This window comes from Myodes glareolus, chromosome 14 (assembly GCF_982192425.1).
Source record: "Myodes glareolus chromosome 14, mMyoGla1.1, whole genome shotgun sequence".
In the NCBI taxonomy this organism is placed as follows: Eukaryota; Metazoa; Chordata; class Mammalia; order Rodentia; family Cricetidae; genus Myodes; species Myodes glareolus.
The window spans coordinates 74,062,469-74,206,317 of NC_142039.1; the positions used below are offsets into that span (position 1 = coordinate 74,062,469).

Here is a 143,849-nt window from a genome sequence, read left to right on the forward strand (position 1 = left end):
GGGCTTGTACTCAGGTTCTCTGGAAGAGCAGCATGTGCTCTTAACCGCTGAGCCGTCTCTCCAGCCCCTACTGCCCCCTTTTTACAATGAGGTTTTATTCTCTTTCGATAGCAGAGAGAGCACACTCCAAATCCACCGTTGTTTGCCGTCACTATGAAGTGCTGTCCATCGAGCATCGGCTATATTTTTATGTGACTCTGGGAGTGCCTCAAGTGTGGTGTGATGTCAGGATGGCCGCAGTGTCTGGGCGAGGAGAGCTTTGCAACTGCGTTCTCGTCTAAGGGTCCACAGCCGACTGATGTGACAGCACACGAGTCTCACCAACGCTTGGCCCTGGGGTTTCCAGAAATCATCCTACCCTCATACATCGAGGCTCAAACTGAGGCGGTGAAGACAATCCCCAAAGAACCACACCTCTCTAGCCGCTTCAGTGCCCTGTACAAGGGACAGCTTCCCAAGGCTCTCACCTAGGAGGCCACGGGCTCACTCAGACGTGTTAGGGCTGGTGTGTTTCTTCCGAACCAGCGGCCGGCCTCACTTCTTTCTTAGAGTCACCCCCTGGAGGGAGGATCTCAGGGTGCAGCTTGCAGTTCAATCGCTGGGGCTTTATTCTATGTTTCGCTTTTCCTTCTGCCCGGGCCATGATGCTCCTTGGACAGTGGTGTCCTCCACACCACATTTCGCAGAGGCAGCTGTTTGCCACACAGCACAAGCTGGCCCTGACATTTTCTCTCCTTGCTCCTAGTTTTCTGGTGGCTCTGGTAGAGCATTGTGACTTTCTGGACATAGTTAAGCAAAAGACTGAAATTAGTAACGCTTCCAACGAGATGGCAAAGTCCGAGATTCAGTCCTGAACTAATTTGCTGTGTCATTTTAGGCAAGTTTCTCAGCCCCCTTGGGACAATTTATTCTTTTTTTTTTTTTTTTTTAGAGAGCATTGAAATAGACAAGGTTGCAATGCGACTGTACAACAGTACACGCCTCTACAAGACCTTGTAGGAAAAGCTAGGGCGTTGTTTAAATCCTTTTGTGTTTAAATATTACTATTGCAGAGAAGGAGCAGGAGGAGGCGGCTCCCAAATGAGGGGCTGGAAGAAGTGGAATATATTTGAAGGCATTTCCCTCTTTCTAAGGAAACCTGATAGGAGTGTCCTAAGGATACCAGAGGGCGACTTTCACCTTTCAGAGTTTCTTGATCCCTTTGCACACTTGAAAACTGGAAATCACGCAGTTAGTCTCTGGTGTTGGAATGAGACCATAGCTGTATGTGACGGTCGGTAGTGTGTGCTCCACTGTCTTGAATACAAGCCATCAATTAGACAAAGGAATAAGATTTACAGGATTTTGGCATTAACTTCTTTTTGGGCTGATGTTGGCTGAAGTATTAGTTTGTCATTTGGTGTATCAGATGTCAATCAGGATCAAGACTGGAATAAAGGATGCTCTCCAGTGATGGTCGGTAAGACTGCCCTCACTGGGGACAGTCTGCCACCTTGTGGCCAGCTGTGGGCCTCAGCACTGCACGCTGTTGTCACTGTGCAGGCTGCCATTGGCTGAGCCCATCACCCACAAGCGGTGTGTGATGGGCATTTCCAGGTTTGAGGACGGCAGCATTTGTGACGGACTCTGCTTTGATCAGAGTGTCATACTGACTGTCCAGGGTTGGCACAGCGCCTGATCCAAGGAGCTCACTGAGTTTGGGGATGGCGGGAGCTGAAGCTAAATGTGGGAAGTCTTGTTTCAGGTAGCTTCAGAGCTGGAGACCCTTGCTCTTTCCTGACTCTTCGGCTTGACTTGACTTTTGGGAAGACCACCAAACTTCTGTCAGTCACAAATCATGTCTTACCATGGTTCTTGGTATCTGCCTGTGGCAGATGATTGAGACTTGATGCATTAAGTACAAGGCCACTTCGGTGACGGATAGTGGACCTGGGGTGTGAACCTTGGCAAGCGGACTCCTCCTCGTGAGATGATGCAAGGACTCTTACTCCAAGCTCACAGGAGGCAGCGTCAGACTCAGGATGATGACATAAAAGCAACTTCATAATGAAAGCATTTGCCCCCACGCAATTAAAAATATCAGTCTTCCAAAAACTGTAGATGCCTCGCCTCCCCCCCCCCGCCCGCCCGCTCCTGCAAAGCTCCTGACTCGGCAGGTGGCTTGGGGCGACAACATTTTGACAATCGCTGAACTAGCAGGTGCTAATAGCCCAAAGTGTCATATTTCAAAACGGAGTAAGCTTGGGGATGGTGTAGAAGCAGGCGTTTAAAAAAGACGGAGTTTTCTCTAAATACTTTATTTCCTAGGTTGCAGTGGAGTTCAGCACCCTCTTTTCTTCCTCACCAGGAGCTGATGTAGTGATTTGATGAGGTGCTTTGAGCATCGCAGCAGATCTGGCCTCCTGACATCCCAAGAACAATGGGCATGGAGAAAACATCCCTTCTCACCATGGCAACTGGTACAAACAAGTTCCTATCTATATGTTTCCAGGCTAGGGACTCTGTACAGAGCCTGCCTGTATCCTAGCAACGGGAGGATGCTACAGTTGACTTTGGTTTTTTAAATGCCCTGGAAACATCCCCCTCCCCCAAACTCCTTTCTTTCTGATGTTTTTCAGGTGCAAAGCTGTTGAAGTCGGAATCTGAAAGAAACAAGGTGGGAAGAGAGAACACAGGATATTAGGGATGTTGGGGACAGGTGTGTATAAGTTGGGCCAGCAGGAAGTGTGAAGCATTAATCTTAGGGAAGGGAGCGAATCATATTCACAGAGGCAGCTTGGGAAATAGATCAGGGGTGAATTACAAGTCCTTTACTCTATAGAATATCAAGATGTAAGGAAATTGAGTCATGCCTTGTCTTTGAATATAGAAGATAAGAGTTGTTGTTGCAACTCTGAACCCTGGGGCTGATACCCTGAAGTTCACTGAATGAATGCTTCTGGGAGCCCAACATTCTGAATTCACTTAGTCCCTAAGGTCGATTCTGTAAAACAGAGAAATGACAGACAGACAGATGGTAGATAGATGATAGACAGACAGATAGATGGTAGGTAGAGAAAAGACAGACAGATAGTTATATTATAGATAAATGACAGACAAGTAGATAGATTATGGATAAAATGCATCCAATTCTAATTAGAATGGAGATCCGTGGAAGAGAACACAAACACCCACAAAACTTCGACATGCGAAGCTTTATCATATGCTGAATGGCATGCCTATCTAATAGAGGTGTGGGTGAGGGATAGATGGAATGTTCTAGAAGGTGAGCTACCAATGACTCGTACACACACACACACAAAGAGATGCGTAACCTCACTTAACTAGAGGAAAGTAAATTAAAGCTGCAATACCGTTCTTTGGCATTTGGTAAAAAATCTTTAAAGCTCACTACAAGACCACACTGTTGATGGCTGGCGGGGATGCTACTTGATTACATCTCCATGGAGGGCAGCATCTTTTGAAACCATGAGCCACTGTGCTCTACATTTCAATGGCTCCATTTTCCACAGCATCTCCAAGAGGTGTACTCATCCCGGAGGATGCTCACGGTTCTCTAGACATCAGCAGAAAGGAATTCGTGTGTGTATCCAACAGGAAACTGTGGGAACTTGATACCCTTAGACAGCATAGACCCCGCTTTCTGAGAAGAGCCTGAGCCCAGATGTCCAGAAAGGCAGGAAATAGTGAGGCTGTGGATGACATAGATTCCAGGGGGCACATAACCTCCTGAGGTCAACTGACCAGGGAGCAAGCTGGGGTTCCTGGGTGATTGACAGGCTCTTCTCCTCCCTGTCAGAACTGCCAGTTGGTGATGAGATGGTAAGGCCTTTGCCCTGGAGTATCAGTCGGTCACCTTCTCAGGTGACAGGCTTTCTGCACAAAGCACAATTTAGAGTTGCAGGTCCCTCTTGACTTTTATAGTGGGAGGCAGCGCAAGTTCTGACCACCCCCTTACAGAGTGACGTGTGCAGAGGCTACTCACTGCAGCATTTTGTGTTGATTTTGTAGAAATAAAAAATGAATGTAATATAAACAAAGTCTACTGAATAAATCATAACGAAGACATATGGTATGTTCAAAATAATGGAAAAGGCCATTTTTCATTATTGAGAGATAATGAAAATTATCTTTCATTCGGAAAGAGCCCAGGATGCATTGTTAGAGGATCAAGCAAAGTTGAGAGACGGTACACACAGTTGATTGCCACAGGGGATCAGCTGGTCACCCTGCACACACAGTAAGCCATGGGGGTAGGACATAAAGTTCTTCCTTTTTCATTTGCTGGTGAAATTGCTAGCCTTCCTTGGACTGGATAAGTAGACACCCAATAATCAAGGACTTAGCTGCCCACTGCCCACCGGTGGGATCTCTGTGAGCTAGGGCTCCTTCATGCTGCACCGACTCTAAAGATTACAACCCCTTGAAGGTCTTTGTTTTATCATTACATTCATGTTGGCATTATAAGCACTGACTAAAGGCACAAGGAAACCCTGTTGGGTTCCAGTTCTAGAAAACGCTTCAGTCAGATGAAGGTAACCAGATGAAGGTTCGTCATCTCCCCAGTGGATTCTTACAAGTGGGCGAGTGGCGGAGATCCTTCATGATGAGCTAGCCGGTGAGATGGCTCAGTTGGTCGCAGAGCTTGTTCTGAAAGTCCAGGGACCCGAGTTTGGTTTCTGGAACCCACAGTGGAGAATTCCGCAAAGTTGCAGTCCCCTCTTTGCATATAGGCAGTGGCACATGTGTGCACGCATCAATCTATACATGTCATACGCATTCACACCCCCACACACACGATAAAGCTGATTGGAGGAGCAGGTGGAGACAGGGTCTCTCTACAAGCCCTTGCTGCCTGGAACTCACTTTGTAGACCAGACTGGCCCTTGAACTCACTGAGATTCACCTGCCTCTCCCTCCCGAGCTCAGATTAAAGGCATGCACCAACTCTGCCTGACTTGTTAATGTTTTTTAAAAATATTTATTTTTATGTGTATGAATGTTTGCCTGCATTTATGCATGTGTACCAGTCAGTGTCTGAGGAGGCCAGAAGAGGGTGTTGGACTCCTTGGAGCCAGAGTTACAGATGGATGTGAACCTCGATGTGGATACTGGAAATTGAACCTGGGTTCTTTGCAAGAGCAGCCAGTGCTCTTGACTGCTGAGCCGTCATCTCTCCAGCCCCAGGGTTATTAATATTTTCCAATAACAAAGCTGAGTAGTTCATAGTGAAGTACACCATGAAGCTTCTCTGCCAGTGTGACTGGAGTGGCAGAACACAGGGTGGGAAGTCCCCTCAGAGCCCAAAGCTCTGCCTGCCTTTCAGAGGCCCTCTCCCAGGTTTCTGTGAAGTAGCCCCTGACTACTGATGTCTGGGTGGTGTCTGCCCTACACACTGCACAGAAGCATTTGCATAAGCCTGAAACCTAATGTAAAGGGCCTTCTGGTATATCCCTTGTGTTGAAGGTAAGAAAGTATTTAAAGAAGTTCTTTTTTAGCTGGGTGGTGATGGCACATACCTTTAATCTCAGTACTTGGGAGGCAGAGGCAGGTGGATTTCTATGAGTTCAAGGCCAGACTGGTCTGATAGCTGTCCTGGAACTCCATAGTGAGACCTTGTCTTGAAAAACAAAAAAGAAAAAGAAAGAAAAGAAGGAAGAAAGGATGGAAGGAAGGAAGGAAGGAAGGAAGGCCATAACTATTTCCAGATGGGGGGCACATGCCTTGGATTCTAGCATTCAGGAGGCAGAAGCAAGGAGATCACTGTGAGTTCCAGGCCAGTCAGGGTATGTGGGGGGGGGGGGAGAGAGAGAGAGAGAGAGAGAGAGAGGGAGCTGGAGAGACCCTTAGGAGTTAAGAGCCCTGGTTACTCTTCCAGAGGCTAGGGTTCGCTTCCTAGCAACCCTTTGTAACTCTAGTCCCGGGGGATCTGATATCTTCTTCTACCTCTGTGGGTACCGTATACACATGGTGTCCAGACACACAGATTCAGGGAGAACACATAACAGTTTAGGAACATAAGAAAAAAAATTCATTTTCGTGTTATCTAGAGGATCAGAAAAGAGCCGAGCATCCTCCGCTCATTGTCCACTTTAAATAGAATCCTGATTGAATTCTTTCTGAATACTTGAGCAGCATCTGAGCAAACAAAACCCTGAGTATCCAGCTGCAGCCCCTGAGCACATCGCATTCTGCACTTCTCTCTAGCGGGAGGAGGACTCCGGAGTCTGTTACTATGGAAACAGTAGTCAAGTCACTCTGCGACAAAGGACCTCTCCTGGGTCTCAGCATATTGTTTTCTTCTGTTTGGTTAGGTAGCCATGGAAACGCGCGCCTTCTGGACAATCTGCTCTCCAAGGCTGACTCTGATGAAGGGGTGGAAGGAGATCAAGTGGTTCTCTACTCTTAGCGGCTCCTGCCAGGTGGGCCACAGGCTCTTATCTCCTCCCTCCTTCCTCCCTCCATCTTTCTCCTTTCTTTCTCATTCTTGCTGTCTCTATCTCCCTTCTCTTTTCATGGAGTCTCACTGTGTAGCCCAGGTTGGCTTCCACCTCAAGATCCTCCTGCTGCAGCCTCTCCGTGATGGGGTCCCAGGATTGTAGGTTGTGTTTGGCCAGATAATTTGAATGAGACAGACACATGTGTGATAAAACTGGCCCATCTTCCAGATAGGCAGGGGTAATTTTTTTAAATAACAGCCGAATAGTACGATTTTCAGCTGGCGGCGCTCTGCGACTCACAGGCTGCTGGGGGTGTGCTCTGTTGTGCGGGGTTCAGGATGCGGGCACAGCGGCTTTTCTCTAGCACTTCCGAACAACCTCTTTCACATTTCTTCTCCACCTCCACTACTATTCTTACACTGTATCCACATGAAGGCAAAAGCCAAATGATTTTTCTCAAACTTGTGGGAGACAGTTCCCACATCTCCTTCAGCATGAAGGAACTCTGTAGCATTCTGCCTTGGTCCTTTGGGAGGCTAGGCCTCGCTGGTTGTCTCAATTTGGTTTCTATTGCTGTGATAAAACACGGACTGAAAGCAGCCGGAGGAGGAAGGGTCTAATTTCACCTTACAGATGGACCACAATCCATCGCAGAAGGAAGCAAGGGCTAGGAGCCCAAGGTAGGCGCATGGAAGCAGGAGCTGATGCAGAGGCCATGGAGGCACGCTGCTGCAGGAGCTGATGCGGAGGCCATGGAGACACACTGCTGCAGGAGCTGATGCGGAGGCCATGGAGACACACTGCTGCAGGAGCTGCTGCAGAGGCCATGGAGGCACACTGCTGCAGGAGCAGCTGCAGGGACCATGGAGGCATGCTGCTTGCTGGCTCATTCTCCATGGCTCATCTAGTTTGCTTTCTTCTGCAGCCCAGAGCCACCAACGTAAGGGTGGCACTTTCCTCAGGGGACAGTCACACTCATATCAATCATTAGTCAAGAAAATGCCCACAGGATTGACTTATGGGTCAAGCTGATGGGAGCATTTTCTCAACAGAGGCTCCTCTTTGCAGGTGGTTCTGGTTTGTGTCCAGTGGATGACAGTGAACCAGCACACTGGCCTTCCTGATTGCCTCCTGAATCCAGAAATCTTTTAAATCTCTCAAAGAAACCATTAAGTTCAGAGGGTCTCCAAGTTTCTAACACCGGTTTCTGCCTTTTTGCTGTCACTCTGCTGACTGTGAAGGTCGTGGAACCCCCACCCGAGCTTGTATTTCCTTATCGTAGTTCATCATGAAAGGCCGTTAGGGAAGGAACTCAAACAGAACAGGAACCTGGAGGCAGGAGCGATGCCGAGATCATGGAGAGGTGCAGCTTGCTGGCTTTTACCCCTGACTTGCTCAGTCTGCTTTCTTATAGAACCCAGGACCACCCGCCTAGGGGTGGCCCCTCCCACAGTGGGCTGGGCCCTTCCACATCAATCACTAATTACAAAAGTGCCACATAGACTAGGCCACAGCTTGAGCTAATATCACTGTTGCTTTTTTGAGACGGTTTCACTGTGTAACCCTGGCTGTCCTGGAACTCACTCTGTAGATCAGGCTGGCCTCAAACTCAAAGAGATCCACCTGCCTCTGTCTCCTGAGTGCTGGCATTAAAGGTGTGCGCCACCACGCATGGCTCACAGCTTTCTCGTGGGAGGCATTTTCTCAGTTGAGGTCCCTTCTCTCAGATGATTGTAGTTTGTGTCAGGTGGACATAAACCAGCCAGCACAAGAGCTGCCCTTCCATTTTTGCAAAATGCATAGTAGTTTGGAAGGGCGACTTGATGGGAATTGATTTACTTCTCAGAGCTTCCTGAAACTCAGCATTGGCTACAACAACCAGGGCTGGAAGGACTCACGGCAAATGACTTGTATAATAAGGCCAGTGGGATGTTAAGGATAATATTCTTCCATCAGATGCTTGTATTGTCTTTAGAGCAGGAAATAGAATGAATAAATGTATTCATTTGCTTGGAGTTAAAACAAAATTAGTAGCAGCCCCTAAAAAGTAGCCTCTCGGAGGTCGAGAGGCAGATGACTCAGTGGTTAAAAGCGCCTGCTGTTCTTCCTGAGACCTGGGTTCAGCTCCTGGTACCCACACAGTGACTCACAGCTTTCTCTAATACAGATCCAGGAGACTCAGCGCTCTCCTCTGCCTTCTGTGGGCATCGAATATGCATGTGGTACCCATATATACATGTAGGCAGATGCTCATACAACACGAAAAAATAATCCAAATAGATCTTTAAGAAACACAGGAACTGACCTCTCTCAGGACCCACTGGTTCATTAGAACACAAGGCTGAGGAGAACTAGATTATCCCTCCTTAGCTCCCAGGCCCTGCTGAGTCGCAGTAATCTTTCCTGGTGGCCTGTCTTTGTTGGCTTTCAATACCTTCTTCACACTCATGCCTGATGGAATCATTTGGGAATTGGGACTCAGCCCCCTGGGCAGGGCACATCATTGCTGTTTAGAGTTCCCTGGCAGCCTAATTAAACTACAGAAATCTGAGAGCAATTAGGTGGGAATATTTGCAAAATGAATGCAGATTCGTGCTCTGCCTAGTTACAGGGACCCGTCACTCAGGTGTGTGGATATGCTGATTTTACCAACGGGGGAGGGGGAGAACAAAGAAAATGATGTGTATGTCACAACTCTGGTCTACTCTTGGCTGAGATGCTAAGGTCTCCCCAGGGACAGAGAGCTCATTTATAAAATTGGGAATCTCTCACATTTGGGACCATAATGCCATGTATGAAAAGACACTTTCATACAATGTAAAGACAAATTGAGGGAACGTTGGAGATTTAAAAAAAACACATTTTTGTTAATTCTCTGAAAATATCATGCATGTACCCAACGTATTTTCATTATACCTCCTTTTTATGATCCTCATCAGTTCTGGGTTCTTTGCTATTGAGACTGCACCTTCACCACTGGCCTCTCTCTGTGGTGCCCTCTGAGCCCTGGGAAAGGGTAGATATAAAGTTCTCATCTAAGGCTGAGCACTCCACAGACATTGATTTTCTGCACTCTGATTAGTTGTGAGTTTCTGCATTAGCCACTGTCCAATGCACAGAGGAAGTTCTCTGGTGAGGTCTGAGGGCTGCACTAATCTGTGGGCAGAGAAATGTGTACTTAGAAGGACACTTAGAAAATAGTAGGAGTAGAGTCACTCTTGGGGACTAGGAATCTCAGGGTCATGGACAGCACCAAGCAAATATTTTTAGCCATGAAACAGGCCTTCACTCAATTAAGAGAGCAGCTGATCACCCCCATAACCTTGTGTCACTACTGTATACAGGGGCGTCCTTTGCCACGGTCATCGTTGTAGCTTTCAGGGTTCAGTGAATAAAACTGTTAGTGATATTTCTCCCCCAGCGGCTTATATGGCGCCTTCTAGTAACACAAAAGCTAGCCAGCAGGGAGGAAGCTTCTCAGTCAGAACCAAGTGGACTCTCCATGTCCCGTGAGTAAAGTATTGAAGTTCCGGTGGACAATCAAAGACAGTGGGGGTTCTCCAGGACACCCCTAGCCAACAACCTTAAGGCAGGTGCTGTGCAATCATCTTTTTGTACATTGTGAAGACGCGTCGCTTGGAGTGGTTTAATAGAAAGATGAATGGCCAATAGCTAGGTGGGATTTTTGGAACAGAGAAAACACTGGGAAGAAGATGGTGGAGTCACCAGCTAGACATGGGCAGTGTACAATAAAGGTAATAAAGCCACAAGGCAAAAAGCAAATTAGTAGACATTAAGTTATAAGAGCCAGCTAGAAACAAACTTAAGCTATTGGCTGAGCTTTCATAATTAATAAGTCTCTGTGTCATTATTAGGGTGCCAGCGGTCTACAGGCAGGTATCCCATACCCCATGTTGGAATTTTTGTTTGACATCCTGTGGCTTTTGGCAACTTTTAGCTTGCAGAATTTTCCAAAGTAAATGTCCTAGTGTGGGCCAACTGAGGCCTGGGCCACCTGGGAGCACAGAATGGTGAGCAGGTGGAGAGAAAGATCTGTGAGAACCGGCGGCCACTGCTTCTGTGCCTACGGAAGCCAGAGAAAATCAAATGGCCCCAAACACCTCCCTGAGCGGTTTCCCGAGGAGGAGGCAGCCGTGAGCTGATAGTTAAAAACCATTAGTTTCTATTATCTGGAGACTCAGCATGCTCCTGGGTATGTGAATTTACGTTTTAGTTTTAAATTTTATGCAATCTAAATACAGATAAAGCATTTCTGGTAAAATTTCAGTACCTCGTTTGAGGTAGACACACTGGATCCTAAAGACTTCACTTGATAAGGGAATATAAAACATCTTCTTGAAACACTTTTAAATTTATCTTATGCTTTACTGCTTTTTTTTTTTTTTAAAAAAAACCATGATGACTATTTGGGAATCTTAACTTACACATTATTTGATTGTATCCCACTCCTTTTTAGGGAGAGTCTTACTGTAGTTTAGGCTGGTCTAGAAGTGTGTATTGAAAATTCTAGACTGGTCTTGAAATTGGGGCGATTCTTCCGTCCCAGTGTACTGGGAATAGAGTCATGGACCACCATACACAAATGGTAGTGTTTTCTAGGAGACAGCGCTGCCGGAAGGATAGAAACACTGATTGGTAAAGAAAATGTTCACATGCTATTCAAAGTAGCAAACAAAAGTGTGGTGTGGTGTTATTTTGTTTGTGCTATAGCAGATAAAGCTTACCTGAGGGTCAGAGCGTGGAGTGAACCACCACTTAGCCACAGGGGCCAGGCGGTGGTGGCTCACACCTTTACCCCCCATACTTGGGAGTTACAGGTCTTTATTCCCAGCAGTAGGGAGGTGGAGACAGGAAGCAATATGACCAGGTGGAGAGAGGACTAGAAGGCAGGAGGAGTGAGGAGCTCATGGCACTCAGGCTGAGGACTTCATAGATGTGAAAACTAGTGACTGGCTGCTCTGCTTCTTTGATCTTTCAGCTTTCACCCCCTAATATCTGACTCCGTTTTATTATTATTATTATATTATTATTATTATTATTACTAAGACCAATTAGAATTTGCGCTACATTGTGGCACTGGGAATGACCAGCACAGGGATAAACATATTTACTAGACAGGAACTGATACGTATTTTAACAAAAAATATACATAGTGGTCAGAAACAGGGCAAGCACTCAAAATGTGTAAATTTGCCCAAGAACAAATTTACCTTCTTAAAATGTGACCTGGTCATAACATGGTCCAGCTTGGAAGGGGAGGTGGGTATCAAGGCCCACCTTAGTGTGAAATCCTATCCCTAACCACGGAACTACTGGCCATTGCTAGCTGCTGGGAGGGGGAGAGCCAGTTTTTTGATGAGAGCGTGGCCCCTGCTGGGTTGACCATGTCCCAGTGGAAGACCGTTCATGGAGGGCTACTGGGGTAGCATGTTTATAAACAACAACAAACCCCCGACGCCCCCCACAAACTTGGGTGGGAAGGAAGGGGAGTGGATCTGGGAAAAGTTGGGGGAAAGGAGATGAATGTAATCAAAACACATTGAAAAAATTCTCAAACAACCTATATATATATATATATATATATATATATATATATATATATATATAGTGTGTCTTAAGAGCTAAGCATGACAGCCACACCTTTAATCCCAGCAGACAGGAGGCAGAGACTGGCAGACCTCCAATGAGGCCAGCCTGGTCTACATAGTGACGTCCAGGCCAGGGAGAACTCCATAGTGACCGTGGCCGCTTTACCAGGTGATCTAACTTGGTTCTGTTTACACGGCCTGGGGGCAGCAGAGAGTGTCCACCACCTTTCGGCCCTGTCACAGGCTGCGAACCAAGCCTTCAACCCACAGACCTTTGGGAAGTACTCAAGATCTGAACTCTGGGGACGTCTAACTCCATCACCTCCTTGGGGATATTATCTCACTTACAGAGTGCCACACCTTAAAAAAAGGGAGAAGGAAGAGCTAAAGCCAGAACTCTACACCGAAAGGTGTAGGAATATTCCAGGTATTTCACCAGCTGTAAAGAGGAAGTGGGATGTAGCCTGCAAATGCTCGGTCTTTGGGGTCACCCACTCCCTTCATGCTTCTGTATGTTTGTATCAACGAGAAGCAAGGTGCATATACCAGTCAGTTACCAGTGACCTCTTTGACTCTGCTGGCCAGAGAGAGTGGAGAGAAAGATGCTTAGTTATGTCTATATAAAACTATTACATATGCTAGGTTTTTCTCTTCCAGTTTTGAACACAATAATTGTTTTCATCACAAATGTCCATTTTTACAAACTCAGGAGGAAAACCTGTTGACAAACACAGAGGCAATTGATTTCCCTGAAGCAAGCCAGTAGGCTCAGAGAAGAGTTAAACATTCAAGGAACTACAATGACCAAAAACAAAATTAAAAAAAAAATAGCTTGACAGACAGGCACACTAGAAGCAGCCAAGAGGTTCTCTTAGTGGTTCTCAGGAAGAAAAACATACTAGAGAAAAAAAAAATCAGTGCGTTAGCAAACATCAGAAAGAAGACAATAGCTACGGCAGACAAAAACAACGCAGGAATAATTGCCACTCGTGATGTTGGACCGTAGGCTGCAATGAAACCTTAAGGCTTACAAAGGCATGCGAACGGATTTTCCTAAAAGTCTGAAGATTGGGACTGATGTAAATAATAAAAAACCAGAACTATCTTGACCTTTTAGCTTCAGGAATAAAATGTCCTTTGGATTAGCAACTCCTCCTTCCATTCCACCAAACATAAAGCAAAAACCACAAATAATTCTATTTACATGTAGATTATTTTAAAAATCGCTCCTGTGCATGCTCAGAAGGGAGACAGAATCAGTCAATCAATCATTTAAGGTGCTGCATCACCCTTTCCCGGCGACTCTCTCCCTCTGGAGTCCCCGTGTGACTCAGAGGTGTTGAGGTTTTCCTTGGCGTAGTGTCTGCACTGCTCTGCTGACTTCTCCCGAACACTGAGTTCAGAAAGCACGTGTGATGCCTTGCTGATTGATGGGAGAATCGATGAAAGGCATTCCCGTCTCAGTCAGCATTGATTTCCCTTCGTGGTTGGTCTTTACAGGCCTTTCTGACTGAGGAGTAATGTTTTACAATCTTGTCACCAAGAACATAACAAAATTGCACATTAAATAATTTGCAGGCCTGTAAATACAGTCTACCCAAGGACAGAGACATGGATATCAGGCACTTTGGTAGTCCACTGTATTATTTCTTTAAAGTGGTTCTCTTCCCGTGACAGGACAATTCATTTGTGGCCACAGATACCATGAGTGCCACAGGTCTTTGGCTCACAGCATATTGTAAAAAGGAAGGGTGCTATAACCTTGCAGAAGTCTGTTGTTGTTGCTTGGAGACACGGTCTTGCTAGGTACCCTATGCTGGTTTGGAACTCATAATCTTCCTGTCTCCATTCCCAAGTGCTGGGATTACAGGAGTGGGCCAAATCTGGCTCCCAGCAGAAGTTTTAGGAGGTGTCATGTTGTTTCTAAGGTCAGTGAGCCCCCCCATAGGGGCTGCTTCTTTGGTCTGGATACTAGAAATGGACACATAGATTAAGTCCAAATTCAGCAATTCAGAGACTCCTAATTGATAAATGTGCTGAGAATTAGTGACTACTGAGTGCTCATCCAAAAGCCAGGCATTTCTACAAACTCCCTCAAGACACAGGAGTAACACACAAGGGTGGGGAGTTGGTGAGAGCCAGGCAATGGGACGATCACAGTGAAATACTGTCTTCTGGACACGCCTCGGGCCTGCCTTCCCGAGCTTTAATACAGATATGGTTACTTGCAGAAGATCAAGTCAACATCCCAGCAGGCAGCGCGAGACTCAGTGAGTTACAGAGCAAAGAGAGGACACGCAGGGGAGACGGGTCATGATGAGCGATGTCTGAGAGGAGAGGGAAGGGAGACTGGGAGCTGGGGCTAGGCATGATCAAGATACAGTATATGCATGTGTAAAACTGTCAAAGAACAAGTAAGAGATATTCTTAAGAAAATACAATACTAACTTAAAGAGGATGCGGTCTGACTGCTTACAAGTTACTGAAGTTCATGAGACTCCAGTCCTGAAACTGAGCCTTTCACACATAGGAGAAAAAGATTTGTGAGATGTTAAAGTCTGGGGGAGGAATGGTAGCAAAGGTTTCCGTAAGCTGATGGCTTAGAAGTCTCTGAAGTTTATGGACTTAGATTTGGTTCCACATGGCCTCCATGATCCTCTGAAGGACTCTTGATTTAAGGAGAGGGTAACCCATGAGTGGGTCATTGCAGATTGGCCCTCCTTCCTGTGAGAGTCAAACTGAAGGTATTTCAGAGAGCATTGAGTGAAGGCGGGATGGCCTTCCCTGAGATGAGTTTAAATCCTATCACTCTGAAATACTTAGAGCACTATAACAGGTATGACCGAGTCACGGTCCAGCTTTTGGGAGCTACCGCATAGATGCTCACACACACATATTTTCTCATGAAATCCTTGAAAACAGAACATTATTTGGACTGGCGATCACACACCACGGTTTGGGACGTCATCATAGGAGCTCTCCATGGGAAGAGGGTGGGCTGAGAAGGGAGGAAGCAGGACACACTGTCGCTAGAAGGACGCACGCCAGACTTTCTTCCTTCTTTGCCATCAAAGCTGAGTCCCTGCTGGAGTCATCCACCTGGAGCAAGGCTTGCTGTCCCTTCCAGAGCAGAAAACCCAGTGTCTGCATCCAGAATCCCACTGGATGCATGGCTGAGCTCATGGTGTGGCAGGAGGGACCCAACTGCAGTTCACTGCCGGTGGCTTCAGCAGCTCGCAGCAGCTCTTCACGGTATAGAGGCTGAAGTTTCCTCCTGGGACGACCTCATCTGGTCCCTTGAGGACCGTGCTGGGGGAAGCAGAATGAAACCGTTAGCTGGGTCTCAGAAGGACACAGGAGGGGAGTAGACAGTGATGCATTGAAAATGGTAAGGACAGGGGGCCGGTTTCCTCGTTCCCAGGCTGGATAGGATGGGTTAAGGCAGAGATTCCCAAGGGTTAGTTACTTTTGGTTCTCAAACTCTGGGTGGCCTTGAGGACTCCCCCTATTTATCTCAGAATAGCAATGATGGGGTAGCGTCAATTCTTATAAAAACAAACAAACACTTGTAGAGGCCTGGAGAGAAGAGTAAGAAATTAAGAGCACTGGCTGTTCCTCTGGAAGACTCTGGGTCAGTTCCCACATGTCAGCTCCCAACTCTAACTCCAGCCCTGGGAGAATCTGATGCCCTCTTCTGGCCTCCATGGGCCCTGCATACGCACAGTGCAAAGACACAGGTGCAGCTACTCATACACATCAAACCAAAACTTCAAAAAAATCTAAGATTGCTTGTACATTAATAAGAATGTAGTCAACACTGGTTTTGCAAATCAAAACTGCAGAGGGTGGAGGTGGATGGTGTGGGTCTCTGGGAGCCTAGCCTCTCATTCACCTGTGCGCTTTAGCAAGTTGTCAGGGCCACCTGGATGCAGTTGAAAATGAGGCCGTAAAAGGAAAAAAAAAAAAACCAGTAGGTAATGAGTTAGAAAATAGCAATCTTGAGGTCACCTAGACCTGATTCCATCCCAAAGAATCAGGCTCTGCCATAAGTCCTGTGTCCCTGCTCATTTTGCAAATGGAAATTAGTGGCAGGCAAAGGAATAGTGATGCAGCACTGCTGCACCGCCTTGAGCTTTAAATGCCGTGTGAGAGGAGAGCCACAGAGAGAAGGTGTTGCGCAGGCTGAGGCACCGGGGCTCTGTTGCGCAGGCTGAGGCAGCAGGCTCTGTTGCTATCTGCAGAAGAAAGGCAACTCCTGGCGAGGCATGGCTGAGTTTACAGATTTCTTTCTTTAGTTCTTCTCATCTGCTCTGCCACACATTCTCTGTGGTCCCAAGAGTGAGATCTGGTCCTATCTCTGCCCCCGGCTGGAGACAGGTCATTTTTAAACTGCCTAGAAGATCCTGACATCTCCATCTAGTTAGAAGGTTTCTGTAGAGAAGAAATTATGGCCCTCCCCTTTAAGAACTAACCTAGACAGGGCTGCCAATCATCCAGACAAGAAAATACTCCTCAGGAAAGGACTTTAAACAATAGCATATATATATACAGTTTATCCAAAAATGAGGGTTGGCCATTGTCTACTCTCACCCCTTGAGGCTGCTCCGCGTCACTCTGGAATAAATATTACACTCTGGGTACCTCATCCAAATTCGTTCAACTGAGATCACTAGGACTGGGGACCTGAGGTGAGGCCAGAGTGAGATCCTAGCAGCAGTAATCCAGGACATTGGCTTTGGGGACAGGCCTGAAGTTCCTGTCTTGATAACGCTGGAAATAATACTGCTCGACTAGACACAGACTCCCTAAGACTTCAAATGCACAGGAAAAGTGTGGTTGTGCCAAACTGACATGATGACCGCAAGGCTCAAAACTTACATTGGGGACTGCAAGGTTCAAGTGAGTTTGTTCACACAAAGCGCACCGTGCACAGGGGTACATACTACACACTTGTGAGCAGCCTAGAGGTGTTTTACTTTCTATTTGTCTAGTCTTCTCTGAAAAAGCAAGATCCAAGGTTGTTAGAAATAGCGAGAGTTTTCTCATGTGACAATTGAAATGAGAGGCAGCTAGGAAAACACATGGATGTGGTCTTTATGCTGGGACTACAGTATGGCTGTTCGCTCCAAAAACAGCATGATCACACAATCTGCCTTTCTGCCCATCGTCATGGAGCGTGGCCCAGTAGTCATGGCAACCAAATAAATACAGTAATATCACGATAGTTAGGTCGATAGTCTCAGTAAGAGAGCCGTTAGCATTTCCTCTAAGAAGATGGGTGAGGAAGGTCAAAAGGCCTTCACCTGGAATTTATCTACGACTTCCACCTCTCAACTGTATGCGACCTTGGGAGATGCTGGACTCTGCAGCTCGTGGAAGGCCAACTGAAAGTGGGGATCTCCACGACAGCCTCAGTAAGTCATCACCCATACTGGCGTGAGAGTTCGCATTGATACTACCATTTGGGGGCCTCCCACACTTCTATAAGGAAACCTAATAGACTCACCAGTTCACCAAGCATGGCCTTGAGGAACTGTCCACTTTTGTCTGTTGTTGAGCCCTATCTGGGGTGAACGGATATTTGTCCACACCTCCCTCAGGAAAAGGCACACGATAGAGTTGATCATTACTTAGAAAGTGTAGGAATAATAGAAGGTACCTGCTCAACAGACTTTGGCAACAAGACACCACTTCGGTTGTGTTGCTGAGCAAGTTGGTGCTCTCCAGAACGTGATGGCAGTTGATGTCTGTGGGGGTGCTAGAGAGTATGCCTGGAAAGGAACAGAGTGCCATTTATTGTCGTAATTTAGCAAAATCCCAGAACCCTCCTTCTGTTCTCGGCTTCTCCACTCCATCCCACGCGCTTCACTTTACAGTGTGTGTAGCCCAGTTCCGATTCTCAGCTTCCTGGGGCAGCATATGCTGTATGTGCAGCCTGGAAGCCTGCCTCCCGGAACCCTCCATCCTATGGGCGCCCGGGACACGAAGGACGGGAGCCCTACCTGCGATGCAGGCTGTCATAAAGCAGGCAGCGGTCCCTGCGATCAGGGCTCTCACGGCTCCAGAGGCAATGTCGCGCTTCCTGCACGGAGCTATGGATGCTGGAAGAGAAAGAGACGTCATTGGAGAGCAGGTCGATTTAGAAACCCAGATTTGTAGCTTCTGATCATGCTTTAGTGACTGGATTCAGGTCAACTAAAAAGAAACAAGTCAGGAAATTATCCAAAGGGCCCACAGGACACTGAGAACGAGGCAATGTCAATGTTACCGGGAAGAAACAGACAACAAGATGGTGTCTAGCTGCTATTACCATCTATGCCAATGCCCACGGTGGACTTCAGTAATAAATGGCACCATCTTCTACAGTGAGCTCCCATGGGTCCCCAAGTTCCCTTCAGATGGCTGTTATACTCTACGAGCCTTGGTAAACACGTGACTGATGGTATTGGCTTGGGAGAAGCATCTGTATGCTTGAACATATTTATCTTGAATACTAGAGTGTGCATAGGAAAACTAGTCCAGAGCAGAGATAAACATAGGTCCCAGGGGGCTTCACAGCTGAAGAGCCATTTTTCTGACAGAACACTAGAGAGCAGGACAGACTTGTGAAGGCCACAGCTGTGGTGGAAGAATATTCTTTTCACTTACTAAGTCCGCCGATCACTATTCCCAGGGAACCAAAATTGGCAAAGCCACAGAGGGCGTAAGTCGCAATGGTCTCAGAACGAATCTGTAAGCAAGCATAAACACTGATGTGTACATGATCTGACCACCCTTCAGAAATCGGCTACAGGAGCAATGCTGACAAATGCACACAATGCGAACTGTCAGGTAACCCCTGATGGTTTCCTTGTGCTCCTCACCTCTGAGGGAGAGCGGAAAGAAGGGTGTAGGCTCAAGCAACACTGACAACAGGCTGGGGACTAGGGGTCTTGACATCTAGAAAAGCTACTTCCTGCTCATTAATAACTTCTAATGTTCCGTATGACTTGGTTACCTGCCCCATTGTAGAAGGCACAGTACTAGTTGGTGGAGATAGGAAGTGGGTTTCAGAAAATATTTACACTGAGTATGTGCTGGCAAAGGACCTACTTGGAATATATAAAGAGCTGCTACAGTTCAACAAGAAGACTACTGTCCAAGTTTTGGAAGCGTTGCTACAAAAGATATGCAAATGGGCAATAAGCATATGGAGCCATGGGGAGGAGCCAACCACTGCATGGAGAGCCAAAATAAATCCTCTTTAAGTGGCTTTATTTTAGGTATTTTGTCAGTTACTGAAAGATCTAATTTTAAAAAGCAGAGACTGCTTATACTAAGTTTGTCAGGATGTAAAACGTCTGGGCTGCTTATGTGTTGCGTTAGGAGAGTCACACAATGTGCCAGCTCTCCTGGTGAACCAGTGGCATCTCATCCAGGTGACACACGCTGCCTGAATAGCCCTAGAGAAGAAAATATAATGTATATAATGTATGATGTATCCAAAGGGCCCACAGATTCCTGAAAACATGGCCACGCCAGTGGTTACAAGGAAGCGCCCCTCAATGAGACGGTGTCACACTCAACCGTCACCGTCTCTTTCTACACCGTGGGAGATATAAAAAAGCAGGCCACAGGAAGACTGCTCACGAATGTTTGTGCACCTTCATTCACGGAAGCTTCACACTGAGAGAAACTCAGATGTTCTTCACCAGAGGGATGTATAGATAATTATAAATACCCACAAAATAGAATATTGCTCTGCCAGAAAAGGAAGTCATATCACGATGAACGGCGTGGATGCCAACACAGTCTGTTTATTCAAACCCACAAACGTGGTTGCTCGTGGTTTGGATCTTGACTGTTCCTCAGAGGCTCGTGCTGATGGCTTGGTCCAGTGCAGCAGTGGTTAGAGGCGGGATCTTTGGGAGATATTTGACTGATGAGGGCTCTGACTTTACGAGTTGGATTGCTCCCTTCCTGGAGTAAAAGCTTGCTGGGTTTGGAGGAAGGGGCTTGTTGTGATACTGAGCCTTTTATTTTGATTCCTGACCTACATGATGCACATTGGCCAGAAAGCAACCACGGTACAACCTCTAAACCTTCTGGTCTATCTCAGCCATTTTGTCACAGTAGTGAAAACTGATTAATACAGTTATCTACGGTGAACAACAACAAAAAAAGATCCTTAGTTGCCAGTAGGTCTTCAGGGGGGTGTTGTCTTTTAATGGCCACAAGGGAAGTTAATTAATTAATCAGCAAACTGGAACTCTGAGCTGTCACAGGATCTCCTGTGATAGTCTGGCCACGCTGTGTGCCTGCCTTTGCTCAGAGAACCCCAGGAGAATGTCAGGTTTCCCATTTCGAAATTAAGAGTGAACAGCTTTTCCTGGGGCAACGGGAAGACAGAGTGAGTTAGCGAAAGGGAGCGTGTGGGGCTGGCTCTGTTCCTACTCAAGGCTGCAAGGTCTGATGACTGTCTCTCAGGGTGAAGGACCAAGCACAGAAGTTTCTGCACATTGTTGAGCCACTGCTTCTCGGGAGCACACGGCTTCTCCTGAGCACACCGCTTCCCCGGAGCACACGGCTTCTCCTGAGCACACCGCTTCCCTGGAGCACACTGCTTCTCGGGAGCACACGGCTTCTCCTGAGCACACGGCTTCTCCTGAGCACACCGCTTCCCCGGAGCACACTGCTTCTCGGGAGCACACAGCTTCTCCGGAGCACACTGCTTCTCGGGAGCACACGGCTTCTCCTGAGCACACCGCTTCCCCGGAGCACACGGCTTCTATGGAGCACACTGATTCTGTGGAAGACACTGTTTCTTCTGTTACACACCGCTTCTGTGGAGCACACCGCTTCTGTGGAGCACATCCACCCTGGCAAAGGCACTGCTGAGGTCAAGCTGAGAACTGCTCTGAGCTATTCCACATCATACAACAGTGGGTTTCCAGGCTAAGCCTTGTCCTGGAAGACTCCACTTCATAAACAATGTTTGACTCCATAATGAGTGCGAATACAGGATGACTACACCCAGTGCACACTCGGAACAGCACTGTCTACCTGAACCATCAACGAGACCGGACTGATAAGCCACTTACCCTAAAAGTAAAAGTGGTGCCACCTATACACTTGTCAGAGCAAGTATGGCAAATGGATGCACCAACCTCACACCAGCATCCAGGTCTGAGAGGCCCCTGGACAGCAGATCGAGGAAAAGGTGCAGCACCCTGCTTCAGACCCCATAGGAGACATCTCACGCTTCAGCAGCCCCCACTAGCCTGCTCTGGTAGGAACCTGGCAGAGGTGTGTGCAGACGACGCTGTGTAGGGTTTTACCAGTAGAAAAGGAGGCTGGGACGATGCCACTTTCTTTTGCTCCCAAACGTAAATGATTATACAATGGAACGAGATAGGCCGTACTGAGAAGATAATGGTCTGCTGTGTGTGAGCCAAGATGCTCAGAAATTTGGGGTAACTGCTTTTCCCACTGCGACCTACAATAGCAGAGGCCGCTGAGCTGTTTTCACATGTACCCTGCGTGCCTGCCTTTGGCTGGGCTCACTCCCAAATGGAATCATTTCTACAGCTGGGGCTCCGCCTTTCCAACAAGCTTTTCAGAGAACCCATTAGTACTGCCAGAACTGGCAGCTTGCTTTGCTCATTAACAAAAGCGCTTTCTCCTGACAACAGGGAAGTAGCAAACATGTCGGTTAATTTAGCCTATTGTTTACTCTGGGCAGGGAAACAAACCGCTTCAGACGGCAGCCAAACAATGAGGATGGCTGTCCGCATCCTGCTGCTGGCTGACCAGAAAAATGAACAGTGAGGACAGAAGACCCATGAGCCCCACTCCTACCATATTCGGGGGCACAGCGACCCTGACCACAAAGTCATTCTCGTGAGGATGCCCTGGGGAGGTGACTCCGCTTATATAACCCTTATGTTTGGTTTCTGGGAGTCCAGGGATGAGGTGGAGGTCTCTGGGTGAGCATCTCAATACTGGGCGATAGGCTTTAATGCCAGGGACGTTCACTCCACAAGGTGTTGTTCCAGAAAGAGACTGCGTAGTTAGAAATGTTCATTTCTCCGTTTTTTTTTTAATGTGATGATTCTCATCTTTGGAAGGAAATAAATTGAACATTCATCTTCATCCAAGTTAAGTTCCACACTCCATCAAAGCCCAAGAAGATGAGAGCCTGTTTGCATGATTACTGGGTGACTGACCCATGGTTTCCACTCGCAGACGGAAGTATTTTATCTCCCCTCCTCCCTTTTGTAGCAGCCATTGCACCTCATTATCTTTTGAGGTTGATGAGGCACAGGGCATGTAGTCAGTTTCTCCAAAGCCACGGTGTTGAAGGGGCCTTCACAGTCAGCCATCAGCTCCAAGAAGGTAAGTCCTGCTCCCAAAGACCTTGGTGCTGAAGGCGGGAGGTTAGAATCTTCAGGAGGTGTGACAGCTAACTTTGTTGACACACGCTTACTTGGGAAGAGGGACCCTCAACTGGAGAACTGCCTCTATCGGTTGACCTTCGGCATGTTTGTGGGGTGTTTTCTTCATTGCTGACTGAGGTGGGAAGGCTTGGCCCCTTGTGGGCAGTAGTGGGCCTGACCGGTATAAAAAGATGCTGAATGTGAGCCTGGGAGCAGCCAGGAAACAGTGCTCCTCCATAGTCTCTGCCTCCAGGGTCCTTTCCTTGGCTTCTCTCAGTGATGAACTTTCCGGAAGCGCAACCTTCTCTTTTCCCAAGTTGCTTTCATCGTGTTTATCACAGCAAGAGAAGCACAGACGAGGACAGGAAGTTAGGCCCAGGAAAGGGAGTTAGGTCGCTGGGCCACACTCTTGATGGGGATATTGGGACTCTGTCCCTTCCTCTCTCTTTACCTCCCAGTTGCTTTGTGGTGAGCAGTCCCCCTGCTCTATGCTCCCACCTTGATGAGCTACTTTGTACAGTAGAGCAACAAGGTCAGAGGATCACAAGTCGAAACCTCGGAAACTGAACCCAGAGGAGCCTGGCTAATCCAAGCTGCCGGCCTTGGATGTCACAAGGGTGACAAGCAGAGGCCTGTGGTGTCCTCCCACTTGAGCACAGAGAGCACTGGACCAATCTGTGCACTAATACCTGTCCCAGCCCATATGACCCTAGGATTGTTTTTGAAAAAAGTAAAATTTATGCCCTGGCATAAGCTGTAACATGCATGGGCAGCCCTTATATGGCGGTTCTGTTGAACTTGTCCATTCTTCATGTTGGATTTCATGGTCTAAGTTGGTGAGGATGACTGACCAGGACTCTTCCTCAAGAGGGTAGCAAATCTCATTACAGATGTGCTTATAGTCTTTAAATTCCCTCCCCCCTCTCCTTCCCTTCTTCCCTTTCTTTCTCCACACATATATCACATGGTCAAGATAACCTGACTGAAAATTATGCTGTGCTCATTATGAGTGCTGAGACCAAGTTCTTAGATTGTTCCGTTCTGCTGTCGCTCAAGTTCCCAACAGACAGAGCAACAGTCGCGATGTATTTATGTGATCAAGAATCATACATACCGACATATATTGCTGTACGCCATTCACAAATTTGGGTCCAGCTGCTTTTCTCAAATTGATCATTTTTGAGAGATGGTCATAAGCCACAAATTCATTGAAGAACGTCTTGTAGCCTATGAGTTTGGCGACCATAAAGCTGTCTTGCCAGTCGACTCCCATCATGAAGGAAAAGGGCATGAAGATGTAGGAACAGAGGAGCTGCAAGAGACAGGTGTTGGCACTAAGTGGTTTGCCTCTAACTCTGCCACCCCATCCCCTGCAGTGACTGGATTGTTCCTGCCTCTTCTGGGCAAAGGAACCCCTTACATTTAGCTGTCCTTTATGTATCAGGAGCATATGGATGGTCCTCAAAAAACTGGTGTCAAGACTTGATTCTATGTAGTGGTGTTAATGGATGCACAGCCCTTAAAATCAATGAGCGTCTTTCTTAGATATTGCATTAGCTCTCTGTGGAATGCGCTAATTTGAGAGAACATTTGTTTGAAGAGGGTCAGCTCCTTGGTCCCCCCTTTTCATTTTCTCTGTCATGTGTAGACATGGTAGATTTTCAGCTTTCAGAATGGCAAGATAAACAATTCTTTTTTCCTGATAAGCTTCTCAATCAAGTGTTCTGTTACAGCATAGAAAACAGACTGAAGCAAAAACTGGGTTAGAACTGGGTCATTGGAAATAGCACGTATTCTGGGGAGGTCTGCAGAGAATGACTGCTCTGGGGAAGGAGGGTGACAGAAGACAGCACAGGGTGAGACGACAGGTGTGTGTGTGTGTGTGTGATGGGGTGTGTCCAGAGTGTGTGAGAGAGCACGACATAGTTGGTTAGGAAAGGCTGCTGCCCTTTCATGACTTGGTTTTGGGACCAGGGCTCCCTCTGTAGCTCACACTGGCCTTGAACTCATGGCCTCCTAAGTGATGGAATTAAAGATGAGCCACCATACCTGGCTTCAAAACTCAAGGATGTTCAGAGACAAAACATGACAGAGTCATACCTCAAAACTCAACTGTGGGTAGTCGAACATGTTTCCAAACCAGGACAGGGCTGAGTTCACAAAAGACAGCAAGGCCAGGAAGGCGATCAGATTCACGGCGATGTTTGCCACCAGGGGGATGGATGAGGATGCGCCCTGTGTTGCTGCCTCCAGGAAATTTCTTGAATCGCTTTGTTGAAAAGTGGGAATTCCAGAATTACCATGGAGTATCTCTGAATGGATGCTCCAGCACAGCCACCGCCCAATCACAGTGGCCAGGCCTGAGGTGAACCCCTAGACGCAGGCCTTGGTCAAAGCCCTCAGGCTCTTACAGTCTCAAAATCACCGTGGGGCTCAGGACTGTTACCCTCAGTGTGGATGTGGACGCCACTGCTGCATCACCCTTTCTTGGTGGTGGAGATTGAATCCTGGGCTCTGTGCATGCTAAGTATCATACCCATTATGGCCTCAAACCCAACAGTGCTTTGTATATTTTATTTTTAAAGATTTATTTATTATGTAGACAGTATTCTGCCTGCATATATCCCTACAGGTCAGAAGAGGGCACCATATCTCATTACAGATGGTTGTGAGCCATCATGTAGTTGCTGGGAATTGAACTCAGGACCTTTGGAAGAGCAGCCAGTGCTCTTTAACCTCTGAGCCATCTCTCCAGCCCCCAATAGTGCTTTCTAACTTGGGGACATTTATAATAAAAACCTAGAGGTGACAAAATTGTTTAAGTTTAAAAACTATTTATCAAAAGTAATTACCAGGGAGTATTTATAGACTCTCCTGGCTCTAAAAACTAGCAGTTGAAAGAAAGCCCGTATCTCTGCCACTTCCTTTACGACTGGATCACTTTAACCCCAGCACTCGGGAGACAGAAGTAGGTGGATCTCTGTGAGTTTGAGGCCAGCAGGGTCTACAGAGCTAGTTCCAGGACAGACAAGATTATTCACAGAAACCCTGTCTTGAATCCCCTCAACAGACTGAATCCCACTGTGGGCTCTTCTCTGATCTCCTGTTAACCCTTGTAATCTCAGAAGTCTACCCTTAAATCTACCCACCTCCCCCACTATACTGTTCACCTATATGACTGTCTCCTTACACAGCATGCCTTATGTAATAACCATGCAAATCTTCCCGGTTCTGACTCTAAATGGAGCCTACAGGGGGCTCTTCCTCATCCCATTATCTAGACCAGAAGTGTCTCCTATTTTGGTGTTTGGGATAGTTGCCTTATCCATAACAGGGAGTCTTGTGGGACGAGGGTAAGGCTTAAAATGTAACTTTATTGACCAATATTTCTGTACCCTCTGGGGATCATAGGTCTCCAAGTCTGTATGGTGAGTGGCTTTACCTGCTGAGCCCTCCCGCAAGCCCTATACAATGTTTTTAATAACCTGTCTATAAAACAAAGCCGAGCGGCATGAATTTTCCACTTGTGGCATTGTGTGACTTAGTAAGATACTTAGAAACGTCTTAGCTCCTGGAGTCCGTCTGCCAGTTTTTCTTTCTTTTTCGTAGAGCAGAGGGAAATGAAACAGTTTTTTTGTTCCACAGGTGACCTGGGAAGCAGCCGTTTTGTGATTTCCCAACAGTGTTAAGGCAGGGCTCAGGGAACACTGGTGTATTTATACAGAAGCGCCTTCGTAAGGGACGCTTCAGAAGCAGGTGTGTAGAAAGACTTTCCTGAGTATTGAAAGAGGAGCTTGTTTTGTTTCTTAAACTCTTAAGGAGTCACTGGGAAATTGAATGTCATATCATTCTTGGCTGTGCTTTCTTTCTATTGCCAAAGCTGATTTGGGCATCTCTAGCCTGTTTGATTATTGATTAGGTAATGTGTCGACTTACCCATTTTCAATTTTCATGGCGTTCTTGAGGGTTACTTTGGGTTTCTCTGTTTCTGGCCAGAAGAGTTTGGCTACAGCCAGGGACGCAGGTGCCGACATGACTGAGGCGGTTAGCAAGTGTGTGGAAGACACCTGTGGAGAAGAAGAGGCCTATTCCATCCCGTGCCAGAGAACAGGGTCTCCTGGGAGGTCTGGAAGAAGAGCCGCTCCCAGTGTGCCCAGTCCTACCGCCTCGGGAGTCAGAGGACAAGACAGGAATTCATGTCAATTGACATCTCCTTGGAAAAAGCACAACACCTAAATCTGATTATTTGGGTTGAGAGTTAATCCTGCGTTGTAAGAATTTTCAAAGATTTCTTAGCCCCGCTGTCGTCTCTCTGAACATTCTGTTATGTAGTGACATTTTACTAAATAAATAAAGCTTGCTTGAAAATCAGAGAGTAAAACAGCCCCACTGGCCAGCCTTACAGACCAGGCACACCTTTAGTCCCAGTAACCACACTAGTTACCATAGAAACCGGGTGGCACATGCCTTTAATTCCAGTGGTGCACACGTTTGAACCCAGCCCTAGAGAGGAACATAAGACGGGAGGAGACAGCTCTCAGTCTCATTCTGAGATTCCTGGAGGCAGGACCGCCATTTTCGGACTGAGGTTCAGGTAAAAGCCAGTGGCTGGCTGCTTTGCTTTTTTGATCTCCAGGTTGGACCCCAGTTTCCCTCTCTGAGTTTTATTCATCGAGCTTCACCACTGTTTCCTGTAGCCCACATCTTGTCACATCCTCAGTTCAGATGCTGGAGTCTGGGGTGGAAGGAAGATGGAGAAAGGACCTCCGGGCCATGTGCAGAGACAGACAGCCCCTCCTCCTCCTGCCTCTTCTCTCTAAACCCTTTGTCTTTACACGTACACGTCGTTAGCTCATCCTGTGGCACTCCTCCACTGGTATTACAACCTACTTCACATTATGAATTGTAATGTAAGTATCTGTGTTTCCCAATGGTCTTCAGTGAACCCTATGAAAAGATCACCCAACCCCAAGAGGTCACGACCCACAGGTTGAGAATCACTGGTTAAGACTGTCTTGGCTGATGTCAGTAATGGGTTTTGTGTTTCCCCCAAATTGAAATAACCTTTAGGCAAAATAACCTTGTCATGTAATTTCACTTTGTAGTGGTTGCTATAGTTACAGGAAGGTGGCAGGCATATGAAAGTGCAGTTATCAGGAAGGGGAAACAAGGGGAAACTTTCTTGGTGTCATTTCCATCAGCAACAGGAAATCGGATTTACTTAAGCTAATTATATCCAGACATTCTCACCCCGAAAGAGATGTAGGCGCCCAGGACACTTCCAGCGATTGTCGCAAAGCCGGCTGTCATAATGGCGTGGAGTTCTGACCTGGTGACGTGCGGTAAATATGGTTGGACCAGCAGTGGAGACTCCGTCTGTAAACAAAAGCTCAATGTTACCTTTCAGATGCTTGACACTGTATTTCCTATTGCAGTGGTGAGAGAGACTCTGAGCCCTACGCCAGCAGTCACCAGAAACTCTGGAAACACAAATTCTCCACCTGGAACCAGAAACCCTAAGGGTGCCCCCGGTCCCCTACAGTCTGTACTTTGACAGTTTTCCAGGTGATTCTGGTACCCAACTCCTTGGGGCTTCTGCCTTCAAATGCCAACGTAACCGGGGGCAACTTTTGTTCATAGTTTCACAAGGAGCAGTTTCCTGGTCTTTTCAACGGTGATGAGAAATAAGAGCGGTAACAACAGAAGAGACCGAACATTGTGTAAGTTAACTAGACTCCAAAGAGTCTTACCGCAGAGAATACATGTGCCCAAGGCGCTTCAGCTTTTGTAGCATGTCCCGAACCATTGCTGTCCTGGTCATTTGAACTCTAGATCAGTGTGCATATGTAGCCCTGGTAAATCTTGTAATATGTGGGGCTATTTAAACAGAGTCCTCCACCCTACTTTGGTCTGGATGCTATGAGGACTTGGGATATTTTCCTGAGGATTGGCCAAGTATCTCCACCTAGTATTCCGACCTTATAGAGTAGGGATTTCCAAACCACTATAACTTTCTGTCTTCAGGTTGATCTTGACAGACTCATGCAAGTTTTGCAGGAATAGAGACCATTATAGAAAAAAGAATAGGAGCGAGTATCTATAGGCCCCTTCATGATCGAGACTCTGACAGGCCAGGGTATAGTGGAAAAAGCTTGAATCTCATTACAGAGGGCAGGCAGCCCACAATGCGGGGCTCTCCATCAATAACAGCAGCACTTTGGGCATATTAACTATCAAATTGAGTGCCACAGACGCATGCGTGCAATTTTACAATTTTCTGCTCATTATGTCTAATTGTTCTGTGAGATTGAATGTGTTGAGTCTCAATTTATAGACTAAATAGGAGCCCAGTATGTGAGACCTTTTACCCTACAGGTACCAGCAATCATCTCAAGATGGTGCCTTAATTAGTCCTGAGAGAGTTTATGACTGTAATTATTATAATTTCAACTCCTAGGGAAGGAAGCATTACTACCACACACACTAAAGACCGCTTCAGGCTAGTGAGCCAGCCTTACCAAGAAGGCTCAGCCTGCCTTGAGCACTGGAAACCTGGGATTTGGGGCCGTGCATTTTTCTGTGGCATGATTTTTGCCTCAAGTCCACTTTCTTTGAGCAGTGTTGCTGGCAGCATTCCCACGCCCTCATCGGGCGATTCCATTTTCCCCGAAGCTATGTATCCCGAGTGATGTGGCTCATTGCCATTCCTAACCTGCCCATCGCTTAGGTTTGCTTCAATGTTGAGGGATTCAGTTCTTTGTTTAAACGGCCCTCAGGCAAAGGGGTGTTTATTCATCTGATGGGTTAGAGAAGTGAGGATGGTCGACTAAAAGCTTGTCTTTGAGAAGAAACAAATCTGAGGCACTTTCTGCAGGCTCGGTGAAGGTGGACAGCTAAACACGGCAGGAATGAGGTTTGAGTGTATGCCTGTAGGACTGCTGGTGGGTAGCTTTGTCTTCATCATCACAGGCATTGCAGTGGAGAGCGAGAGGTTCCCTACTCACTGTCTGCAGCTCAGAGTCGTCTGAGGCGAACAACAGCCACGAGCCTCTGCAGAGCTGGCCAAAGGCCCCAGGAATAGGTAAAGGTTTGTGGAGAATGTGTATACAAGAAGCCCTATGACTTGATAAAAATAATGGTGTTCTCTCTCTGAGCTTTCAGTAGCTCAATTCCATACTAACGTAACCTCCCTCCTTTCCCTTTCTGCGCGCACACACACACACACACACACACACACACACGTGTATGTGTGCATGGTGCTAGGGATTTCTTATTTCATGCTCTTTGCTCCACCCTGAAAAGATGATGCATCCATGAACTTGTCTTCACCTGCTTTGGAAAGAGAACACCCTATCAGTAGCTGCTTTGTTTTGCTTGGTTTCTGTGATCACGACTTACCTGCCCAACAAATATGTTGCCGGCAGCAACGACAGACTCAACAGGGGATGATCCCATAGTGACAAGCATCAACCATCCAACCTAAAATGAAGAAAAGGATCAAGTCAGCAAAGAACTGTTTATATAGCAAAGACTTAACAGTCGAGTGAACATCTCATCTGTGTTAAGACCCTGAGGTCTTTAACGGTTGAGGGCAGATTGGTGATTGGTAATGGGCTGAACATGCGTGAGACTCTTCCAGCTACGAAGTCAATCAACCCAAGACTTCCTACTGGAGTCTAAGTCTGCATCATTGTCTCATTTTGAGCGCTATAGAAATGGATTTCTGCAGATTAAATAAAAGTAATGGATAAAGAATTCTACCACTGATAGAAAGCTTTTCTGTGGTCTGAGAAGGACTCTAAGCAACAGACCTGAGGGATCCATTCTTGGCTCTTTGGAGCGGATGCTATTGTTCCCCATATTGCAAAAGACTAAGGCACAGCCTAGTCAAGGCCAGCCCACAGGAAGTACCAAGACGGACGTGACTGAGAGTGTTTTCCCTATTTAATTCAAATGAGCATGTTTTTGGGGGTTCCACTTTTGTGATGGCTTTGTGGCATAGTTAGATATAGAGAGGCCCCCAAATATCTACATATTAAAGGTCTAGTTCTCAGCCACAGTGTTATTAGAAAGGGGTGGAGCCTAAGGGGAGGCCTGAAGCTGTTGGAAGTCATCCTTGGAGATCCTGGGACTCAGTTGGTCTCTCTCTGTTTTGTTTTCTAGGCATGAAGACAGTATTTTGTTCTGCCTGACACTCATTTTTTACTTTTTATTTATGCATGTGTATGCTTTGTACATGTGGCAAATGCTGACAAGAGGCCAGAAGAGGATGTCAGTGGAGCTGACTGTGAGCCCCTGATTTTGAGTGATGGGAACTGAACTCAGTTCGAGCAGAAAATGTTCCTAACAGCTGAGCCATCTCTCTAGCTCTCCCTGTGTTCTGGCAAAGATGAGAAGTCAATTGTTGGGGCAGCAAGAGTATGACTTACTTGCTTAAAAAATTCTATGCTTATAAAACTCTCTCCAGAGCAAAAGCAACTTCTTCTTGTTTCTGTTTCTGCACTACCTGCAAGGCCTGGAGGACCTTTGGTACCCCAGTGAGAAGCCGTGACTATGGGCCTATGTAGAAACCACAAGGAAACAGTGATACTGCTTCCCTGGGCAGGCATCTGGCCTCCATTCCCTCACTGCAGAAGTAATGTCTATGGTTTCATGGAGATGTCTAGTGGGTTGCAAGTCACAGTCACATTGAAGGGCACTGAAGTAAAATTCTTCTTCCTCTTCCTCTTCTTCTTCTTCTTCTCCTCCTCCTCCTCCTCCTCCTCCTCCTCCTTCTTTTTAATATGGAATGCTTCACAAATTTGCATGTCATCCTTGATCAGGGGCCATGCTAATCTTTTCTGAATTGTTCCAATTTTAGTATATGTGCTGTCAAAGCAAGCACAGTAAAATTCTTGATATGGATGCATGAAGAATTATGGATTGGGTTCTAAGAACTTAGATGGTGGCAGAGGAGAGTCTGTGTAGAAAGAATCTGATGCACTATCAGTGCCTGAGTGACTTTGAATCTGAGCTAACTCTCCATCAGTACATCCCAGAGAAGTGAAGTCTAATTTTAAGAGAGAGAGGAGAGAGGCTGTTCTAAAGCGCCTCTCATTCCAGTACCTTTCTGACGACCCACTGCATCAGTCCCACGTAGTAGAGCACAGACATCACAGTGCTGAAGAAGACCACGATGGGCAGGATCTGTGGGTGGGGTGGGGTGAAAACGTGATCACTGGTCGATGCAAAAAGCACCATGCATTTCCTACTAAGCTTCCCCTCTGCCTCCCTTTTGACCCTAGTTGCGCCATAATAGAAGCAAAGTCCCTCTGAGCTAAAGACTGTCTCCATCCAGCGGTCGTCCTCTGGACAGCCTCCAACTCCTTTATGGGGTTGGTTTGAGTGTGTCTCCTAAGGTTCACATGATAGATAGTTAAATATGCATCTGGGATGGAATAATTAAGATTAGAGGAAGTCAGGAGCTGGAGGGATGGCTCAGTGGTTAAGAGCATTTGCTGCTCTTGCAGAAGACACAGTTTCAGCTCCCAGCACCCACATGACAACTCAAAACTGCCTGTGACTCCAATCCCACAAGGTTTAATACCCTCTTTTGGCCTCTGTGGGCACTGTGTGCATGTGATGTATATATATGCAAACAAAAGACTCATACCCATTAAATAAAATAATCAAGGAAAAAAGATTAGATGAAGTCATTAGAATGTGACGCCCATCATAGAAGCAATGGCTCTCTTCTTGGAGTCTGCCCCTGCCCTACCTCACCCTTCCCCGCTAGTCCATAGCAAGATACCAGGGAAATTTGTGCAGGATCTGGTTTGTAAAAATCTATTAAAATATCCCTAAAAACACATTGTGTCTACAGCTTTAGCGTTCCTTACATTTTAATAGGCAGGCAGAGAAAAGATACCCGGAGTTACCTTAAATGCGAAGAAGTGATCTGTATACTTCTCCCCGAAGACAAACATTGCTCCAGCATCAGTGTACCCCAGAAAGGTCTGAGTTAGAGAGAGAGAGGTCATTACAAACCATGAGTCACAAGCCACAGATGAGCCTGAGGCCCTTCAGGGGATGGATGGGGACCAGCAGAGTCATCGGACAGATTTGGGAAGTTCATGTTCTCAGCATTGCTCCTCCAGCGAACACTATGAAGCCTCGTTTTAAAGCATCCCAACATCTAGACTTCCTGCCATTTCTGACACTTAGTCTGCCTTGTTCTAACTGTGGTCATCGGCTCCCATAAGTCATAGGTGCTACATGAGGATGACCCTAGTTACCACCAGACACAGAGGAAGGCCCATTCTTTATTTGGGGGAAATATCTCAGAAGTGTGCCACCCCTTGGGCAGGATGATGGGATGATAGGAAAAATGGCGTGGCTAATGGATGACACAGGTAGGGACAGCAGCCAGCTTAATCAGCTCCATAGATGAATGTATTCGATTCAAGCAGCAAGGGTAATTTGTGCTTTGGAATTAAAATTAGGGTATAATTTGTGCTATGGAATTAACATTAGGGTACAATATTACAGATAAATTACCTACTTTAAAAAATGTCATTAGGGTTACACCCAAATGTTAAAAGTACAAGAACACAAAGAAATCTTTTTTGGATAAGCTCTCATGAAGCTCAGGCTGGCTTCTCACTTGCTTTGTAGCCAAGGCTGGCTTTGCACTCCTAACCACCTGTTCCAGAACACCCAGTTTTCTTTTGAACTGCTCACCTGAACCTGTTTCCCCAGCCAATCAAAAGCAATAAATCCAGGCTTAGTCCTAAGAATTAAGAGCCCAAGAAGAAACTGTAGTCCAATTCCCCAAAAGACAGGCCTCCAGTAAACCTGCAGAGAAAGATGGAGACCGTTAAATACTGTGCCTAACTTCATTCACCATTGTAACGAGACTTAAAGAAACAACAAAACATTGGCCATGCGGAGACAGCTTCAGAAGTGGCAACAGACCCCTTTTGGTTGTAGTTACCTTATTAGGAAGTTAAGGGTGACCTCAGTATAGACGTCCAAGGGGCCACTGTCCCCTTAGGAGCATTCTCACATGTGTCTGGGGACCCAAGCAGCCAGGAGCAGAGAATGTTTTCCCAATTGATTAAATCTGTTCTTTGACAACTTCATACATGTACATAATCATGCTGATTACTCTCACTCCCTAGCCTTGCCTATCTCCCTCCCACCCCCGTCTATCCTGCTTATCCTTACAAATCTTTCTCACATTCCTGCCTTTTTACTTGGTTTCATAACTCACTGAGTTTAAACAGGGTTGTCTGTGTGACCGTGGATTTGAGCTATCCATTGAGTCTGGTGGGTTCAGCAGTAGGCACACAACTGCAGACAATGACCATGCCTTTCCCAGAATTTATCAATAGCCTGTAACAATTCAGGGACCCATGAATTTGATGCAGTGCAACTATCTGGGAAGAGCTCAATAAACGATCAGATTGACCTGTGGCTGTATTTGTTAGGAATTATCTCTATTACATTAATTGAAGTGGGAAGATTTGCCTACTGTGGGTGGCTCCATTCCCTACACAGGCTCTCCTGAACTGTGTAAGGGTGGAGAAGGGAGCTGAGCTCAAGCATGAATGCATTGATTTATTGCTTTCCGCTCTTGACTGTGTATAATATGGCTAGTGGCTTCATGTTCTTGCCACTTTAATTATTCGACAATAATAGGCTATAACCTGGAATTGTAAGGAAAATAAACCCTTTCTTTCTAAGTTGATTTTGTCCAAGCAACAAGAAACAAAACTAAGACAGACCCCATACAAGTAAACTCAATGCAATGGTTGTGTCGTGCCTTGGATGGCATTTTGAGGCCCTACTCCCTGTCTCTGGATCCTCTGTTTGTCTTGCACCCTCTTCCACAATGCTCTCTGAGCCTCAGAGGGGATGTTAGAAATGTCCTCCTAGAGCTGGGCCCTCAGCTGTCAATCATTCTCGGCAGCATGGGTAGCAGCAAGTCCGCGTTCACCCACCGCTCACTACAAAGAGACTTCAGAGAACGTGTAGACAGAACTGTTCTGTAATACATGCATATATCAGGGCTCCATCCACTCTATATAAACCTTGGTGCAGAATCTGAGAATTACGTAACTGTGAAGTCCTGAGAAATGCCTCGGACACAAAGAATTGTCTCCGAGATACCTGGTCAAATTGTAAAAGTTACATGTACAATTATTTCTTCACTTGGAAAATGGAAAGGTAGAAATTGATTTTTCTGTGTTCCAAGGTTGTTTATCTGACAATTTATAACTGAATTAGATGAAATTCAGCTCAGTTGAGAGACTCTTGTTCCCCAATAAAGGGAGCAAAGACCTCTAATGCAGACCTAGGATGACAGAAGAAACGAACTGCCGTCTACACTTCTCTCAGAGCAGAAATGAGTGACCTAAAATCTCGGGATTGATGGCACAGAGAATGGAGATGTCCCTCCGAGCAGGGCAAATAATTTCCATTGTATTAGGTCAACTCAGTCTCTGATTAATGTGTTTTCTGTGGGTCATCCTTTCAGCCAGAAAGGACTTAGAACTTCTATAGTCTGCCATTGTGATTTGTAGGTAAAAGCTTTTAGTCTTAGAATTCAAACCCATCTCATAGGCTGTAGGCTGACTACAAAAAAAAAAAAAAAAAAAAAGGAGGGGTCGAGAATTGGATGCAACAAGGGAGGAGTGTATAAGGACAAATTTTGAGAATAAAAAAGCCCAAATCATAAACAGAATTTCCATAAAACACAGGATTGAAGACCGGTAGATGGCTTAGTTAGCATGTGTGAAGCCTAACATTCAGCCCCTAGGTCCCCAGTTCTCTTATAAACCAGCTATTGCTGCACCTGTTTTGAATTCCAGCACCGAGGAAGCAGGAGGATCAGAGGTTCAAGGTCATCCTTGAAAGAATTTAAGGCTAGCCTGGTATATATGAGTTCCCGTCTCAAAACTCAGAAAATACAGGGTTGAGTAGAATATGGGTCAAAGGGAATGACTTTCCCTGAGCGGTCATGAGGGATGTTTTACTTGTGTAACTGGAAATTGCTAGAAATAAAACAGTTCAGACAAGCACCTTCGCTTGCTCGCTACCTTAAGGACTCTCAGGGGGTGGGGCGTGGGGAGAAAAATTTGCCTAGTTAGATTCTTTTTTAGCCACTAATTTAGAGTCTTACGCACCCCTCGTCCCAGGACCCATCTGTACTTACTCTGGTTGGATGTTTGGAAAAGAGAAATAACAGGATAATGTACATCACGAGTCCGCCAAAGGACACCAACTGCTGATGGCCCAATTTGGCAGTGTCAAGGATCAGCCAGAAAATGACGGCCAGGATCAGTGAGCTCCACAACACCCTGTGAGAACAAGAGTAACAGGATGAGGCCAACACCAACAAGGGAAAGCTGTAGTGAGAGAGTACACCCCAGAACCAGGAAGCTCTGCTTCAGTCAGTCGGCTACAGTGCTATCCGTCCCTCCACGAGGAGAACGGGTGTTTGTACAGGAGTCTGGTCTCTGTTTATAGGGTCTTTGAGAGACACGGTCATCTTCTTCTGTCGGTTTTGGGATGGGTGTTGTCCTCCTCCCTTTACGAGAGAACATGTTTTCTGTATTTAGGGGATCTCAGCAGAGCTGAGTCAGACTTGGGGTCCTATCTTCCCTCGTGAGAGTCTGGTAGACACGACAGGTGACTCATGGCTCCTGGGTGAAGAGGCCATTGTGTGGGGAAGATGAACTGATGAACTAGACTGAAGATGGAGGAGGTGTCCAGGGTAGCCCACATGGTTCTCAATGGAGAGAATCAGTCCTGTGAACACCCGACAGGGTCATCTCCAAGGAGAGGAGATCCTATGGTGAGAATCCAAAGAAAAGCCCTGGGGGTCGTTGTGGGTTCTTTTAAGGGGGAGTCAGGTCCCTGGGAGCCAGCCCCATTCCTAGAGCGGGAAGCCCTTCCCCAGGTGAGAGCTATCAATGTCCTCATCTTGGTACTGGCTTTGAGGCAAGCCTAGAATAAGGACAATGGGACAAAGAAAAGACGGGGCATCAGGCTGAGTCTTCTTCAGTCAGAGATGGAAAAAACACTTCAGACTGCAACTAGACCTGTAGTCATTGGGTCATTAGCTAAGGGTAAGCAAAGGGGTAATAAGGCTTTTACATTTTTGTACAAATGGATATAGATATTTCCCACTAAATAAAATGTGTTAAGGGGAAAAAAATGAAAAATGTCATAATTTTAGTTCAAGGCTTACACAAAACCTTGTGTGCTAAATCTTCAGCATCAAGGAGAGTTTTAGAGACCTAGGCTTTTTTTTTTTTTTTGAGATAGGTTTTTTTTTATGTAGACCTGAGTGTCCTGGAACTCACTTTGTAGATCAGGCTGGTCTTGAACTCAGAGAACTGCTTGCCTCTGCCTCCCAAGTGCTGGGATTAAAGGTGAGAGCCAGTACTGCCCAGCAAGATTTAGTTTTTAAGGAATGAAAGGCATAAAAAGAAATGAGAGAAATTGAGCCTAATCTAAAAATTATTAAATTCAATAGCCAATAAATAAGTGCAAGTAATGGGTATCAGTTGGTCCATCTTTTAAAAAATATATATATGTATATAAACAGATAGATATACATATATATATACATATATATAAAATGTTTATGTTCATTGTGCACGGGAAACACACACAAACACACTCACGCATGCATGCACATACACACACAAAATCCCAAACAAAATGCTGAGTTATCATGTCATCTTGGTCTTCCTTTTCTGTTTGAAAACTATAGATAAATAAATAAATAAAAATAAATAATATATAATATAATAATAAGTAAGTAATAAGTGAAACAAAACATTCAAGATCGAATGTAATCTGTGATTTCTATTTATTAAAAGAATTTAATGAGATCCTACATAACTACACATGAAAGCGCGAGCTCACGTAGTCATCGGGTCTTTACTGTGTTGGACTTACAAGCCAATTTTTAAACCAGCACTGAAACCAGATGGCATTGTGCAGCTGTTCTCTGACCTGGGTCAAGACAGACACTGCTGATTGATCATGACCACGTTCTACGGACAAGGTTGAAAGAGCTAACGCATCCCTGTATATCCAAAATGTTGCTTTGTCCTATGTTCTTGACTAATTCTTAATGTGTAGCTATCTAGGCATTTCTCTAACACAAACATGAAGATAAGCAGTTTGTCTTTGGACATTTACCGTCGAAGCAAGGGGCTTGTTGGTACACCTGAACAGCTTCCATATGATCCCCTATCTCACCCCGCATTTCTTGTTTGCCAAATGAAGGCATGATAGCGGATTGCTCTTGAGGTTATTTCTAGCATCAATATCCCATAAATGAGGATGGAATTTTAGAACACATTTTCAGAATGGTGTTGGAGAGAGCCAGCGTGCCTCCACTGCAGTAGGAGAGAAAGATCTATTTACCATTTCAGCCAGAACCAATGCCTGTCGAGAAGCCTTCTGCCTGGAGACAGGAACTCATCAATTCGCTGCTCATATTTGGCCATCAAGTGATCCCAGATAACAAAGAAGATGGTAACCACGGTGATCACAAAAAGAGGCAGGGCTCTGTGGAAGTTCAGTACACAGGCTGCAATCACCAGAGCCAGGAAAACTGTCCAGGAGGCAAATTCAGATGGTTAATATTACCACACCAGGGGTCCTGGGCTTCCAGCCTGGGTCTGACTTAGGCAAGGGGTGGCTTAATTAAGCACCCACGGAATGCAGGGATGCTTTGGTGGAGGCACAGACTTCTTGAACTGAGCCTTTTGCTTTTCTTTCAAGCAAGTCCCTAAGATTTCACCATGATGGAGAAAGGATGCTGTTTTTGTTTGTTTTCCTCTTACAGTACCTTCTCAGTTCTTGAATCCTGACACTTGGTCACTGTCGCTGCATTTAAAGAACAGATTCCAGGATAAAAGTACCAGATGTGGTAGTGTACATCTTTAATTCCAATACTTGGGAGACAGAGATAGTTGGATCTCTGTGAGTTCAAGACCAGCTTGGTCTACATAATGAGTTCCAGGACTCCAAGGATTATACAGTGAGAGCCTGCCTCAAAAAAAATAAAGTTTCCTTTTCTAAAAAGTCAGCACACAATGGCCCACAGGTTCAGTCTGACTTGCTACGAGGGAGGTGGCATTTGCTGTGTACTTGCACCCTTTAATTGAGTATTACCACAATGCAGCCATGTCTTTCAACTTAAACAGTATCTGCGGTTGTATTTTTGTTATAACGGCAAGGTTGAAGGTCCAGTATGGCCAAACATAGAAGACTCTCTGGCCTGCTGGAGGGACACTGGCCCACCCTTGCTGTAGCTGCCCCAGCTGTTTGGAAATCAGCACACTTCTTGGCATTGATGGTGTCTTCTACAAATGCCTATGGGCTTAGTGGGAAGGTTCACATTTTTTAGACCTTTTTTTTTTTTTACAAGGAGCTTTGAAGATTTTTGCTTTGGAGGCTGAAGTGTGGGCCCAAAGGTCCCAGGTCTAACTCTGCCCTCACTCCTACAATTCATTTTTGTTCTTGTTTAACCTGTGTTCACTGCAAAGTCAGCCAGTTGTCCAAGTATTCTGAATTTGCATTAGCCAACGTGCTTCCTTGAAAACACATCACAATAACAAGGGCTCTATGAGCCCCAAGAGTAGGGTAGTGCTAAGGTTTGAATGTTAGAAATTTAATTCCCACATTCAAATAGTGATAGTAGCAGAGGCAGGGCCTTTAAGGAAGTAATTGGAATTAGATGAGGTCCTGAGGGTGGAGCCACCATGGTGTTACTAGTGGCTTCATAAAAAGAGACATGAATCAATGTGTGGCCCCTTGCTCCTGGAACAGATATATCCTGGAATCATATATCTATGATTGAGCCTACAGTATTCGGTTATAGCAACAGAAAATGGACTAAGACAGTAGGTGAATCAAAACCAAAAATTTCTGATTGGCTTCATGAAAAAGGCAGGCAAGCTATCTGCGTAGGATTTCCCACAATCCGTGTAGACTTTCCTACAATCTGCGTAGGCTTTCCCTTCTGGGGTTTGTTGATTGACTTCACCACTTCTCTGGGTGAGTCTGTGAGGTCCAGGGGAAGGGGAGATTTCTTTCTTTACACAGAAAGCTAACACTTAAAAGATCCCAAGAAACGAGAACCTCATTCCCACAGCCCTTTGGTGTTTACCTGTCAATAAAATGCCCCAGATGGTGCGCCGAATAATGATTCTGTGCTTTCTATAAAACTCACAAATCAGATCATACTTCCTTTCCAAACACCTGCAACACAAAGCCAAAGACCCACAGAGTAAGCACCCAAACATGAGATATTGGCGTGCACAGCTTGGGTTAGAGGCTTCACAAACAAACAGGTTTCTGAAGCCGTGTCTCAAAGCAGAAATGGAACAGTCATCTTAGATGGACACTGGCCATAACATGGACTAACTACTGAATGCGTGTGCCACACTCTGAGGAAGAGTACATGTGGCTGTGTCCCTGGCTTAAGAACTGTACCCTTTTTGATGTTCATGGTCATCCTCCTCCGTGTCTTCTTTGCTTCCTAGAGACTCCTGCTCAATCGTGATCTGTCTGTCACCCTGGAGATCAAACATAGAGCAGACAGGATAATGAGAATTCCGGCACCATGGGCCCTGGACTCCTTTGCTCAGCATTCAGGCAAAGAATGTTCAATGGTCCTTTTAAAATTATTCTGCAAGAAATGGCTCCTCTCATCTACTGCGTGGGCACCTTTTCCCCTTTATAATCATAAGAAGTTCGGGATCATACTTAAGTTCTTCCCTCCCAGAGGAGCCTCTGGTATCCCGACCCCCAACATATTTTTGTGTGTGTGTGTGTATGTGTGTTTTGAAAAGGGAACATGTTTGTAGTTCTGATTTTGTTCCCGTTTCTGCTATAATCATTCAACCCCAGACACCAGCTCTGGTTTTGGGAAGGGCTAAATGAAGTTAATCACAAAGGCTATGCAATTCTCCCTTTACGTTGAGCTGACTCATTTCCAGAGTCCTGAAACCAAACCAAGGCTTTGCTTGCAGATAAGAGCACCTGCCTCATCCTTCAAGAGCTGACAGACTCCCTTTGGGACTCACAGGAGTGTTGCCTTTGCCCTAACGACTTAAGGGTAGCATGCACCCAAGCCACTTTTCATGGACAGTTTTTCCAGGAATAGTATGAACTTTCTCCCAAATATCCATGGCCTGTTCTGTTCTCAGAGTAGCTCCTTCTCTCCATCCCACAATAATTCTTCAGCTGATGAAGCCAGTCACTATATGTAGTTGGGGAACATTCATGTGGACTAGCTGTATTACAGCCTGTAAGCCACTCTAATAAATCCCTATCTATCTATCTATCTATCTATCTATCTATCTATCTATCTATCTATCTATCTATCTATCTATCTATCATCTATCTATCTATTTATCTATCATCTATCTACCTATCATCAATCTATCAATCAATCTATCTATCTATCTATCTATCTATCATCTATCTATTTATCCATCATCTATCTATCTATCTATCTATCTATCTATCTATCTATCTATCTATCTATCTACACACACACACTCTCATTTTGTGAGTTTTATTCCTATAGAGTACCCAGGCTAATACGTGGGCCATTTTCTGGAGTTTGTTTCTGGAGTTTCTTATCCTATGTTTGGATAAGATCTTCACTACTGTAGTATTGTATCGAACGGTTTCAGTGCCCTAAAACTCCTGCTGCTCACCCCCACTTTCTCCCTAAGCGCTGGAAACCACTATCTCTTCACTCCTCCATGCATGGCTTTGCCTCGTCTGGGATGCTGCCACTGGGGGTGGTGTGGTGTCCCCACCTTAAACTGACTTCTCTCACTCTGCAGTCACCCCATCATTGTTCTCAGCACTGAGAAGCATCGCATCACCCACGTCACTGACGGGCATCTGGGCTGCTTCCAAGGTTTGCCCATCATGAACAAAAGCTGCTGCAAGCATCTGTGTGGTCCTCACGTGGACTTGTTTGTCTGCTGGAGGCCACACAGTGGCACAAACACGGCACAACATATTAACTGAGATAAGTAGTAATTAAGATGGACAGTGTGACCCCCGCGGCCACGCACACAGAAGTGCGTTTGCATCAACACAGGCTATGCACCAATTTCTTTCCCTTGGATGGAGAAACCAGCTTTCACCATCCAGTTTTCTGCGAAATCTCCCCCAATTTCAAGGACTCAGGACTACTTTTCAACGGGTATTCTATATGAGCAATTGCCTTTGTTTCAGCAACGGAAGAAATTCTACCTCAAGCTGCTAATAGAGGTCCTTGCCAGATGTGGTGCCCATGCCTGCCATCCCCCTACTTGGGATGCTGAAGTAAGAGGGTCAGGGGTTCAAGGTTATCCTCTGCTGCATATTGAGTTTGAAGGCAGCTGGGGGTCATATGAACATGAGACCTGTCCCCCTCCCAACACAAACAACAATAACATAAAAACAATAAATCTCAATCTAAAAGAGACACAGAGACACATATGAACTAAAGTCCTTAAGAGACTCTCGGGCTCCATGGAACCAAGGGAGGACATCTCACGGGCTCCTTCTTCTTAACACTCAGGTGCTTGCTTCTTCTGCCAGGCTGGCCCTGCTCCTGCCTCTGCCCCCTGAGTAGCTGGGGCTACAAGGATGACCTCACACGCTGGCCTGAGGGTGGGCTTTGTGTCTCGGGCTGTTTTCCTTTCAGGGAACTCTGAGGCCTTCTGTAGAAGTGAAGCCTTGCTTTAGAGTACGTGTGCCTTCTGGATGACTGCCTTAGACACACTAACCACGCTTCATTCACAGGTGGTGGAGTATCATCACGGCAACAGTTCCTCAACCATCCTCCACACCTGCCTTACCTGCTTGACATTTCCTTGTTCCCTGCTCTGTACGGATCTGCTCCTGACTGCGCTGTTTCCTGGTGTGTTCTGCTCTTCAAAGTCTTCATCCTAAGAAAAATGCAGAGTGAAATAAAAACAAAAAACCACAGAATCAGAGCCCAAACACAATTGTCCTTCCATGACCATTCCAGGAAGGGTTGTGAAAATCGGCAGGAGGTGAGCTTCGGTGATCCTGTGAGGTACCTGATTCAAGGAACCATGAGCTCATAAGGAAACGAATGAAATTTGTTTTATTTTGTTCTGATGGGAAAGATCCATGTGTATTGAGGAAGTACAGCAGCTTCCCATCGTTGACCCCAACTGCAGAGCCAGTACCAGGGGACCTGGGTGGGGACCTAACGCTTCAGCAGGGCAGGTCATCACCTAACGGAGGGACCACCCCTCAGGAAGGCAGACCCACCCGTAAACCATGCTCGGTGATAGGAGGAATGATTATCCCTTGAATAAGATAAGGTATTTTTCCTTCCCAGAGTTTCCATACATGAGCCCCAGCTCCGCAGCCTCCAAGTCCAAGTAATTCTGAGACGCTAACCCTGTCCTCTCCTTTCCATGTCTTTTCTGTCGACGATGTCTCTAACTTGCCAGGCTTCTCTCTAAAGTTTCCTTCTCCACAGCGTGGCTGTTTGCCCATGTGTAGCTCACCTTCATGATGCCCATTTAACTCCACTGGCATGGCTGCTTCTCTCTCTCTCTCTCTCTCTCTCTCTCTCTCTTTCTCTCTCTCTTCTAGGTAGATGCCAAGATTTACAGTTCAATGCCCTGGGGCTTCAATTTTAAATTCTAATAAAACTGTCCTTGTGGGTCCCTTCTTAAATAATCTCTCTCTCTCTCTCTCTCTCCTCTGTGTGTGTGTGTGTGTGTGTGTGTGTGTCTCCCTCCCTCCTTCTCTTCCTTTCTTTTTCCTCCTCCTCCTTTGTTTTTTGAGATCTGTTCTCACTGTGTGGCCCTGGCTGGCCTGGAACTTGCTATGTAGACCGGGTTGACCTTGAACTCACAGAGATCCTCCTGCCTCTGTCTCTTGAGTGCTAGGATCAAAGGCATGTACCACCACCGCTCCCATCTTTAAATTCTTATAAAGAGACTAAGAGCCCAAGAGGGAGCCCCAACTTCCCTCTAACATGTGGTGGGGCCCTCAGGAATTCCTGGCAATGGTATGGGAGGAAATGAAATGATGCATACAAAGAATAGGGAAGGGGCTGTGGCACTGAGAGTTCCCTGGGGACTCTACTATTCTGCAGTCACGGATTCTTACATTTTCCTTAACACTGAATTGAAAACAACAGGTTCCGGGATCCTGAATTACATGCTTGCATAAAATCAGGGTTCCTAATTTAAAGGTGCAATAGGTGGGGAATGGAGGGGAAGACTTCAACATGGGCCTGCCCCCTAACCCCAGGACCAAGAAGAGAGCATTCCTTCAACACACTAACTTCCTCTGGACCTTGGGGTTTTGTCTGCTTGGAGTTTCGTTGCCATTGTTCCTTTTTATTTTCAACTTTGTGTGACACTCCGTGGATCGTATTGTTCTAAACGTCAATTGTTGATCCACACAGCAGTATTTTCTTTCTGGTTCTTTCCAGAACCTGGAGATTTTTCTCCCTGGAGGAGCTTCCGTTTTCTTTCCTTTTAAAACTTCAGCCTTTGGATGCTGACCGCTCCTGCCACCTGCTGGCCGCATCGGGAATCTTTGCTGACTGGACGAGCTGCTGGCAGCTCCTGCCACCTGCTGGCAGCATCGGGAATCTTTGCTGGATCTTCCTATCTAGGGTGAGGGGCGGTGTTGTGCATGTAGCTTTGCACGCTCACAGAGAGAACCCTGACTGGGTTTTCCCTTGTGTGCTGGGATTGTTCTGTTCAATGGACTCATGCCTCGGTCTTCAAATTTCCAGGAAGAAAATCTCCTCCCACTCGAGGGTTTAAAACAGAAATAAGGGGTCACTGTGGGTGTAAGTAGGTGAGTGGAAAAGGACCAGCTTTTCTCTTCCTCTTCAGGTTGGAACTGTGGGTCTATAATGCAGGCTTCTAGTCACTTTTAGCTACCATTTCTTTTTGTCTATTTAATAAGTCGGACTATGGACACCTTTGTTCTTCATACCTGTAAGCACCCCTGTTCTCAGGGAACACAGGGTCTTCCAGGACACTGACTGGATGGGGAAGTTTGGGAATCACAGGCATGTCTCAAAGAAATGAAGTGGAGGCTGAAAACACTCATAAATAAAAATTAAAAATGTATTTAAGATATCAAGATATTGACAATTTAATATCATTAAACACATTTAATGATACATTAAAACATATTTCTGATATAGCATATATACATCTCTATTAACAGTTGTACTATCTGGTTTTGTGGATCAACTTGGCACAAGCTAGAGTTATCAGCGAGGAAGGAACCTCCGCTGAGGAAAGGCCTCCGTGAGAGCCATCTGTGAGGTGTTTTCTCATTTAGGATCAATGGAGGTGGACCCAGCTCCTGATGGATGATACCATCCCTGGGCAGGTGGTCCTGGGTTCTATAAGAAAGCAGGCTGAACAAGCCAGTAAGCAGCACCGTCTGTGGCTTCTGCTTCAGCTCCTGCCTCCAGGATTCTGCCCTGATCCTAACCTGGCTTCCTTCAGTGACGAACAGTGATGTGGAAGTGTAATAAGCCCTTTCCTCTCCAAGTTGCCTTTTGGTCATGGTGTTTCATTGCAGCAGTAAAAACCCTAACTGAGAGAAGAGTGAGAAGTAAAAAAGGAACAAAGACAACAAAACTCCGAGCAGACAAAGCCCCAAGATCCGGGGAAGTTAGCACATTGAGGCAATGCTCTCCCCTGGTCCTACCGAACATGCTGGGCTTCCCTCTGGCCCATGTTGACGTCTTCCTCTTCTATGCCTCGCTTATTGCATCTTTACACGAAAAAACATTTACTTAAAATGTTTTCTGGGCATGGTGGCACACATCTTTAATCCCATCAGGGAGACAGAGACAGGTGGATCTCTGTGAGTTCAAGGCCAGCCTGCTCTATATAGTGAGTTCCAGGACAGCCAGGGCTACATAGTTAGATCCTAGTTCAAAAATTTATTGATTATCTTTATGAGTGCTTTTCTTCACGTGTGTATGCAGTGCTCACGGTGGCCAGAAGAGGGCCTCAGATCCATGGAACTGGAGGTGCTGGGAACTGAAAGGTCCCTCCGCAAGACAAGGCGGGGTGGGGTGGGGGACTCCTAACCTCTGCGTCACGTCCACAACCCCTAAGAAACAATTGTAAGTGGACACAGCCGTGTGCACAGGAGGCATTTTTCTTTATTTTTACACAGCAGGACGTCTTGGTTTTGTCTCTGGAGCTATCCACACTACCATCTGGAAAGTACATTAAAAGTGTGCAACCATGTCTGGGAGCGGAGGTTTCAGCCCTGGGGTCACTTAGATTCTGACACAGCAAGGGACCGGCTTGAACATTCTTCTTAGTTGTTTAAAATCCCATTTCATAATTTCTCTGACAGGATTGCTTTTCCTCACTGGCATTCAAGAGTCCTAGTTGTGTTTATGTGAACGGCACGGCTTCCGGCACCAGCGTGTTGCTGTGCAGCGTCCACTTGGGGGCTCCACCAGAGCTGTGGGGACAGTGGCTCCTCAGCTCCACTTCAGCAGGCTGGCCAGTAGGACCAGCTTAGGAATTAACACGCTGAAGTGCTGGGCAGACAGGCAGGCATCAATAGACTCTGTCCTCATCAGCAGCTTTGGGCTCCGCCTCCCAGACACAATATGAAAAGACGGAGTTTTCAGGGGAAGCTCCTGGTTTCTGGTCAAAAGAGTAGAATCCGGGGCCAGAGAGATAACGCCATACTTAAGAACACTGGCTGCTTTTGCAGAGGACCTGGGTTCAGCTCCCAGCATCCACACGATGCCTCACAACCATCTATAACTCCAGTTCAAAGGACTCGGACACCCTCTTCTGGCCTTTGTTGGCACCAGGTAGGCGTGTATGCACAGACATACACTAAGGCAAAAATTCATACAAATCAAATCAAACCAAACCAAATCAGAAACCAACGTTCTGTTGTCCCCAAATGAACATTCTGTGCTGTGGCCCTCTCCTTAAGAGCTAATTCATCTGGATCTGCCAATCAATCACCTTGTTAGGTTACCCCACTGGATCTGCCAAACAATCACCTTGTTAGATCACCCCACTGGATCTGCCAATCACCTTGTTAGATGACCCCACCGAAGGATTTGAAAAACGTGTTGATTTATGACAGTGTTTGCTTTGTGACTGTAAAAAACGTCAGTGAAGTTATATTGCAGCACGGAGTTTGGGAGTAAACCTCAACCAATGTTCCTAGGCTGTTTTTCTACAGAATAAACAACCTCTTTCCCCGCTTTGGCAAGAGCTTTTCCCCCCATTCCTCAAGTCCAAATACCACTGCTATGAAGACCAAGCACGAGCAAGTGTTGGAGAATGTGCTAACTGCAGGAAACTAGACACACAACCAAGCCACTAGTGATGGCAGCTTGATGGGACCTGGCGTCACCTAGGAGACGAGCTTCCAGGGACCCCTGGGAGGGATGGTGTGGAACAGGTTAACTGAGATGGGAAGACCCACACTGACAGAGGGCAGCACCATGCCCTGGGCTTGGCTCCTGGACTGCAGGAGACGTTGTAAGCCAAACGCCAGCGTTCCAGCTCCTGATGGTGGGTGTCATGTGACTGTCGGCTTCAAGCACCTCCTGTCTTTACAGCCCTGCCACATGGACAGTAAACTGTGAGCCAGGGTAGCCCTTTCCTTCCCTAAGTTGCTTTTCTCTGAGAGTTGTTTTTGAGACAGGGTCTCTATGTATCTCTGGCTGTCCTAGAACCCACTGTGTAGACCAGTCTGACCTTGAATGCAGCCTCTGCTTCACGCTGGGATTAAAGGCGTGTTTCAGCAATGGGCCTGCTTGTGACAGGCTATTTTACCAGAGTATCAGGAAAAGGTATCGGGGACACCCGAGAAACAGTGATGCAGATAGCTCGCAGGGTGTCATTGAACTGGCTGTTGCTCTTGGCTCAACCTTCCCGTAAACCCAAAAGGAACTCCAGAGTGACCAGCGACAGCAAAGTTGGACGTGATGGCCGTGGGCATGCATGTGTGTGGGCAGCAGTGTGGTTTCAGTCATGTGGAAGGGGCTAATGATAAAAACCGGGTCCATGCCCTTAAACCTCAGACCTTCCTCGTGGCCGGTGACAAACCGTTTTGCCCATTCTCCCACAGAAAGAGACTTGAGCAACCACTAGCCTGGCACAGAAGAGGCAGATGGATTCCCGAGCTCCTGAGAGTGGTGAGAGCTTACCTTCCGTAGTAAGCCCTCCAGGGCCTCTAAAGGCGGGGAGAATACTTCTTGGCCCAGAACTGACTTAAACCCTCTGCGAAGGTTCAGGAAGGCAGCCTTCCAACCGGCCAGAGGAGGAGCTTGACTTGAGTAAGGGCCAGTTAGCAAATCCTCCCACCCTTTCCTGATTTTTGCAACTTCCACACCTCTGACTGGGCCTGAACCTCTCTCTCCCTGTTTCCTCATTCTTCCAACTCAGAAGGCCAACTCACCTGACAGAAACAGAAATCTTAAGCCAGTTCAGAGTGAACTCAGTCCTCACTGATTTTTACTGATACCAGTGCCTTGCTTTGTTCTTCGGGGGCAAAATACCCGAAGCTCTGAGTTCAGCCTTTTCATCTGACTGATCCTAGATGTTGCTCAGATGTAGCTGGAGGCAGAATCTCCCGTCCACTTACTGCCCGCACCACTGACGTGTCTTACATCCCAACCCATAGGACAGCTGAGATTCAGGCAGTACGGCAGGTGGTAATTAAGAGCTCATTCCACTACAAAAAGGAAAAGCCAAGCATAGGTAGCTGATCTCTAATGCTGCCTTAGAACTGACGAAGGCAAATGTGTATTACTCATAAAGATTTGGGAGCAAAAACAGTTTTAATTTTCAGAAATAAAAGATCTGTACAAGTCCCACCACTGGCTATGCTGTAGTCTGTAACACCCAGTACATGACTATAATCTGAAACCCAAATAAATCTTCAACACACAGAACTCAGACAAAGCGAGACCTTGTCTCAAAAAGACTAAATGAACAAAAAAAATCTCAAACCAAAACCAACCAAGCAAAGAAAAACGAAACCAAAACTTAGATACAAGGGGCTGCAGAGAGGGTCAGGGGTTAGATCACTTGCTGCTCTTCCAAAGGACCCAGCTCTTCTAAGCCAAGCATTCACAGTGGTCCACAACCACCTGTGATTCAAGCTCTAGGGGACCTGGCGCCCTCTTCTGGCCTCCGTGGGAACCTGCACTCATATGGCATATACTCATACAAGCACACATTAACACACATGAATAAACGTCTAAAAAATAGCTAGCTGTGGCAGCACACGCTTTTAAACCCAGCATCCAGGAGGCAGAGACAGGTGACTCTTAGGCCGTCTAGGTTTACATAACGAGTTCCAGGCCAGTCAGGGCTACACAGTGAGACTCCGTCTTGAAAAATAAAAAAATAAGAACAAAAGAACCTTTGTTTACTCTAGCAGGTGTCCTAATGAGGATTACTATGGCTGTGATGAAATGCCGTGACCAAAAATGACTCAGGGAGGAAAGGGTTGATTCAGCTCATACTTCCACATCACAGTCCATACTTCAAGGAAGTCAGGTCAAGAACTCAAACCGGGCAGAAGCCTGGAGGCAGGAGCTGACACAGAGGCCATGGAGGAGGCTTCCTCCCATGGCTTGCTCAGCCTGCTTTCTTATGGAACCCAGAACCACCAGCCCAGGAGGGGCACCACCCACAATGCGCTGGGTCCTCTCCCATCAATCACCCTCTAAGAAAATGCCCTACAGCCAGATCTTATGGAGGCATTTTCTCAATTGAGGTCCCCTTCTGTCAGATGACTCCAGCTTGTGTCAAGTTGACACAAATTAGCCAGGACAGCAGGGTCACCAAGAAAAATAATATTTTTTTCTGTTTGTTTGTTTTTCAAGACAGGGTTTCTCTGTAGCTTTGGAACCTGTGCTGGAACTAGCTCTTGTAGACCAGGCTGGCCTCGAATTCACAGAGATCCGCCTGCCTCTGCCTCCCGAGTGCTGGGATTAAAAGTGTGCATCACACCACCCAGCTAAGAAAAATGATCTTATGTGGCAAAGAGATGCCATTGAATATCTTACCTTGTAAATTCATTGTTATTCTGTAAAGTCTGATGTCACAGAGAGACACAAATATGTTAATCTGTTTCTGCCAAAGTATGCTCTTGACAGCAATCCCCCTGCCTCTACTTCTCAAGTACTGAGACTACAGTATGCATCGCCATGCCTGGCTCTCCTATTATTTTTAAAGGCTGGTTGACTGTTTTGCCTATCATTTGTATTGGGTTTGTACACATGATGATTTCTGCCGGGTTCTAATTTCCGACACTGTTTCTCGCCTTTCTCTGATGTAGCTTTGCCTGTTTGATGTAAGGAAGATATCCCCGTGAGAGCGTCTAAAACGCATTCTGAAGGGAGAGGGCCAGAGAAGTCTAGAAACACAAAGCCGCCGACTGCGGGAGCAGCAGTGTGACCGTGCTTCTATTTTTCTGTGCCAGCTGCAGTAGGACGTGTGTCTTCACCTGGCATTGCTGAACCTCTTTGCTGTAGTCTGAACGTGTGTCCTGGCTTTCCTGTAGTCTGACTGTGTGCTACAGAGTTCCCGTGCTAGAGACTTAATCCTCAGTGCAGAGTCGAGAGCTGGGACCTTCAGGAGATGATCGGTGCACCAATGACAATGGGTTATGTCCTTATTGCCAGAGTGGGTTCTTTATCAAGACAGTGACTTGGTCATTATTCTTGTTTGCTTTCTGTTCTGAGATAAAACATGGAAAGTAACCTGAGGAGGGAAGAGTTAGTTTGGCCTGCATGATCACAGTCCACCAGGGAGGGAAGCTAGAGCCGAAACTCAAGGCAGGAACTGATGCAGAGAGACCAGAGAAGATTGGTGTTGGCACTCCGTGACTTGCTCATGTGCCCAGGGGTGGCACTACCTGCAGGGGGCTGGGCCCTTCCACATCAATCATCAGAAGAATGTCCCATAGACTTGTGTGCAGGGCAATCTAATCCCTCAGTTAAGAGTCCGTCTTCCCAGGTGACCCTGGTTTGTGTCACAGTGACAGAAACTGACAAGCAAGGTCCTAACTTCGGTGGCATGCTCTCTCTCCCTCCCTCGCTGGATGCTGATGTCTTGACATCAGGCTTTCCAGACTCTGGTACCCTGAGCAATTTATTTCTTTCCTTTTTAATGTCACCCATTCTCTGTTATTCTGGTACAGCAGAAAATGAGTTCACAGTCTCTGTCCCATGCATCTTCAATACTTGCATTGTTTTTAATTCTTTGTACCCCAAAGCCAAGAATTTGTAGGCAGGCGTCTTTCCCCATTCAAGAAGCCAATCTTTCTTTTGAACCCACGACTTCATTTCTGCTTTCTTGTCTTCAATTTACTCCCAACACTCCTAAGTTTCAATGTTTCCTGTGCTCCTAAATCCAGTTTTTAATCATACAAGATCTCTCTTTAAAATGCCCTCATCCGGCCCCACTTCCTCTTGAGGGCTATTACAACTTGACTATTTCCTCCTGGCTCCAGACTGCCCTCTTCCCCTTCCTGTATTATCAGGGCCCCTTTCTGCTCAGGCCTGAATGTCACCAAGGTGTCCTGAGTTCCTTCCTAAGCTTTCTCACTCATTCCTCCAACAAATAATGACTGTGCCCCTACTATTGGACAGGCATTGTGTAGGGGACGAAATGGTGTATGTGGTTCCTTTGGTCAGGGGATGGAAGAAAATCTGTCACCATAAATTATAAATTTGATTATTTAATTATAGTGTGACAACAACTATTAAGATGGCCGAGGGGCTTGTTCACTCTTTCTCCTCCCTCCTCCCCTTCCTCGTGGCATTGGGGATCAAACCCAGGGTGCTGTACATGAGGTGGGTGCCCCACCACTGAGCTGTACCCCTAGCCCCTCAAGATGCCATGTCACAGACTAGTTGGGATGAACTTGGCTGTGTCTGTAATTTCAAAAACACATCCTGTTTATCACGTGAAACGGGAAATATTCTCAGCAGCCAATCCCCAGATGTGAGCGCGAGAAAAGAGCGAGGACTTGGAAGCGATTGCGAATGGGCTTTCTCATTTGCAAGAGTTTTTTCGATCTACCCACACCCGGACAGCGGCAAGAAGGCTTTTTCCCTTTAAGGCTCCTGATGAAGTTTGAGACTATGGATGCTTCTATGTTGTCTAATACCTACAACCAAATGAACCACAGATGCCGACAACGCTTGTCTGAGACACAGTTTGGTCAGATTCTTTTCAAAAACTGACAGCAGAAAATATGGCTTCAGTTTCTCTCTCCCTCCTCTTTCTCTCTCTCTCTTTCTCTTTTCCAAAACAGAGTCTTATACCACAGCTCAGGGTTTTTACCTTCCTGGCAAGAGAGCAGGAGAGAGGACAAATCTAACATTATCTCATGCTGGGGGCAGGGAAGAGATTACACACAGTTCTGATAGTGGATCATCATTGTGCTTGACTGACCAGAGCAGACACAGGAGGGCAGGTCAAGGGTCAGTGACGGGTGGGGCTTCACCTTGGCAGGCAACGCTTGCTCACACCCACCCCTTGCCTTTCACGTACACCCAAGCCTCACACCAATGCCCGAATATGCCTTGAGATGGTCCAGTTGTTCCTCTTTCCACTGTAGCCACACTGAACATGTCTCCTTGCTCTGCTTCTCACCAGTTATCTCTTTAATTGGCGTACTAGGACAGGTGGCTGAATCTGACTTGTGAGGACTGGCAGAGTTTAGACTAGACCCTTAAAAACGCCTGTAACAGGCTGGACCATAAGTACTTTATTCCCCTACTGCTGCCTCCTGAATGCTGGCTCTCCAGGTACACATTGCCTGGTCAACGGCCTTAGTCATTTGCTCAAGTGAGAGGCTGGAAAAAGACACCATGAGTAAAGAGGGGACGGGGGCAGGATGGGTTCATTGCTGATGCCTTCAGCCTGTAACGTCCTCTTGGAATAGGCCTACAGGACTCAAACTCTGCTGGCTTCTGCAATGATTGACTTATACGATTATCACAATGTGGTCTGAGGCCGGATTTATCTATATAGTGAGTTCCAGACCAGCCAAGTCTCCTCTCTCTCTCTCTCTCTCTCTCTCTCTCTCTCTCTCTACTCTCCCTTCACTCTCTTTCAAAAACAAACAAGTACAAACACATGCCATAAGTTGGGACTTATGGCATATTCAGTATGTTGACCTCAAGTTATATCTGGAACACAGTTCTTTGGTGGGGATTTCTAAATTAACTTGGCCACCAAGTAGTTACATTAGAGGGTTGCTGATTAAATAGACATAGGCTAAACAGAAACACATAGTGTATATTCATATACCATAAAGATTTTAAGAAAAACATTTGCCTAGATAGGAGGAAGGTAGAAATGAGCAGGGCACAGTTGGCTTCAGCTGTCAACTTGGCACACCTGAGAAGAGCGAGCCTCCACTCAGGAAGTGCTTCACACGAATGGCCACAAAGTAATCTGAGGGAGGCAAACTTTCCACTGAGGCTCCTTCTCCCCAAATGTGTCAGTTGATCGCTGAAGCTCACGAACATACTCCAGGCCTCTGAAGAGAGACTTCATAAAGTTCTCCAAGACACAGCTGGGAGCCAAGCTCGCCCAGTTTGGCCTAGACCTAAAGGCTCAGAAGCTTCACATTGTACAGATGAACTAATTCAGTGCTGGGTATGGACACAGGGAGGTGGCACAGACCTATAATCCCAGCTACTCAGGAGGCTGGAAAAGGAGGGTTGTAAATTCAAGGCCTGCATTGCTAACTCATCGAGACATGGGTTCAGATAAAAAGCGATGGGGGTAGGAAGGAGGCAGAGGCAAAACTCATGGTAGAGCGTGTGGAAGAACCGTGACCAAACCTCGGTGCTGTAAGGAGCCTGGTCGGGGAAGTATCGTGTGGCATCTTCACAGGGCCACATCAACGGACCCCAGTGTTTGTTACAGGAAGAGACTGACTTCATATATTTCTGGCTTGCTTTGTTCTGTACCCGAGTATCTCCCCTGCCCCCCCCCCCCCCCGCCCAACTAAGTGGTGTGAAATCATTGCTGATGTTCAAGCCTTTGCTGAGGCTACGACTTTGCACCCATTGTGCAAGCGTCCTGTGGTGAGGGCGGGGCCTCCAGTTCCCCGGGGACTTGTGGTTTGGGGCTTTCATCTCTCTACAGGACTGTGACCAGGGCACTCATTCACTTTTTTTTTTAAAAAAACTTTTAAAATTATTTTATTTATTAATTTTATTTTGTGTATGAGTACTTTGCCCACATGTAGGTATGCGCACCATGTATGTCCCTGGTGTCTGTGGAGTCAGAAGAGGGCGCCATATACCCTGGAAATGGGGTAATGATGGCTGTGAACTACCGCGTAGGTGCTAGAAATTGAACATGCATCCTCTGCAAGAGCAGCAAGTACGCTTACGCACTGAGCCGTCCTTCCAGCCCTTTACCTAAAGTGTTAAAAATTTGTTTTTAATTATGTGTATGTGTGTGGGTCTGCCTGTGGGGATGTGCATGTCCGTCTAGGTGCCCACAGAGGCCAGGGCATTAGCTATCCTGGAGCTGGAGTTACAGGGAGACCGTGGTCCTCGTCCTCTGAAGTAGTTCCTGTACTTAAGGACTGAGACAGCTTTAGGATAAGAAAGAAGTAGAAAAGTGAGAAAACTTGCCTGAGTGGTGTGTGTGTATGTGTATGCATGTGCATGTGTGTATGTGTGTGCATGCATGTATATGTATATGTGCACTCATGCATGTGTATTCATGTTTATGCTTGTGTGTGCATGTATGTATGTATGTGTACTGTGTGTATGCATGTATGTGTGTGTGTGTGCAGGTGAGTGTATGTGTGTATATGTAAGTTACAGATCCAGATAGTCTTACTTAACTCTGCCTGCACAATCTTTGCTTTTCCTGCCTCACAGTGTGTGACTTTTCTCTTTCCCACCTGTGGTGCCTCCTGTTTCAGAAGCTTATCACTGTCTTCCTGTTGGCAAGAGGCCACTTGTCATATCCAGCCAACGTCTCTGTCACGCTGAGTACAGTCAGTACTGGGAGCACTGGAAGCAGCCTTTCCTGCTCCCTGGTCAGCCTTGGCTCACCTTCCCCAGACCATTCTTCCTTTTCTCCGACCTGAAGGAAAAGGAGGAAGTAGCTGTGTGGGCCAAGAGGAAGCCTGGTGACTCCTGAAATGTGGGTGGCGCTTGTCTCTCAGTCTTCCATGCTGGATCTGTTACCATTCACCAAGTGTCCGCTGCTTTATCTCCTTTGCTTTACCTATGCATGCCGGGGTCTTGGTGAAACACGTTTCCCTTTCAAAGCTCCCTGACCCTACACACTAGGCCAGCGTCCTCTAACTTCCTCTGTGTGAGTATTCCTGACACAAACCCTTGGAAACTCTGAATTCAGTTCCTTTAATTAGAAATATTTAAGATGGGTGTGGCAGTGCCGCCTTTAATCCCAGCACGGGAAAGCATGGGGGTGCAGCAAGGAGATAGGGGTTCACTCGAGAGGCAGAGGCAGGCAGATCTCTGAGTTTGAGGCTAGCCTGGTCTACGAAGCTAGTTCTGGGATGGCCAGGGCTACACAGAGAAACCTTGTCAATGTTGTAAAGCTAACCAAACCTTAAAGCTGTGATACTGAAAGGGAGGTACCCCGAAGGAAAGTGGGGGACTCTCAGGTGACAACCGCACAACTTCACAGCTCCTGCTGCTTTGGTACCCTCCCAAAGACGGGGAGGTGAGGCGAACGTGTGACTTAGGGCTCAGAATGGATGTCACGGATTTGACCATCTTGGTCCCTTTCCCACCGTGGCTGACACTTCACCATGGCCGACAGAGCCTCACCTCGCATCAGCGAACTGCTCTCTGACCCTTTTCATGAGAAGTCACACGGTGACTTCAGTTCTTTAGCATTCGCTTGCTAGTTTATCCTAAAATTCTCTTGAGTACATAACAGACATAAATTCAGTTTTAACTCGGTTAATGATTTTAGACTCTTAGGGCCAGGAGTTTGTACTCGGTCAGCAAGGCGCTTTGAGGGAAGTCAGAGGATGTGGGCTGCGTTGCTGTCTACCTCCCTTTTCCACCATGTCCATTTCCAGAATCAAGCTTTTCCTACCTTCCCATCCCAAAGCCAATTCTTCTTTGTAAAATACGACATAGGAAACAGCTCAGACCATAGCCTCCTAGTCAGGGTTTTCCTTCTGGCTAGCACTGGGCAGCCTCTTAGGATACTTTGATTAAATGAAAGAATGACATCATAGATAAAATGTTCATTTGGCATAGGTAGAAACAGCGACTCCCTGATTCCCAGACAAGGTGAAGTTCCCACCTATGCTGGGAACAGAATCTTATGTGTGTGTGCATACACACACACACACACACACACACACACACACACACACACACTGGTACTAGTTTGTCAATCAGTGCTAACCAAACAGTGATTTTCTGTCTGAGGTTCTCAGTATAACGCCTAGCACAGTATCAGGGCTCAATAAACTTCTGTTGAGTTTGTAGGTCTCACTTTAAGTCCAACAGTTTTGGCCCTCAGAAGCAAAGCAAAACAAAAACAAAGGTTTGCCGGCTGGAGAGATGGCTCAGCTTGGCTCAGTTAAGAGGACGTACAGTTTTTGTAGCTGCCTGGAGTTCGATTCCTAGTGTCTATGTGATGGACCAGCCTGACTCCATCTCACAGTTAAAAGCTATTTTGTTATAAGGTCTGAGTAAGGCCATTTCTATTTGCTGCAAATTTCAAGTTGCCGGTGCGTTAACCTGATTCTGGAATCTGACACGCTCCCTACCCTATGGAGTCTGAGTAGCACCTCCACGTCCCCTATCCTGATAAGGCTTTCCGCCAAGGAATCTTAAGATATCTTGAGAGATGATCTGCCAAGTAAATCTGCTGTCTGCTTCTGTAAAATGTGTTTGCCAAGTCCTTACGCCACCAAATTCCTCCAGAAATCCCCCAGTTTGTACTTTTTCCCCCACAAAAGAGGCCTGAAAAGTTACTGCACCACTGCTCTCTCCAGTCCCGCTTTGGAGATGCAGTCCTAGCCGCCGTGAAGAAAGCTTGCTTGGCTGACTTTAATCTGGGTGGCGGCTTTCATTCTTGCTCGGTGGGATCAGCACATGCAGCATGGCTCACAACTGCCTGGAAGTCCAGCCCAGGGGATCTGACCCTGCTGGCCTCTGTGGACACTTACATGTTCATACCCACGCACAGACACGTACATACTTCAAAGACAAAGGCCCGCATTACAGACGCAGAAGACTGGAGGGCAGACCGTGAAGTCTGCAGGTCCTGCCTCAGTCATTCCCGGGCTGTTCTGGGACGAGGTCACAAAGGCTCTATTTCAGTTACTGCCCAAGGACGCAGGGCTGCATATGATCATTCTCAGTCCCTTCACAGAGTAAGAGCATTAGTCATAGTGAGACCCTAAGCTGCTTCTGTGTGTCAGCCACCTCACCCAGGAAAGGGGTGGAATCGGAAGTCAGCAAAGACGGGGAGCCTGGTTTTGAGTGACAGCTACTGCTATCTGCCACCTGTGACCTGAGTTTCAGGTGTGGGGACCTGAAGTCCCTGCTCACAAAGAACTTTAATATAGAAAATTCCAGATATGCACACCAATCCCCCCGCTCCAGTCTGACAAGTAACTCTTCCCTTAGCTTTCAGAGCCCAGACTCCTCCTTCACCAAGGGTGTCTGGATGAGACTGGTTGGCAGGGACCGTGGAGTGGAGTATCTGTGCATTGCAAGGGAAACATAAAACCAGAACTCCTCTGGGTCCTGCCTGTCTTCTCTAGCAGTCTACAGCCTACCCTGATGGCTGTGGACGCATGGCCCTCTGAGTCAGTCAGCTGCTGGCCCTGAGGCTGACTAAAGGATTGACTGACACTTGTATGTCAGTCCAGATAAATTCAGGGATGGGTAACAAACTAGGGCCTGTGCCATGTAATCCAAGTGTAGATACTGCTGCCCCGAGAAGTCCCCTGGGCTCAGGAGGGCACCTCTCTCACCCAGCCTTTCCTTTTCCTTTGCCTGTGACCACCGAGATGGCTAAAGTCTCTCTTTCTTTTCAGTAAGAAGTGGCAGAGATGACTCTGAACCTCAGCCCCGCCCCCACCCTCCTGACCAGTACATATGTGTTCCCACCTATAAACAGGTTCAGTACCCCTCTGCACTCTGGGCAAACTATAAAAATTACTCTTTCAGAAAAATATAGATAAGTTTTCGAGGCCCAAAGGGTATTTATCAAGTAAGATTTCAGTGCAACCAGTTCTGAAGTACCTTATATCCCCCCTCCTTCTAGTCTCTCTTCAAGATACAGGGCAGTCTCGTGAAAACACAGCTGCAACCACCAAGAAAGCTGGCAACTGAGCAGCCACGGAGGGCTAAATTACACTAACTCTCCCCCAGAAACTGCCAGTATTTAATCTGTCTCTAAGTTTCTTAATAGATCCAGAGTTGTCCAAAAAGGGCTTTGGAAGGTGTGTGTGTGTGTGTGTGTGTAGCTGAAACCCACTTTCCTCCCTATTGTAAATTGAAACCAGGGCCTTTCCAGAGCTAGTCAAGGGCTCTTCCCAGCCCACAGGCTTAGAGAAGCTGCAGAAATCCTGAAACTGTCCAAGAGAGCACGTGACCAAAAAGACTAATTACAAAGAAGTCAGTCAAGTCACCAGACAACCGATAACAACAGCCAAACGGCAAAACCAAGAAACTGCTCAGGAGGCAGAAGCAAGTTCATTGCAAGTTCAAGGCCAGCAGGTCAGTTAGGGCTACAAAGGAAGCCCCTGTGTCGAAAACACAAACAAGCTGGGCAGTGGTGGCACACGCCTTTAATCTGAGGATCTCTGTGAGTTCAAGGCCAGCCTGGTTTACAGGGTAAGTTCCACTAAGTGACACGAAAAACCCGTCTCAAGAACAAAAACCAAAACAACAACAAACAAAACTCTAGTGATGAGTGGGTAATCTGTTTCCTAAAACTGCTACACTAAACTTTTAAAGTTCAATTTTAAATAAAAAAAAAATAATGAGCCACACAAATAGATGAGATGGTTCATACTGAGGATGGTATCTGTTTTCAGTGTGTTTGGAAAGCTAAAGGAAACTAAGCTTAAAAGAAGCCTCAAGTCTGTACTAGAAGAATATCCCAACTAGAAAGTATCAGTAGAGAGACTCAGAGGGCTGGGGACGCAGCTCCACTAGTGGAGTGTTTTCTCAGCACACGTGTAAGTCCTGAGTTCCAGCTAGGTAAGACAGCTGCTCCAGGAAGTACAGGGCAGGTAACAGGGTCAGAAGTTCAAGGTCATCTTCAACTGTGTAGCAAGTTCAAAGCCAGCTTGGGCTACCCTGTCTCCAAAAGAGGGACTATTTAAAAATTTGTGATTGGTCATGATGACACATGCCTTTAATCCCAGCATTTGGAGGTGTAGGCAGGTGGATTTCTGAGTTTAAAGCCAGCCTGGTTTACATAACGAGTTCCAGACCAGCCAGGGCTGCATAGTGACACCCTGTGTATGCTGGCTGGGTTTATGTTAACTTGACATAAGTGAGAGTCACAATTAGAGCCTCAATTAAGAAGATGCCTTTATAAAAGCAGGCTGTAGGCAAGCCTGTGGGACATTTTCCTTGTGATTGATGTGGGAGGGCTCAGTCCATTATGGTGGGACCACCCTAGGGCTGGTGGTCCTGGGTTCTGTAAGAAAGCAGGCTGAGCAAGTCATGGGGAGAAAGTCAGTAAGCAGCACCCCTCCATGGCCTCTGCATCAGCTCCCGCCTCCAGCTCCTCCTGTTTGAGTTCCTACCCTGACTTCCTTTGATTATGATCAGTGACGTGTGGAAGTGTAAGCCAAGGAAATCCTTTCCTCCCTGGTCATGATGTTTCATCATAGTAATAGTAACCCTAACTAAGAGACTGTCTCAAAATAGCCAAAAACAAAGACACAAAACTTTTGAGATAAGGAAGGGGCTAGAGGGAAATTTGGAGCTTGTAATGGCTTGCATTACAAAGAAGAAGATCTTAAATCGTGAGCTGGAGAGATGGCTCAGCAGTTAAGAGCACTGTTTGATCTTCCAGAGGATCCAGGTTTGACTCCCAGCAACCACATGGCACTCACAACTGTCTGTAGCTCCAACTGAGGGGAAATGACACCCTTTTCTGGCCTCTAAGGACAGCAAGTATGCACATGGCACATGGATATACATGCAAGCACACACATAAAATAAAAGTCAATTGTAAAGAAGATCTTTAACCAATAATCTAACCGTTCACAGAAAAAAAAAACTAGAAAAAGAACAGCACACTGAATCAGAAGAAAGAAGGAAAATAAGGACTGGGGTCTGACTGACGGAATACTTGCCTGACATGCAGAAGGATCTGGGCGCAAGAAGCGAAGAAAACCGAAGAAAGTAAGATCAGAATAAAGATAGCGAGACAGAAACTAGAAAAATAGAGTAAGCAATAAAACCCAAAGTTGGTATTTTATTTTATTTATTTATTTTTTTATTTATTTTTAGTTTTAATTTTACTTTATTATTTCAAAGTTGGTATTTTAAAAAGAACAAAATTGACAACTGTTTAGTAGGCTGTCAAAAATAGAAAGAAATAGAAACACCTAGAGTCAGGGATGCAAGTGAGGGCACCGTACGACAGAAATGCAGAGAGCTAAAGGAAATGGTGAGCAGTTGTGTCGGACAGAACAGCTAGCCCTGTGTTCTCTGCCCCGGTCTTTGTCACTGGGAGCAAGAGCGCCTGCCTCTCTTAAGGGACCGTCTGGAAGTGTTTGAGCCTGGAAGGGCTGACCCCAAGGACTTTTCCTGAGGCTGTCATGAAAGGGATTTTGGCTTCAGTCACTCAGGCTCTTTCTCCCTAGACGAGAGTCAGCATAGACACACTCATGCCTGTTTTAGGAAACAGTAGAGTGGATATTTTAAAAACTTTCTTTGCTAATAAATAGATAAAATGAACATGAGGATGAGCGGGGACATGTTGACATGTTCTGGCAGAGGGGAGGAGGCAGAGAAGGGAGGTCGAGAGAATTGTGTGTGTTTGTGAAACTGCCAAAGATTAAATAAAAAGTATTAAGAAAACTCCCTTTACCAGAAGTCACTGGTCAGGAGCCAGAGAATCTTTAGTTTAAGGCCAGCCTGGTCTACAGAGTAAGTTCCAGGACAGTCAGGGCTACACAGAGAAACCCTGTCTCCAAAACAAACAAAGAAACAAGGAAAGCAAGTCATTTTTCCGCATTTTAACTCATGTGTGGAGTCAAGTTTGTCCTGAGCCCCAAGACAAATCCCTGAGCACCTGCACATGACCCGTTAGCATAGGATGCACCCCTCCTCTCTGCTCTGTGTGATTCCACTCAGCCGTGAACTCATCAGCACCTGCTCCCCAGCTGCTCTCCTCCCTGCAGAACTCACTCTCCAGCCATCTCTGCCTTTGGGACTCTGCTGAGCAGGCTTTCCAAACCTGCCTGGCTGGGTCCACAGCCCATTCACTGAGTCATTCAGCCCCTGCTCGGTGTTTGGATTTCCCGAACTGGTCCTGCCCCAAGCCTTGCCTAAGCGGGTCCCACCCAGCTGACTTTTGTTTGTGTCTTGTTGTTGTTTGTGATGCTGGGCACGGAACTCAGGACTTGTGTATGTCAGGCAAGCCTTCTACCACTGAACCACAGGTCTATCCACATAGCTCAGGCTGACCCAGCATCTGAGTGTGGGGACTGAGGACTCGCACAACCACCTGGCTCAGCTGACTTCAGAGCAAGCGTCGGGTGCGTAGGGTCTGAGGGTCGGCTGTGGCAAGGCTGATGCTCCCACACAGGAGGAAGGAAGCCGAATTAGGGTGCTAAGGGACTCCTTTTAATAAAAGTGATCTGTCAAAACTTTGCCTAGATTGCCACCTTTGGAAATTGAGCGCTGTGTGGCTTCCCTGTGTCAACCTTGCCCGTCTTTTCCGAATTGTCTCCCATTTCCTCTGAATTTGGGGAAATCTGTTTTCCTATTCCAGAAACTGTACCAGGTATGGACACTTGACAAACATGTTTATGGAGTAAGGGAAAAGTGGTCTTTAAAGAAACAGAGGGTCGGAAACAACTTCCTGCTTACACTGTACATTAAACTCAGTTCCTGGGGGAAACTAGAGACCTTAGGGAGATGGAACCCAGGACCCTGTGCAGGTTAAGTAAGCATTAAATCACTGAGCTATAGAAGAGCCCACGGTCTGCCTCTCTTCCCTCCCTCCCTCCTTCCTTTCTTTCTGAAACAATATTTAGATAGGGTTATACCACATTGTCTAGGCTGACCTCAAATTCATCATGATCCTCCTGCTCCCAAATACCGGGATTTGCCTGTGGCGCCACGCCCATTTATACTACGTGTCTACTTTCTGAGACTCATTCACTCGACAGGTCCCTCTGTGTGACCCAGGCTGGTCTCGAACTTGCTATTAACTCAGGATAGTCTTACATGTGTGACTCTCTATCCCAGTCTCCCGAGTATGACAATTATAGCCTTGGGTCACCACATACATAAAAAACAACTTTCTATTTATTTACTTGTGTGTGTGTGTGTGTGTGTGCACAACTTGCTTGTGTCACTTTTCTCCTGCCATGGATGGAACTTAGTTACCAGAGATGGCAGCAGCCCCCTTTTACTGCTGAGCCGTCTCTCTGGCCCCTCCAATGCACACTGCGCCTGCTAGAGTGTGGTTAAATCTACAGAGGGAGGCTTTTTACCCCGGCAAGGGCTCGTATGCTTCCTGTTCACCTCATCTCACCTGGGTGAGCCCGGAGGCTGGCCTGTACTGTCCAACTCTATGTAAGGAGGGTATTTGTACAACACAATAGCCTGATGATGCATTTCTCAGTGTGCTGTGTTAATTGATAATTGTATAATTGTATCACTACACACCCACCAGAGTGGCCGAACTCACACAGCCAACTGAAAACGGGTGAAGCCATGGAGGACAAACAAGAATGCACACCCTTCTGATGGCTCTAAATTGGCGTAATCAGGTAGGAAGCCAGTTTGGCCTTATTAGTGGAAGCTGAAAGTGTCTGGGCTCTGAAGACGGCTTGCTCAGCATGCACAAATGTCCTCCCTCTGGTTCCCAGGCCCACTTAATCCAGGCATGCTGCACATATGTGCCTCATCCCAGCCTTAGGAAGTAGAGGTAGGAGGATCATAAATTCAAGGCACACAGAGAGTTGGAAGCTAGCCTGGGCCACGTGAGACCCTGCTTCAAGACAAGACCACCAAGCAGCAATAACAAAGAGTGCAGATGTATTTCAATGTCATGACCTTGTCATTCCACCCCTAAGCGCGACCTGGGTGTTCCAGGAGGGTGTACAGGTGTGCCCAGTCCTACACTGATTGTAGAAGCGCCAAGAAAATCCCCAGCGTGATAATGCACACGGCCATTCATAGTGATATTTATGGGACGGAGAGCTTATGTCAGTGCAGCTGTGGGGACCGAAGAGCAGTCCACAACACCACCGAGACTCTTAGAAAGCCCCCCAGAGACCGGAACAAAACCTTCACTGTGCCTGATTTCACATACGTGTGATGACAGAAAAAGATGTGTTTCTCATTTCTGGCTGTAAGGGTTACAAGCAGCATGGATGTTGTATGGGATCCATAGCTAGAGGTTAAGGGTGTCAACGGGGAGGGTTTGGCCAGGATCAGCTCTACATGGGACTGGGCACTGAGGATCCTGGGGCCTGGTCCTCCCAGCTTCTCTGCCTTTCAGCCTTCTATTGACCCTGCGGCTCTTTCTCGACAGCCCTCAACCCTGCCTGGGTCTGCTCAGCCCTCCTAGAGGCTCTCCCTGCTTCCTTCTCCAAATCCTCTAGCTTCCCCATTCTTTGAGGCTCAGTGGATCTACGCCTTGGTGGAAACACTTGGAATCTTAACCAACAGGCCTCAGATGGAACTCACTCCTTCCCTTGAACCAACCTTACTCTGGATGTCCTTGCTAAATGAAAAGAATCTCTGACATCCAGGGTCAGACAGCTTCACCTTCCACTGCCACGACACCAAGTGCCTTTGCTATTGTTACGTTCATGCCGTGAGCCAGGCACGGTTCTTCACAAATATGTGTGTGTTACATGTACTTCTTTATATTCACGCCTTGGACTTTCTCAACAGTCCCAGCGTGTGTAGCATTCTGATCCTATCTAACAGGAAAACTGGAAGTTCAGCGGGAGAACCCTTCACACCCTGTCCCCACCTTGAGTCTTCACCCTGGAGCGGTTCATTCCTTGTCAGTCCTGAGACTGCAGTACCTGTGCCCACTGTGTGTGGCCTGGCCTCCTCCCTGGAGCCCCATTCACATGTCTGTCCTTCAATGTGGTCACAAGATGTACCTTTAAATCAATGGAGATTTCCTCTTGAGCACTTTAGCTCATGGAGACCTCATCATCCGGTGTCGCCGGCCTCCAATGCCCTGCAATCCTGCCCACCTCCACGGCAGACTTGCATTCCGCATATGCCCCAGACAGTTTCTTGCCTCTGATGCTCACTGGCCCCCTTTCTGCTCCTCAGACAGCCCCACCTGAAGTCCTCACGTCCTCTATGTTGGCTCCCAGGAGGTTCAGCTCCAACTTCACGCTCATTTTCACGTCATTCTTTCCAGTTGCATCTTTCTGTGAGGCGCTGCCCTGCTCTGCTTCTTGAGGGCAAAAGCTATGGCTGTCTGCTTGAACTAGCCTTCCCTCTTAGTGCTGGCCATATTTAGGGGGACAACTAATGGTTTTGCCTACTAAATACGGGTGTACAAAAAGCCCCCAAGCCCTGGTAAAACAAACGTGGGAAGGAGTAATTTGACCTCTGTTTGCCAGGGATGGTGTCTGGGCTGTGAGAGAACGGGAAGGGTTAAAAAAAATATGGAGCCCCCACTGCACATTCTGTCGGTGCAGCCAGCTTCTGGTGACACAGACCTGCAGAGCCCTTCTGCCTAAACCACTGCTACGTTCACTCTGACTGTATCCTGCACCAAACTTGTTTTCTTCTGAATGGCAGCTCCCATGTTTAGGGCCCCTTCCCTTTGTGCTAATGCCAGTGTCGCCTAAGAATGTGTCCAACTGAGAGTACTGAGGAAAGAGCAGATAGACTCTACCCTCCTGGCCCTTCCTAATGCAGCCCACGGATTTTCCTCCCACGCACACTCAGGGACGAGACCGGAGCCAGCCCACCAGCCGAGAAGTCCACATAAAGAAACGCCCGACAACAACCCTAGCTCTAGTTGCTGCAATGATCGACCGGCCCTAAAGCCCTATCCCTTGTCTTTTCTGATCGCTTCTCTACTGTACACAACCACGGGATAAAACGGTACACGTGCCCCGGAGTTCGCACACGGCTCCTGTAGACGCTTCACCTCTTCTTCTGGGACACCGTACATATCAAAATTAAAATACTAATACAAACTATATTCTTTCCCCTCTTCCAACCAACTTGTCTTTTATCAGTTTAATTTGCAGGCCTCCTCCTACCTATAAAAACCATGGGATGGGCGTCATCGTGACTGTTGACAATCAGGGCTTTCGGAACTTACAGTAACTTGGAGGCGGAAGAGAGCAGGCTCACGCCAACCAAGCACGTTTGCCTCCCCCTTATTGGGCTAGCTTCAAAAATTGTGTTCTGCTCGTGAAGTGGCCGTGAAGCCCAAGGATTCCTGAGTCCTGCTCAGGTAAGCTTCCTGTCTTTCAAAGCTCTCGGTGCCGGTGCCAACTAAGGAGCGACTTAAGCCCAGGTTCCCAGGAGGCAGAGCATTAAAGCAAGCTCAGGGACTGGCCTCGCTCTCGGGCCACCTGTGGCACCCAGCCCCGAGACTAGGAGTATTAATCACTCAGTTCTTGGCTGAGGACACAGATTTGCGTAAGTAGGCTGTCCCGGGCAGTTCCTGGGCTACATTCCACCCGGGCTCAGAACCCATTCACGTTTCTGCTACCTCCCCTGGGGTCTGAGGCCCCTGCTCTTCCCCTCTCCAGATCTTGGGGGAGGATCCTGAACTTGGTGTGAGTCCAGGGGCAACAAGGGAGGAGGGTAGCACTTGTTTCCCCAGTGACGAGAGCAGTCCAGATCAACAGGAGACCTTGAGAGACACTTTTCAGGTTTACCAACCTAGAGAAGTCCAAGTCGGGGGAAAAAAAAATGGGCTTAAAGCGTACCCATTACAGAATTAACATTCTCGCTGTGGCTCAGGGAGTCCACGGCTCCTGTTACTGAACTTGCCAGACATGAAGACAACAGGTTCTCTAGTCCCCCTTCAGCCCTGCTCACCTGGAAGGCTGCGTTGCTGCGGCCCTGGTTGCCTGGGGCTGTTGGCCTCAGCTCCACGCTCACTTCGGGGCCACTGGGCTCAGAATTCTTTCCCTGTTCTGACCTGGACATCCTCTGAATGAGAGAGAAGACAGCCTCTGCTATGCCACACGGCCACCTGCTGCTGCCTCAGTTTGGAAACCCTTCCAGTAACCTTTTAAATGATTTGAGCTGGAACCTGGTTGGGGTGGGGCAGGCGGGGCGGGCAGGAGGGCGGGGTGAAGCCTCTTTTTGAGCACGCCCACCCCCTTCCTCTTTCCAGGGATGCCCAGCATAGGCTTTCTATCACAAACGGGAACCTCCATTTACTCTGTAGCCCTTTGCAAAATCGTCTACTTCCTGTGGATGGCGTTGGGGCCTAGGCAGGTGTTGCTGCATCAGTGCCAGGCACGCAGGCACGTGATAGGTACAGGAAAAGGATGAGGAGAATCAGAGGCAGGTCTGGCTGAAAAGCCTTTCACTGCCCCCCCCCCCCCCCCCCCCCCCCCCCCCCCCCCCCCCCCCGGCTTCGGATTGAGGATTTCAAAACCCCAAGAACGGAAATGCAGAGGTGGGCCACATGTGTGGAAGGGGACGGACTGTTCCCTCCCTGATAATACCCTTCCTCGTGTTTTAAATGAACCACTCACTGTATAGGTTCTTCTTCCTCTCCCTTTCCCTTTTCTGATACTTCTCCTACCTCCTCCATTAGTCTTGTTTTTTGTTGTTGTTGTTTGTTGTTTTGTTTTTTCTTTCGAGACAGGGTTTCTCTATAGCTTTGGAGCCTGTCCTGGAACTAGCTCTTGTCAACCAGGCTGACCTTGAACTCACAGAGATCACCTGCCTCTGCCTACCTAGTGCTGGGATTAAAGGTGTGCACCACCACCACCTGGCTTCCTCCATTATTCCTATCATGTAGTTTCTTATAAATGAAAAACTAGAATTATAAAATTTAATACTGCCGGGTGGTGGTGGTACACACCTTTAATCCCAATACTCCGGAGGCAGAGGCAGGTGGATCTCTGTGAGTGCAAGGCCAGCCTGGTCTACAGAGTGAGTTCCAGTACAGGCATCAAAGCTATACAGAGAAACTCTGTCTTGAAAAACCAAAATAAAAATAAAATTTGATACTGGGAGACAGTGGACATAAGAATTGGAGAGAAACTCTTCCTAAGGCTGTATATAGATAGGGTTTTATGAATCATTGCTAAATTGTCCTTTGCATTTCGCTGATGTTTCTAAGGAGTCCATGACTTTTATTTTCACTTATAGACCCTAGATAGTGCTTAGGACATCATCCGAACTTAATACGTAGCTTCTGTTCCTGGCTGTCCCTTTCTCAAGTCACCAAACTACAGCTTAAGAGCTAAATCCAACCATTTTCAGATGGCCTAAGAGTTAAGGGTGTGTTTTAGGTCATTGAATAACTGAAAAATAATTAAAGGGAAGAATATTTCTCTATTTTTATTTTAAATCAATGTTTTTAGACTTGAACACCAAGTACTGGGCTTTACCATTGCACCTTTATATGCATGTGTATAGGGTGTCCTGGTTGATAACTGGTGTGGTTCGAATGTAACCGGCCCCCCATAATCTCATAGGAAGTGGCACTATTAGGAGGTGTGGCCTTGTTGGAGGAAGCATGTCACTGTGTGGGTGGGCTTTGAGGTTTCCTATGCTCAGGATACCACCCAGTGTCTCAGCCAACTTCCTAAGGCCTACAAGGTGTAGGACTCTCACTATGCTCCTGCAGCACCATGTCGGCCTGCATGCCACCTTGATCCCCACCGTGATGAGAAGGACAAAACCTCCGAAACTGTAAGAGAGCCCCCCTCCATTAAACGTTTCTTTATGAGAGTTGCTGTGATCATGGTGTCTCTCATAACAATAAAAGCCCTAACTAAGACAGTTACCCTCCCCCACGCCTCGTTGCGCCATCCACCCTCCAGCTGATCACCGTCCTTTCTCCAGCTAGCGTTCTCTTGTACTTTCTATTACATATAGGGAAGAATAATTTATGACACATGGAAGTCATATGAGATTCTAATTTTAAGCTGAGTGTGGCAGCACATCCTTGTAGCCTTGGCATTAGGAGGCAGAGTCAGAGTAGCTGCAAGCTTGCAGCCAACATGGTCTGGGCAGTGCATTTCAGCTCAGCCAGAGTCAGAAGTGAAACCGTCTTAGAAGAGAAAGAGGAGCAGGGAGATGGGAGAGTGGATCAAAGCACTTTAGGCTAAGTCTGAGGACCCCACTTTGGTCTTGGGGATGTCAGAAGAAGAGAAACAACCCCCTGAAAACTGCCTTCTGACATTTCACCCTGGTTCTTGGACTCCCCCCCCCAACAATGGAGTCTTTTTAAAAATTAAAATTGAAGTGTTCAAAATGGTTTGCCTGGAACACAAGCATGCCCGTTTGCTGAATTGTTTAGGGTTGCTGTATGGTAACTGTAGTGAGGTGACTGATGGTTGACACTCTTGCAACTGTCTGTCAAATGCGACAGCCCTGGAGTTAGGTTTGTAACGCAGTGGTAGGACTTTTAAAAGGCCCTGGATTCAATCCCCAGTCCGGGAAGTGGGCCATAATCCAGTGTGTCCTCTGCCCATTGACTGAAGACATGATATATGGATATGTCTGAGCCTATCCTCTGGCAACAGAGAGGAGTGTACAGTTTGATTATAAAATACAGTGCGTTGGATACAGTGGGGCACACCAGGGAGATGGTAGAGAGGACTGTGAGTTCACAATCAAACGGGGCTGCATCCCAAGACCGTATCTCATCTCCCCTGACACGCACAAAGACACACACAGTGATCACTGCTTCTCATTCTCCAACCACACTATGAAAACTTGCGACCTGAGGAAGCGGCATATACAACCATGACCCTAGCATGCCCCAGATGATCACATCCAGACTACAGGTTGATCTCATATGCAACCTGGAGCCTGCGCAGATTAGCTCTGAACTCATGGGAGACCACTGTTGAAACCAGCACTGATTGGGTTTATGGGGGTATCGCCAGAGTGGTGGTGTTTTGCTGTGAGCTGAGTATGGCTTGTTTTTCTCACTCTGAAAGCAAGTCGTGCAACCAGAAAAAGAGACGAACATCTTCCCAGTTTTCTGGGAGTGTTATTCCTCGAAGTCGCGGCGAGCCCTGCTTTGTTAGGAAGAGTCAGGTCTCTCAACCCCTCTGGACGCTTTTCATCTCGGAGTTCTCCAATTTCATTTTTTGTTTGTTTGAGGTTTTTTGTTTGTTTGTTTTCGTTGTTTTTGAGATTGGGTTTCTTTGTGCAGCTTGGGTTGTCCTGGAACTCTCTCTGTAGATCAGCCTGGCCTCAGAGATTCGCCTGCCTCTGTCTCCCAAGTGCTGGGACTGAAGGCATGCACCACCACCACCAGGCAGCCCAATCTCATTTTTAAATCTTGAAAGCACCATGTAGCAACCAAACCAGTGGATTTTTCTTTAACCAGTGGACTTTTTAATCTGTTGATAACTATGCCCTTTGCCTCACGATGGCTGAGAATCCCTGTGTGTGTCCACTGAAACCAACCTTTGCACTGAAAGTACAAAAGCAAACCCAGAAAGCACACTCTTCTTCCTGCCTATGTCTGCCATTCTTGACCAAGTCACTCTTTATGAAGGCATTTTCAAAAGGAAAAAATAAATTAAGGCTACTGTGTGTAATGTGTGCAGCCGTGAGTGGGGGCGTCAGGGGCTGCGTTGCGGCCATATTTGCCTCTGCTGTTCTCGGGTCTCTTCGCCTGTCACACATCATCATCTGTGCGCTTGCAGGATGAAGAACCTTATTAACAATAACATCGATACAGAAGCTAGAATAAGATACTCTGGGTGTGTCGGTACATGCCTGTGACCCCCAACATCTGGGAAGCCGAGCTGGGAAGACCACGAGTTCTGAGACTAAACTGGGCTTCACGGTGAGATTTTTGTCTCAAAAATAGTTCTCCCGCATGGTTTATAAATTGTTTAAACTGGAGCCGGGTGGTGGTGGCGCACGCCTTCAATCCCAACACTTGGAAGGCAGAGGCAGGCGGATCTCAGTGAGTTCGAGGCCAGCCTGGTCTACAAGAGCTAGTGCCAGGACAGGCTCCCAAGCTACAAAGAAACACTGTCTCAAACAAGACAAAACAAAACAAAAAAATTGCTTAACCTGACACACTTTAAATTTCCAGATTACCCAGTGGCTGAGGCGTCGTTATTTGGGGATAAAGCTGCTTGGAAGTATAGAGAATGTGCTGGCATGTATGTGCTAGCATGTATGAGGCCCTGCCTTCAACCTGTAGCCACCAACTAACCAACCAACCAACCAACCAACAAACAAAAAACAACTTTGAGAAAAAAGGAAATATATATTAAAAACTGCACTGTCTCCAGGCTTTGCTCAGCAGCATCGTCAGTGCATCTGAGTTTCCCCGCTCACTGCACATGCTGCACCAGGCCCCAGGAGTGGCAGCAGAGGGCTCGTGGTGGCTGAGCCCTGCCATTGCCTTTGGCACTGGAATGAGGCCTGACCGTGTGGCTTATTTGGCTGTTTGATTCTAACTTCAGTTAGAATCCCCAGAAGGACAGCTTTGGAGCAAGCGAGGGAAGAAGAGGAATATATGCTGAGCACACCAGCTGCCATTAGGCACGGACGTTTCCACGTCAAAGCTTAGGATTTCTCTCCCTCCAATCCAAGAAGACAATGGGAGTCTCTAGAGGGCCAGGCCAACAAGTCACAAAGTCAAAATTTGGGCTCACGTCTCTGACATCTTCTAGGCTCCACAAAGAAGTAATGCCTAAAGGAAGCAAAAGACTGCCCCAAGTTCTCCCAGCGTAGGAAGCGAGCTGCACACAGTGTGGCAGATCAGCAGTGGTGAATTGTTGGGACCAGTGGGATTCCTGGCCTTCAGATGCTCTGCCCTGCTAGAGCCTTCTAATGGAAGTTCATAAAAGCTGTGCTTTGCCTAGAGGATCAGAGGATGGGATTTTCACCTGTTGGCCATTGACTGCTGGGTATTTAAGCCTCCATGGTGCTATTAAAGGAGGGCTTTTGTACTAGCGATTGGAAGTCCGTGTGTGGGTCTGTTTCTGCATGTGTCGGTTTGTCTCTGCGTGTGTATTCTCAACCTCCAGCCCCTTGCCCGAAGCTCGTGAACTGGGTTCTAGTGCACAGAGCGCAGACACGGGGGCACGGTGCGCGGCAATTGGAGGTCCCCACGGAGATTTTGGGAACTAGGGAACTCTGAAAGGTCACCCTCAGAAGGTGAGGATGGATTGGGGTATGTGTTAATCCTGACGTCCTTCGCTCGGTTTCGGTCTCTGCGCCATGCAGGCAGCAAGTGGAAGTCCAACCGAGAAAGAGGGGTAACCAAACAGGGTTGTCCCTGGCCGGAGGGGACATATGTATTGGGGGAAGATAGAATGTATACAGCTCAAAAAGATAAATGTGTACAGATGCATGGTATGTTGATTGTGTTGTCTTTTGTGTTCTGGACTGGAGAAAGACATTTGATTCTAGGAACTGCTAAGAAAGGTATTTTGACTTTAAAATATGGGCCTAAGGATTTGATGTTTTGGAAAAGAGGTTCTGTTTTTGTCTCCACAGACGATGAGAGCCTAAGGATTTATTCAAGAGTCATGTGGTTTGAATCACCAAGACCTCCTGAAATGTTGCAGTAAATACCCCTAAGAATGCAGCGTCCCCGCTCAGCAGGAAGTAGCCAGACAGATTGGCAACGCCCAAATTCCCTAAAAGATTGTTTAAGTGGGGCCCCTTCAGTGGTTGCAGAGCAGCAAGCCTGCTTCCCTGAGTTCCGCTCCACTCCATGCACCAGTCTGGACCCAGAACGAATGCAGCTGGGGCTAGAAGGCAGCTGGAGCCGAGCTTTGCTAGGTGGCTGTGGTGGAAGGCACATTGCCTCAGCCCAGTCAGTGCCTAGCCTGGCGGATGCCACAGCAGTGCCAGGAGTATCAGCAAATGCAACAAGTGCTGGACCTGAGACAAGCTGGAGCGCAGACCCCACTGGGCTGCCTGAGAACGCAGCAGTGGGACAAGGAGAAGGCAGTGGCAGTTCTAGGCTCTACAGTAAATAAAACCCAGAAACAACAGACCTGCCAGGGAGGCTGAGTCTGGTTCATCCACGCACTTTGAAACCCTCAACTGCTTAGTGTTTACCCAAAGCACAAGGTACCACTAGCCAGCTCGAGTCCCCCGGAAATGAGTGCTTGGAGTGTGGGCAACAGAGGTACAGGGGGCAGAAATCATACCTGAGATCCCTGCTCTGTCTGCAGAACCTTGAGAGTTCTAGAAATAGCTGGGCTCTGTGATAAAGAACTTACTCACGGAACAAAGGTGAGGGAAGAAGGGACAAGGAACTCTGGGGACTGAGGGGGAAGCTTGGTGGTGGGATTCTTTTTTCCTGCCTTCCTAATCTGCCTTTCATGTCTGTGTGCTTGTTTGTTGAGATAGGATCTCCCTATGCAGCACTGACTGGCTTGGTACTTGTTATATAGCTCAAAGTAGCCTCAGACTCCTGACAGTCCTCCTGCCTCATGCTCCTGAGTTCTGGGATTACAGGCATGCACCACCATGTTCAGTTAGTAGAGTTCTTTCTTTCTTTTCCTTTCTTCCTTCCTTTCTTTCCTTCTTTCTTTCTTTCTTTCTTTCTTTCTTTCTTTCTTTCTTTCTTTCTTTCTTTCTCTCTCTCTCTTTCTCTCTCTCTCTCTCTCTCTCTCTCTCTCTCTCTCTCTCTCTCTCTTCTTTTTTCTTTTTGAACCAAGATCTTAGGTACCTCTGGCTGGCCTTGAAGCTGCAGATTTCAGAGCTCCACCTGCCTCTGCCTCCTGAGTGCTGAGATCAAAGGTGTGTGCCATTCTTCCCAGCCCCAGCGTGCTTTCTTACCATGCTCTACCTAACAGTAAACACTGATCTGCTCTGAAATCATCACCTTCCCGTATGTCCCGAGGACCAAGTGTGAGTTTGAGTTTGACATCTTTACCTTCTCATGTGTCCTGAGGACTAAGTGTGAGTTTGACATCTTTACCTTCCTGTGTGTCCTGAGGACTAGGTGTGAGTTTCGGAATGAGAGATTAGGGAGCCTAAGTTCACGGCAGCCAGTTCTCCCCAAGAGCCTGAGCTGGAAGTCACTGAAGAGCTGATGGCACCAAACACACGGGAGCAGTCACCATCAAGGTCATGGACAGGCTTTGCACCGAGAGTGAGTGGTACCGGCTTTGACTGGGCACGGGAGGCTCCTTACTGAGCTCACTCCACCAAGAGCAATGGGTTTAATCTGCTTCCCACACAGGCTTTACCTGTGTGTTAAACTGTCTCAGGTGAGGGGACTGTCAACAACCCCGGCTGCTGTGAGTTGCGCGTGAGGATTATCGTTAACACTTGGCCTCTGAGTCTGGAGACCAGATGAGGTTGCTTCACAAAGAGAGTTTAGCACATGGAGTAAATGTCCACACACAAACCTGCGGGTGGCTGCCTTTCAGTTCAGTCCCTGAGGAGGCACGGACCTCTCCCCATTCTGGCAGTGTTGGAAGAATGGAAATATTGATCTATTCAAACAAGGTTGACAAAAGCAGGGGAGAACAAACACTGACTTGTCCTGGGCGAAAGCCCTAGCAACAGTCAACTTCTGGGTCAACAAAGACCTTCCAGGAAAGCCATTCTGAGAAACGATGTGCTGAGGTAAAGGGTTTTCCTTTCAACAGTATCATCGCTTGTGTGTGGTGTTCAGAGAACAGTTGGCTCCATGAATGGGCAGCAGACACACCTTTACACGGACACACCTTGGGTAGAAGTCTCTCTGGAAAACAGCCTCTTTGCAATCCAGTCCATTGTGTTCTTCCGGAGCAATAGTGTGTCAATTGTGTGTAATATAAATCTCTGCAAACCCAGCCCAAGGCGTGTGTGTGTGTGTGTGTGTGTGTATGTGCATGTGCATGTGTGCATTCACGTGTATGCTGTGAGCATGGGTGTGGAGGCCAGGCCTTGATGTTAGGCATCTTTCTCAATCCCTCCTTACCTTATTTTTTGAGACAAGGTCTTTCTTGGAACCCAGAGTTTGCCACTTTGGCTAGGATGGCAGCCAGCAAGCCCAGGAATCATCCTGCCCCTGTCTCCTCAACTTTGGGTCATGTGCTACCATGCCTAGTTTTTTATCTTGGTGCCAGGGACCTGAACTCATGCTTGTGTGGCATTTTACCCACTTAGCTGTCTCTCCAGGCCCCCAAAGTTGTTTTCTTTTTATTGTTGTTATTTTGAGACAGGGCATCTCTGTGCTTCTTAGACTGGAAGTAACCATATAGGTCAGGCTGGCCTCAAACTCTCTGCAATGCTCCTGTCTCAGCATCTTGAATGCTGGAACACATGCATCCATGAACACACTTGGTTTACAGCCAAAGATATAAACCCTTTCTGTGTGTTTGGGTGGTTGGCTGTTCTGAGGAGGGAGAATCGTCTTCGGAAAAAAGTGAATACTCAAATACATGTTTTATTGACTATTTTATAACCATTATAGCAAGAGGAATGAGTGGATGCTAACAGTCATGGCTGAAAATCACATCCTCTGTTATTATTCCCAACAAACAGTGAATCATAAAGAGATACTGGACCCTGCTGAGGGACATCTGCCATGACCCATAGTCCTTGTGTGTAAGACCATTGGGGACAAACAAGGCCGAGACTTCTGGTTTACAGGACAGTAACCAGACATGAGAAATAGATGGAATGCACCCTCCTTGGGGGTCCTGGAGCAAAGGAAGTATTTATTACAAAAGACAATTTGGTACTGGTGAGATGACTCAGGTTGCAGGTATCTGTGGCCAAGCCTGATGATGCGAATTCAGTCTCTGGAATCCTAACGGAAGGACAGAACCAACTCTTGCAACTGTCCTCGGACCTCCACTAGTTCATCCTGTGCATTCTCACACACACACATGCATGCACGCACACACACATGCATGCACACACACACACAGACACTAAAATAAATGAACTTTAACAAAAACAGGAGAATACCGGGTCGTGGTGGTACACACCTTTAATTCAGCTCTCAGGAGATGGAGGTAGGTGGACTCTGAGTTCAGGCCAGCCTGGTCTACAAAGTGAGTTCTAGGACAGCCAGGGCTGTTATACAAAGAGACCCTGCCTTGAAAAACAAACAGAAAAACCAAAAAAGTAAGCAAACAAAAAAACCACCACCACCACCACCACCACCACCAAAGAAACCATGGTAGAACATAGATTCTGGTTCTCACTCTGCAACTGGAAACCAGAGCAGAGGCTCTCAGTCTGGATGCCTCAGAAACCTCTCTCCTGGGTTTTCAGCTTGCAGGCGCTTCCTGGACTTTTCAGTCTCCATGGTCCTGTGAGCCCATCCTCTACTGAATGTCATATACCTGCACAGGGACTGCGTTTACTTCTGTTTCTTGGAAGAACTCTGATATAGGACTCAGTAGTCCCATTTTACAGGAGAGCAGACTGGAACTAGATTATTCCCTAGGTGCTTTGGGATTTGTTGCTCTGAATGAGAAAAAAAATCCTAGATTCTATCGGTAAAACTCACGTGCTTTCTAAGAACCTACACCGGGAATGTCTTAAACCGCAGCGTTCTGGAGGAGAAGCGGCAGAGTTCTGAGAATTCAAGGCCATTCTGGTCCACACAGAGTTCCAGGCCAGCCTACTCTGTCTCAAAAACAAACAAAACAAGTAAACAAAATGTATTTTGGCAGGCACAGGATGGTACCCGTAATCTCACGCCTGGGGCTTGTGGGTAAGACCGAGGCAGGAGTTTATGAGTTCAAAGTATCTTAAGTTATATAGAGAGATTCTGCCTCAATTAAATAAAAAAGGGGGATTGCAATTTAAGGTCAGATGACCAAATCCAACTTTTGGATTTTGGTAATGCTAAACATCCTGACCTTGAGAATTATATTGTATTTTTTTGAATGGTCTTAGGACACACACCCTGGAGTGTTTATGAATGAAACAGTGTGATTTGCTTCCACATGGTTTAGTCGTAAACACAGCAACCATAGCAATACGGTGCAGACGTGAATGAGCTGGAGACAGTAAGGGAAGCAGCAAGGCCCAGCAGTGAAGGACCTGCTGTGGGGGCTTGGATTATTCTTGGAACTTTTCTAGAGACCTTTTCTGGATTATTCCTATCTATAACACACTCACTCTTTCAAGCTGAATGTCTCAGAGCTATGAGCACACCAACTATTAGTGATATTACATTTAAAATAAAAAAGGATTGGAACTGGAGAGATGGTTCAGTGGTTAGACGCTGGCTGATTTGGCTTGGGACCCAGGTTCAGTTCCCAGCACCACTCACAACTGTCTGAAATTCCATTTCAGGGGACCCAACACCCATTTTCGACTTCTACAGGCATCAGGCACATACATGGCACATGTGCAAACAATCACATAAGATTTTTTTTTAAATAAAAACTAAAAAGTCACATTTAAAAAAGGAAACAAATAAACAAGGAGTAAGAATTTACGTGACTGTAAGCGGCCCTGACCATTTACTGTAGGTCTAAAGGAAAATGGGTCAAATCATATTTTGAATGAGCATAATTTTTGCAGTGTCTCATTACTTCACACCCCACAGAAGAAGGAGGCGGTGCCTCGGCTCTCAGATCGGGTGGTAAAGCGTGTGCAAGGTGAGGAATTCTTTGTGAACATTGGGAATGTGGATACTTTTGGTTGCCTAATTTTTGATATATGATTTGCTGCATGACCCAGTTTTACCTTAAACTGGTTAATACTTTGCTTCAGCTTGGAGAGTTCTGGGATCCTGGTGTGGACACTTTGGCAAGGATTAGCAATTGGTGTTAAGCCCAAGGCTGCGTCACTGGTGAGGTGCCGGCTGTTAGAGCCAAAGATACAAGGGACGGTGATGCAGGATAACACAGGACAGAGAGTCACAGTTCAAGGGGGTCATGTGCCCCCAGTGGGCCCGCAGTCGCAGTGAGCCTCCAGTATGGAGCCACGAGAGGCACATGCTCTCCCTTCTGTTTCTGTGTTTGCCTCTTGTTTTCCTTAAGAACTTCTAAGACCAAAGCTGTCCTGGAAATGCATGTCTCTAATCTCAGCATTGAGGGAGGGAGAGGAGACTGGAGAATCAAGGGTTCAAGGCCAGCCCTGGCTTCGTAGGAAGTTCGAGAACAGTCAGAGATGGCTTGGTTTGGATTGTCGCATGTCCAGGTTGGGGTCTTGAGTCATTCTGCAGCCTGTTGTAGCCTTTAATGACTTGCGTGGATCAAATGAGAATCCTACTTGAAACATTGTTAGATTGGGACCTGGTATTTGCAAACTAATCAACTACTACCGTAAATTTTGATATTTCCCAAATTAATGCTTGTGATAGTCGTGATAAGCATATATAATACTAATGTTTCTTCCTCAAACCATTTTGGCTCAGATCCCAGGATTTTAGAGTTCCAGCAGGTACCAGGATGCACCCTTCAGGCTCTCTGACCAGAACGCAATCTGAAGTACTTGTGGAAGGCCCTTAAGGGACTAGAGGATAGGTGATCAGGGTGGAGAGAGCCTGAAAGATGTGGCCTCTGGCAAGAAAGGGTACATACACATGCACACATGTGCACACATGCATGCACATACACAGAGTCTGGAAGGCTACTCAGAGTGACTGTGCTCCTGGCCTCTGGAGAACATGCCTAAGGTGACTTGATGGTTGCCCTTCTCAGCAGAGAGGAGGAGAAATACTGCACCCATTGATTCTGTTGATTTCTGATTTCCCCTGCTAGAGTGTGGGCCCCACGAAGGCAGAGCTTTTTAATTCATGGATGAACTCTGAGCCTCTTCAATGGTCCTGGAATACAGTACATGTCTGATAACGATCAGGGCCTTCTTATTCATTCTATTCCTGCTGCGAGGGGTAGAACCCCAGGCCTGGTGCACGCTGGGTAAAGGCTCTGACCTCTGAGATATAGGAGCTCTGAGACTGGACTCTGCCTCCTAAACACCACCTCCTAACAGGGCCATTCAGAACTACATGCTTCGAGCCCAAATCTTAATTCGATTGCTCAAAAATTGCTCACGGAGTGTGACGTGACTCTTAACTTGATCTCATAGTCCTGAGCACAAGAAGCGACTATGTGGCATAGGTCTGTAGCTTGCAGAATGACTGTTCACATCTGTCACCATTCAGGACTTAAATCATGGAAACATCAGAGCTGAACACTTGGGTGAGAGGCCCGGGAATGAGCTCGGTGCTCTGTGTCAGGCACACAGCAAGGTTGGAGTTCCCCAAGCCACTCCCTCTGCTTAGTTTCAGGAAGTGACTAGGAATCCTGATTCCCCAGCCCTGACTCTCTCTTCTTTGATCTTAGCTGGGTGTGCCTGATCACAAAGGAGCCAGGAGAGGCTAAGAACCTCAAGTTCTTTGCAGCAGGGGGAAGAAGGGCTCAGGAAGCGGAGACTGTGCTTAGTGTATGACTCTGCTCAAATTGAGCAGATGGGGCAGTGTTGTCTGCTAACACAGGTGCCACACTCAACCAATCACTGAGCAGCCAAGAATCACCCTGTCTAGACCCAAAGAAGCCAGGAGGCTCAGAAGTTAAACCCTATGGCTGCAGGCATGGTTCAGTGTTAGGGTGCTTGCTTACCGTGACTGTTGTGATGGGGTCAACCCCCAGAAGATAAGTTAAACCTATCTTGGCTTGTATTGCTAGAACCTGTGGTTAGCAGATAACCCAAGCCAGGGCTGTCTGTCTCTACAACATGGGCTTTCCCTATTCTTTTTCTGTCTTCTCGGGCATCTCAGATATTTCCTGAAAGCCCCTGTGAGTAGAGCGCTGTCGGACACCTGGAAGTCATTGTGACAAGCACACCACACAAGGTCCCCGATCTGACAGACAGGACGAGGACAGGAGAGGAGCTGATATCACGGAGGAAATGTGCTGAGCTCTTGGATGGAGGCCAAGGTAGGCGAGCAGAAGGAAGACCCCTGCCCATACGGCCCTGGGGGTACCATTTGCCTCTCATATCCTCCTAGTCTCTGTGCCTGTGAGGATGCACCCCCATCCCTGGTCCAAGGGGGCTGCATTTGGTGGAGGGTAGCAGTCACAGTCTAGCATCTGCAACAGGACACAAGGAACAGCTGGAAATGACCAGAGGGCTGGAGAACATAGATATGTATTCAGGATAGGAATGGATCCTGTGGTAGTCACTGTCTTTAGCACAGAGAGGAGGCTGAGCCACGGTTTGAGCTGCCTGTGGCCATTGCTGACTCTATTGTGTGTACTTTTGGAATTTATTAGAATGTTGGATGTTTTTTAAATAGATGTAACCCAGACTGGCCTCTAACTTGCCATTGGATCTGGGTCCTTCTGCCTTTACCCCCACAGTGCCGTGCTGGGACCATAGGGACTTAGTTGCAATTCTGTGTGTTTGTGAGTGTGGGTGTATGTGTGTGCACTGAGTGCATGTGGAAATCAGAGGGCAATCTTTGATGTTCCTAAGCCTCCCTCCACTTTTTGTTTGAGATAAAATCTCTCATTGGCCTGGAACTTTGCTGCACAGGCCAGACTAGTGGTCTCTGGGCTTCCAGGGACGTCTCTGCCTCCTATCTTGCAGTGGCTGGGATTGAAGAAGTGCGCCACTGTACCAAGGTGTTGCCTCCTCCTCTTCCTCCTCCTCCTCCTCCTCCTCCTCCTCTTCTTGCTTCCCCATCCCCCATGCTCAGCCTTTAATGTGGATTCTGCATTACTGTAACCTGCACACCAAATGTTTTCATCAATATGTTTTTAAAGCACCGATTTATAATTTTTATTCTTTCACTGTAAGAACGTAACAAAGCTGCGACTACCTTGGATCATCGGGACAGTCTGAATCTGTGCTCCTGGGTCACAGTGACTCATGTTTGACTCCTGAATATGTTATGTACCCACTTTGAGGTAAAAGCTGTGCTTCTGTGTCAACACAAGCAAATTAACTCAGGCTCAAGGCAAACCACATCTTTTCTCTCACAGGAAGACTCTATTGATACATATTTGATTATATTATATGTAAAGAATATGGAAGTAGAAGCAGAGTATGAGAAGGGAAGGAAGCATCAAAGTTTCCCATTGCTATGATAAAATTCTTGAACAAAAGCCACACAAGGCTTTATTTTGGCTCACAGTTCAGGATACAGTCCATCATGGTGGGAAGACACTTGCTAATTCATCAGTTCTGGATCCCTGCTTAGGGAACGGTCACAGCCACAGTGAAGAGGGGCCTTCCCACATCGGTCAAACAAGAGAATTCTTCAGAGAAATACCCAGACACCCTGTCCCAGGGAACTCGAGATTCCGTCAGGGTGACGTTAACCCTAGCACAGAAGGGAAACGGCAAGGGATAGAGGGGGCGCTAAAGAGGGCGGGGGAGGGTGAGTGTGAGCAGGGGTCATCATGAAATGTGATTTCCTAGAATAAATAATTGTTAATTAAAACATTAAAGCTATGGAAACAACAACAGCAATGTCCAAGGCAGGAATCTGAATGATTGACCCAGGGAGTGGAAAGACAGCAGGAACCACAGGAGATAATATGGCTGCCAGCTGCTGGGATGAGTGGGAGTGGCTTCCGAGAGGAGCCCTGGGGTGATGTAGGCTGGGTAAAGCCTGGAGACTCTTAGAACACTAAGGTCCTCATGAGGCATCTAAGCAGAGAAGGTGAGAAGGAAGTTTAGGTCAGACACAGCCCTCAGAAGCCAAGATGAAGGAACGTGACCAGACAGGAATTTAAACAGTGGGACAGGAAATTACCCACGGTTAGCTTAGCTTTAGCACCTCCTGATCCTCTCGGGGAATCAAGCCACACATCTGAAACTCCAGCACAAGCCAAACGTGCTGGTCTGTGCCTATGACCTTAGCACTTGGAAGACAGGCAGGGGAGCAGGAGTTCAAGGTCATTCATGGATACACCACGTTTGGGGCTGTCATGGTGTACTGGCCGGTTTTGTGTGTCAACCTGACACAAGCTAGAGTCATCAGAGAGAAAGGAGCCTCGGTTGAGGAAACGCCTCCATGAGATCCAGCTGTAAGGCATTTTCTCAATTAGTGATTAACGAGGAAGGGCCCAGCCCACGGTGGGTGGTGTTATCCCTGGGCGGGTGGTCCTGGGTTCTATAAGAAAGCAGGCCGAGCAAGCCAGGGGAAGCAAGCCAGTAAGTAGCATCCCTCCAGGGCCTCTGCATCAGCTCCTGCCTCCAGGTTCCTGCTCTGTTTGAGTTTCTGTCCTGATTTCCTTCAGTGATGAACAGCAATGTGGAAGTGTAAGCTGGTTAAAACTTTTCCTCCCCAAGTTGCTTTCTGGTTATGGTGTTTCATTGCAGCAATAGAAACTCTAATGAAGACACATGGGCTAGATGGGACCCTGCCTCAAGCAAACCAACCCTAACACAGAGCTTGAAAAACACTAGGTGCTCAATGAACGTGAGCTACTTTCCCTTCCACAAACACTTCCCAAATGAACTGACTTCAGCGATGTCCTCAAACAGTGATCTTCCTTCCATCTTAACTGAACTTTAGGGATAAATGTGCTGACGGATACAGCGGCGGTTTCAGGACACGAGCGGTTGCCTGCTTGTTGAGTTATATAGGAGAAGAAGGTGGTCAAATGAACCGAAAGTGTCTCTCAGTTGTCTGTCCTGGATGGTTTCTTTATTCCCCTGACTTCTCTGCTGTGACCAGATGACAGACTTGCCGTCCAGCTCCCAAATGGCTGCCCTTCTGCCTGTGAGATTGTCACTAAACCCCGCTGACCACATACACAAAGCCATCTCACTGTACCCTTCCTTGTTTGTTCCAACCTAGGATGGACTAGAGAAGACCAGACAGATGAGTGTGTGAATATTCAACACCAGGACACACACATACACACATACCCCAAGACAATGCCCCCCTAAACAAAACAGGTAACATGAGTGTGTGAATATTCAACACCAGGACACACACACACACACACACACACACACCAAGACAATGCCCCTCCCAAACAAAACCCAGTATGTCCTAGCTATGAAGGGAATTTCTGGTTTGAAAATTTGCTAATGGGGTGCACCCTAGCCATTTTGGGCTTTCTTACAAGATTAGCAAATGGCTTCTGATACCCTGTGTGTGCTCCTTCATGATGGCAGTCCGTAAGGGCAGAGTAGGGAGGGGAACTTGGCCCTCAGTAGGCTTTCATGGCGAGGAGGCAGGGTGAAGGGTTCCAGAGATGCAGGGCTGTCTCCATTGTGCTGATTCTGAGACAGCATTGGGTTTCCAGAGATTGTCGAGTGCCAACCACTCACCCGAGTCTGCGGTGAGAGTCAGCGCACAGGCAGAACGGAGAAAACACTTAGGACTTCTTCTGCTTTCAGTCAAGGGTGACTCTGTTTTTACGTTATGGGCCCCCTTGATGGTCTGGAGGAGCCTACAGCTCCCTTTTCAGAATGATGTTTTCAAATGCATATTATAACATACATATGATTACAGAGGAAAATCAATATTCACCTGTAATTAGAAATTTAAAATGTGTGATACTGAGGTGAAACCCCTGGTAAGTTGCCACACTCTAGTCAACAACACAAGCAACTTACAGAGTCAGTATGCCCTAAAACCACACCTGTAGAATAAGGGTTTACTGGGAAGGTGGGGTCCTGGGGTGGGGGTGGGGGTAAAAGAGAATTGGCGTGAAAATGACCAAAGTGCACACATGGATAAAATTGTTGGAAGAGTGTGATGCTAAGCCAGGATGGTGCACAGCAGAATGGTGCACAGCAGGATGGTGCACAGCAGGATGGTGCACAGCAGGATGGTGCACAGCAGAATGGTGCACAGCAGGATGGTGCACAGCAGGATGGTACACAGCAGGATGGTGTACAGCAGGATGGTGCACAGCAGGATGGTATCACACATTTGTATGTTCTACCCGGGAGGCTGGAGGCAGGAGGATGAGCACAAGGTTGAAGCAAGCCTGGTTCAAATAGCAGGTTCCAGGTCAATAGGGCAGTGTCGTGAGACTCTGCTTTAACAAACCAAAGCCAACCAAGCCAAAAACAAAATATCAAATAGCAAAAAATGAAATGATGTAAGAAAGAACCTCAAAAAAAAAAAACAACAAGAAAAAACAAATCCCTCCCCTCAAACCTATCCATGGCCTGCAGCCGCTCCACAGGCATATTGTGCATGACGACTGGACCATCCCCATTGTCTGTCTGTCCTTCCTGTGTACTGACGACTGGACCATCCCCATAGTTCATCCATCCAACCACTCATTCAATGTCTAATCCTTTTTTGCCCCAACAGAAGGCAAAGTGTCTTAGGATTGGGAGTTCTGGAATACTGCCTACCTGTTCTGCAGATGCACTGTATTTACTAATGCAGTCCCCACAAACACCCCAAAACCTACACTGCAGTTATTACCACTCAGTGAATGAAACTGGTATAATGTGCTTTAGTATTAATGCAGTACAGCATACCCACATATCTAATGATTAAGTAAGTTTAAAGTAGTAACAAGTAAATGCTTTTGGATATCTGGAGTAATACACACACACATACACTACATACACATGCATGTATGCCACATGCACACATGCACACATGCACACACATAAAACCCACAACACATATACATACAAGCACACACATGCACACACACCCAACACATACACATGCAAGCACACGCGTATACACACACATAACACACACAATACATACACATGCATGCATACACCTCAGACACAAACACACACATTACATAAACATGCAAGCACACCACGCACACACACACACACACACACACACACACACACACCCCACACCACACACACACACTCACACAAGCACAGTGGGGGACCAGTGGATAAAATAAAAATAAAATAAAAAATCTTTAAAATCCCAGATTTCTCCTTTGTTCATTCACTACTCCACAGGCTTCATAAATACCTAAGGAAAACTGCGTTGTGCTTGGCAGTTGCGGTGGGGAGACAGCTGACACTGCCGCCAGCAGCTGGAGGAGTTCTTAGCGACCCACGAGGTGAAGTCAGGCCCTTGACCGTACTCTAGAAAACAAACTTCAGGGCAGTCCAGTGTGAAACAAAGTTAGTGAGTTTATTGTTGAGACAGTCCTAGGGAAAAGGACAGTGTACACACCAAATGTTCCCAAAAGAGAGTTGTGCTTCTTACTCCTCAAAAAATGTAATTCATATCAAGGTTTAAAGAGGAAACAAAGCTTAAGTTTTAAGTTGTTTAAAAATTAAGTGAAAATACACATATTTGTAAAAACCCTGGCAAGTGTGAAAACATTCTCCAGATACCTGCACTTTCTTCTGCCATGGGAATATTGAGATGGTGGGTCCTATGAAATTAGAGTTTCTCCAGGAGTGTCTGCTGGAATAGACCAATCAGAAGAGGAACCTGTCTCCCAGGAGATGCCACACTGCTCTGATAAGTCAGAGTGAAGCCTCAGAAAGACTGGGCAGGCATGGGGGTGAGAGGAGGGGAGCCCCTTCCTCGAGCTCCTGATGGAAGCTAGGACCCCAACACATTTGCTACAGAAGCTACTGATCCAGGACTCCGTGTTACGGCTGGGCTTCCATGCATACAAGACACAGGCATCGCTCGAGAATCTAAAATAAGACTGCTGATTCTGGACAGAGATGCCCTGCCTCCCTGCATCCTCGGATCCCTCTTTAGCAACCGCAGTCCTGTTCTGTGCCCCTGGAACCACCGTGTGTTACCGGGCTTCTCAGCAGTACTGACTTCACATACGCCAGTTCTTTTTATTGAGATGTGGTGTCTCCTTGAGGAACCCATGTCCACACTTAGGATGTCTTACCCCTCCCACTGTCTGTGCTGGGGAAGCCGACACCCACGCCCCCAGGGTTTCTTCTCTTGTCTGAGCGCCTCTTTCTTTTAGTGGTTGTGCGTTAGCGGATATTAAATATACGATCTTTATAATGTGGATTCTTTATGTTACCTCCATAACCTCCAGATATTATAATCTTACTCACAGAGTATAAGTAGTTTATATTAAGGTTTAAAGATTAAGCAAAGATTAAGTTAAGTTTGCTTTTTTTTTTGCTTCTCCTTAATTTTCTGTTTAGAAGTTTTCTTTTAAGGTACATTCAAGTTCACTCGGATTGTTCTTGTCCCCTCAGCCGTGTCCAATCAACTGACGAGCCTTTCAAAGGCATCCTTGATTTCCATTACAACGTCTTGTTTAAAATTATTTGTATTTTATTTTTAATTAATTGACTTAGACTTGTTTATTTTATTTTATGTGTATGGCTATTTGGCTGCAGGTCAGCCTGTGCACCTTGTGTGTGCTGTGCCTTGGAGGACAGAAGAGGGCATCAGACCCCTGGTGCTGGAGTTCTAGATGGCTGTGAGCCACCATGTGGGGCCTAGGGACCACGCCCGGGTTCTCTGCTACAACAGCTGATGTTCTAAACCTCTGAGCCATCTCCCCAACCCCTGTTTTTCATTTTCTTACATGCCAGGCTGGCCACAAGCTCCGGATCCCCTTCCTTAGTCCACCTTGTGTGTAGATCACAGACCTTCAGTGTCAGACCGGCTTTCCACTGCAGTGTGTGGTAATTCCAGCAGCCCCGTGTGTCTTTTTCGTTTTGATATTTGACCATTCAAAATAATTTTTCCTTTCATTTATATTTTTACATTTTATTGATAGCCAGATTTCTTACACCACAAGAAGGGAAAAACATTGAATAAGTAGACCTTTGATAGCATGTGATAAATCATGTGTGTGTGTGTGTGTGTGTGTGTGTGTGTGTTTTGGGGTATGGACTTCCCAGTTTTTCCTTTCTTGGGTGGGTCAGGCTGGTCCGAAGGAGCTGCAGTTGGGCAATACTGTGTCCCTGGTGTGAACGACAGAAGGGACACAGTGTGGCACAGACCCTGGCAGCCTGAGGAGTTGCCAACACTGCTGAATGCAAACTCATTGTATAGATGTTGGATTATTAACTCAGTTTGAATTCCTGGTAACTTGAGAACAGGGACTGTGTTGCTTTGCCACACCTCATTGCCTCCTTGTTTCTTTCCTGGTACCCAGCGCAGTGCCCGGTCCTGAGAGACAAATGCTGATTGTTTTCACCAGAGACAAGCACAGGCTTAGCAGGAACCAAGAGATCTGGTGACAGAATCCCTGTATGTTCCTCGCACACGTGACAGTGAAGATGACTTTACTCACGTCCCCTATAGCCTGAGAAGGCTGAAAAGAATTAGAGTGGAGAACGTGGAGGCAGGAGAGTGGCCACTCTGGGACAGATCCCAGGAGGCCATGGAGGAAGGGAGGCTGTGCCCTCAGTCTGGAGGATTATGGCACATGGAGGTCTGTGGATGTGAAAATGATGGAGAGCCCAGAGCAGTGTGTGAGCTGTGTGAGCCCAGGGCACGGGCACCAGAGCAGTGCGTGTGCTGTGTGAGCCCAGGCCACGGGCACCAGAGCAGTGCGTGTGCTGTGTGAGCCCAGGGCACGGGCACCAGAGCAGTGCGTGTGCTGTGTGAGCCCAGGGCACGGGCACCAGAGCAGTGCGTGTGCTGTGTGAGCCCAGGGCACGGGCACCAGAGCAGTGCGTGTGCTGTGTGAGCCCAGGGCACGGGCACCAGAGCAGTGTGTGTGCTGTGTGAGCCTAGGGCACGGGCACAGCTGCATCTGAAGTCACAGCCCACTCTGCCAGTCGCTTTTCAGACCTCAGTTTCTCCAATTATAGAATGGGTATGGTTGCTTGTATCCTTGTGGTATTTGTAGCGACTAGAAAATCTTAATTAAGATTAAGAGCTGAATAATGGGGTTGGGAAGACAACTCTATGGTTAAGAGCATGGGCTGCTCTTCCAGATGGCCGCACTTCGGGTCCTGCACCCACATGGTCCTCACAGCTGCCTCTAACTTTAGTTTTAGGGGATCCAATGGGCTCTTTTGGCCTCATTGGGCACTGCACACACCTTATACACAGACAAACATTCAGGCATACACATATGAATACATACATAATACATATATACATACATATGCATACACATAAAATAAATATAACCATAATCTCAAGAAACATTAAAAAATATTCAGAAATTAACCAGGCATGGGAGAAAGAAAAGAGTCACCAACTTTTCAGGTGAAGTGACTCACACACGAGGTCCTTGAAAACGGGACAAAGGAACACTGTCAGCAGTGCACTTCAGAGAGGTATTGTAGGATGTTTCTCAGAAGGTAACATCCTTTCTCAGGAGACTGAGAGCTTAGGACAGTGTACTGTTGGACAGGACATAGGACAGTGTACTGTCGAACAGGGGACACAGGACAGTGTCTGTTGCAGGAATCTCCCCAGTCATTGAAGAGTGACGGTGTGCACCCCAGTGTGCACATACACCTGTCACATGACCTCTGGGCAAGGCACTCCTTTTTAGCATTCCTTACCTGTAAGATGAAGTGAGAGCCCCCATAGCTCCTTCTGATGGTGGTGTTAATGCAGATAGGTATGTAAGCAACCATTCAAAAGCCCGAGGTAAAGTCTGTTGTCAAAACTAGGTCTGAATTCACAGGGCCCTGAGGGAGCAGGGGAGTCCCGGTGGTGTCCTCCAGCTGTGTTCTCCAGAGAGGTGGCAGAGCCCACTTGAGGACAAGATGTCTGTGCCCACCCTTCTCTGAAGAGATTTGCTGAGTGGTGTCTAGGAATGAACTCTGTCTTTGACACAAGGTGCCGTGCTTACTGAGTTGGAGGAGTCTGGGAAGTGGGTTTAGGGCTCATCCTGACTTCTGTAAGATTCCGAGGAGCTGCCCAGAGGAAGAAGTTGTTAAATGACAACCTGGGGAAGGCAGCAGACACTGAGACAGCGAAGCAGAATAGGGAATGCTGGGACAGAAGGGTACGGCAGGGAAGTTGGGGGCCAGCTTGAGGAGGAACGCAGGGAGTCTTAGCACAGGGGCGCGTCTAGGAACACGCTGCACCAGAACACGCTTGGTCAGTGTCCTGGTGACACACCAGGACCAAAAGCAACGTGGGGGAGAAAGAGGTTTATTTGGCTTCCACGTCCACAGCACTCTTCATCACGGAAGGAAGTCAGGATAGGAACTCACACAGAACAGAAACCTGGAGACGGGAGCTGATGCTGAGGCCATGGAGGTGTGCTGCTTACTGATTTGTTCCTCATGGCTTGCTCAGCCTGCTTTCTTATAGAACCCAGGACTAATATGCTGGGTCCTCTCTCATCAATCACTCATTAAGAAAACGCATTACAGGCTTGCCTACAACCCTTTCTTACGGAAGTATTTTCCTAGTTGAGGTTTCCTCCCTTCAGATGACTGTGACAAACTGGTATAAAACTGGCCAGCTCAGAAAGCTGGTGACAACAATGGATCAGGGAACGGGCTCAGTACAGAAAGCCTTGCTGTGCAAGCATGCCAACCTGAGCCCAGATCCCCAGAGCTCACATAAAAGACAGGGCTGTGTTGTGCCTGTAATCCCAGCATCTGATGGTGAGATCGGGGACAGGAGAATGCCCTGTAAACCCACCCCTTCCATCCCGGTCAGCTGACCTGGAGTACATAGCACACTGACAAAAAAACCGAGAAAGACCAGACCCTACTCAAACAAGGTATGAAGCAAGGATGCTTGAGGTTGTTCTCTGACCTCAACATGTAACGTGTAGATAGTGTACTCTCACACGCACACAAGCGTGAGCACATACATGCTTACGAATAAATAAATAATTCACACACATGCATGCAAATAAATAAATACATAATTTAAGAAGACAATCAGTTGGAAGAAATTCTGGGCTTCATAGAATCAGTAGTCAGGCTGGCATGTTCATGGGTTCAACTAACCACAGGTTAAATGCAGTTGTTTCTGAGGTGTTCGACCACGCTTAGAAGGTTGTGTCGACAGTGCTCAGACTTGGCCTCACCGCATCGGGCTGGCTGATCTGCTTTTCTTCTGTCCCTCGGTGTAGCTAGAAACTGAACAGAGCAGCTATTTTCCCGAGTCCTCGTGCCCTTCAGTGACTGAATCATCGGTTGAGTCACAATTTATCTTCAAAATTTTGGTTTTTATCTTGTTTTTGAAATATTTATTTATTGCCCAACTTCTCTTTACTGAGCTCTGGATGTTAAGGGACAGCTCAGCTCTGGACATGGGACGTAGAGAGGCAAGGAGGGGGACCCTGCCCACATCTTCCCGTTCCCCCTCAGATGCCACCCTGGACTCATGTCCAGTCTTTCCCTCTGCTCCCCAACACACAGGCCCCTGGAGTGGCAGTCTTCTTTTCGTCACTGTCCCTCAGCTCCACAGAGACGGGGGACTCTGTCAGGGCTGTCCTGTTCTTGGCCATCGTGGGAATCCAGGGCTCCAGCAATACAGACTGGATGCCATTTTCCTTTTCAGACAGGGTCTCCCTTTGTAGCCTTGGCTGGCCTGAAACTCACTGTCTAGATCAGGTTGGCCTTAAACTCATAGATCTTTGTGCCTCTGCCTCCCAAGTGCCAGGATCAAAGATGTGCTTTTCCCAAACACGTCTAGGAGGAGTGAGCCCCATTCCTCAACACCTTCCCCTTCTGCAGCCCGTGACAACTTTGTGAGGGAGAAGCTTCCTCAAGGTCAAATGAGGCAGGGTGTGTAAGCTTAGAATTCCTTCTTGGGTCCGTTAGTCTGTTGGAATAAATGGAGTCTCGAAAGGAGGTGTGAAGGTGGGTTGATGACAGCAATGGTTTGCGGCCTGCGCAGGGTTGCGGTGTACAAAAGATGCTGTAGTGTAGCTCAGTGCTGACATTTCATGGGTGGGAGGGTGTCTGGGGGCAAGAGGTCTCACAGCGTTCCTTAGTGGGGACAGCAACACCAAAGATGCCCTACTATTTTCCCAGGCACCCCCTTCCTCCAGGAATACATTATTTCCAACGTATGTGTTTTGAATGAGAACTGCCAGCCCCTGGTGCAGGCTTAGCTGCTTTCTATGAGGCTCAGTCTGAAGGGCTAGTAACACGATTCCACAGGTAGGTGGCCATGGACTAGGTGCCAGGGCTCTGTTTACTTCTGCAATGAGGGACCAGGCAGGGACCCAGAAACACTGGAGGAGAGAGGTTCAGTTTGTCTTTGGGGGACATGCGGATTGTCAAGTTGGACACAAACTTTATCTTGCCACAATGCAGGGAACCTGCCATTGGTAGGGGTACCAAGACAGCTCAGCTGAGGACTTTCTCTAAGCTTTTAGGGACATTAACTCAGGCCCAACCGGAGTGCATGGATTCAACCCTTGAGAAAATTCCAGAAGCCAGTTTAAGAAGCAGAGTTGGAGATTTTGTTGAAGGTATTTTAGCCTAGGCTTAAGAAATGGGGGAGGGGGCGAGGCAGGAAGGGAGCAGGGAGAGATAAGAGGAAAGGCAGATGTGCCTGTGAGTATGACAGTCCCCTTCCCTGTATCCTATTGGTGATTGTAGCTAGGGTTTTGGAAGCGTTTAGCAATGTCATTGCTCTAGGGGCTTCTGGAGACCCCACCCCTCCTCTCCGTGTTTCCTGTTTCCTTCTTGATAATTGGTATTTCAAGTTGGCCCTGAAGACACTTTGGATGGATTACAATCTCACAGGTTGTAAAACCAGAAGTCACCAAGGTTGCTCAAGGAGTCGATGGGTCCTTTCCCTGAAATGAACTTTCTGGGGGGTTCCTAGGAAATTGCAGGTTTACAGCTGCGAAGGGAGAAGGACCACAAGCAGTCGACCGCGTGCTGGGGTTCTGGCTTTTCTGTTACTTCTGTTCTCCTTTTCCTCCCACATCCCCAGCCTTCCCTGACTTTCTATTGTCCCTCAGAACTAGGGCAGTACTGGGGCTTGCTTTTCTATCAGGTCACCCATGAGTCGGTTTTGTGGATTCAGGTTAAATTCTAACCCTGCAGAAGTGAAAGCCACCTGCATTTTGTAGTGGGTGAGGTTTGAGCAGGGTGAGGTGTTTCTGCCTGCTGGGGACACTGAGGGACACTGCACCGGCTGGGCTGCAGCTTCTCTCTAAGGGGAGTGTGGTTTATGATTGCAGGCAAGTAGACACTGAAGCAGAGAACTCTGATTCAGAGATTTCCAACAATAGTGACTTTTCCAGACAGGGAACATCCTCACCCAAGCAGTACAGAGCATGATTTGGAGGAGTTGGAGGGGAGGAGGCACAGGATACTCCCAGGAGTCAGGGAGGAAGTTCAGCTCCAGTCTTGCTGGCCTCTCTGTACATTTCGGAAAGTGTTCTTTCAGATGTTCTTTCAGATGGCAGCCTGGGATGCACAGTTTCAGGGTAGAAGTGACTTTTGTGCGGAGCAGAGATTGCCACCTGTCAGCAATGACCTGGGACCAGGGCTCAGAGTCAAGGGCGATCTCTTCCTGCTGCGAGGCCTCATTGTGTGATCTCTACATCTTATATGTCTGTTGAGATCTCTCTCTCTCTCTCTCTCTCTCTCTCTCTCTCTCTCTCTCATACACACACAGACACACACACACCTCCCCTTCCCTTCTTCCCTCCCTCCTTACTTCCCTCTCTCCCTCCCTTCTTCCCTCCACCCTCCCTCTCATAACAAAGCCTGACATGAGTTCTTTTTGGTATTTCATTTTTTTTTTGAGTTCAATTCAATTACAATGTTTCTCCTTTCCCTTCCCTCCCTCCTAACTCTCTGGAATACCCCTCCCCACTCTCCTTCAAATTTATGGCCTCTCTTTTTTAAAATTGTAATTGCATGCATATGTGTCTTTGTAGATACATATATATTTCTAAATATAACCCATTGAGTGTATATAATGTCCCTCGTGTGGTCTGTGTCTTCGCCCATCCAGCTGGGCATGCTCACTGGCATCACGCTTGTTTGAGTCTCATTCAGTCATGTCAGTGAGCTTACAGATATAGCGGCTCATGTTACTGGGAGACACAACTCACAACAAACTCCCTGATCCCCTGGCTCTCTCTCGCAATCTTTCCTCCCCCTCTTCCACAAAGCTCCCTCAACCTCAGGTGATAGAATATTTTGAAGAAGTAACAGGCCACCTCCTGTACCAGGGGTGGTGACTCAAGCAGACCAGGGTGGGGGGCTGGTAGGACACCCACTCTCTAGTGTTCTTTTACCTAGTAGGGTTTGCCAGGTACCTACATCCCAGTTAGGCCTGCTTAGGCACAGATCCAGCTTCCCCTTATTCTCTGGGGACTGAGGAGGGCTGGTGGCACCCTTGCATTCACTTGTGGGCTTTGCACAGAGGGGCTCCGTGTAGTCTCTCTGGCTCTTCTGAGGGAAGTAGCTATAATCCTTGGGATGGACTGTTCTTTCTGCCTGCCTCCAGGGCTTAGGCGTGGATTTGCACCTACTCCCAGCTGGGGATCACTGGGGGAAGATGCTTCCACTGGTTGCAGGGAGTTTTGCCCTCACTGCCACACAGACTTGCAGTAGAAAGGTAGTCTGGGGTCAGGCCAGCTGTGGAGGAAGTTGTCTAACATCTGGAGTCCTCTGGACAAGACCTATAGATGTGATGGGTAGGGAGGGCCGCACTGGGAGGATGTATCTAGTTTCTGTTTGCGGTGGTTCTGATTCATAGTTGGTGTGGAGTGTCGGGAACATGGGAGGGGATGTTGGGAAATCACAGATAACCTCTGTCCACATCATCATTTTGATGCCAAGGAAACTGAAACCCAGGGAGATCTGGAGGAAGTTCGAGAGTTTCAAAACTTGGACAGTGCTGAGTATTTCAGAGACCAAATAGAGAAATGAATGGTCAGCTATTCTATCTTCCTGGGACTCAGTTTCTCCATTTTATATGCACTGTATCTGTATGTGTGTATGAGTAAAGGACTCATGTGAGTGCTCGCCACTCGGATGCCAGTCCCAACATTTCCTGACCCTAGGTCTTTTCTGGCACACACCATGGCCTTTCCATTTTCCATTTCTTGTAAACATGGTTATTTGATTGACTCATTAAGGCCAAATACTTGAAACACCCATGTTCATATCATTGAAATCAAAATAATAATTCTTTGAAGGAGCTCAGCCTGGTCCATATTTGACCAAAGAGTTAAAACGGCAGTGTGTCTGATTAGGTCTGTCTACTATCAATGAAGGAAAATCCAGTCATTTTCTTCATGAAGCAGAAACCTGAATATTGGTCTGATAAAATTCAAGTCACTATTGGGTTAATAGAAGTGTAAAGGGCTTAGGCAGATTGCTGATGTAGCTGTGTAATATACATACCTTATATGAATTATTAAAATTGATGTGGGAGTCCCCTCTGTGTGCTGTGATTACCATTAATGAATAAAGCAACTACTTTGGACTATAGCAGGGCAGAACTTAGCTAGGCAGGGAAAACTAAACTGAATGCTGGGAGGAAGAAGGCAGAGTCAGAGAGAAGCCATGGAGCCACTACTGGAGACAGAGGGACTGAAACTTTACTGGTAGGCCACGACCTCATGGTGATACACAGAATAATGGAGGTGGGTTAAATTAATATGTAAGAGTTAGCAAATAAGAATCTAGAGCTAATGGGCTAAGCAGTGATTTAAATAATATAGTTTCTGTGTAATTATTTCTGGAGTCTAGGTGGCCAAAACAAAACAAAACAAAAAACAAGCGGCCTCCTACTACATAAAATAATCTCAGAAGAACACACACAGTCAATACAGGTCAGAAAGAAACTTCAAATGCAGTGTTGCTCTTGCAGCCGTGAGTGTTTACTTAGCTATGGCAGCACAGTCATTATCCGCAGCACAATTCCTAGTTGGCTTAATTTATAAGGCTAAGATCCTCCACAGGACCTCCTGCCCATCTGAAGGTTTTTATAGTGTGTGTCTGCATGAATTTCTCACTTGGTAGGTGACTTGCATGCTCTATGTCAGAAACAGACATGTTTGCATCTTTCTATGATGTCAGAACTTACTGACTAGCAACAAATTCACAGCTCCATTCATTTTGTTGGCTGAAGTGTGCCATGCTGTTCTGGTTTCCCTTGATAGTTGGCTGAGGCAAACACAGATTTTTTTTATCCTAATTGTAATCAACTCACAAATTATATATCATAGTAAATCTATCTATCTATCTATCTATCTATCTATCTATCTATCTATCTATCCATCTGTCATCTGTCTAATCTATCAATCTATCAATCTATCAATCAATCATCTATCTATCTATCTATCAATCATCTATTTATTGCCTATAAAAATCGTCTATCATTCATCAATAATCTTTCTATCTATAATCCACCCATCTATCTGTCTGTCTATGTACATCTATAGCTATCAATTATCTATCAGTCATCTATCCTTCTCTCTATCCTTCTATATCTATCTGTATGTCTGTCTGTGTGTCTATTGTCTATCCAGTTACAGATTGACCACAACAGAGAACACATCAAAGTCCAAGGGTTCCTGAAGAGGCCGAATGAGGCAAGCAGAAGGTTGCTAGGATGCAGAGGAAATCTGCAGGAATTAGATACTAGAGCTTCTGCTTGCGAGGCCAGGCTGCAGGGTGTACAGTCATTTTCTGTGTATTTTAATAAATAAGGCTTGCCTGAAGATCAGAGAGTAAAACAGCCACATTGGTCAGCCTTACAGTCAGGCAGTGGTAACACATGCCCTTAATCTCAGTAGTCACTTTAGTTTCCATAGAAACCGGGCAGTGCATGCCTTTAATCCTAGTGGTGCACACCTTTAATCCCAGCCCTAGAGAGGAATTTAAGACAGGAGGAGACAGCTCTCAGTCTCAGTCTCATTCTTAAATTCCTGGAGGCAAGATTGCCATTTTTGGACTGAGGTTGAGGGTTGAGGTAAGAGCCAGTGGCTGGCTGCTTTGCTTTTCTGGTCTTCAGGTTGATCCCCAATATCAGTCTCAGCTTTTATTAATTGTGCTTCAGCAGGGTCATAGTTGAACTACAGAAACGGGGTACAAGATCTCCACTGAGGCTGTAGAGACAAAAAGCAGGATTGGGTACAGGGAGATGGATACATGGAGGACGGGTCAACATGAGGAGCGAGCAGATGAATGGATGGAGATGTGAATTGGCCACATCACCAGCGAGGCCTGAGCAGAGTTGAAGGCCCTAGGGCGGGTGAGTGGTCTCTGCCTGTGGACCTTTGACACACAGACGATGACCAATCAGTGAGGACCATCACCGTGTTGGCTCCTTCTCTTTGCGGGGTCCAGGGGAGCTTGCTGCACCTATTCTTCAGTCTGGCGTGTTTTGTGAGTTCTTGGGCTGGGATTCTGCGATATGATTTTTAGATACCCATGTTTCTCCTCTACCCAAGTGTCACAGGCGGCTCCTCTTTACCTTATCAGTCTGCCCTTGCGGTAAAGTCCTGAGATGGTGTTTACACAAACAACAAGATACAGAACCACCCTACCTCTGAGTTCACCCTTAAGATGTCATCAGGAACTGCTTGTGAAGTGGAGTCTCACAGCAAGGCCCTGCGTGATCTCCATGGTAGGAGCATCCATGTCCTTTAGACAGCTGAAGCCGTTTCAGTGATGTGTCACCCCATGGGTTAGCGATCAGTGCTTTTCTGCTTGGGGCTATTCCAGAACTTAGCCTTGGACCTTGGCTGCTGCTGAATTGAGTTTGTAGCAAATGCTAAGGTGACACTGAATATCTGGGAACAGAGCCTTTGGGTCTAGGAACAGGCGGGTATGCTGGGGACATCACAGGCATGGAGTTAAAGACTTGATACATGCCCGGAGTAGCAGCCAGCAACATGGTAACTTCTGCAGACAAGCAAGGACCACCTGGGTTCTCCTGAGCTTCGTGTCATGTCTCTCTCTCTCTCTCTCTCTCTCTCTCTCTCTCTCCCTCCCTCCCTCCCTCTCTCCATTATCTCCTCTCCCCTGCCCCTCCTCCTTCTCCTTTCCCCTTCCTTTTCACCATGCTTGGGGAGGTAAATATAATGTGTACTTGTGTGTGTTGTGTGTGGAGGCCAGAGGAGAGCCGTGGGTGTTGTTCCCCGGGAGCCACCGCCCACTGCAGAATCTCTCACTGTCCTGGAGCCGAGCAGGCCAGGCTGGCTGGCTATTGAGGCCCAGGGAGTCGCCTGTCTCTCCTTCTCCAGCCTTGGGATTTACACGACCCCGACTGGTTTTTAAACAAAACAAAATGAGGGTTTAGGAATGGAATAGGGCTTCATGTCTATAAGTTGAGCACTCAATTGGCTGAGATATCCCCCAAGTCTTGTGAATAAATTTCTATGAATATAAATCTTTTTTTTTTTCTTTTTAAAGTTTAGGGAAAAAAAAGGGAAGGGCTGGGTTGGTCCAAGGGCTCTTTCTAGTTTTATCTCCAGGGAGGGTACCAGCCTGTAATGACGTGGAAAGGCCACTTGGTGGCAGTGTTCCCCTTTTTTTGGTGCAAGGTAACGCAGCCCCACAACAATGGAAGCTGTTCCGGGGACTTTTGGACAATCCCTCAAGGTTTAATTTATGGATGTTAGGCAAAGATGCAAAATAGGACCCTGAGTGGAAAGTAATGGCTGTAACAGGTACCTCATGGCTCCTGCTTGTTTTCCTTCCTAACTGCAGAGTTCCATCAGAGGGAGAAGCTGAGCTGTTTTCTTCCTGAATGTGCTCAAGCCAGCTCTACTTGGTGACAAGGTGCACAATTTAACACAGCGTTAGAAATGGAATTGTTGGTCTGGCAAGGTAGCTGCTAAGCCTGCTGACCTGAATTCCACCCCTGACACTTCCATGTGGATTAAGAGGACTGACCCATGAAGGCTGTTGTCCTCTGGCCTACATATACATAAACACACACACACACACACACACACACACACACACACACACACACACACACGGTGGCATAATGCATACATATAATAAAAATGTAAAAAATGAACCTCATTCACTAACTTTTAAAAAGATTTATTTTTATTTAATGGGTATGAGTGTTCTACACGCATGTACAGCTCTGTATCATGTGCATGCAGTACCCACAGAGGCCAGAAGAGGGCACAAGATTCCATTCTAAAGCTGCAGGAGCTTGTCAGTTGCCACGTGGAAGCTGGGAGCTAAAGGCAAGGGCAGCCAGTACTGAGTCAACTCCCTAGCCCTCCTCATTGCCCATTTTATTCATTCTCCAAGGTCATTCCACGACATGCTATGAACATTCTGGAACACCAGACACCACATCCCCCATCCTAGACTCAGTTTCCACGATTCCATGTCCAACGCTGCCTAGGCCTTTATGCCAAGCTGGAACTTCCTCATTTCTTGCTGGCTGCTGCAGGCCCAGCTTTCTCTGTCCTGATTTCCTGTATTTGATATTTTATAGCCTATATATAGGTGGGAAATGATAGAAATTATTTTCTGTCTTGCTTCCAGCCTGTGGTCTTTCTGTTTGGCACACGATGCATTAACCCACACAGCACACTGACTGGGTCTCCCAGCTTGCTGGTGTCTGTGGATTTGGTCAGTTGGCCACTGCGGTCTGTCCCCATACTGTTGGGAAGTGCAGGTGTGTGTTGCCCAGTGACAGGGCAGCGTGTCCTGAGGTGACCTCACTGCTGTTAGCTCACTGTAGAACACTTCTGGGCGGTGGCATTGTCACCAGCAATGCGAGTGACGGCCCATTCTGCTCCACACAAACAAGCTGGATTGAATCTTCAAGCTGTGCTCTGTTGAAAGTACCAGGGAGCGATCTGTGAGGGCAGTGGATCCACGTCCAAAAGATCTGTCCTCCCCAGAAGATTATAGGTGAGGGCAAACAAAGTCAATTCAAAGTTTGGCTTTCCCCTCTGGTCAGGTGACCTTTTTACTTATTTATTTATTTTGAGACAAGGTCTTACTATGTAGCCTCTGTTGGCCTGGAACTTGCTATACAGACCAGGGAGGCCTAGAACTCATGGAGATCCACCTGCCTCTGCCTCCTAAGTGTCCTAAGTGCTGGTATTAAAGGTGGTCACTGCTAGGTAGTCAGTCTTGTCATGGAGATTTGTAAGGTGGGGCCTTTCCCCACTTGTCTCTTCTCTGTAGAAGGGAGGGTCACAAACACTGAGCCCGTCATTTGGATGACATCTAGATTGAAGGTCAAATTGGAACAAGCCAAACATCAGCACTGTGAACGTAGACTGCTTCTAGAAGGAAGCACAAAGGTGCTTTACATTATGAAGAGACACGTGACCGTGGCAACTCATAAAAAGTAAAGCATTTAATTGGGGCTGGCGTGCAGTTCAGAGGCTTAGTTCATCATCATCGTGGTAGGAAGCATGGTGGGATGCAGGCAGACAGGTGCTGGAGAAGGAGCTGAGAGCCCTACAGATCAGCAGGCAGCAGGAAATGAGTGAGACACTGGGCCTGGCTTGAGCGTCTGAAACCTCAAAGCCCATCCCCAGTGACGCTCCTCCTCCAGCAGGGTCACACTCCTAATAATGACCCTCGCTGTAAGCCTACAGAGGCCGCTTTCATCCAAACCACTGCACACTAGGAAAAGTGGCGCCAAGCTGGAGAGATGGCTCCGTGGATAAGAGCACTGGCTACTCTTCCAGAGGATCAGGGTTCAATTCTCAGTTCCCACGTGGCAGCTTGTAACTGCCTGTAACTCAGGTTTCAGGGGGATCTGACACCTTTACACAGACATACACGCAGGCAAAGCGTGAATGCACATGAAACAAAGATAAATAAATTATTAAAAAAGAAAGAGAGTGTGGTGCCTATGCTGTGCAACTCCCTGCATCTCTATCAGCTATAATTTTCTGAAACCATCACATATTTGGGGGAGATCTTGGTTGAAATGTGTTCATGGGTCTGTGACTGTACATTGGGGGTACAGCTATGTGACACAGTATGCTCATTTTCCACCCCCTCCCCTGATTAGTTTAAGTGGTATGTGCTAGGTGTCATTCCTCACCGTCGTAGAGAACATTCCATCCCCCGCACCTTAGGTTTTAGGGGACATCAAGTCTCCCGTCATGGAGACCTCGGTCCATATTGAATTCAGCTCATGTTTATTCATCATGATAATGGGCTGGTTACCTATGTGCTGAGCCTGGCTGCTGGCCTTCACGTGTGTAACATGTCTGCACTGACCTGGAACAAAGGAGTCCTGTCAGAAGACAAGCAGAGGGCCCTTAGGGTTTTCTCAGGGTCAGTCCTTCCTTTAAAGAGCATCTGCGGATTTTGAAACATTGTCAACTTAAAGTTTCTACAAACTTGCAATTGATGTACACATATCAGCCTTTCTGCAGTTTAACATTTTTTGGAATCACTCCAAACTTTCATTTACAGTGAGGCAACACTGCAGTTGCACTGCTTACCACTGGAGGGCACTGCTGAACACAGAATGTCCTCTGTTCTTTCACTCCGTGATCTCAACCCAGCCGAGGGCTAGTCTACACAGCAGGACCTGTCAAAGGAAGGTGTTTGCTTCCTTCTGGCCTTATTCAGAATAGGGGGGGGTTCTGGGTGGGTTATCTTGAGTAGTTCTTAGACGTTCTCCTCTGGATGACCCCCAACAGTGACTCAGGAGCCCCATCTTGTTCTTGAGGTCTGTAAACACTTCGGGGGCGGGGTTCTCTCCTCTCCTCTCTCTCTCTCTCTCTCTCTCTCTCTCTCTCTCTCTCTCTCTCTCTCTCTCTCTCTCTCTTTCTCTCTTTCTCAGTGATATTATGTGGGGACACACACCTGCCATGACATACATGTGGAGGTTAGACGGAAATTTTGTGGAGTTGGTTATTTACCTTGATGTTGTTTCTGGGGATCGTACTCAGGGCAGTGGACTTGTGTGGTCAGCACCTTTACATGACGAGCCAACTCGCTGGCCCCTGCCCTCTTCTTCAGGTGTCGTTGTGACCATTCTTCCTGATTGATTCCTTTTTGTTCTAAAGCAGAAATCTGATTACCTCCCAAGGAAGGCGGCGGGGGGGGGGTCAGGCAGGTGTTCCTTTAAGGGGTACAGCTGACCGCGGACCGCTCCTGTGCAGGTAGGATGGATGTTAGTAGTAGGGGCATGGTGGAGACAGCATGTTGAGGAAGACACGGAAATCTTAATGTATGAGTTGTCCTTTCTCATAAGTGGGTTTTTGGGAATCCTTAGGTATCAGTGGGCTATGGGGAGAGCTTAGAATCACTGCAAACATGTGTATTGTCTTATCTGATCTCCTGAACAGTCTTGCAGGGCAGCAGCATTGTGGTCACTTTGCAGAAGAGAAAGGACTCCGAGATGACCAGGCATCAGTGTACAGAAGCTTAGACATTGCGTCAATTGGGTTACGAGGTCTCACTTGATCTGTCACAAGCAGCCCGTCTGTCTTGCTCCTGCCTTCGTCCTGCCTTATCCTGGACCTCTCCCGACATAACTCAGTCCTCAGAGGGGCCTGTGGAAAGATTGCAGGAGGGGTCAATGAGATTTTTATGAACTGAGAGCTTCAGAAATAACTTGCCCTTCCCAAGGAACCGCTGATTTGATTCTTGAAGTAGTCCATCCCATTAATTCAATTAGCTAATGGGGATGGAAGCATCCTAATACACAGGGGCTGGAAGGGTATTGGCAGTCATGTGCTCGGCTTGTTTATCACAGGGAGGGAGGTTCAGGGAGCCTGTCTGACAGCAGCTGGACAGCAGGGTCCGTGGAGAAACTTGGGCATTGTGTTCCGAGGTCCGCGCTTACTTCAAATTCCTTTGTGATAACATTGGCTTAGAGTTTTGTGTAATTATTACAATAATGAAAATCACTGAAGTTTTAAACATGCAGGACTTTCATTTCTGATTAAGACAGAGTAACAAGCTAAATTTTCTGTCACTAGCAGCTAAAAGACCGAGCAAAAGATGCAACAACTCTTTGTAGGCCTTTTACAGAAGATGCCACTGGTTGTGGCTCTTGAGAGAGGGGCACACAGGACGAGGGCCATGCTCAGACTCCCTTTTTGGTTTAAGTGTTCCCCAACTTCAGGAAAGGGGAGTTCGGCGAAGTGCAAAGCAACAGACTAGATGCTGCAGGAAAGGGAGGCAGAGGAGGCAGAGGACTGTGGGTGGGTTCAGCCCTCCAGGGGAGGCAGTTCAAGAGACACCGCACTCTGGGGGTTTCCTTCAGGTCTTTTTCTTTAGTGGCATGTCTACTCATGAAGATCTAAAAGGCTAGGAGAGGCCGGTGTCTGTGGAGCCCTGGAAGGGAACAGTGACTTTAGACCCCATGTAGAGATGCTGGAGATCGATCCTGCCAAGCAGACATCCTGAGTCGACCCGTCATGAGAGCAGGGCTAAGTCCCAGGAGTGAGGATGTGGGCAGTGTCAGAGCTAAATCAGGGATGCCAGGTCCACCTTAGAGCCCAAACCCCCAAAGTCAAAAGGGTCAAGATGATGATGGCACGTGACATGACTTGGCTGGTTAGCAGAATGACATGCCACTGTGTGCAGAGGCAGACAAATCCAGCGTCTCCGTGATGCGTCACTTCCCCCAAGCGCCCCGAGTTAGTGTTACCATGCTAGGTCAGGTTTCATGTTCCAGTACGTGGCTTTTCAGGGCTACACATATTTATGACATGACAATATGTAATAACAAGCTCTAGATACATGAAGAATAAAGTTATGGGGCTGGAGAGATGGCTCAATGGTTAGGAGCACTGACTATTCTTCCAGAGGACCTGGGTTCAATTCCCAGCACCCACATGGCAGCTCACAACTGCCTGTAACTCCAGTTACAGGGGATCTGGCATCTTCACAAAGACATGCATGCAGAAAAAAACACCAGTGTAAATGAAATAAAAATAAACATTAATAAAAATGTTAAACACATAGACTTTCTTTATAATTTAGAATGCCAAGCCTCTTTCTGTTGGTTCTTTTTTCTGTTGGGGTATTTCAGCTTGTTTTTGCTCATTAATGAAACACAGTATTTCTGGGCTTCAACAATGGGTTTGGTTCCCTGCTCTAGAATCACAAGCTGATTGTTTTTGAGTTGTTCTTATTGTCCCGACTCATCTTCCTCGACTAGAGACAGTGTTCAACTGTAGGAAGACTGGCTTCCTTAACTGACAGTGTCTTATCAAATAACTGGGGATACTGTTGGTAGACTTTTGTGTCCTGTTTGCCAGCTCCCGGATAACTGACAGAGAGACTTAATATGCCTTACAAATGCCCGTCTGATGGCAAGTCTTGTTACTAGCTAACTCTTACATTTTAAATTAACTGGTATTCCTTATTTATGCTCTGCCATGTGGTGGTACCTTTATTATCATGTCGGGTTCGTCCTGCTCCCCCTGCGTCTGGCTCGAGACCCCCTGACTCTGCCAGCATTCTTCTTCCCAGCGTTTTCCTAGTCTGTCCAGTTACTGGCCAGTCAGCTTGGTTCTCAAACCAATCACAGCGACATATATTCACACAAGGTAAAGGAATATTCCATAGCAGAATACTGTTCAGAAAAATGCCCAAGGGTCTCCTCCCTTCTTCCTTTTCTCCCTCCTTCTCTCTCCAGTCTTCACCCTCCCTTCTCCCTTCCCCTCCCTTCTTTTCCTTTCTTTTCTTAGAAGAGATTTTTGTGGGGTTAGAGTAGGTAATGGGGGAATTCAGAGTGTATTATGTGCACTGGGTGATATTCTAGATTTCACTGTATATCTAGATGGTTGAAGAACGCAAAAGATCTCTAGCTTTAGAGTGAATCTTGAAAGCCTTCAGGAGAAGTGTTGGGAGCAGTGAACCCCCAGATCCTGAGTTTCTTGTAAACATCTGTTTTCCTCTGCTCTGAGACAGCCTGCAGCTGCTCTGAGCACGAGACCCTGATGGCAGGCTGGTGGGTCTGCAGCTGAAAGTTCCCGAGAGCTGGGCATGGCCAGAACCCTATATAAGGTGCTCCTGGACACAATAAAGGGGCATTCCTGGCATTCTTGTTTCAAGGATGACCCGTGTCTCTGTCTGTGTGTTTTTGTGCGTTTCAATCTCCAGCCCCTTGCCTGGTTCACGAACTGTACAGTAGCGCATAGAGCGCAGACAGGCGTGGTGTGCTACAGAGAAGTGCCTTTCAGATTTTTTGATTCATAGTATAAATTATTGTAACATGAGGGCCGGCTTGTTGGGGTTTCTGTCCTGCCCGGTACCCCCACAACCGGCAACTCCCAAGGAAAATCACACACAAGACTCCATAAGATTATAAACTGATTGGCCCATTAGCTCAGGCATCTTGTTAACCCTTGTAACTTATATTAACCCATTATTATTATCTATGGTAGCCATATGGCTTGGTACCTTTTTCAGCTGTCAGCTCACATGTTGCCTCTTCGGTGATCTGGGCAGGAATGGCGGAGGGAGCTTCCTTCTTCCTAGAATTCTCCCAGTCTCTTTTCTCCACCTCTACTTCCTGTCTGACTTTCCTGCCTATACTGCCTGCCTGGCCAATCAGCGTTTTATTAAAATATGATTGACAAAATATGGATAATTCTCCCGCACCAAATTATAATCAATTTTATCATGCAACTTTGGTTTCTGTTTTAAGTAATTTTCATGCTTACCTTGCTATGATCTGGCTACGAAATATCTCTCCACATGTTACAGGCATGGTCCCCAGCTGGTAGATGCAGTCACTAAGAGATGGTTTCAGTAGGAGGTCTCTGACTAGCTTCATTGGCTTACTGCTGATAGACTTTTAACTTGATGGTATTATTGTGAAACGTTAGAAACTTTCAGAGGCAGGGCTTTGTTGGAGGAAGTAGGTCATTGGAGGTGTGTACTTGGAGGCAGAGACTGTGTCTCCTCTGAGTTCCTCTCCTCCTCCTTTTCTCCTCCCATACTTCTCCTAAGCACTGTGAGGTGAGTAGATTTGACCACACGATGCCATCTGCCTCTCCTCAGGCATAGACCACTAGATTCAGCTGATCTGCAACTGAGAAGCCTGAGACCCTGAGCCACGGTAAACACTTCCATCCTCCTTTACCATGGTTTCTTTGTCAGAGGGACAGAAAGATCAACTAACATGCATGTCATAAAACTTATTCTTAAATCTCCTGAGTGTGGAAGAAACTTGTTGAGGTTTCATTACAGCAGCCTTAACTGGGGGGTTCTGTGGAGGCCCTTTGGGGAAAATTATTTCTTTAGCCTGAGTAGACAGTTAACATTTTGAGCTACCCTACTTGGGTGGGCCAATCATCTGGCCAAAGGTCAAGCCTCAGAAGAATTCGTGTTAAGCCATACTAAAGAGATGGGAGGAATAATTATCCCTTCCGTGAGACCACACCCTCTTCCTTCCTTGGACCTCCTCCTCGGATGGAATTGGTTGCAGAGTTGCAGGTAGGCAGCATCCTAGGTCTGTGAGTGTTTCTGAATTACTCTGGAAAGCGTAACTTCCCTGTTTCTTCTCTTTTCTAAGCATGGCTTCCTTCACACCTGGAATTTGCTCCCTGCCTTGTGCCTGCTTGTCCACCACACGTCCAGTCTCTTTACCTAACCCAAACGGTATGGCTTTCTCTCTTCCTCTGCCTTGTCTTGCCCTCTAGGCAGTTGCTGAGGGACAGCCAGCCTGCTTTTGAGTTTTTCTTTCAAACTCTAATAAAATTGTTATTGAGCTTCTTTTGGAGTCTGTGCTTAAATTCCTTTATTAATGAGACTAGCTCCCCCCATTAGGGGTTCTGATTTCTTTTGTGGCAGTGTGAGAACCCACCATCTGCAGGCCTCTGTTCTGTGGTCTAGCTTGGGGGTTGGTGGCAGTTCTGGTAAAAGCAAGCCCTCACTATAGATTCTTTTCCTTTCACTAAAAAGTAAGATTGCTTTTTAATCAGAAAGGAAGCAGAAGGTTTCTTTTAGAAATCATTTTATTGTGATTACTATTGGATTTTGGGGAGATTTACTGTTCTTGAAATAAGTACATTTATTCAAGGATGGAATAAGATCAAGATTATTAATTGTTTTAAGGCAGAAAACATCTTGAATCATGAAAAATCTTAATTCATGAGTCTTAATCATCCTCCTATTTGTAACATCTAATGGCTGGCCCTGTGGCTCATGCTTCTGCACTGTTGGAATGCCGTGGAATTATTTAATAGTTCATTTATGTTGCTTGAAGTGAAGCCTGGAACAGGGCAGGGATGGTTGTCCATCCCATTCTGGGACTGCCCTGGCGGCTGAGGAGGTCCCAAAGAGCAGGGGTTTCACTGGCTTGGTGTCCTTTGGAGAGTGGAGATGGCAAGATTTACTGATTTAAACCCTCAAAAAAGGCCTTTACTTGGGCCCAGAAACAAAATCAACATGTAACAGAAAGACAGTAGACAGATGAGCAGGCTCCTTAGCTCCCCTTCTCCTGATTCTCGACTCCTTCTGTCTGAGTTTCAGTAAATGAGTAGATTTTGTTTGTTTTGCTTTTATGAGTTGTATGGGGTACTTTTTGAAGGTTCTCATGTTAGCAGATGCTAGATGGAAGGATATGTCCCAAACCATTGGCACCCCTGGCTCCTTTAGACAGTTTCCTGACCAACTACAGATTTCTGCTGCTAAGAGCTCCCATTGCTTTGTGTCTTCCCCACAGAAGCACCAGCTTTTCCAATGGTAGCCACTATGCCTGAGGGAATGAAGAATGAAAGAGAGCTGTGGTCTCTCTTTCCGCCCTAGGCAAACCAGGACATCGAAACCCAAGTGTGGCGGTGCTGGTGATGACCGTTCTATCAGAACTGGATTTGCTGCCTTGTTGAAGGCGGCAGCACAGACCGAAAACGTTAGGAAATTGCAATAAATCAAAAAGCATTAAAAGCAAACGACCTCTGCTCTGAGTCTCCCTCCTGCATGCAGGTGTCAGCAAACTTTTGCTGTAGACGTACAGACAGGTGATATTTAGCTTCTTCAGACTGTTGCCGTAGCTGAAGGTCATATTGTTCCCACACTGAGAGAATGGACAGGGTCCTGATTGGCAGAGGAGGCATCTTATTTTATTATTTCTTTTATTTATGACAATTACATCATTTCCTTCTTCCCTTTCATCCTTCCAAACACGTCTCCTTTACACTTTTCTTCTTCCTCCCATACACTTCTCCTTTCTCTCTTTAAAATTCACTACCTCATTTTTCATTAACCATCATTACATATATATATATATACATATACATACATATGTATATACATATATATTCCTAAATATATTCTGCTTAGTCTGAATAATGTGATGTTAATCCCACCACCACAGTTTAAAGCCAAGTTTGAAGCAATTAAATACTGGCCAGGAGGATGGGCTCTGGCCAGGTCCATCTCTGATTCTCCAGAAAAATAGCCCTGAATCAAGTTTTACAGCAGCTTAAGTATTTCCCATCAGGTCTAATCAGGGACAAACATACATCCTGACATACCTCCAGCCTACATCCAATCAGGGGCAAGCATACATCCTGACATACCTCCAGCCTACATCCAATTAGGGGCAAGCATACATCCTGACATACCTCCAGCCTACATCCAATCAGGGGCAAGCATACATCCTGACATACCTCCAGCCTACATCCAATCAGGGGCAAGCATACATCCTGACGTACCTCTAGCCTACATCCAATCAGGGGCAAGCACATTCTGACATACCTCCAGCCTACATCCAATCAGGGGCAAGCACACATCCTGACATATCTCCAGCCTACATTTAATCAGGGGCAAGTGTAAGCAGAGGCTGCCCTTTTATTCCCAGCCAGCCAGACCCAAATAATCACACAGAAACTATATTAACTACAACACTGCTTGGCCAATCACTTAGGAGGTGTATTGCTAGCTAGCTTTTATATCTCAAATTAATCCAATTCTATTAATCTATGTATCACCATGAGGCCGTGGCCTACTTGTAAGGTTTGGGCATCTGTCTGCTTTGGCAGCTACATGGCATCTCCTTGACTCTCTCTCTATCTTTATTCAGATTTCCTGCCTGGCTATATTCTGCCCTGCCATAGGCCAAAGCAACTTCTTTATTAACTAATGGTAATAAAATACATTCACACCATACAGAAGGGAATCCCACGTCAGGTATGCGTACATCCTTATGCAGTTCCCGTCCATGAACCTCTTGTTCACATGTGATCAAGCACATCCGGTACAGATGGGTCAAACAAACTTGTTTACGGAAATGAAAACACGTGGCTTGTGGTCTCCCATAAACAACAGCCTCCAGCATCTCAGGAACTGTCTGTCCCTGGGCAAGGGGCTTGAAGATCAGAGGCATTTTTGTTTCATGGATCTCTAAGGTACAGTAATTAAAATTTAAAATGTAACTTTGGCTCTCACCGTTACTCATACGTTCGTTTTCAGGGCTGACTATTTGATTTTGGATACCCAATTAGAGTGTTGTTTCCTGGGGAAGACTGTTTCTCCTACTTTCAGCATTTCCTGGTTGCCTGTGGTTCTTTGTGTAGGGCTGAAGACACGCGGGTGGACTTTTCTCTGTCCAGTTTGGCATGGTCATTAGTGGCATCCTTGCTCAGCTGGTGTTTGGGCAGCCGTGTTGGTGAGACGTTATGGGTGTAGCTTCTGGCATTACAGGAGATGCAGTCTCACAGCAAACTCCCTGCTCCTCCGGCTCTTGTGATCTTTCCAGCCCCTCTTCCACACGTTCCCTGAGCTGTGGCCCAGACACATCCATCGGGTCCACAACTGTGCATTTTCATGGCTTGTGGTTTTCTGCACTGTTCCACAGGAGACATTTTAAAGTCTGCGCAGAGGCGTTTGGGTGCCTCTCTCCAGCTACCAGGGACACCAGGCTGTCACCTGTCCTTTCGTCACAAGCAAAATTAAAGGGTTGAGCAAGCAATCAGGAGTCCAGGTTTGAAGGTGACCTACCCTTCCCCTGTCTGGACACAAGGACAAAGAATTCTGCCAGCCCAGGCAGTGACTGCACAGTTGTCTGGACCTCCTACCCTCGGCTATGAACCCCCAGGCTCCTTTTCTGTGTGGGAAATGAGGCGTCTTTTTGAGAGGAACATTTTTCTTTTTTTCCTCAGACTCAGATAAGAATAAAAAACTCTGTCTCTTCTACCAAACTGCTTCCTGGTTTGTGGGAAGGGGAGAAGAAGAATCTCTGTTTCCCCAACACAAACGCTGTCATTGGAGCAGGCCTATGTACCTGGCCTGTTAGCAGACTGTGAAACTAAGGACCTGGACCCATAGGACCCCAGTAACAGCTGGAGAAATAGGACTTGGAACCACAGGACTCTGAGGAAACAGTCGAAGGCATAGGTCCTGGGTCAGATCTGTGGCCCTGGAAAGAGATAGGACGTTCTGGATGGCATGGAAGGCCACAGTAATTATCTATCTCTTTTATTTTATTTTTTGAGACAGGGTTTCTCTGTAGCTTTGGAGCCTGTCCTGGAACTAGCTCTTGTAGACCAGGCTGGCCTCGAAATCACAGAGATCCTTCTGCCTCTGCCTCCTGAGTGCTGGGATTAAAGGTGTGCACCATCACTGCCTGGCTTCTAACTTTTATAACTGGGTGTTTTCTGATAAAGAGCAAGGACTTATCACTGCCTTGTCCTGGAATGTGCCAATCATTCGGTCAGGACAGACCTGCAGGAAAGCTCTCCATATTAGACTCTAGAAATAGCAGAAAGCCTGTAGGGTGAAAGGGACAACTGGGGCAGGAACCCGCCCAATCACTGAGCAGCCTGACTCTGAAAGAAACACACCTTTAGAAAGACTGAAGACATGTACCCTGGCTCTGAAACTAGTGTCAAAAAATAAAACAAAACAAAAAAACACACTTTGTCCCTAGAATCAGAGCCAGTGAAAGAAATATGCCCTGGTTCTAAGATTAGAGTCAAAAGATAAAAAGGACCAGTGAAGAAAACACGGTTTGGCCATGAAGTCAGAGCCATCTCTGTCCCTGAACAGCTAAACTGACCAATCCCTGAGCAGCAAAACACTAACCAATCCCCCATCTCCTTGGGAAAACTTCGCCCCCTAAGAAGCCCTATTTAAACCTCTCCACCCCTTCAGTTTAGAGCTACCTTTAAGTAGCAGAGGCTGCCACTCTCCTGAGTTCCTCCTTCCCAAATAAATCTCTTTCTCAAAAGAGTCTCGGGTGACGACCTTCATTCGCTGGCACAGAGCAGAGGAACCTGGCTGGGGACGGAGCTGAAAAGCCTAGGGGGCCTCAGCAAGGCAGAGCAGAACAGGAGAACCTTGCCAGGAAGCTCCTTAAGGCAGCCCAGTAAGGCCAGCTCAGTTTTCGCAGGAGCCAGAAAAGATTGCTCCATTTCTGCAGGGGCTTCCCCTAGCAGAGCGTTAGCAGAAGAAACATTTTGGGCCGGAGAAGAAGCAGACAGCTCTGCTAGGACGTCCCCATAAGGGAGCAGAGCAGAGCTCAGCTGTAGCTGCTCGCCAGGAGAGGAGCAGGATCCCTATATCCTGCGGGGAGACCACCCCCCACGGCACCCTAGCTTCAGGTATCCTGGCTTCCTGATAGTCAAGACACCTTTCCTCCAGGGCTGAGCTGTCCCATTGCAGCTCCAGCCTCTAGAGCTGGCCTATTGCGGCTCTAAGTATATCCTGGCTTCCCGATAAGTCAGGATATCCCGGTACCACTACTGTACCGCATTCCCCTACAAAGCCCTCCTGAAAGGTATACTGGGAGAAGGTTCCTTTAGCCCCATCTGTTCTCACTCTTGAGGTTGTTGCACATTTTTCTGCAGTAAAGTCTGCTCATGTTCTGCACTCCATTTTGTGTACCTCATCTGAATCCTTGTGATGGCAACTGCAAGCGAAAGGCCAGCGAGCAGGGGCAGGATGGGCCTGGGGGGTAAGCTGTGTTGGGGAAGCTGCGGAGGGCAGCTCTGTAGTAGCAGGGTCTGCTGTCTCCCGTGCTGGGGAGTTGCAGGGCTGAAGGGGGTGCAGGGAAGGAGACCTGAATTTCCATTTTTATTTATTTTTTTGTTCTTCGGACTCGAGATTGGCCATGGCTAGTAGCAACCAGTGCACGGACAGTTAACGATATTAGATGAACAGCAGATACCTTTCATCGCGGCCTTTTCTAGGGTCTATGGAGCCAGGAGTCAAGAATCTAGAGAAAGAAATTAGTTTACTTCCAGAAATCAAATTATCATTATTATTGGAGTTGTCAAGGTTCAACCAAAATGGAGAAATTTTACAAAATGGTGTGACTCTGGTTAACAAAAAGGATGGAGATCATTGGGGTGGGGGTGTGGCGGCTGCTGGGAAGCATCCAGAGAAAGAAACTGGTGACAATATGAAAGTGGTCATAGGCAATGTGGACATAGATGTTCTAATAAAACTTTATTCAGGGATAGCTAGATTAGACCTGCAGGATACAGCTGCGAATTTCTGAACTCACCCTCACTTTGCTAAAAGCACGCCATTTCCAAATGTTCAAATTTCACTTTCCTCATATCCTTAGCGATATATTGATAGAGAAATAAAGGGAAACAATTTTATATGGGTAAATGCATTTCACTTGATTAATTAATTAGTTTATTGTTGCCGTGTTGGAGACTGAACTTACAGCCTTGTGTTGTTGTAGGCTGGTGCTGTACCATGAACCGACCCCACCCACAAAATGCTGTCATAAAACCGTAAGCTGTATTTAGACATATTTTAAACTCAGTGTTACTTAAGTTTAAGAGAAGAGAAGGAGCAGAAATGAGACCGCAGAATCTGCCGAGATTCACACTGTGTCTTCATCGTTCGTGGTGTCGTTCCTAAAATATTTCCTGAGAGTGAAGGCAAGGAATGAGGATGGGAAGGCTGGAAGGTCTTCTACTATTCAACGTTGTCGTTTTCCATTTTGGATGGGGCAGTGAGGATAAGCACCTGCCATTTCCCACCATTTCCCACCATTTCCCACGCCTCTGAATATCCATGACTGGCCCATTGTCTTCAAATGTTCTATTGTCACAGCAAGATGCCGGGAAAAGTGCCCGTATCCGGTCGGAGGCACAGATACGCAGGAGGGCACGAGGTCGCGTGTTAGCGGTTGGTCAGGGGGCAGAGGTAAATGCTGCTGCTACCACAGTGCCCTGCCCCCTCCCTGAGTGATTCAGTCCATGTTCAGGGTGGGTCTCTCCTCCCCATTTAAACCTCTCTGGAATTGTACTCACCCAGGAGTGGGTCTTCCAGACGACTCTAAAAGTCCATCCAGGTTGATAATAAACATCTACTATTAAAATCCCACCCCTTGGCACCTAATCTATTACTTTTTCTGTTTTTTTTCAGACCAAACCTCTCTTTGTACAATGGAATAGCCAGGCACTCTAGGCCAGGCTGGCCTTAAAACTTGTGGCGATCCTCCTGTCTCAGTCTCCCAAGTCTTGGGATTTACAGGTGTGAACTATTGTGCCTGTCTAAACTCAGCACGTGTGTGTGTGTGTGTGTGTGTGTGTGTGTGTCTGTCTGTCTGTCTGTCTGTCTGTCTGTCTGTGCACTACATGGTGCAGGTGGCCGCAAAGGCCAGAGGAGGGTACTGGATCCTCCGGAACAGGAGCTATAGGAAGCTGTGAGCTGTCTGACGTAGATGCTGGGAGCTGCATGGAGTCCTCTGCATGACCAGCAAGAGCAGCTGCATCCCTACAGCCGTCCAAACACATCACATCTCAACCGTCGTGGCTCATGGGACTCTCTTAATACAAAATACATTCAGTTCCCTGTTGAGTCCCGTCATCTAACAGTCCAACCCCGCTCAACGTCTTTTTTTCTTTTCGGGATTGAAGTCCACCTGCTAATTGTGAGCCACTACAAATGAAAAGTTTTACATTTCCAACATAAAATAGTACCAAATAAATACTCCAGTTAAAACAAAGAGGACCAGAGACACAGCAAAGAAAGACTAGACAGAAAGGGTGAAACCCAAGGGGCAAACACCAAACGCTGCCTTTAAATCTGGTGTCTGGGGTCTTCTCTGTGTGAATATGATGTTTAATGACATCCAGAGGCCAAGCCAGGCGGCAGGAGGATCTGAGCACACTGGGTTGTCTTAAAGAGGGTGAAGGAATATATTAACTTTTAAAAATCGAACAAGCAAGTGGCCAGAGTTTGTTTCAGTGGCGAGAAGGTAAAATCAGAGAGTTAGTGTACCTCCAGACCTCCAGAGTAGAGAGAGGTGCGACAGCAAACAGCAGCCTGTGGTTGATAGTTTACCAGAGAGAGGGTCATGGAGGGGCATTAAAATGTCTGGGGTTGCTTGAATGCAGGTTGGGGCCAAGCTGGTGTCTTTTACTAGAGAGCAGTCTGCAGCTGGTCTGCATTAGGGGAACTCTGGGATCCTGGGCTGGAGTTGATGAAGTCTATGGTACAGTGCACTGAATCCACAGTGTATCAGAAAGCTCTCCAAGTGTCCACTGTGGGGTTGGTTCTCGGGCTTTGGGGTCTCTGGTCCAAAAACTGCTTAATGACTTGCTAGCGCCACAGGGGGGAAGTGGAGGTACTCTGGGGTATGTATGAGGGAAGGTTCTAGGCACCCAAATTTCCACACTCATTATTTAACAATTTCCCGTCTTTAGGTTTATAATACTCAGCACAGATTTCTTTTTTTCTTTTTTGTGATAATCAACTTTATTTGCCAACTTAACCCAAGCTGGAATCATATAGCACAAGGATCTCAATAAAGGATAGATGGTGTCAGCGTGGCCTGTGAACATGTCTGTGGTGGGGGGGTTGCCTTAACGGATGCGAGAAGACTTTGCCCACTGTAGGCGGCACCATTCCCCAGGCAGGGGCTTCTGAACTATGTAAGAGTTGAGCGCAAGTGAACAAGCAAGCTCATGAGCCTGCAAGCATTCATGTCTCTTTGCTTCTGACTGAGGATGTGGTGTGACCTGCTGTCTCAAGTTCCTGATGCTGGGACTTCCCTGCAGTGATGGACTGCAACCTGTAACAATATATAAAGTACAGGACTGGAGAGACGATTCAGAGGTTAAGAGCCATGGCCGTTCTTCCAGAGAACCTGAGTTCAATTCCTAGCACCCACATGGAAACTCACAACCATCTATAATGAGATCTCCTGCTCTCTTCTGGCAGGAAGGCAGAACATTGTACATAATAAACAAATCAGAAAAAAAAGAAAGAAAAAAGAAAAGAAATAAAAGTACAGTAAGTGGGGATAATATATCACATGAGAATTAATTAAAATTACCTTTAGGTCGAGGACCTAAAGGCAACAGGGAGCCAACAAAACAGACATTGGTGATCCGCAAGTGAGTGCATGGCTGGTGTCACAGCTCTAGGGCCTTGTGTATATGTGTTCTTTTTTTATTATTGATTTTTATTGAGCTCTACATTTTTCTCTGTTCCCTTTCTCTCCCCTCTCCTTCAACCCTCTCCCATGATCCTCTCGCTCCCAATTTTCTTAGAGATCTTTCTTTTTCTACTTCCCATGTAGATTAGATCTATGTTTGTCTCAATTAGTGTCCTCATTGTTGTCTAGGTTCTCTGGACTTGTGATTTGTGGGCTGGTTTTCTTTGCTTTATGTCTCAAAGCCACTTATGAGTGAGTACATATGATATTTGTCTTTCTGGGCCTGGTTTACCTCACTCAAAATGATGTTTTCTAGCTCCATCCATTTGCCTGCAAATTTCAAGATGTTATTTTTTTTTTCTGCTGTGTAGTACTCCGTTGTGTAAATGTACCACATTTTCTTTATCCATTCTTTGATTGAGGGGCATTTAGGTTGTTTCCAGGTTCTAGCTATGACAAACAAAGCTGCTATGAACATAGTTGAGCACATGTCCTTGTGGTATGATTGAGCATCCTTTGGATATATACCCAAAAGTGGTATTGCTGGGTCTTGAGGAAGGTTGTTTCCTAATTTTCTGAGAAATTGCCACACTGATGTCCAAAGGGGTTGTACCAGCTTGCATTCCCACCAGCAATGCAGGAGTGTTCTCTTTTCCCCACAACCTCTCCAGCATAAGTTGTCATCGATGTTTTGATCTTGGCCATTCTTACAGGTGTAGAATGAAATCTTGGAGTTGTTTTGATTTGTGTTTCTCTGATGGCTAAGGATGTTGAGCTTTTCCTTAAGGGTCTTCAGCCATTTTAGATTCCTCTGTTAAGAGTTCTCTGTTTAGGTCTATACCCCATTTTTTTATTGGGTTATTTGTTCTTTTGATGACCAATTTCTTGAGTTCTTTGTATATTTTGGAGATCAGCCCTCTGTCTGATGTGGGGTTGGTGAAGATCTCTTCCCATTCTGTAGGCTGCCGTTTTGTCTTGTTGACCGTCAGCACAGATTTCTATGGAAGGGGATCTTAGATGCTCCTGGCTGCCTCCTCCAAGTGCTTGGCATTGGACTTCATTCTTCTCAATTTCACTCCCTGCTCCACTTCTTCCCCAAACACGTTGGCATCTCTAATCCTGCTCATCCCACGAGTTAGAAAGAATCTCTAGGGCTGGAGAGATGGTTCAGCAGCCAAGGCTGTGTACTTCTCTCCCAGGGGACCAGAGTTAGGTTTCCATTCGTGATGCCACAGTTCTCAGGAGTTGCACATCTCTTAAAGTCTTTCTCCTACCCTGCTACACTGTGGAGTGATCTTTCAACAGATGAACTCTTAGGGGATGCTTTGGATCCAAACGAATCAGGGTCCTTTGGGGAGGGAAGTAGGCTGTAACTGTGGAACCTCCGTGGATGGAGTTCACGTCCTCATAAAAGAGACCACAGGGAGCTAGGTAGCTTGTCCTGTCTATCAGTGTTTATTTAGGTTTTCTATTGCTGCAGCAAAACACCATGACCAAAAAGAAAGTTGGGGAGGAAAAGTTTATTCCATTTATACTTCAAGATCGTAGTTCATCATTGGAGGAAGTCAGAATAGGAATTCAAGCAGGGCAGGAACCTGGAGGCAGGAGCTGATGCAGAGGCCATGGAGACATGGAGGATCGCTGCTTGCTGGCCCACTTAGCCTGTTTTTTTAATTTTTTTTTTTTTTATAGAAACAAGAACTACCAGCCTAGGGATGGCACCACCCACCAAGGGCTGGGGCTGGACCCTCCCCCTTTGATCACTAAATGAGAAAATGCTTTACAGCTGGATCTTGTGGTGGCTTCTTCTCAACCGAGACTCCTTCCTCTCTGATGACTAGCATGTGTCAAGGTGACACACAAACCAGCCAGTACAACTGACCCCGTGTCAACTTCACACACACATCAATGATAAGCCCTTTCGTTCTTATTCATTCCCAAGATCTCACATTAAAAACAAATAACTTTAAAAGTCCCACAGTCTTTACAAATTTAAACACATTAAAATTTAAGTCCCTTTAAAATAGTCAATCTCTTTTAAAATCCAATGTCTTTTAAAATTCAAAAGTTTCTCAACTGTGGGCTCCAGTACAATACTTTCTTATTTCAATAGGGAAAAATCAGGGCACAGTTGCAATCAAATCAAAGCAAAAGCAAATTCCAATCGTCAAGTGGCTGGGATCCACACATGATCTTCTGAACTCCTCCGAAGGGCTTGGGTAAATTAAATACCTTCTTCAGGAGGGAAGAACCAGGGCACCATCATAACACGAACCAAGCAAAACCAAGCTCCAACAATATAAATAACTGAATGTCCAGCTATCTGGGGTTCACTCTTCTGGACTCCTCCAAAGGGCTTGGATCACTTCTCCAGCCCTGCCCTTTGAAAAACACGGCTCATTTTCTAGGTTCTGGCTGGCTCTGCTCCATTGCTGTTGGTGGTGGTCATCCCATGGTACTGGCGGGTGTGTTCTGCTACAACCGGGCTGCATTTTCACCAATAGCCTCTCACAGGCTCTCCTCATGGTGCCAGGCCGCAACTTCCTTTTATTACTCCTTCAGCCCTGAGGCTTCAACTGCAACTGAAGCTGCATCTTCACCAATGGCTTCTCCTGGCCTCTCACAGTGCCAAGCGTCAGCTGCTCTCCATGACCCCTCCATGCCTTCAAAGCCAGTACCACCGGGCTGATGCTTATACATTTTCTAGTCTTGCTGCCAACACGAGGTACAACCATGGCCGCCTCTGGAACATAGCTTCTCTGTGCTCTCAGGAAACACTTCCCAGAAGATTTCATCTCAATGATGTTGGTCTCTTCTCAATCACCGCCAGTTTCTTAGCTCCAGCTGACCAGCATTAATTATCCCCCTAACGGAAAGGTTTCTCTTTGGTAGTTCTGGTATCTGGTTGATCAGGGCTGACTCTTCAGCCCCAGCTAACCAGAACCACAGAATCCTAATTCCAAACCTCAAATGGCCCTGATAGAGGCTTGAATCTTCCCTCTGAAACTTCACAAGCCAGGTCTCCATCCTCTGCACTGCCTTCAACATTCTCGTCTTCCAAGCTCCTACAGAACATCCTACTGAGGTCTCAACACTCAATGGCTCTTCTAGACCAAAGGTCCAAAGTCCTTCCACAATCCTCCCCAGAACATGGGCCAAGTCTGTCACAGCAACACCCCATTCCTGATACCACTATGTCTTATTTAGGGTTTCTATTGCTGCAACAAAACACCATATCAAAAAGCAAGTTGGGGAGGAAAGGGTTTATTCGGCTTATACTTCAAGATCATAGCCCATCATTGGAGGAAGCCAGAACAGGAACTCAAGCAGGGCTGGAACCTGGAGGCAGGAGCTGATGCAAAGGCCATGGAGGGGTGCTACTTACTGGTTTGTTCTGGCTTGCTCATTCTTCTTTCTTATAGAACCCAGGACCACCCGCCCAGGGATGACCCCACACACCATGGACTGGGCTCTCCCTCACCGATGAGTAATTGAGAAAATGCCTTACAGCTGGAAGCCTTTCCTCAACTGAGGCTCCTTCCTCTCTGAGGACTCTAGCTTGTGTCAGGTTGACACATGAAACCAGTCAGTACAAGCAGACAAGAACACAGAGATACCAGCTATGAACTGGGAAGAGGCTGTCGCCATACGTGGTCTCTACCTCCAAGCCTCCAAAAATGAGCAATAAATTTCTATCATTTTGGCCACACAGTCTATGGGGATTGGGTAAGTCCACTGAACAGTCCGAGTCCAGAGCAAAGTGGGCCCCGAGAGACAGACAGGCTTTGTCAGGGCAAGAGCATGTGTGTGAGCCCTACGGTGTCTGAGACAGAGGGAACAGGGAGTGAAAGGCAGAACACGAGGGAAGGTTGGGGCCAGACCCACTGACCCCTCAGAGCTACAGACTGGCAGTCAGTCCTTGCCACCTTGCCTTGTGCACCCCACTGTCTCTAGAGATTTATTACTTTCCCAAATGTGGCCAGATCTTCTTAGGTTTCTTCCTTCCTCCTTCCCTCCCTCCCTCTCTCCCTCCTTCTCTCTCTCTCTCTCTCTCTCTCTCTCTCTCTCTCTCTCTCTGGAATTTTCCTCCAGCTGTAGTTTCTAAGACTCACATGTCTCAGAGGCTAAGGGACCCTGCCAATAGTGCTTGAAGCATCCAAGACAATGTTTTTTCCTGCCTCAATGGGCTAGAGAAAAATAGGGCTCACAGTTTGGTCTGTAAATCCCCCCAAATGTCTCTTCTGTTTCCCTGTCATTCTGAGTCTGCAAGTGGCCATGCTGCTGGGGGCTCATGGAACCCAGGCTGGCGTGGTCCTGTGTTCCCTGGCTCAGCTTCTCAAGTGTCAGGATCTCAGGGCTGTACCATCCCACCCTGAGTCTATCGAACTCTCTGTTTCTTTTCTTCTCTGATTCTAAGGACTCCTGCATTGAACTGTCTTTTGATTTTCAAGGGGAAAACACTGAAACTGAATTTTAATTTTCCTTCTCAAATTCATTTCTGCTCATGAGTCTCTACAAGATTATCTTCTGCAATTAAGAAAATTTTGCTCACCGACTTTCGCCATTGGTCCACCAGACAGAAGGCTGGTGAGGTCGAAGAACTTGCCTTGACCGTGTTATATAGCAGAGAAGAGCAGTTTGCCCGTAGTCAGACAAACCATTCTGCATGTATAGCTGGAAGCTTGGGGGTTTGCAGTGAATCTGCACACTAGTTCCTTCTGTCTGATGGGACACTGTTCGGTACTTTGTTCTTTTGAAGTGCCGGGTATTAAGTCTAGGGCTTTGACTATTCTAGGCAAATGTTTTACCACTGAGTCACACCCCATCTAAACTAGTCTGGAACTTTCTGTGACGCTCAGGCTAGCCTTGAAGTTGTGATCTTCTGCTTGAAGTGTTGAAATCGCAGGCCCGCACCATTGTTCCTGATAATTTGGTCTTTTCAATGGAGAGAGAGACAGAGAGAGAGAGAGAGAGAGAGAGAGAGAGAGAGAGAGAGAGAGAGGAACAATTTCCCTTCAGTCCTCACTGGTGGGGCACCAGGACCCAGTGGGGCCAGTTCTGCAAAGGATACCTAAGGCATCTTCTCTTGGCAACAGTCCTTCCCACGAAGGCCTCCATTAATAGCGGTTACTGGTGGTTAATCCTGACAACATACATTGTGGGTGGTGTGGTCTCATTAGTTTGATTTTTCTAGTCAATAACCATACCACCAATTGACTCGATAATCATGATTGTTCTTCTGCTGGGAATTAGGTAGGCTGTGTGTTGTTTGTTTCTGACCAGCAGAGAACTGAGTATTTAGAGATATTTAGAGCCAAGTATTTAGAAAAAGAAGAGTTGTTTTGGAAAAATGCTGGGAAATTTGTGGGTCAATTTATTTCCTGTAGGATATGCTTTAACTTTTGAGCAGGGCTTTGGTTTTCTAAAGCTTAGAATCCTCTCCCAACCCAAGTCCAAGAAAATGCTGCCTCTGCTGGTAGCACTGTGTGACGTAGATCCCCACCACGGCTGAGTCCGCCCCCGTTCTAAACCCAGTGTTGGCTAACAAGGAGCCAGGCAGTTTGTCTAAATTATAAGTCAGTTTGAAAATGGAGGAAATAATATTTAATTATAGCAGTAACAACAGGACTTAAAAATCTCCCACCTGTGAAGTATTAGAAGATAAAGTTTAATATGCACTGTGAGACGCCTCTTTCCAGATGGGTGACCCAGGAGTGCTCTGCTCAGACCCATCAGACCCATCAGCTGTGGCAGAATAACGGGGAAGGTAGAAGTGTCAGGTCTGGCTTGCGCAGCTCTGGAGCCCTTCTAAGCCCCAAATCTCAATCCCAGGCCAGGGTGGCAGGTAGAATTCCGGCCGGAGTTGAAGGTATGTGGTGGTCCTTCCTTCTACGTGGCTGTGCTTTCCACAGTTAAAGCTACCCACAGTCAGAAAATAGTAAATGGAAAATTCTCGATACGAACAATTGACTCTCACATTGTCCGTCCCTCTGAGGGACGCCCCTCTCACTGTCCCCTTCCTCCTGTCCCACCAGCTCCACTCTATCGTGGTGCCTCAGGGACTGTGCTTAGGTGACCTTTATTTTTGTTCCTAAAAATAAAAACAAAAGTCCCCAAATCCAGTAGCAGGAAAGCTGGCGACTGATGGGTATTTCAGAGGGGAATGGGAGGAAAAGAATGGCCCTCACTTTCTGCTGCTGTGACCGTCAGAGATGCTCGCCCAGCTTGTACGGAGATGTGGGCTTATGTTGGCTTTTGGTTCTGGAGGCTGAGGCCCATGATTGATCAGAACGAAGCTCTGCCTCTCCTGACAGGAACCGCTGGAGAGTGAAGAGCAAGGGACTGAGGTCCCCCTGCAAAGTCCAGCTCGCAGTGGATGGAAGACCCTATTATGGGATGTGTTTTCATAATTGCCCTGTTTTTACATGTTATCTTAAATTTCTTTTTTATGTCTAATTTGTAAATTAAACTTTGTCCTAGGGTTGCACGTATAACAGAAACAGTGCAAATTTGTTATCATACATGGCTTCACATACCACTAAGTTGCTTCTAGCACAAACCTCAGATAAGGGGAGACTTGTAGTCTTTTTTGTTGTTGTTCTTTTAAGACAGGGTTTCTCTGTATAGCCCTGCTGTCCTAGAACTTGCTTTGTAGACTAGGCTGGCCTCGAACTCAGAGCTCAGAGATCTGCCTGCTGCTGCCTCCCGAGTGCTGGGATTAAAGGCATGTGCCACCATCACCTGGTGAGACTTGTAGATTTAAGGCAGAATTTCTTCAGAGAAACTTAATATTTTTGGTCTTAAGGCCTTAACTTGAGGCCCACCCATACCATAATCTTCTTAAAGCCACCCATTGCCAATGCTAAGCACCTACAGAACTGTCTACCCTCAGAAACACCAAGATCAGTGTCTCACTGAAATATGAGCACTATAGACAAGCCAGATTGAAACCTAACCACCATTCATGGTAGTTGAAGCTCGAGTGTTTCCAGCCAGGTAGTCAGAGAAGAGAAGGAGGGAGGATGGATTTCCAAAGCAGATCCTGGTATGGAGAGGAGGCAGGAGGTGGGCACAGCACACTGACCTCAAAGGCAATGTTCTGAGAACCAGGAGTGGATGACGAGCAGGATGGCTGGAAGGGGTGCGTACATCAGTTTAAGATGTGTGAAAATGTTTTGTTTTAAAAATAAACTCTGGTTCTGGAGAGATGATTCGGTAGTTAAGTATAGTGATATTTCATTTGTATTTTAATAAAGCTTGCCTGAAGACCAGAGAGTGAAGCAGCCCCGCTGGTCAGCCTTACAGACCAGGCAGCAGGGGCACACACCTTCAATCCCAGTAGTCACACTAGTTGCCATAGAAACTATGTGTGTGGGGTGCATACCTTTAATCCCAGAACTAGAGAGGGTTATAAAATGATTGAGAAGAGACAGCTCTCAATCTCAGTCTCATTCTGAGATGTCTGAAGGCAGAATTGCCATTTTCAGACTCAGGTTAAGGTAAGAGCCCGTGGCTGCTTTGCTTTTCTGACCTTCAGGTTGAACCCCAATTTCAGTCTCTGAACTTTTATTAATCATGCTTCAGTTAAGAGCACTGGCCGCACTTTCAGAGGACGCGGATTTGATTCCCATTGCCTACAGGGTGACTTGAGACCATAGGTTAACTCTAGATACTAACACATTGGCGCCCTCTTCTGGCCTTTGTGAGCACTGCACGGCAATCCGTGCATTGCATGAATGCATGCAGGCAAACCATGAAAATGAATTAAAAAAGAAAACAAAAGGAAAGGTGTTTCTCCGAGACTGAGGCAGATAGTCTTTTTTTTTTTTTTTTGGCGAGGGGGGGGGAAGACTGTGAGTCTGGGCTGTCACATCTGCGTGGTGGAGTAGGTTTGACTGGAAAGCTGATGAAAGAGAGCCCACAGCACCCTTCCGGAACTCTGAAGGAAGGGTATCCCAAGAGATATCAGCAGGGAGCCAAGGACACAGAGATTAACTTCACAGAGGCCACCGTCGCTCATCCAAGGTGTGAAAAAACATGACTGACCACAGTCAGCACAGTGACAATGTTTAGCTTGTTGTCCTGTCTTAGTAAGTGTGAACATTTATTACGGGCCTACAAGATGGCCCAGTGGTAAAAGAGCTTGCTGCTCAAACCTGAAAACCTGAGTTCAATCCCTGGCACCCTTGCTGGAGAAAGAACTGGTTCCTGAAAGTTGTCTCCAACCTCCACACATGTGCTGTGCCACGTATCTGCGCGCGCGCGCACACACACACACACACACACACACACACACACACACACTAAGAAATTAAAATGTGATACTACTCAGGACCCTCTTCCCTCAACCTTAGCTTTCTCAAGATGTCTCACTGCTGGGGATTGTGCCAGGGAAAATTCTCTGGTTTGGGAAAGGACTCTGTTCCAAGTTTCCTAATGTACCAGCAGGATCATGCATGCCATCATCGTGTGGAATGTTGCTCACATATGGGATGCTGGGAAGGCTTGATGGTTAGATTATTAATGTGTTAGCATTATCTGTGTCTTTAACAGAGCTCATTTCCCGTCCATGGAAGCTGACCACTGGCCTCCCCTCAGCCTGTCCGCCTTGGTGCTTTAAGTAGACTTGCGGCGTCCAGTGTCGGTTCCCACGCGTCCTAGTTAGTGCTTTTCCTCCCCACGGCCTTTGTTTGGCTTCCGTCTGAGAAAAAGGGCACCTCCCGCTTCACATCCCCCTACGATATTTCCTAACCCTGGTCCGTACGTTAGAAAGCACCACATCCTTGAAGTAGAAAACCACTAAGCAATTAGTTTTGCAGTTGTTGGGGTGTGTGCGGGTGGCCCCAGGAACAATTTGGCTGCCTTGTTAAATGGTCTCAACGTCTGTCCTGCTGTTTCAGAACTGCAAACTTCTGGTTAAAAATTTAAAAGGAACTACTTGTTATGCCCCTAGCATTCACTTCGGTTGGGTCAGGACCCTGAGTGATCACTGAGATGCTATTAAAGTTATATGAATAATAAAATACCTCCAATCAGGAAAGTTTTACAGGCGAGATTGTGGCCTTGGCCTGTCTCCCTTTGCTGAAGGCCTCGGGGTGGGGCTGAGGGGCTGGATGTATCCTAGCAGACAGAGGCAATTAAGGCCTTCTAAGAACTGTGTAATTTGGACCCTCATTTTTTTTTTTTTTACCCTTATTAGGAGTAAAGACTGGGGTGTTTTCTGGGTTGTAAAGGGCAACAGAACACAATATAATAAAGTTCCAAGGAAACCACCTTGGGCCACTTTGTTTACAGGCGGTATTTATGAGGGCTCAAGTTTTACAAGGTGACTTTATGGGTGAAAGGTCAAAGGCACTAAGAACCCAAGGCCACGTGAGAAACAAGACGGAGTGTGGTAGCAGCTTTTGGTTTTGAAACAGCACAATCTGTGGTTTAAAAACAATCAGTCCTGTCAAGTTAGCATAGGATACAGTGGGTTTCGTCAAGATGTCTTCACACCTACGTACCGTATCGGCTCTTATTTGGGCCCACCAATGCCCCCCTTTCTGATCCCACCCTCTTCCAAGTAGTTCTGGTTCAGTTTCTTGTCATATAGACATCACACACACACACACACACACACACACACACACACACACGCACACACGAGCTTGTCTTTCTGAGTCTGGCCTATTCACCGAGCATGCGCTCTCCAGTGCCCTCCATACTCCTGCAAACACCCTCATCTTGTCCTTTACAACCGGATAAGCCCACTGTCCATCCGCAGCACGTTTCTTCATCGGCCCATCTGTTGACGGGCACCCCGTCTTGTCCCACGTCTTTGCTGCTATGAATAGAGCCTCAGAGGCTCTGGACAGCAAACACAGTTTCCTGGGCAAACACGCTGGACGGGCACAGTCTGTGGAGGCTCCGGTTTCTTGAGAAAGCGCTGTATTTCTGTAGTGGCTGCACCCGTGTCTTATCCCCAAGCAGAGCTGTCGCACCAAATCTCCAGCGGCACGGAGTGTTTTCTGGATGACTTTGCACGTTTTGCTAGCGATTTCTAAATGTTTCCAAAGTGCTTGCTCCATCTAATCCACAAGCTATGTGCGAAAGGTTCAGCTGGGGTCGGCCTGCACCACCCTGCCGTCCCCAGGCAGGCTGTGGGATCTCATTTTGATTCTGATCTCGATGACTGATGAGGTTAATACCTCATTTACTTATTGCTTTATAAAAATTTCCTCTTTCTCCATGCGTTCTCACTCTGTCCCTTCCATGTTTAGCAGGCACCCTATGCTTCTCATTCTGTATGGCTGCTCTGTGGGTCCGCCTGTCTGCCTGAAATAGTCTGTTCATTCAGATGGTGAAGAACTGGCACACAGAACAGGCATGGGGGAGGCAGGACCTAAGATCTGAACTCAGTGAGCACTGTGTTTGTGTCTAGCATGTTCTCTCCCTCAACGCCTAACAAAACAGACATGTGATATGTGTAAGAGAATTATAATAAAGTCGTCCCACACTAGATCAGAATGGAGTATAAGAAAGGGTTCTTTATTTCGGGGTCGACTTTATTTTGGGGTAGACTCATAGATCAACAGCTCTCTGCATGAGCAGGTAACAGAAACTGAATCCAGCAGGAGAGAGGGAGGGAGGGGGAGAGAGAGAGAGAGAGAGAGAGAGAGAGAGCGAGAGAGCAAGAATGAGAGAGAGAGAAAGAGAGAGAGAGAGCAATAATGAGAGAGAGAGAGAAAGAGAGAGAGAGAGAGCGAGCATGTTTATACATCTGTTTTTATAGTACCCAAGGTCATGCCCAAAGTGGTCCAGCAGCTCAAAGGCCATTGGCTGAAGGAGTTCCCACAGCAGATATGGTTTAAACACACTTTTAAGTTTATATGGATTTTGACAGAACGTGAATCATGTCCTTACTTTAAACTGAATATTTTGCCCAATCAATCTGAAATAGTCTGTATGAAAACTGGGTCCCATGGTCTTTTGATTTGGGCCTACCTATATGATAATCTCACTGAGAAAGGACTCGCGTCTTCTCCCTGTTCTCACTGAGAAGGGTCTAGCCTGCTCCTTGCTCTCACTGAGAAGGGTCTAGCCTGCTCCTTGCTCTCACTGAGAAGGGTCTAGAACAGAAGCTGATGGGACAGAGAAGCCTGTGATTTTAAGAAGACAAATCTCTTGTTGCTACTATAAATGAGAGAATGTCTGCGCCAAAGTAAAAACTGGAGCTTCCTGAAGTGGGGTCTCAGCCCTTATCTTCCTTGAGGGTTGTTCCCAGGATGCATCCCCACAAGGCTGTCAACAGCACCTGAGATTCCAGCCGTCACTGGTTTCGAGTGGAGTTGGCACTCCTTTGTCTGTAAACGGTCGCATGGTGAAGTGTGTGTGTGTGTGTGTGTGTGTGTGTGTGTGTGTGTGTGTGGTGTGTGTGTGTGCGTGCGTGGTGTGTCTGTGTGTGTGTGTGTGTGTGTGTGTGTGTGTGTGTGTGTGTGTGCATGTGTAGGGGCTCCTAGCTGTAGCCCTGAACTCTGGCCAGCAATAGACAGGAAAGCAATGGAGGCAGGACATAAATAGACTGCCGGGATGTGGCCATGAGGACTCAGGGGTTGCTTGACCTCCTCTGGGCTTGTGGCGAAGGAAGTCCACTGCAAGCTGCAGGTGGTGTAAGTCGGGAGAGTCTAAGGATGCAAATATGTTCAGGAAAAGAAAGCCAAATTAAACCACCATGCACAGATACTTACATTAGCTGGCACTGGCCACAGTCATTGCTTTCCGCTGGTTCAATAACGCAGTAAAAGGTGCCTGGGCTTTGCAGACAGCCACACCAGAACGAGGAATGGAAGATGCGTGAGTGTCCTCTGTGCCTTCATCGGTTAGGGAAATTACAGAAGTCAAATCAGTTAAGTGTGGAACACCCATCTTTAGAAGAACAGACTGGTCCTGCATTTGGACAATGGGCTGTACTTTGCTGGTGCTCGACTTAAGGGGTCTGTGTTGGGTCAGTTTCTTGTCAACTTGATACAAGCTGGAGTCATCTGGGAAGAGGGAACCTCAGCTGAAGATTTGCCTCCATTGGATTGGCCTGTGGGCATGCCTGAGGGGTATTTTATGATTAATGGTTGATGGGGGAAGGCCCAACCCATTGTGGGTGGTGCCATCTCTGGTCCTGCATCCTATTAGAAAGAGTAAGCCGTGAGAAGCAAGCCAGTAGGCAGCAGCTCTCCATGGGCTCTGCATCAGCTCCTGCCTCCAGGTCCCAGACTTGAGTTCCTGCGCTGACCTGGGACTGCACTGGGATGTGGAACCCAATAAACCCTTTTCTCTCCAGTTACATTTGGTCAAGGTGTTCATCATAATAGTAGGAAGCAAACCAGGGCAAGGCTAAAATAGGGCACTGCAGTATAGTTTAGTATAGTTTTCCTTCTTTAAAAACACATCTTTAATCCAGCACTCGGGAAGCAGAGGCAGGCGGACCTCTGTGAGTTTGAGGCCAGCCTGACCCAACTGATGAGTTCCACAACATCCAGAGAGGCATAGTAAGAATAGTAAGACTTGGTTCCCAACACACACACACACACACACACACACACACACACACACACACAGACACACACACACACGACTCACAGACACATATACTCGCAAACACATACAGACACATGCACACATACACAGAGACACACAGATACACACACACACACACACACACACACACTTATATATATATACTCACAGACATACACAGACAAATGCACACACAGACACACACTGAAATACACACCCACCCACCACTGACTATGGTGCTGTTTGACGTACCGAGTGTCATCAAGTCTTATGGGGACTGTATGTAGTTCTGATCTAGAGCCCTGAGTGGCTGTTCACAGTGCAGCCTCCGGGGACTAGCACCCTCTGTCTCTCAACAACTCATTCTCTGAAGCTGCATGTGAAACTTTCTCGGAACTCATTGCCAACAGAGGTTTGGTTTTCTCTCCCTGATTGAAGTTCTTATAATTCACTGTTTCCCTTTTTGTTTTGGCTTCCAGGAAGCTCAGTCTCTATCTTGAAATCCAATTATGGTGGCTATAAAGAACCAGCAGGGTGCATATTGGTTTACTTACCAAGCAATGGAATTTTGCCTTTATTTTCATTTTTTATGTTTCTCTAGTTTACTGCTGTTTGATTGTGTAAATTCCTCTGTGGAATAATGCTGAGTGTAATATGAGCTTTTGTCATTGACATGGAAGAGGCCACTGATGTTGTGTTCACAATAGCTCCAAACATCTGTCGGTGAGACGGTTAATACATTGTGGGATGGAGCGATGGCTCAGCAGCTAAGAGCACTGGCTGCTCTTGCAGAGGACCCGAGTCACTTCCCAGCACCCACATGGATGCTCACGATTGCATGTAACTCAGGTTCCAGAGGCTCTGATGCCCTCTTGCTGCATAAGGCACACACACTCCCATGTAGGCTCACAATTATACACATAAAAACACATAGAAAGAAAGTGGTAAAATCTTGAGTAGATTTTGCAAAACAACAAAAGATGAAACAATATTCACATAGATATAGTTACAATACAGACAGGATTCACCAATATTGTGCTGAACTGAAGAAGCCAGACATAAAAGAACAAAAACTACACGATTTGCTTACATCAATTCCGAGGACAGAGTCAGTGAATTAAAGCCATGGAAGTCAGATGTGAAGGCTGTGCTGGTTGGAAAGAGAGACGTCTCCCTTAGGCTCACATATTTGAACTCTGGGCCCCTGGTCATTTGGGGAGGTGATATGGCTTTACTGAAGGACGTATGTCACCGTGGGGTGAGACTTTGAGGGTCCTTCTTCTCACCTACTTCCTGTGTGCGCTCTCTGCTTCCTGTTTGTGTTTCAAGAGGATCTTTCAGATTCCTGCTCTGGCCACAGACTGCCGTACTTTCCCTGCCATTATGGACTCTCTCTCTCTCTCTCTCTCTCTCTCTCTCTCTCTCTCTGGAACCTTAGCCAAAACAAACTCTTCCCCAAGTCACCTTGGTCAAGGCTTGTTATCACCAGCAACAGAAAAGTATCTGGTTCAGTGTTCCTGGGAAGAGTGAGTTCCTCAGCAGCCGCAAGAACATTCCCCAGGGGGTGTTTGAAAGAGCCAGTGTCCCACACTAAGCCACAATTCAAGTGTATAGAGGTAAAACTCACTGAAGAGTGGTCAGGAAGACTATATTTTTCTTCACTTTGCTGGATGTTTTTGTTAGTCGTGTTTCTGTTGGTGTAACAAAATGCCTGAGATCACTAACTTTCAAACGAGGAAGTGAGCTGATTATGGTGGTATGGACCTTAAACCTGAACACTTACAAGACTGAAGGAGAAGAATCAGGAGTTTGAACCACTCTGAGCTACACAGTGAATTCCAGGCCAGCCTGGGCTACACAGCAAGACCCCAGCCCTCTCTCACTTCCTCACCCCCACCCCTGCCCCAGAAAGAGAAAATGTTCTCAGTGGTTGGGAGGCTCCAGCAGTGGCTTGCTGTTGCTTGGGGGACCCTATGGCTGTTAAGCATATGCAGAAATAGTCAACAGAGAAAGCCACATGCTTAATGACATCTAGGAATCAGTTGCAGAGCTCAAGACCCTATTGTCCCCTTGAGGACACGCTTTCAATGCTCTCTCTCTCTCTCTCTCTCTCTCTCTCTCTCTCTCTCTCCCCCCCCCCCCCCCAGGTCCCACCTATAAAAGGATCCACTGTCTTCTAATAAATAGCACCATGGGGCTGGAACCAAGTGTCCCTTCCCCTCCAAAAAGGATTATTGAAAATACAGTTTCTCCCTGGTTCTATTCTCTGTAAGGCTCCACATCTCTTGAAAAGGAACTTTACAACTGATGATCTTAAAAATGCACAACTCTTAAAGTTTCTAATGTCCTCAGGTTAGCAATCCTTGCCCACTTCTCTTCCTTCACTCCTTTGAAATGCAAACCCTCAACCACAGAGGAAGGACCAATGTGCAGGGCGGTGCTGCCTTCTCACGTCTCCAAGCGGCTGAGAGGATGTGCGGGGACTGGAGCCCAGCTGAGGCCACCTGCCAGGCCAAACCCTGGAAGGCAGCACACGCCTGTGATTCTGCCTCTCCTGAGTGCGAAAAATCACCCTTTCTATCCAGCGCCTAGGGTGGCAGTCAGGATCAGCCCCGTGGAAAGTTGGCATGCGAGGTGGGATATTAATTTTCAGGGTGAAGAGAGTGTTGTCGTGGCAACAGTCAGCAGCAGTCAGTCTCGGCCTGGGTCTTTGTAGCCGAAGGAACGGTGAGCAGAACAGAGCGGGGAGGATCAATATCCACCCCCATCCTTGTCTTCACACACTCACTGCACTTACGGTTGCTCAGAATGCAACCTAGAGTTGGCCTGCTAATGGCTTAATGGGGCAAAGCCATTTGGAGTTTGGGAAAGGGAGATTCTTGCTGACCTAAGAGACCCACACTTTTAGCCGGGGCCTCCAGGAAGGGCTGAGCTCATCTGACTTTCAAAGGGGTCAGGGTGACTGCCGCTCGGAAGAGGGCGTAAGACTGAGGTGTATGGAGGGAGCATCTAATGGAGTCCATCCTAGCTGAAGTCCTGGCATCCAGGAAGGGGAGTGAGAGCAAAGCCCTAAGCAGATTTAATCCAAAGGACATTCCGCTCAGCATCTTTACAGATAAAAATTCCAGGTTACACCGTTAGTTAGATAGTCTGTCAAGTCCAGCCTCTTGCTCAGATTGGTAAAACTCAAGTCAAACTTGAATGAAATACACACACACACACACACACACACACACACACACACACACACACCAGAATTGTGCTGCTTGGGTGCTGGCCTTTCCCGTTTGATATGAGACATACCCAGTAAGATGCAGGCGTGAGCTTCCTTACTTATGTCTTATTCTATAGTACATCTAGATTAGGAAAAGGTGAGGCCTTCTACCAATGTTCAGGATGTCTAATTAATGAACATTTGTATCACTGATTTTAGGCTCTAAAGGGTCATTTTGGGTACTTCTGTTATATCTGAGCAAAGTTTCCGTTTAAACAGATCTAGGCACTTGGGGGAAGTGGCTTTGTGTTATTTATCAGGGCTCCTAGAATGATGGAGAAATAAATCCCTCTCTTAAAATTCCAGTCTTAGCCTGGCATGGTGGCACATAGCTTTAATCCCAGCGTGCAGAGAGCAGAAGCAGGAGGCTGTCTCTGAGTTCAAGACCAACCTGGTCTACAGAGTAAGACCCTGCCTTAAAATGAAACAAAACAGCTAAGGAAAGGAAATTGTAGGTATTAGAACCACTAGATCTTAGGGCACACTCTGGCCAACCAGGCCTGTTAGCTTTCCTCTTCTTGAACACACCCTTGGAATTGCTGGCAGGGTAGCTTGCCTTTGGCTGAGAGTACCAGGGACTCAAAGGACATTGTCATTATGGGGCTCCCCTGGGGGAGTGCCCAGCAGAACAGAGACACGCAAGTGGCCAAGATGCTCCCACAGCTGATCACTAGGCAAGGGAGAAATCTCCCTCCCTCTTCAATGAGGAGCAGGAGATGCTAGGAGCAGTTCTGGATGATTCTGGGGCTCCACATCTCTTCATCGATCCTCACTGGGAGTCTCGGGTTTGCCTATGTTGCTGTCATGGGGTCAGAGGTCATAGTGTAGGGGACAGAGGCCAGTCCCTGCTGGGAACCTCTGCGATTCTGGGAAACATTGTTTTTTTGTTGCCTCCAAGCCCATCATTACCTGAAAATAAATTCTTCCATTAAACTTTAATGACATTGTGATTTTGGATTTATTCTTGGATATCATCTTGTGGGCCCAGGATTTTAAAATAATGTTTTCAAGTAAAGAGAATTATTGGGGGCCCTGGTGACAATGGTTTTGAAAACAAACTGTTTGTGCTTAACTTAGCTGGCCTGATTCTTCTTGCTGATTGCTTGACCCTGATAATGTCATTGACTTTATGGTTTATCTTGTTGTGTTGGTGTGTTCTGTTTAAATGCTTTATTCAACCCCAATTTCTACTTCTAGGTCTTAAAATGGACTTTAGATTTCTACAGCACCTTTACTTGTTTTGGAAAAAGTGTGTTCCCGGTGCTCAGCTAGGAGCACTCATGTTAGGCTGGCCTGCCTTGACGAGAAGCTGTCCTGAGTAAGAAGCTATCGGTCGTAAATGGCTGCCGTGGTGAGATGAGGCTTTGCTTGTCCAGGCTGTCAACAAAATGTGTAAATGAGGCAGTTGAAAAGCAATAGGGATCTCTTTCTCACCGTTTATTGAGAAGTCCTCAGTCAAGGTATTGGCTGGTCTAGTGTCTGGCAGGGCCTCTAGTCATATCTGGTGTCTGGCAGGGTTCGCAGGTAGGTTTGGTGTCTGGCAGCACCCACAAGCATGTCTAGTGCCTGGAAGGGGGGTACAGTCTGGCTGGGCACAGTGCTTTTTGTGTTCTCACTGATGGGAAGGGTGAGAGCCTGCCTCCAGGATCTCTTTGCTAAGGACATGGATCCTATTCATGGTAGTTTGATGTCGTAACCTAATGGACTCCTAGAGACCTCACACGCTAGTTGCAATTCAGCAAATGCATTTGATGTGAATGAATATACGTATTCAGAATCTAGTAACTGCCCTATGTAATAAGACCTACACGGCAGAGCTAAGGCGGGAGTGTCCTTGGCAGGGAAGGACGGGAAAGGCTTCAGACTGGACATATACCACCCTTCTTTCTCCATCTCCATTCGTGTAGGCCCCAGCTGTGATTCCCAGCTGTTCCTTCCTCATTTCCCGAGCATGTTAGGCACTCTGGCCCTGGACAACATTCTCTAGATTGTTGCTAAGAGTCTTTTCTGATACTAAGATCCAGGGAACAGAGCCAGATGGGTGCTGAGCTGTCCATGGTGCTGTCTGAGGAAGCCCGAGGCACTGGCATCTGTGTTTCCCCAGCATCTTGGACCTTGAGTTTGTACACAGTGTGCCTTGGGTTGCACAAATTCAGTTTACTCCAGTTCATTTGAGTAGACACATTAAAACAACTGCCCACAACACAACACCTTGGCAAACTTGGAATGGGCCTGTGAGGGGTTTGCTGCATGTATGATTTTGTGTCTGATCCCACCTGGTCTGAAGGTCACAGAACCTATTCTAGGTGAATATCCGCAGCCCCAGGGCACCAGGTACCATCTGCATCTGTGGGGCAGAAGGGCAGGAGGAGTGAGAACCAAACATTCTTCTGAGTTGAGACAGTCTTGTGATGATGCTGGCAAAACTCCAGGGAGGAGGAAATGGCTACAGCAGAGATGAGGTAAAGCCAAAGACCACTTACACTCAGACAGCATGCGGTTGTTCTCAGCACCTTCTACCCTCAATTGAGCCCTATGAAAGCATTTATACTACCTCTGTGTTTATTCAAGTTCACACTTTAGCCATCAGAATAAGCAAACCCTGCCTTGATTGGTTATTGACCCTGAGCCCAGAGGCAGCCCCCAGGTTCCTGGGCTTCGGTCCTCCTATCTTTAATGGAGTTTGTAAATAAAAGCATAAGAAGACTGTGCAAAGTGCTTAGCACACAGGCTGGGGTACAGCTCAGTCATAGAACACTTTCCTGAAATGCACAAGTCTCTGGGTTCAATTCCCAGGACCCCTACCTCTAACCAAATATGGTGATGATTGTTTTCAGACCATCAAACAGGTGGAGGGAGTGTCCTAACCCAGAGAGTCCCAAGTGTGCACCACAGCCCTATACCAGTTGGTGGGTTGTTAGGGGAGGGATTGTCTGAAACTTAGACAGTTACAGAATACTTTTTATAACTGGTAGTTCCAGCGAGAAAATAGTTGTATCTTTTTTTTTCCTATTTGTGCCTTTAAGAAGTTTCTCATGTGTGTATGTGTGTGTTTGAACAGTATTATATGATTCTGGTATGTGTGTGTGTGTGTGTGTGTGTGTTTGAATAGTATTATAAGATTCTTGTGTGTGTGTTTGAATAGTATTATAAGATTTTGTGTGTGCGTGTGTGTTTGAATAGCATTATAAGATTCTTGTGTGTGCGTGTGTGTTTGAACAGTATTATAAGATTCTTGTGTATGGGTACATGTTTGAATAGTGTTCTAAGATTCTTGTGTGTGTGTGTGTGTGTGTGTGTGTGTGTGTGTGTGTGTGTGCAGTAGTAGTAGTAGTAGTGGGAAGGGTCCTGCTTGTTCGTCCCGGCTGCCAAACCTCGAAATAACCACTCAGAAAACCATATTATTTGCAATACTGTTTGGCCAATAGTTTAAGCGTATTTCTGGTTAAACTCGTATCCTAAACTAACCCATCTCTATTACTCTGTATATTGCCACGTGGCTGTGGCTTACCACTGTAATTATTGCTTGATACCTGTTTTGTTATATGTAATTTTACTATGTTAAAGTTAAACCCTTCCTTTTTGTTTAAATAGAAAAGGGGAAACGGTGTGGGAGGTCCTTCTGTTTATGTGTTGATTTTATTGGTTAATGAATAAAGAATACTGGCTTGGCCTATAGCATTGGAAGAGGAAGGCGGAGTTAGGAGAAGCCATGGACCCACTGCCTGGGACAAATGCTGGGAACTTTAGCTGGTAAGCCACAGCCATGTGGCAATATACAGAATAATAGAGATGGGATGAATTAAGATGTAATAGTTAACCAATGAGAAGCTAGAGCTAATGGGCCAAGCAGTGATTAATTTAAATAATACAGTTTCTGTATGATTATTTTGGGGCTGAGCAGCCAGGAATGAATAAACAGCCTCCTTACTACATATGTGTGTGTTTGAACAGTATTATAAGATTCTTCTGTGTGTGTGTATGTGTGTGTTTGAACAATATTATAAGAGTCCTGAGCCTGCAGTAGTTTGTGAACATGAAAGCTTCCCTTCCCTGCAAGCACTGACGAAGCTTGTCTATTCTTCAGGATTTAGATTAACAAACTCCACCCCTCATCCCTCAAGTGTCCTACGTTGTTTAGGGACTGTGGGTGCTGACAAGCCCTTCTGCCCAGGTCCTGTCTCCCTTCACCCCCATGGCAAGTCCTTCTCCTGGCCAGGTTGTGTGGTGGTGATGGTGTCTCCAACCTTCCTGGGCAGCTGCGAGGTGAGTTGTGGGGAGCAAGGTGGCAATTTGGTGTAACACGACTCAGTAGTTCGAATTGGTTCAAACGTTGGGGTTCTGACTCCAGATTGTTTATTCTAGGTGTATTTAAACACAGCACAATCTAATAAAAACAATTCTAGTGATGAATAGCTCAATCCCAAGCTCACAGCCGAGCTTACCTAAATCTCCTTGAGGAACAAAGCAAACTAAACACAGATGAGACATAACTCCATAAAAACCATTTGTAAAGAGCATGTGACATCCTTATCTATAAAGATGGGTTCTGTGGATTGACTGAAAAAGACAAGTTTTTGATCTGGAGGAGGGAGGGTCTAGCCCTGGAAAGTCTTTGGCCACACAGATCGAGGGAGGGTCTAGCCCCGGAAAGTCTTCGGCCACACAGATTGAATGTTGTGGGAATTTGGTCCAATAAACCAATGTTATTGGGGTGAGTTAGCTCCACGGGTGTGGTTTCTCTGGGTATGTGACCGGATAAGTACTGAGGACGAAGGTCGTGCTTGCTTTCTCTGCTGGTGAGGGAAATGGCAGAGCTATGATTTGGAGTCCCCTTGGCCCTTGAGGAATGAGGTTATGGTGACACAGCAGAGAGCCGGTTCCAGCAGGATCAGCAGAGCAGCTGGTGACATAACCTGGACTCTTCCTTCTGACTTGTAATATTGTGCACGGATTTGATTTAATAAAAGGTAAAACGGTCTTCAGGATTCCCGCTATACTGAGCAAAGGTCACCAGTTAGACGGCTCCAGCCTTCAGGGCAGAAAAGTAGGTTTTGTGTTCCTTCCATTAAAGGAACAACCCTGTGGGCTTCTATTAACATTCAAGGTCCCTCTAATGCATGCCTGTGAGCACAGGACCTCTGTGCCCACTACAAGGTTGCACCCCGTTGCTTATAGTTCTGTGCAGTGAACTGTCCTTGGTTCACCTTAGTCTTGGGACTCTGATGTATTCTTTATGTAGATTTTATCTGTATTTTCCATGATATAGTTCCCAAGATGAAGCGTTTAGTTCATTAGTTATAGCCACCTTCATCTTGGGCATATGACAAACTTTCTAGAGCTTGCCCAAGAAGTAATTTGAGCATCAGCACATTGTGTAGAATGCAAAGTTGCCCTCATTGTTTTCCTCCCAGATCGAATACCTGCTTGTTCCTCCCTGGAACATTCGCCTTCCCATTTGGACCACGATGTTCTGCACCGACTCAGCAGTGGTTACTTATTCCCAGCCCCTGAGAGGAAGGGCCTTGGTTCTGCTGTCTGGCTACCAGCCTCAGCATGATGGAGAAGCCTCTGTCCTCTGTGCTAGCCAAGCACGCCCTACCTCAGAGTGTGCGTCAGGGTTAGCACTGGGATTGTCTGGGTGACTTCCTGAGCACGCTGCCGTCATCTTCAAGCACAGTGAGTGAGTCTTTCACATCTCACTCTATCCAAGCCTTTTGGTGGTGGCCAGCCCTCCCTATGGGACTCAAATAATGCCATATAAAATTGCGTGTTGTCCTAGACAAGACCATCTTAAGCCAGCCGGGCCTTGTGGGCCCCAGATAAACACAGCAGAATGAGCCTAGGTCAGTCAGCCAATTTACCAACATAGCCCAATAATAAAATAAATAAATAATAAAATAATAAAAATAAATATTTTAAGTGGTCTTTGTGGGAATGCCTTCAGCCAGCAAGTTTTAAAAATGTTCTATAGCAACAGCTAATGGCATACCTGGTATTTAAAAAAATGTTGTGTGTGTGTGTGTGTGTGTGAGTGTTTGTGCATGCATGCATGACGTATGAATGGGTGTGCAGGCTACAGCACACGCGTGGAGATCAGAAGACAACTTTGGGAGTCAATTCTCTTCTTCCACTTTATGTGAATTCCGAGGATTGAATTTAGGTCACCTGACTTGTGCCTAAAGCGCTTTCTCAGCTGAGCACCTTGCCAACTCCATACTGGGTATTATTTCTTATTTTTAAAAGCATTTTTAATCTGTTCTCTGACAATTTTATACATGTATGTAATGTGTACTGATAATATCCCTCGTTCCTCTTCCCTCTGTCATCCCCAGGTCTCCCCCACCATGCCCACCCCCTTTTTAGCTCACCAATTCCAGTTAGTTCTGGCCCATGTACAAGGATGTGGAGTCATCTCCTAGAGCATGGGTAAAGTGCTGGTGGCCACACCCCGAAATAAATGGACTCCCCTCTCCAGCAGCTGTGAGCCACTGGTCTCTCCTCAGCTAGGAGCTGGGCTCCGTGAGCACCTGCCCGTCCATCCTGGAGTGCTGATCGGCTCCATCGTGTGCAGGAAACCACAGCATCTATGAGTTCATGAGCATGGTGGCTTGCCATTCCCAAGACAGAGTTCACACACTCCTCTGTGTCCCCAACACCTACATTCTTCCAGGCCCCTGTAACGACCCCTGAGTCTTGAGCAGGGGCTGATTCAAAAGTCTCATTCAGGACTGAGCACTCAATAGCCGCCTATTCTCAGATCTGCAAAAATAACTTGTTAAGAATAGCCCAAAGAAGTGCTTGCCAAGCAAGGTCTTGGGTTCAGTCCTAAGAACCAGCCACAAGGTAAAAACAACACTGAAAAGCCCAGCAAAGAAAGGGACCAAACAACAGACTTTCCTCAAAGAATGCCCTTCTCTCGAAGGCTTCAATAGTATGAAGGACTGCAAACTTATAAAGCCACAAATACTTAAAAAATATGTTTAAATTACCCCTGAGGTCATTCTAAGAACACAGAAAAACTAAAGGTTAAGTCAGTGATTATGAGAAGGCTTTATGGGTAAAGGTGCCTGGCACCCAACCTGGCCATCTGAGTTCAGTGCTCTGGACCCACGTGGTGGGAGGACAGAGCTGATGGCATCGGTAGTCCTCTGATGCCCATGCGTAGGCTGTGAAATGAGTGTGAGCCCCCGGAGTAGATAGATAAGTAAACAAACAAATGCAATAGTGATGGGAAAAGGAATAAGGAGGGCTAATTAGAGAATCACTTTCCCAAGATCTTGCATAGAACAGGACTCTCTACGGTAAATCGATCATGGTACACTGGTACACAGGTCATTCACTCACTAAAGAGATGCGTGAAATAAAAAATCCCCATTACTGGACTATCTCACCGCTCCCGGCCGATCTGTGGACGTTGCTCTGTAAATGTCCCTTTCTGTCTGTATCCTGACCATTGCAGTTATGAAAGATGAAGAGCTGGCCATGACTAAGAACACTCTTGAAGCTCCCTGTCCATTATCTCTGCTCTGTCAGATGGTGCAGCTGTGCGACATGGGGCAAAAGTCTGCTCTTTGGGAAGAGACGCCAAAAGCACAGTGGATTCTCTACAAAAGTCAGTTTTCTCTATGAAAAATCCTATGTTTTCCTGAGAATTCATGTGCGGACACTCATGCTTGGAGTTCCCCACTTTAAAACCTGGTCTTTCTAAGAAGGGGAGTGATTCTTAAATTCAAATGACCCCGATCTAATTATTTTCAAAGTGACCCATTGAGGTTCCCCCTGAGGGAGCTGACTGACCCACAGAGGCTCACATGGGTTTGGGAATTGGGGTAGGGGAGCCCTTAGAGACTTGGTGGGACTTCTCCCTGTTCCCTGAGGGGGGCACTGGATAGATCAGAAATTTATCTGGGAAAAAAATTGATTTTCTTAGGAGAGTTCTCAGACTATCAAATGAGGGTGTGAAATTGTTTAAGGGGTGTGAGATTAGAATCAACACCAAGAAAACCAGAACTACAGCTGAGTTTATAACCAGTGATTGCTCAACCAAGACATGCCTCACTGCACCTGCACAGGCTGTGCCAGCCAGTTCTTCTTCCCGGATCCCCAAATAGCAGAGTCCTGTGTATCCCTTAGGGATGCCTGACCTCCTATTTCCCACGGTGCCCTCTGTTTCCTCTTTATTGGAAAGTCTCTGGTACAGGCTTAGAGGTACTCTATGGCAGGTTTTCCTTTTAGGGGTGAGATTTATCAGTGCTGTAGACAGACAGCCAGACAGCCACATGGTCTCTAAGGAGAGTTGGGGCCCATGATGCAGAATGAGGGACCCTCTTAAAGACCAAGGGTGCTAGCCATGGCCCTGCCAATCTGTAAAGCTCAATTTTGGCTAAACAATGACAATTCCAAAAACCAAAGCAATTAGGTTCCTAGAACTAAAGAAACTCCAGTTTCTAGATTCTTACCCCTCCCCCCCGGACCTATTGGCTTCTCCCCTCTCCCCAGATGGATGTGTAGTCCAGGGAGCTATTTATTAATTCTCTGAATTCTTTAACTGGTTACTCCTGGCAATGGCCAACTGTGGGCCTGAAAGGGGGAGACATTCAATTTCCCCCTTCCTCCTTCTGCCCTGTAGCTGCCCAGGCCTCTAAGCAGATGGGGACTCTGAACTTCTTTTCCCAGATAAAAAGCCCTTGCTGCCCTGAAGTGGCTTCTTGTTCTCTTGTTTTCTTTTCTTTGGGGGTGGGCGGGGCTTGGGAGTGGAAAGTTATAAGTCCTCCGTTGATGATTTGTCTTTGGTACTGCTTGAAGTCTCTGGTTCCCTGGTGGGTGGCCGGGGAATGGGGGCTTGTCTTGCATTGCCAGGAAGGGAGGAGGGAATCTTGGTAAGGAGTGAGAAGGAGGGTGCCTACCGTCCAGGGGATGTGTCAGTTCTGGTTCCCCAGTGTCCTGGAGCCTGGCAGCCTGAGGTCTGTCACCTGTACCCCTTGTCCAGGGGATGTGGCTGCTCTAGCCCTCCAGTGTCCTGGAGTCTGGCAGCCGAGGTCTGTCACCTTCCTCTGGGGAATAATTAGTTTCCCGGCTATTCCCCTGGAATCTGGACTCCTGAGAAGTCTGTTAGACTCACAAACAGGGTCTCCCAGTGGCGCCTGCCATTTCTTTAAGGTAGCAGCAGAGAGACTGCAGTGGGTAGGTGGAGCACAGCAAGTTCCTGACAGATCTGGCCGAAGCCTAACACCTCTTGCTGTCTTCCTCTTGACCCCAAACAGTGTTGTGTTCTCCAGTTTGATATGAACAAAATAGCAGAGCCTTTTGCAACTGTAGATTTGTGTTACTGAAAGGGAAAAAGGAATCTTGTGAGCGGGACCCAATTCCTGCTTCCCCTGGTCACAGTACAGCATAATTAAAAACATGCAGCTTTCTCAATTCCCTGATTAAACCAATCGGAGGATATTATCCCATTGTAGGAAGCATCTGATGTCTAAGCTGATGTTAGAGTTTCCCATCAGCTTCAGAAGCTTTCTATAATATGGCTGCTTCATTTGGGTCAAAAGGACTTCCGTTCTTTGGGAACATGTCATTCAAACGAGAGCTATTGAATGATGCATTTGGGGGGTTAAACTCCGTGTCAGCTATGACTTTTTGTTCAATAAGTTAATGAGAATGGGATGAGTGGCACCATGCCAGATTCTTCACTGAGGTTTAAGGGAATGAGCCATTTGTTTATGGGTTATGTTTTCAATGATTATTTTTAATATGGTTTTGGTAATATGCATTACGTACACGTGGAACATAACTCAGAACATATGAAAGAGTGAAGGTGGAAACAAAACAAATTTGCTTTCCTCATCCCCCAGATCCAGCATCTCGGGGAGCGACCCTCTCTTTCCGGGGTCACCCACAGTCTCAAGACTCTCGTGTGCAGACAGGGATGTGTGTTATCTGCTATTCTGTGCCCCACGTTATGACGCTTGAGACACCGTTTCCCCGGCTGGCCGTGTGGACTGTCCCTTGAGACACCGTTTCCCCGGCTGGCCGTGTGGACTGTCCCTTGAGACACCGTTTCCCCGGCTGGCCGTGTGGACTGTCCCCTAACTGTTCTCTTTCTCTGGTGCTCTATAGTTGAAGACACTTGGTAGCGTTCGGTGTCTCACTGGTTACAGCGTCCCTTGCTGATGGCAGTTAGGTCATTGCTAGTCTTTTAGACACAAGCCATTGTTTCGCTCTGTGCATAACTTGCTTTGCATATGGAATTTAAGTTCCTCTTAATTTTCATGAAATACCAGGATATCCCGGAATCTGGTTCTGTTTTTTTTTTGGTCTTAAAACTAGTTTTTATCTTCCTAGTCATGGTCTGACTTGGTGGAAAAGGTATCTTTTCTTTTCATGAGCAAAACATGTGCACAGAATGCACATTTGCATGTGGCGTCTTGTGTGCGCTCTTTCCTGAGCCCTCTCTTGGAGAAATTACATCCAACAACAACAAAATCACCATAGTCTAGCACACACCCATGATGACCATTGTGGAGAACTCATGTTCTAGGTTTAAGTGTTGGATTTTAGATTTATATTATTTTAAAATGTGTGTAGCGGTGGGAGTGTCTGTGTGTGGGTGTTTGCACACGAGTGTAGGTGCCCTTGGAGGCTAGAGGTGTCAGGTACTCCGAGAGCCAGAAATACAGTTATGAGTCACCTGTTGGGGTGCTGGGAATCAAACCCTGGTCCTCTGCAAGAGCAGCAAGTGATTTTAACTACTGAGTCCTCTCTCCAGCCCCTGCTCATTTTAAACAAATGGAGGACGGTGCTTAGCTATGGGAAATAAATGATTTTATCTGACAGTGAACTGCAGATCCGCAGGAACCCACTGAGAAATGTTAATAACGACCTGTTAAAAGATACCAGAAACTCTTGGGAGACAGAACACTCTCAAGGATTGGTTTGTCACTACTGACAAATCAAAACACATGAGCAATGGACCTCTTACATATTGCGAGTCAATACAGGGCCAATGCCATGACTTGGTAACATCCTGAAACTTTTTATTACTATAATGTGTGAAAATAGAGCATGAGTGTCATTGTCTCTGTCAATGTGACGTAAGCTTAGATATATAACTTGGAGAAGATCCGACTTGATGATGTATCTGTGGGAGCATTTTCTTAATTGCTAATTGACGTAGGAGGAGAGCCCAGTGCACTCTGTGTGGTGCCACTGCTGGGCAGGTGGTCCTGGGTTGTTTAAGAAAGCAGGCTGAACAAACCAGAGGAAGCAAGCCAGCAAGCAGCGCTCCTCCATGATCTCTGCTTCAGTTCTCACCCCCAGGATCCTGTTGAGTTCTTGCCCTGACTTCTCTCAATGATAGACTGGGATGTATAAAAATGGCAACGCACAACGCCTGTCTGCGCTCTAGGCACTATCATACAGTTCATGAGCTTCGGGCAAGGGGCTGAAGATTGAAACACACAAAGACACACAGACAGAGACATGGACTTCTAGTCACTGGTAAGAAACCCCTCATTGAATAGCACCATGGAGGCTTATATACCCAACACAGTCAGGTGGGCCAACAGGTGAAAACCTTATCCTCTGATCCTCAAGGCCAAGGCAACACGTGCTCGTGAAGCAGAGCTGGTAAACAACTTTGACACAGCTTTCAGTAACTCAAATCAGAAGGAAAGTAAAGATCTCTAGCAGGGAAGAGCAGCTGGAGGCCAGGACTCCAAATGGTCCCAACAAAAAATAAGCCAAATAAACCCTCTTCCATTCAAGTTTGTTTAAAGCAAATGAGAGCAGAAATAGGTCAGAGAAACACGGGGAGTTCTGGGATGGATCTGGCTTCCCTGTTGTTTTGGGAGGGTTATGGAAGCGTTCAGAACTTTGGGTGAAACGGCCTTTGAGTCCTCCAAGCTTGATGGGGTTTCTCACAGGCCTTGGAAGATACGAACACTAAGAGAGACTCAAAGGTGGAGGAGGGACAACTTGTGAAGTTTCACAGGGAAGCAACGACTCCGTCAGGCGATTCAGGTGATATTTTGGGCTTTGAATCCTTGGAAGTAAAACCTTTGCTTGGACAGTTGACGTGGGTCAGCTGGAGCAGAAAAAAAAAAAAAAAAAGCCGTAAGAAACCAGCCCCGTCTTTAGTGAAGAATTCCTCCAGAGCCAGCTTAAGAATCTGTTGTGCAGAGGGCCCAAGGCTGTAGCTCAGTCCACCAGCAGAACACAGTGGATGAGGCGTGAGAGTCTCCCACGTGATCATGGTTTTGCATGCGGGAAGGGGTTACGGAGAACAGCTGAGGCTTGGCACGCTGAGGGGCTAGGAGAAGTCAATAGTGTATAGCTTCCACTGTAAAGGAAACTACAGGACTGGAGTTAGCCACGGAGGAAAGCTGAGGCTTGAACCCGTGTGGCAGGGTCACAGTCCCTGCAGAAGGCAGGAGAGGCTCCTGGGGAAGGCGCAGTCTCAGTTTCCATGGAGATCCTAAGATATGGAGATGCCAGGCCTGTGGGCTCTCTACCATGGCAATAAGAGCAGGTATGGAGAGGAGCTGGTCTGAGTCTCTGAGAAAATGTGTGTGTGTTACGGATGGCAGAGCTGAAGCGGAACCTACCTACGACTCTCGGAGCCCAGGAGTCACCAGTAAGCATCAGATGTTGGATACTGAGAGTTTTACTCTTTTGGTTTTGAGCTTTGCTACGATCTGATCATAACAGGGCCCTGGTTTGTCCCTCTTAGCGTAGGAAAGTTTGTAGCTTGCTTTGAATTTTATAGAAGCACACAGTTAAGTAGCCTTGGATAAAAAAAAATACATTGAAATTTTAAAACCCTAAACATTTTAAAGACTGGGACTTTAAAAAGTTGTATTGTCTTTTTTATTTTGTTAGTAATATGGGATTTGGGGACAAACAAAAAATGGATTGTGTGTCAAAATTGACAAGAAAAAGAATATCATTAGTTTACGCCAACTTGGCACAAGCTTAGATATAACTGGGAAGAGAGATTTTCAGCTGGGGAATCATCATCATCAGATTGGCCTATGGCTCACATCTTTGGGGCTTTTTGGTGTGTGTTAGTGATTGTTAATTGATATAGGAGAGCTCAGCCCACTGTAGATGGTACCATCCTTGGACAGGTGGGCCTGCGTTGTTTAGAAAGATAGCTGGCAGTCTGAGAGATGATTCAAGGCTTAATAGCACTGGTTGACAAGGGTTCAATACCCGCCCACACCCCGGCAGCTCACAACCCTCCATAACTTCAGTTCCAGGGGTCCAATGCCCTCCTCCGACCTCTGTGGGCACCAAGCATGCCCGTGGTGCAGAAAAATGCATGTAGGCATAACACTGATACACAAATTAAAGCAAAAAAAAAAAAAGAAAGAAAGAAAGACAGCTGAACAAACCAGTAAGCAGTACCCCTCCACGGTCTCTGCCTCGGTTCTGGACTCCAGGCTCTTGCCTCCAGTTCCTGCCCTGATTTCCCTTGGTGGTCGATGTAACCCCTATGCTGGAATCAGTCCTCTCCTCCTGAGCTGCTTTTGGTCAGTGTTTTATTACAGCAACAGAAAGCAAATGTAATAGGAGGGTTCAGAGCTGGCTTCAGAACACGGATCTCATGAGTGCACAACCGCGAATTCCCAGAATGCAACAGAAGCAACTTAAAGTGAAATAAAAGGTGACTTTCGACATCCGTGCCATTTAGATTGGGCTTTTCCTTTTGCAGGGGCAGAAGAAATGCTAATAAGGAAATAAATATCTCAGTAGTTCTTGACATCTGGAACTTTCTCTTTGACACGTTGGAGGTCAAAGGCTAGGTTCTCACGGTTTTCTGGACTTTCAGCCTTCACTCTCAGCAGGAGGGGCTTTTGACCCATTGACTCTGCGCGCAGCCGGCTCAGAGGGGGTCCTGCACACGCAGAGACACAAGGTACAGGTGTCTGTAATCATTTGGGCTTCTAATGTCACTCATCTGAAAGATGTTTCTTTAAAAAATGTTCCCTTATTACTATTTTTAAAAATCTAACACCCTGAGAACACAGCCCACAGAATCAACTGACGGCCTCGCGGGGGCCAGCAGAGATCAGGGAGCCTATAGTGGTCTGACCCAGGCCCTCTGCATGCATGTTATGACTGAGTAGTTTGGAGTTCTTGTGGGACTCCTAACCGTGGGAGTGAGGCTGCTCTGACTCTTGCCTCCGTTCCCTCCCGCTGCGTGGCCTCCCTTAGCCTGATGTGATGGTTTGTACCTGGCTTAGGGCAGAGACTATCAGGCTATGTTTGGTTGATGCCCTGGGTAGGCTGCAGTTTTCGGAGGGGAGGTGGAGGGAGGGTGGATCTGGGGGAGAAGGGAAATGGTGAGGAGAGACCGTGGGGAGGGGGGGAGGGAAAACTGAGGTTGGGATGTAATACACGAGAATTAAAAAAAAAAATTCAACGTTTGAGAAAACGGGAAGGATAGTGGAATTATGGGTTTTGAGTATATTTGAGTGTATGATTCTATGGAGGTCAAGAAACAAAGGAGGAGAATTTCGGGGGGAGGAGGCCCCTCTATTCCAGTGGTGGACTGGATGCTGAAAGTCCTGGGTTTGCTCTTTTCCACCATTCTGTTTTAAGCATTTTAATTTTATTTTATTTGTGAGTGTGTGTTTGTATGTGTTCCAAGTGCATGCAGTGTCCACAAGGGTCAGATGGGGCTGGATCCCCTGGAGCTGGACCTGCAGACAGCAGTAAAGCTACCTGATGTCAGGGCCAGAACTGGGTCCTCTGGAAGAGCGGCCAGAGCTCTTAACCAGTGAACCATCTCTCCAGCTCCTCCTCATTCTTTTCGATGATCTTCAAATTTCTCCACATAGCAGCTCTGAGCTTAGAAACTGCCCACTCCTGCCCATATTGGTTTCACAGTGGGCCAGAGGTTCGTTGGAATTTCCCCTGCAGTGTGAGCCCCCCACAAAGCTTTGCCGACCAAGCCTTGGAAGGGTCGTGTTCAATCACCAGGTCTTAATTAGGTTGCCCCACCCCCTTGCTGTAAGGCCACAGGAAAGAGCAGTGCAGTGAATGAGGAAGAAACAGAGGCAGCCTGTGGGGGGTGGTGGGGGTAGAAA

General features: G+C 46.8%; 1 protein-coding gene, 2 long non-coding RNA genes and 1 other non-coding gene across 5 annotated transcripts; 2 read left to right on the forward strand and 2 right to left on the reverse strand.

Moving 5' to 3' along the window:
• Positions 1-13,243: 13,243 nt before the first annotated feature.
• Slc28a3 (solute carrier family 28 member 3) lies at positions 13,244-65,962 on the reverse strand. 2 transcript variants are annotated; one of them, XM_048447676.3, is made up of 18 exons: positions 65,768-65,962; positions 42,336-42,425; positions 39,964-40,046; positions 39,638-39,729; positions 37,888-38,077; positions 35,660-35,804; positions 33,184-33,297; positions 32,382-32,459; positions 31,570-31,650; positions 29,863-29,943; positions 27,715-27,840; positions 26,401-26,531; positions 24,565-24,733; positions 23,579-23,776; positions 18,698-18,779; positions 18,052-18,150; positions 17,709-17,820; positions 13,244-15,358 (listed from the first exon to the last, which is right to left on the reverse strand). In XM_048447676.3, the coding sequence occupies exons 1-18, from the start codon at positions 65,876-65,878 to the stop codon at positions 15,229-15,231; spliced, it is 2,112 nt and encodes a 703-aa protein (XP_048303633.3). In that variant the 5' UTR covers positions 65,879-65,962; the 3' UTR covers positions 13,244-15,228. The 2 variants fall into 2 exon arrangements, with proteins under 2 accessions (XP_048303633.3, XP_085555758.2); XM_085699632.2 differs by lacking the exon at positions 65,768-65,962 and adding an exon at positions 47,693-47,952.
• Positions 31,242-31,348, reverse strand: LOC125409110 (U6 spliceosomal RNA). The gene has a single exon (XR_007234690.3). It is a non-coding gene; the product is annotated as a U6 spliceosomal RNA (small nuclear RNA).
• Positions 65,029-70,852, forward strand: LOC146892113 (uncharacterized). The gene is made up of 3 exons (XR_015005239.2): positions 65,029-65,174; positions 69,577-69,719; positions 69,975-70,852. It is a non-coding gene; the product is annotated as an uncharacterized LOC146892113 (long non-coding RNA).
• Positions 70,853-103,526: 32,674 nt separating this feature from the next.
• Positions 103,527-105,480, forward strand: LOC125408899 (uncharacterized). The gene is made up of 3 exons (XR_007234617.3): positions 103,527-103,646; positions 104,103-104,188; positions 105,255-105,480. It is a non-coding gene; the product is annotated as an uncharacterized LOC125408899 (long non-coding RNA).
• Positions 105,481-143,849: the final 38,369 nt, after the last annotated feature.

Bases quoted from the DNA above. Each gene is read 5' to 3' on its own strand.
- Slc28a3 (XM_085699632.2), bottom strand. From the start codon at position 47,917: ATGAGGAAACAGGGAGAGAGAGGTTCAGGCCCAGTCAGAGGTGTGGAA. The intron at 42,426-47,692 runs GTAAGCTCTCAC...CATTTTTCTTAG, and splicing joins TGGAGGGCTTACTACGGAAG to GATGAAGACTTTGAAGAGCA. The intron at 39,730-39,963 runs GTACAGTTCTTA...TTTGTGTTGCAG, and splicing joins GACCATGAACATCAAAAAGG to GTGTTTGGAAAGGAAGTATG.